Source organism: Scomber japonicus, chromosome 1 (genome assembly GCF_027409825.1).
Source record: "Scomber japonicus isolate fScoJap1 chromosome 1, fScoJap1.pri, whole genome shotgun sequence".
NCBI lineage: Eukaryota > Metazoa > Chordata > Actinopteri > Scombriformes > Scombridae > Scomber > Scomber japonicus.
The window spans coordinates 125,718-269,896 of NC_070578.1; the positions used below are offsets into that span (position 1 = coordinate 125,718).

Genomic DNA, 144,179 nt, shown 5'->3' on the forward strand with positions numbered 1-144,179 from the left:
ACGCTCCTGGACACCCCCCTCTCACACACACCCTTTCTTTCCCTGTGCCACATTGACACACACCCCTCCTCTCTCGTATACACCATAGAAAAGTATACATACAAACACACACACCTTCTCTCCTTGTGCCCACACACACATAGACCCACACCCCTCCTCTCTCCTACACACACACACACCTGTTTATTTGTACAGTTATACACATCTGTTGTTGTTTGTTTATTAGTTATAGTGGTAGTACAATTTATACATTTTCATTGATTAACTTGATTGAGTAATAATTTGTTAATAAATTGTTAAAGCTTTAAAGAGAAGCATTTTTGTGATCATTGTATATCATATGTTATTGTGATAAGTGGCTGGTCAAAATAGACAGTGCTCGGAGTTTCACACCTTCACCTTTTCTACTTTTATGACTGATTGAGGCTGGTTATTTCCGGTTTTCCCGGTGGTGCCCTGAGTTAATCATTAGAATTTATTATTCTTTAATTTCTTGTTAATAATTAATAATAATTCATAATTATGATATAATTATTAGTCATTAATAATAACCAAATGTATTCCTTTCCACTCTTACATGTATGGTTGCCTTGTAGGAAGGCTATCACCAACATTATAGTAGTCCCTCCTTAGTGGAGCTAGTTTTTACATTTTGGTGCTCAACAGCAGTGTTGGGCATGTTACTTTGAAAAAGTAATTAATTATAGTTACTCATTACTTCTGCCAAAAAGTAACTGAGTTACATCAATGTCAAAGCAATTTTACCAGGAAAAGTAACTATTACGATACTTTTTAAAAAATTGTTCAAATATGTCAAATTACTTGTCTGCCCCAATCCTCCACTGGCTTCCCATCCCTCACATCATCCAATATAAACTGCTTCTCCTCATCTTCAAATCCCTCCACAACCTTGCCCTCTCTTACCTCACTGACCTGCTCCACCTATACACTCCCTCCGTTCATCAGATGCCAACCTCCTCTCCACCCCTCATGACCAAGCACAGGACCTGAGGGGACAGAACCTCTCATTTGCTGCCCCCGTTCTCTACAACTAACTTCCCAAATCTCTCTGTGATTGTACTGACAAGTTGACAAAATGGGACAGTTTAGTTGTGCTACTACTGAAGTAATTACGGTAGCCTAAAGGCACTCTCGGATTTAATTGCTCTGCCGTAATTGCTGTATTAACAGTACAACTACATTTAAAAGGCGGATTGCCCAGTGCGGCCCGTTTAAGAAACGCTCCCGGGGGGGTAGTACACCGTGCACAGGACGGAGCAAAACAGTGGCGCAACGGATCAAGGATGCCATCTGTGCTCGGTGGGCTGCTGCAGACGACTACAAGCACACGGGGGAGCTCGAGACCAGAGAGTTGGCTGAGAGCTATGTTGCGTTTAGGAGATTCGACTTGATGCTCGCTTTGTCCCTTTCTTTTAAATAACTTTAAAACTCTCAGTAACTCTCAGTTTTGCCAGTGTAGCCCATATCTGTGTTTTTTCGGATGCTGCAGATATGTAGTTACAGTTGCTTAAGACCCAGTTCATTTGTATTATTTTACATAACAGCATGGATTTTTAAATAGTCTCTTGCTTCTGATGTTTTCTGTTGCATGGTTAAAATAAATACCTCAACAATTCCTTATATTCTTCGTATTTTGTATTATTATTATTTTTATTATGTGTTTGCATTTTATTTTATATCTACATGTTTACATTGCATTTGTCAGCTGCTTCATGTGAGTTGTTTCTAATGTTTTTTTGTTTTTTTTTTGCAGTTGTCCATAGGTGTGGCTTTTCTTAATTTCTGCTTTTTAGGTAAGGGATGCTACTTTGTAAAGCGGTGGGAAACCATAGTAACAACTACTATAATACTGATAATAAAGATTGGTGGAAATAATTGTGATATTTTATAAGTATTCTTGTTTTTGCTTTTATAAAACCCGCACAGTAATCTTCGAAAACTGGCTTCACGTTGCAAGGGGATTTTCCCATATAACTTGAACGCAGCATCGATAGGTCGAATGACTCAAAGGAATTCATCCAGTCAGAACACTTCTACGGAAAGTCCGTTGGGTCAAACCTTTCTTAAACCCTTCACAATCAGCGATCTGGACAGTCCGACATTTCTCTAATGATGAGATAATGGCAAGAATGGAGCCGGTATTCAAGTCAAAGAAAAAAGCTGCTGTATTTGTTGGTCGACACTAATGTTTGCCGATGCTAGATAGCGACGGACAAGTGGATGAACCGAGGCAGCAGCGGTAGAGACGGTTCAGGTGGCGGCTTCAAGGAGACTGCTGTGATGCTACGTAGGCAACTGGAAGAAAAGGGCTTTTCTACCATGAGAGAGTGTGTGTGAACCCGGTTGTCTGGAGATACAGGAGCTCTGCCTGTCCAATTTTTTGTTTATATTATATTTTTTTTCTCATTGTTTGATAGATCTGCCGTTTTGTGTTTGTTGGCTTCTCTCTCTTTTTTTTTTTTTTTTTTTTTAAAGAAACTGCTTATGATACAGTGAGGATACACAGCGGACTGGTGAAGTTTTGGGGAATGGCAGGTCGAAGCCGAAGAGCATGGTTTAGTGTTCTGCTGGGACTGGTGGTCGGGTTCACACTGGCTTCCAGGCTAATTTTACCCAAAGCGACCGAGTTGAAGAAAGCTGGTCAGAAACGAAAAGCAAGCCCTGCCGGTTGTGGGTTGAACGGGGTTCTCCGAAAGGAGTACGGCGGAGTATTATGGCCGCCGCAAAATAACGGTTTACCGGCGACCGAGAAACCTGGTTCCAGGTCCAATCATTTCCTGTTCGTTGGTGTCATGACTGCCCAGAAGTATCTGAACAGCCGAGCCGTGGCGGCGCACAGGTATGTGATGTGTCAGACAAGAATGCTGCCTTTTAAAGCACCTATTCAGCTTCTCTCTTATATGGACGATAGCGGCCCTTCAGTCTCAATTTAAAACTGTAACACTTCAATGTGGCCCTGTTCACAAGCTTGCCTGAAAGGACTTGGGCTGATAAAGTCGTTTATGTAGTATTATGTGTTTGGTAGCCAGCTAGCAGTAGTTATTCGTACCCATTTTATTCATTACCATTGGCTTATATTGACCGCCACCACATGTACCGAATTAGGTACAGCATGATATGGCATACTGTATGTGCTTATGTTCTGTGTAAAATGATGTAATCCAAAGAAACTGTTAGCTACCTACTATAAGTCTGACTTTATCCCATTTACCATCAAACACCTCTGCTATATTGGGGACAATGCTCTTCTCCCACTGTGTCTAACTGTATCAGAAATATTTGTACATCAGTTTTGCCTCTCCATTGAAGCGTGTGTTTTCACTGAGTGGAAATATCTGTCTGATTGGTTTTCCAGTTCATAGATTAAATATTTAGCTATGAAAGTGAATAATAATAATAATAATAATAATAATACAGACATACAGTTCTTCATCTTCCAATATCTTGTTTTGCCTGACTAAATAGTACATTCATTTTCTCTGGGATGAATTTATTAATTGACTTATTGCTTCAGTTCTGCTTTGGGGTCTCCACTGGCATTTAAAAATAATCCTCTCTGGATTTAAACAATGTTTGTTTGGCTGTACAGTATATGTAGGTACTGACTTGACCCACTGGCAGCGGAGTGGAGTTTAAGACTTCAGCAGGACAAAATTGATCAGATCTGTTTCAGGGAACATAAAGTGCTTTAGTGGGACTTCTAGCTCTACCAAGACAGAATGCTCAAGCTGAAGAAAGTTTAATAATGCTGGTGTAAAAATAAGACTCATTTTCAAATCAGAGGAATCCTTAAAAGCTCTACAGAATTAAATGTATGCCTAAGCCTTCCTCCAAGACTCTGATGCCAATAGTTCTATTGATATTGGTGCAGTAGATTGTGTCAATGTTCAATGTGAGTTTCAATGAGAATCAGGCTGGATTGTGTAATAGTCATTAATTCCACCAGATTCAAATGCCCAACATCTGTAATGAATGTGTATTTCAGGTAAAGTTATTATTATTAATTATCAATGACTGATAAAAAAAAAAAAAAGAAAAACAATCAAGGAGACCAAGAAGTTTTCATGAAAATTGACTAATAACGACTAAGTAAAGTGCAGCATTAGAGCAGAAAAATCTATCTATAAAGGAAGAATATCTGTATGTCTGTGTGTACTTATCATGTAGAATTTGGTACAATTTGGAAATGTGACACTAATAATTTTTTATAAACTTAAACTCTGAAGAAACAAGCGAACAGCTACTTTGCTCTGCAGCAGTGGGACAGCCCTGATCTGAGCTATACAACCCTGCCATAAGAGAGAGGAAGGGAGAACATCCTTCTTGGTTTGATAACATGAAAAGTAATGCTTTGTTGTGGGTTTCCCTAACTCATTTAAATAATATGAGAGAGAGAGAGAGCAAACTGAGCGCATGAGCGAGCAACAGAGAGACGTGATTGTTTCACGGTGGCTAGGTTATAAAGCACAAATAAACAACCATTACTCAACAGGTGATTTACTGTGGTTACAGAGGCTCTTTTGGTGCAATATAGGCATGCAACAAATTTAATATTTATAAGCTTTCAGGGCCTGAATTTCAGCGTGGGATTGCAGGTATTGCACACAATTTAATTAATTCCTGCAAATCCAACACTTATAATGCGGGAAATTCCCACACACATTTCCAGCGATGTATATTAATGTTCAACCAACGTCTGCAGCGGTGCTTTCTGCACGACGACTGGTTGGAACCGCTGTGTCCGACTGTCTGACTGCGACCCTGAACGCACCTGTAGCTCTCTGTACCTCCTGCTAGCATAACACAGAGAAGCTAACAGTGATATTAAGTTAAAGGAAACAAACACAGACCGCTGGTTAAACTACATCATCTGAGGCAGAACCTGATGTCACCATTAACAATGTTAATCCTCAGACAGGTAACTGTGACGTTACTATAGTAACAAGATTCAGGCTAACCGGCTCAGAGTAAATGAACGGCTCCAAATAAACGTGTAAAGTCACTCAGATGTTTCTCATTCAACAGACATGAAGAGAGAGAGTGAGACATTCAACAAAAACATGATGCTACTGAAGCTGAATATAACTACTTAACTGTATAATACTATATAACTTGTAATTACTATAAAATATAGTTCAGAGAATAAGTTCACTATATAAAATACATTCACTGGCTTCCAATCTAATTTAATCCAATACAGCAGCTCTGCTATAAATTCTACATTTATGAAGTTTAAATACATTTTTTGACATGAAGGTGAAAATTCTGCTTTATGTTCATTATTGAGTGATTGTGGTGTATTAGGGTGAATTATATTGAATGGTGTTCCTAATATTTTGTCCACTCCATTAACATACATGAGGAGGTACACCACCACCACTTAGTATAACCTCAGTAATAAACAAAGTAGAATTATCACTTTTTTGACAATGTCAACAAAAACTGAAAATGTATAAACTCTAAAAAAAGCTGAATTTATAGCAGAGCTGTTTATTGGATTGAATTATATTGCACATGTGTTCCTAATGAAGTTGCAGGTGACTGTAGTTCAGAGAATACTACTAAAGTATTTACTAAATAACTAATTACTATATAATATAGTTCCTTAAATTGAAGGAAAGTGCCAAAATACAATCTGCGTTAAGAATAGGACAAGGTGCGACCTATAATCTCCCCCAACAAAGTCAAATCCCCCCTATATGAAGCATTTAAGGGGGGAATTCCCCCCTATTTTAAAAAATGAATTTCAGGCCCTGGTTTTGAATAAACCAGTGAACATCAAGCTGCCAAGCTCTGTGTCTAAGTGCAGTGGGGGCTGTTTGATATAAAACCCACAATGTCACAACACGTGGGTCTTCTGAGCTCGAACTCAACAACACACCTGGCTGATGTAATGCTGAGGATTCAAGGAAGCGCAGTGTCGAGTCTAAAGTTATTTGGACATGTGAAACGTTTAATGAACTTAGAACGAACAAGCCACCATGGAGCTGCCCAGCTCTATGTCTGAATACAGCGGGGGCTGTTTGGTATAAACACCATAACATCACAGCGGGGCAGGGCCTCTGAGCTCTGACTTGCTGAGCAGGACAAAGGCACGCGTGCCACTCACTTAAATTGCCCTAGAGAGAAGAACAAGCACAGACAAGAGAAAAACACAAAGAGAGAGGCAGTAAAATTAGCCCACAGGAGCACAGACACATTTGATTAACAGCAGAATCAACCAGTGGTAGGCTGTAAACTGCTTCCACAGGTTAACCATAGTATAGTCTCACTGGTGAAGTCTGGATTAAAACCATTTCATTTATTAAATCCTTATTTTCATATGTTTTTTATATGCTTGTTATATATGGCTCTTGAGAAATAATAAGCCATTGGCCCGTTCCAACCATTCATGCTTTGAACAGAAAATGCACTTGTAAAAAGCGAGTAACGCACTTCCTGTCATTTTCACAAAATAAAACACCCGTTACCTTTTTATTATTAAGAAAACCATTATGATAGAATTGGTGCTTTTATTTTGAAAACAGGAAGCAAACATACCCTCACTGTAACTAACTTGAAACCACCGAGGTGGTGATCTGTGACGTTTGTATTTTGGGGTTTTTTCAGAAGTTGCGTTGCATCTTGGGTAATTTGAGTGTGAGTAGTCAGCTCTTGATGCATACTCTGCATTTCTGGTGAATCTAGTAAACCATCCAGGAACTTCTCACATACTCTAAATCACATACTACACAGTTAAACACACTACATACTTCAAATGACGTCAGAGTTAGTACGAGTAGTAGGACAGCATGCGGTTTCGAACAGACCCATGGTGTTCTTTTCTTTGTAGGCTTCATTTTTTCTTATGTAAATAGGGTTGGTGTGATTTACCAAAAAGCTATTATTGTACTATTTTGTTTCATCTGTCCACAGCACATTGTCCCATTCTCCCTGGCTTATCAACAGGCATTTTCGCAAAATCCAGTCTTACTTTTTTGTGTCTCCCTCTTAGAAGTGGGGTTTTCCTGAGTCTTCTACCATAGAGCCCATTTACATTCATACAGCGATGGATAGCGCTACTTGAAACGACTGTGCCTTGAACTGTACTGAAGTTTTCCTTGGTTCTTTCTCGACCATTCGAGTAATTGTTCTGTTCCGTCTTGGGCCAGTTTGGATTCAGTTCCATTAAACTTCTTAATAACATTGGCAACAGTGGTCCCGGGAACATCAAGCTTTTTGGAGATGGTCTTATAACCTTTACATCGACTGTGCTTGGCTATTACCTTTTTTACAATGTCTTCAGACCACTCTGTAGTTTGTCCTTCTGTTTTCTATGTTCAATGAGATGCACACAGTGGCACAAAACAGCAGGGTGGGTCATTTTCTCCTTTTAAACTTCTAAGAACACACCATTTGATACTAATTTGTGCACAATATACTGCTCCAAGTATCACCACAAATCGATAATTTCTTACAACTTCTAAAGGGTACTAATAATTTTATCCAGGCTATTATAGAATGTCATTTTCACATTTTTTTTGTTCCACTGCGAATCAAACAATCATGCATTGATCATAAAATGTCTTTTGATTTCAACACTGTTCAGGGCGACTGGTGCATTATTTTGATAAAATTGTACCAATAATTTTGGCCACATCTGTAAATTAATAAATACATAAATGCCAAAAATGCTAAATAAAAAAAAGGAAATAATAATGAAGTAAGACAAAAATTGTGATAACCATTAGTAAATCAATTACTCAGAGACAGTAGTAGATGATGAATCATATAAAGACACAAAGGCCCCACACTTAAATAATACAATTAATTTATTATCTTTTAACTGGTGATTTCAAACAAAACAATGTCATCCAGTATGAGTGAGCATCAACATCTCTCCATTTAAGCAGGTGAGAACTCACTAAGCCAGTAAACAGATATAGGCAAGCATAGCCTGTTGTGTTTTGGGGAGGAGCAGATCTTGTGGGAAAATGGCAAAAAATTGCTGTCGACTCAATGACACATTATAAAATTTCAGATGTTTGGAAGTCTGGGTTCCAAAATTCCTCATTTGAAGGGCTTTTCAGAATACATGAATTGGGCAGGTGCATATATGTCACAATTTGGTTCAAACTCAGGATGAATTCCTACTACTTTAGTTTTGGAAATTTGAATACCATGTACTACTTTGGAACAACAAGAGGGGGAATGTATTTTACTAAGCACTAAGTCCAAAATGTTATCTTGTATTTTTGGTTTGAATTGAATTAGTATGTAGACTAAACAGCGATGTTATGGACAAACTGCACTGTCTCTCTACGCCTCAGAGGACAGACATGTTTTTAGTAAGTCTGAATGCAGTGAAAGGCATTCTCTTGAATGTTCAATGACCAATGGTCATTCAGTTATAGTAATGAATATAAAGGAGTGCTAAAATACATTTAGGGTTTACTTTTCAAGGTGACCAATCTGAGTTTTCTCACATTAAACATTTATTTTGTTTTTGATGGTAGTTTAGTAGAAGAACCCTGAGAAATCAGTTTCATGTTTTATATTCAAGCACAACTTCACAATTTTTGAACCCAGTCTCTAAACTCTCATTTACAACCCTACTTAGAAAAGTCTGACTTGTTGTAATCAGTCAGAATCTTCCCACCCTAATGCAGCTTCTCATTGTGCTTTAACAGTCCAACTGGGAGTAACAATCATTTAGGATTTCAAAATATCATGATATCTGACAGTGTAGTCAGTGACTACACTGTCAAGAGCTGACATATGTCAGCTCTTGACATATGTGACTACTAGTCACATATGTCAGCTGTTGTTCTCCTTCTTTTTGTCAAATGTCAAATGACTTTATTATTCACAACTGTCTTATCCTGATGCAGATGTAGTGAAGAAAGTCAATGAAATGTGAAGAAAAGCATGCACCAGAGACTTCTTTTTATGCTAAAAATATGACATGTCTGACAAGGCTCAAAGATAGTTTAGCCCAATGAGTGAGACCCATAGGCCGTTAAACAAACCTGGATTTAAGTGGGAGAAGTTTTGTGTGACTTTTCCCTCCTATGGTGTATTAAGGGGTATGTATAGCAGTTCACACACATGAACTCTGGGTGATGTTTGATGAATCCGACCACATGAGTTAAAGTTACCCTTTCACTCATGTAGCACACAGCAGGTGAGTGTCTGTCTTTGAGGTGTTCACATCTACTGGAAATACTACATTTGGTTTAGGCGAGGCATTTAGGAGGCATTCAGTGATTTTTAAACTTTTTTTGTTTCATGAAATACCCTCCCTCCTAGCTTCACACTAGAGCATTCAGACCCAGTTAAAATTCATGCAATGCATCTTAGCTGGCCTGCTGCATTTAACTAGTGCCAATCACATGTAAAATAGCAGCTGTTGATGAGAGGGGAGTTGACTGCTGGAAGTCAAAGACGTGGTGTTTAAGATTATGTTCTGCTTTTTAACTCTTTTTTTTTGATAAATTGTTGTATTCACGCATGGGCTCACACTCTTAGCTTCTGCAAGGGGCCTTGTGTACCTCCAGACTGTACGAACTGACAAACACATACGGACACATTTGTGCATACAGGATCTGAATGTAGTTTAAACTGCCTTTTCTCCTGCCCTTTAATTAATACAGTGTAGTTATATGCTATTATATGCTTCAAGTCAGGCTGGGCAATATATCTAAAAGATTAAAAGAGAAAAGAGATTTTTATTTATTATTATTTATTCTCTTGTAAAGAGAGCTCAGCAGCTCCTTGCACTTCTTGCGCCAGATGAGGAGAGAACACCTCCCCCTCCCATCTGCACCACTTTCTACAGAGGCACTATAGAGAGCATACTGACCAGCTGCCTCTCTGTTTGGTCAGGAGCCTGCAGTCCCTCAGACTGGAAGTCCCTGCAGAGAGTGGTGAGGACAGCAGAGAAGATCATCGGGACTATAGATTAGGGCTGGGCCGATATGCTTTTGTGCTGTTTCGATTCTCTAGCGATTTTTGGGTCTCGATTCGATTTTAAATTGCTATTCTGATTAAACAAGTATTGCGATTTTATATTTCAATTATTGTGATTTTCTTTCCTTAAACAAGAACAGGTTGAACCAAACACTTTATAACACATCAGAAGTCATATTTACAAAAAACGATACACACATCACATCAGTTTGTGAGATTTATTGATGTGCAGTGCCATTTGACCTCCAAATATGGTGTGTATCATGGCATCCAAAGAGTTCAGTTCTGGTCTCATCTGACCAGACTATATTCTCCCAGTATTTCACAAGCTTGTCTAAATGTTGTGCAGCAAACTTTAAGCATGCTTTTTTTTAAACATGGTGGTTGAGTGCATTACTTATTGTTTTCTTTGAAACAATTGTACCTGCTAATTCCAGGTCTTTCAGGAGGTCTCCACAAATAGTCCTTGGCTCTTGGACAACTCTGCTGATAATTATTTTCACTCCTGTCAGAAATCTTGCGAGGAGCACCTGGTCGTGGATGGTTTAAGGTGAAATGATGTTCTTTCTACTCCCAGATTATGGCCCCAACAGTGGTCACTGGAACATTCAGAAGCTTAGAAATCCTTCTGGAGCCAATGCCATCAATATGTTTTGCAAAAATGTGGTTGTGAAGGTATTGAGAGTTTGTTTCTTGTGTGATACCTTAATGAGACACCTTTTTATAGGCTATCAGTTGGGACTGAACCAGTTGATATTAATTTGCAATATATGACAAGTGGCAGGATTACTGTCTAATTACTGATAGATTTTAGCTGGTGTTTTGGCTTTCCATGCCTTTTTGCATCTCCCTTTCTTCATGTGTTCTATTACTTTTTCCCTGTGTCATTTCACATTATTACACATAACTTAATTTATGGACATCTATGGTTTGATTTCTGTGCATGTGTGGATTGCATGGGTTGTTAACGACGTCTGGTGGAAATTTCATGTCAATAGCACCTTTTATTGAGAAAAATGGTGACGTGTTCAATACTTTTTACCCACTGCATATATATATATATATATATATATATATATATATATATATAGTGTTTGTTTTTTGTTGTTGTTGTTGTTTTTTTAATTTCCCCTGTTTTATTATTTTTGATTATCAGCACTTTTTAATGTTCTGTACTATTTTGAGCCATTGCTACAACATTTCGTTTGGATGTGCACTGTAAAGTGTATAATGAATGAAATTAATTTTAACCAACTTTAGCTTAAAGTCAATCTTCTGACTGCTATACATACCTACAGTAACTGTGTGTTTGGCTGTGAGTGTATCAGAGTCCACAGCAGCACAGTGACTGAATGTACCCAGTGTGACACAGATGGAGGAATGCAGCCACTGCTCACGTGCTGCTTTCTTTATGCATGTACACAAGGTCTCAATCATTGGCCTATGGACAGATGAAGGTTTAATGTGCACACCAGACACGGCGGATTTCAGTTTTGAATGGGCCAGACCAATTGTGGGTGGGCCTTAAATTACAAGCATTAGTAGATCACTGATTAACTTAATAATTGTTTGGATTTTAGTTGCTTGATGCTCCTTAAATATTTGATTGCATTTTATAATGTTTCAGACAGTGCATAGGATGGACCTACCCGCAATCGCTGTCCTTGGTTCTGACTAGGGGTGTAACGGTATGGCATTTTACAGTACGGTACGGTGACAGTGTTAGTACAGTATACCAGTATAATGGGGTATTTCACAGTGACGGTATTTTATTTTTTTAAAGAATTTTTTTGGTACTAGGGGAACAAAACCCTAACCCTAACCCTAGGGGCCATGAAATAACCAACAAAACAGACAAGTATCATTCTTAGAAGAAAAACATATTTTAACAACCAATATTACGGTCATGGATCATGTGGGTCTTGCGTGTGTTTACCAAAACTACCTTTTTTGATTGGACTGTCACTGAACCAAAGACGCTGACCATGCAGCCTGCCCTGAACTAAATGGAATAGATACGTTTGAGCAGCACACTGGTCCGATGGCCGATGTGGTGTCCATCCCCCCACCCCCCTACTCTGACTACACACTGTTCATTTAGGGCGCACTAGGCAATCGTACCGTGCCCAAGCACGTTTTCCCCCTAAAGTCCGGATTATTTGGCAACTGTGAGTGCAAGTGTACCCTGCTTGAGGGAAAAGAAGCCAATTTTCCCGGGAATCCCGGGAAATTGATGATTTTTAAAAGGCAACACTAGCTGAGCCCTGGTCATTTCAAGCAACACTAAATGCAACGTGGAGACATTATGCATATGGGTTCCCAATCCGATCATTTTTTGTGTATTATTGTGTCATTATTAAGGCAAAAGAACTCAATTTATGTCCATCCACATTATAATGAATAGGCTATAGGCTTAATATTAGTTTGCATCCAGCGTGCTGCGTGGACTTCATTACATCTGCTGCACCGCTGCTACCACAACTATGAAATGCTAAGTTTCTACAGTCTGTGACTGTGGCCCTCATAAAAGTAATATTTTATGAATCTGCATTATATAAACTAACGAAATTTGTTAAAGTAAGTCATTTGGCGACTTCTAAGTCATTAAACAAAGTCTTACTTTTACTGGAGTAATCTACCTCGTTCGCACCTGTCATTGTACGTCTTGAATTGGAAAACTTTGAATTAAAATTTACCTACTGAGTGAACTCTCGGACAACAACGTGTATAAAAATAATAAAGTACGTAACAACAATCTGACCATCTGGGGGTCTGGAGGCATGCTCTACCGGAAGAAAACTTTTGTACATTTTTAAGTCAAATGCATCGTTCTGGTGCACTCTGAGAGTACTTTCTACATTGTGTTTCTTCAAATTACTAAACTGTCTTTACTTATCAATAAAAATACTTCCAGATGACTTAGAAGTGGATCAGGATCATAGTTAATTTATTGTACAAATGCAAATAACGAAGATCTCTCATTAAGACTCACTTCCACTCTCTACCTCGCTCTACCGCACCCTCAGTCAATCCAGTGTTTCGGTTTAACTGGTGATCGTGTGGTGGTGACTTTTCACATTACAAGATACGTTACGAGAAGTGAATAAGTCTTCTGAACACAATTTAACTTTAACGTAACTTAGATGGTAAACACAGATGAGTATGTATTTAAAAAGGATTAAACTACTATAGGCTTTTAAGAGAACACCTACATGAAAGTCACCATTTAACACAGTCACCACTGAAACTGAAACACCGGCTCTGTGACTACCTCTGTAGCCTCTTATGGGCGGGACAACCCTGTCCCCCAGTTCAACAGTGAGGAGGTATAAATCAGTAACTGGAGAGCAGCAACGAGAAATGACAGCAAACTATAACAGAGGTTAACATTAGCCTCTCGTCCTCTGCTCTGTGTCAGCAGGAGCGGAGCTGAGCCCTCCGTATGCATCAGAGACAGAGACACAGGTGGATTATATATATTATATAATTAATGGGAAACACTGATCTTTATTTAGTTTTGGGGCCCTGTGTATATTATATTTTTTGGAAGAAAACTTAAGGGTGGGCCTGTAAGTAAAAAAAGTAACGCTGTGCCTGGTGCACACTGCATCTATTATTCTAGCTAGAAGTATTCTAACACTGTGCCTGGAAAGCACTGTGATCGCTTCTAAGTACTGCACACACAGGTGGAAAACAGGCTTTTTTTTTGCCATCCCTTTCAGGTTGAAATAATTGCTGGTAAGATAGTTTAGGGCAGGGATATTCAATAATAATTCACAGAGGCCCAACTAGTGAACATTTCCTCAAGTGAAGGTTCAGAGGATCATAATGTCTGTGTTATTTTTCAGTACCTTGAAGAAGAATTGTTGTTCCATCAGCATCTGTGTCTAGTGGCTAGATTGTCACATAAATACAGTACGATTCTAGAATATGGCAACAACATTCATTCGTATTTACACTCAACTTGTCAAATAAATAATCAAATAAATAAAATAAGAATAAAAAAGAATACGATAAATACATTTCCTTTTCTTATATCAAATAAAGATGGCATTTTAAAATAAAGTGCGTACAGAAAGCTTTTGGTTGTGCTTCTTAGTTTTAGAAAAATGAAAAGGAAACCATAAACTTCATTTCACATGTAATAAATTTACATCAAAACATCTCAACACATATTACCTCTTTTCTCTGTGTGTATCTCACTGACAGTCGAGAGTCGTGAGAAGATTGGCTATGCACAGCGGTCTGTGAGTTTCTGAGGGCCGCTCCACTTTTACCATAATAGCTGGAGAAGCTGCATCCCTTAAAATAAAAACATTTGGACAGAATTTAACAATCTTGAATATTTCATCAGCTACAGGTCTGGGTCCAGACTGTGGTGACCTCTGATATTCATCATTCAGCTGTTATGATAAACCTGATCAGTATTTCTCAGTAGCAGAAAATACCTGCCACACACAGACTGATGTTTTGTCTTTTCCCACACTCCACTAAATAACTGTATGCTGTTTGGAAATCATATATTGATCTTTAAAAATTGGGATTTGACCTTCAGTGTACATTATACCATACAACATACGTTCATGTACAGTAGATAAGTTGGGTGCCAATTTGTGCATTTGAGTCTGCATGTAAATTTCATAAGGCTTACAGTTGTTGTGTCCAGAATTAATGACTGATTGCACTTGTGTGAAACCAATGGAGTATAGTTTGTACAGAACCATGTGTGTTTCCGCTGTCTGTGTTTGCTATGGGGCTTTTACTATTTGTACATGTGTTTCTTGCTATCACATGCTATTACATGTTACAGATTATCCCATGTATTTGACTATGTGATTTTTTTAAATTTACCTGTGTGTGTGTGTGTGTGTGTGTGTGTGTGTGTGTGTGTGTGTGTGTGTGTCTAGGACATGGGCACAGACAATTCCAGGCCATGTTGAGTTCTTCTCGAGTGAAGGCTCTGACACCTCCATACCCATTCCCATAATGGCTCTGAGGAATGTGGACGACTCGTATCCACCACAGAAGAAGTCCTTCATGATGCTCAAATACATGCATGACCACTACCTGGACAAGTATGAGTGGTTCATGAGGGCGGATGATGACGTCTACATCAAGAGCGGGAAGCTTGAGAGTTTCCTGCGCAGCCTTAATAGCAGTGAGGCAATCTTCCTGGGTCAAACAGGCATGGGCGCCCGGGACGAACTGGGGAAACTGGCCTTAGAGCCTGGGGAGAACTTCTGCATGGGGGGGCCAGGTGTCATCATGAGCCGTGAGGTCCTCAAGAGAATGGTGCCTCACATCCGAGAGTGTCTACAGGAGATGTACACCACTCATGAGGATGTTGAGGTGGGCCGCTGTGTCAGAAGGTTTGCGGGAGTCCAGTGTGTCTGGTCGTATGAGGTAAGATGGTTTCAAATCCTTTCCAATTCTTATGCCATTTACTCCAAGAACCCAACCAAATTTAAGACTAATGGACCCCAATACAGATAGCGGGAAGCTTGAGAGTTTCCTGCGCAACTGTCCACACTATACAGGACTGCAAAGTACAGTGTGGTACACTGTACACAACCTACAGAGGGTTTCTTGTGCATTGTCAATGCCAGGGATGTCATAATTACCTTTTATTCATCCATTATTTCAAATGACCATGAGTTGGGTCTCATATGTTAATGGTGCAGATTTTCTAACATTAGTATAACTTTTCTTGATGATCATTGGTCCTGGGACAGTTGCCTGCTTGGAAATCTAGCCATGCAACTGAGACCAGGTGTTCTTCAGTAAAACAGCCAAGTTCATCATGATCCAAATCAGATCATGTCCCTCTGGCTACAGAGTGAAAAGAATCTGCTGCATCACTTTCACTACACAGGTAATTCTGTGTGGCATACAGTTTAGTGTAATTCAACAGTCCATACTAGAAAATGATGATAGGGTTGATGTATAGATTTTAATAAACTAGTAACTAGGGGTGTGCATCTCTACAATATAAGGTGATTCGATATGTGTCTAGATACATGGGGTGCAATACGATTCAGGGACAATACATTTTAAAATGGAACGATTTGGTTCTATGCGATTAGGTAGGATTCTATGTGATTCAGTACGATTCTGTACAATTCAATTTGGTAGGGTTTAGGGATGGGCATGATTAATTGATGATCGATAACTGATTGTTAAAAATGTTGTCGATCACATGAAATTTTTATTGATCAAACGCTGGTTTCAAATAGAAGTTGTGTTGCGTAGTGTGAGTCTTGAAGCAATGCAATGAATTTCACTATGTGGCAACAATGAGACATCTTACCAACGGGGGGCGATATTTGACAGAGAAAACGTCTCAGCTACCTACCAGCTGCCGTAGATATCAAACGCAAACATGAAGAGGTCAAGGCTAGTTTCACATTTTCACACTAAAAATGACGGAGTTTATTGTAAACCCTGCACCTTGGCCAGGCTACCCAGGATAGCACCACAATGCCTCTGCATCCCGGCTACTTCGGTCCAGTCAGAGCGTTTCAGCTGCTGGACTGACTGTCACCAGGCTGCGCTCACTGACCCCTGAGCATGCTAACATGCTAATCAACAAGAATCAGTAGGCTGGAGTTACTTTACTTAGTTAGCAGTGGACAGTCACCACTGTAGCCTTTAGGTGAGTCACTCTGGTTGTTTCATGAGGCTCTAGTCAAATAAGCAGAATTGTGAAGTAACACTATCTCTGTCTCTCTTTCTCTCTCGGCTCGGCTGGGTGCATTTTGGAGTCCTTCAATGTTATATTTTGAGTAGGGATGTCACGATTACAGATTTTCTTGGTACGATTATTGTCAGAGAAATAATCACGATATTACGATTATCACGATTATTTTTGCATTAATTAATTTCACACTACCATGAATAAGTACAATCACATAAAAACTCCTCATAGGTCTTGAATTTTAATTTATAGGGGGCTATAAAAGGGATTGTTTCCCCCGCCAGCGGGGTAGTAATCTTTTTTAAGAAAGTAAGTGTATTCTGAATACACCAATTTAAACTGTAACTATAACGGAATACAGTTACTCGTATTTTGTATTTTAAATACGTAACGCCGTTACATGTAATCCGTTACTCCCCAACCCTTCTTATACAGGCCATTGCACAGTGACACTGAAACTGTTTGACTTAAAAGGAATCGACCTCATGCTGTTTCAATCATGTTTGCATACAAACAGCGAAACTACTACTGCACTACTATGAGACGGGATCATCCCTATGTTCCCCGGGTCCTATGTTCCCCGCTTTGTATGTGACCGGGGAACATAGGGATGATCCCGTCTACAGTTAGCCAGTTAGCTGAGTTAGCCGCCGAGTTAGCCACTGAGTTAGCAGCCGAGTTAGCAGATGAGTTAGCCGCCGAGCTAGCCGCCGAGTTAGCCGCTGAGCCAGCAGCCGAGTTAGCCGCCGAGCTAACAGCGGAGTTAGCCGCGATCGGGGAACATAGGTACGCTATGTATGAGACGTTCAGCTTTACGTAACGTTACGTGAATGCAGCTTAACTTGTCCCGTTGCACTGTAGCCAAAAAAATCCCACACGGCTGGCTTCAAGCATTTATTCGGAGGGAATAGCTCTTCCTCTTCCATGCTTTACCTCTTGTGGGACTGGGACGCCTCCGTCTGCAACTGCACGGACCGAAAACAAAGCAACACGAGCGGTGACACGCGGTTGTTGTCTCACTTTGTTTTCGTTCCGGGCGAGTTGCGCTGATGTACCAATATAGTTCCAGCATAACATTTTCTGGAAATTGACGGTATTTAGGACACGTTACGATTAACTAATCGTAAAGTTTAATACCGCAATTAATTGTGAAAACGGGTAATTGTGACATCCCTAGTCCGGAGTAATATTCAGTTTTTTTATTAAGTTGTTATTAGATTTGATTGTTTTTTGTAAGAGTTTCTAAAAGAGGCTCAATTGTGTTTAAGAGTGCTCTATTGATTGATATGTTAATAGGTTTGGCTCGCAGCTTCGGGCTCAGCTGCTTTTATAAGCGTCTGGTATCATGGCATTTTTAAGATAAAAGATAATGATTAATCGATAATTGATCGTTAATTTTCCCGATGATCAATCAAGAAAAAGGAATTCAAATGCCCATCCCTAGTAGGGTTCAATGAAAGATGATGTGATCTGATACAGCTCCTTGTTTAAAGTAGACATTCATTTTACATTATAAATTGACATAACCTTACCTTCAAACATTTATACATAGTATAAACAACCAGGGAACAAGTATTTTTGTTACTTTTGACATGCATCAGTCCAAAACATTGAACTTTGAGAACTTTGAAAACAAACATATGCAATCTTCCCAATTATATAATATCCGGGCCATTGGCTGGTTCATGGTACAGGGGTCCATGTATCCATGCACTCTCATCTTTTAAATTAAAACGGATTTCCAATTAATATCATTTTTTTTTTTACATCCCTACTAGTAACGCTGTATAATGATAAGTGAATGATTAATGTTAGCATACTGTGGCAGGTAGACACTATCTATGTATATGTATTCACAGCAGGTATTCAGTTTGTTTAGTAAGAACAATAGCTGCAGTAGATGTTCTTGTGTCTGTAGTGTATGTTGGTTTACACGGTTGATTCTCCGCTGGACAGATGTGTGTCTTTTTGAGTGGAATTAGACATTGTAGGCCATTTGTTTGGTTTTATATTATTATTTTCATCTGGAAAATAATAAATAGTTTTTTACTATTGCAATTTGCTATTGTTACTATTCATCATCATGGTCATCTTGATCTCATATGTAATTCTCAATCAATATTATACTAGTGTGCAAACCTGCACTTCAGCTTATAATGTGCTGAAGTTGAAATGCCATCTCATTAATGTGAAGACTACAGCAACACAAGCAATCAGAAAATCCATTGACATGATTTTCAGTGATTAACTATTTTGTGTCCCAATTGAACGCTGAATTTACCACAAGTATCATGACACATTAAGCTGCTGTGAACCGTAAATTCACTACTTCTAAGGAAAAGGCAAAAAATGTTTTCTCAGAGCCTGACAAGCCTGGGCAAGGCCTTTCTTCCTTCAGGCAGCTCTCCTGCTCCTGCCTCTGTGTCTGACTCATCCTGGTCGGCAGCTGTCTCCTCAGCATTGTCACTGGATGTGCATTGTTATCTTCTTTTGTTAATGGTGGGTTGCAACCAGCGTTAAGGTGCATTACCACTGCCTACTATGTTGGAGTGTGAATCAGAGTTTTCCAACCCCCGAACAAACAACTTGCAACTTTCTCAGTTGGACTGTGGAGCATTCAGTCATTGTTGGTCATGAGAAAAAAATATTAAGACTTGAGAGACCATGTTAAGACAGAGTAATGAAAGAAATGCTGTAGCCTACAAGGAGAGGGTGGTTCTGTGCACTCTGGTGAAGTGTTAATGCCAACCAGCCTGTTTTCTGACATGTCTAGACATGGCTGATCTGTAGACCTGTTGCTCACATGACTGGTGTTCACAAGAATCAGAGCCACTTGAAATGGATGCAAATTACACAGTAATGTGGAGCTTTAATAAAGTGACTGTATGAGACAACAAGATCTGATCTGTCTTCATCATGTGCTCAGCTTGTGTCTGTTCTGTATCACTAAGACAAAGGAAGGAAATGGAGTAGTCATGCACTGTTCTACTTTAAAACTTTTTTGTGGCATCTAGTGGTAAGGTTGCAGATTGCAAATTGAATACCCCTCCCTTTTCCCTCCCCTTCCAGGCGCATAGGGAAACCTACACATGAAACTCGCAAAAAAGACAAAAGGCTCTTTTTAGAGCCAGTGTTTGGTTTGTCCGTTCTGGGCTACAGTAGAAACGTGACGATGCAACATGGTAGGCTCCATGAAAGAGGACCTGCTTCCCAAGGTAGGGTCCAAAAGTCTGAGATCACTTTCCCAAGAGGTCTCAAGACTATTAGACACCACTGTATCTCATTTTAAGGTAACAAAATACAATAATTATTATTTTCAGGTGATTATACACTAATAAATCATACTTACAAATATTATAATCAATTTCTGCTAAATTCTGTGCCACTGGATGCCACTAAATACTACACACTGAATCTTTATAGCAGACTTCAAGGTGATCTCTTGAATGGTGTGGTTAAATTATAATATAAACACTGCTAAAAAAAAATAAGGGAACACTTAAATAACACATCGGATCTTGATGAACAAATTATTCAAGTTGAAAATCTTTACTGATTTACATTGTATAATTTATTGAGAACAAAATGATGTAACAACAGTTTTGATTCAAAATCACAAATCAAAGTAAGAAATTGAAATCACAGACTGACAAACTTACGTTTTGCTTCTCGGATATGAGTGAATATCAGCACGGCAACTGATAATGTGACCTATCAGATGCACCGATACATACCATAGGTGCCCAGTTGGATTTAGGCCAGGGGAACATGAGGGCCAGTCAATGGCATCACTGCCTTCATCATCCAGGAACTGCCTACACACTTTGGCCGCATGGGGCCGGGCATTTTCTTGCACCAGGAGGAATCCAGGGCCCACTGCACCAGCGCAAGACAATCGCTGAGGATTTCATCCCGGTACCCTAACAGCAGTCAGTGGGACCCTCCAAGGAATGCCTCCCCAGACCATCACTGACCCACCACCAAACCAGTCATGCTAGATGATGTTACAGGCAGCATAATGAGAACAGGGTGCCAATAGCAGACCTGCCAACTCTGGTGTTCTCTCTGGTGAATGCCAATGGAGCTGCATGGCATTGGGCTGTGAGCACAGAAGACGTCGGTCCATCATGCCACCCTCATAGAGTCTGTTTCTGACAGTTTGGTTAGAATGTACTCCAGTAGCCTGCAGGAGGTTATTTTGTAGGGCTCTGGCAGCACTCCTCCTGTTCTTCCTTGCACAAAGGAGCAGATACTGGTCCTGCTGCTGGGTTGATACCCTTCTACAGCCCTGTCCAGCTCTCCTTGTGTAACAGTCAGTCTCCTATATCTCCTCCATGCTGTCTGAGTGCTGGGAGACAAATCAAACCCTCTGGCCACTGCACGTATGGATGTGCCATCCTGGACTACCTGTGCAACCTGATTGGGCTGCATGTACCACCTCATTCTACCAATAGTGACAGGGACACTAGAGAAGAATCAGCCAGGAAGGAGCAGGAGAGAGCAATTGTCTGTGGCCACCACATGCTAACCCATTCCCTTTTTCGGGGCTGTTGCTTTTGCCTCTCTATTGCACCTGTTGTCACTTTCATTTGCACCAAAGCAGCTGAAACTGATTTACAATCACCTGTGCTTCCTAAGTGGACAGATTGATATCCCTGAAGTTTAACTGACTTAATGTTATTCTGTGATAATTAAGTGTTCCCCTAATTTTTTTGAGCAGTGTACATACATACAAAGTAGGGCTGGAAGATATGACCAAAATCTCATATCCCGATATAGGTCATTTAATATCCTGATAATGATATCTATCCTGTCATAACACATTTTAATTGAATGAATAGTTGACCTCTATCCCCCCAACCCCCACCTGTTGTCTATCCATTTACTACACGAAGATCCCCCTTGCTTGCTTCGAGGGGAAATAAAATACAAACACCGTAGCTTTCTTTCCCTTGAGCCAACATGAAAACTATTTTGGTTCAGTAAATATTGGCTGTCAGTCAGCCTGGTCTTTACAAGATGACCGTTTGTCAGCTTGTCAGGAGCTGTAGCTAATAGACAGCTGTTTCTGTGGATTGAATAGACAGACCAACCAGCACCTCAGAAAGTACAGAGTTAATGAATTCATCAACAGAACTACAAAACTATGTCACATTCACACACATTCATACATTGATGACAGGAGCTATCACACAGGGTGCTAACCTAGAGGAAACTAACCATACACATTCATAGTAACAGGAGCAATTTGGGGTTAAGTGTTTTGAGGGGGGTGGGGGAGGGGGGCGGTGAGATTGGTCTAATAAGCAGCAACACAGAGCTATCAGGACGCTTTGCTCACACGCGCTGCATTGATAGTTACATTAACACGTGCGCAGTCACTCTCTATGGCGCACTCTCGCTCGCTCCAGATTCCGGGAGATTGTGTCTCATTTGCGTCCTACTCGGTCTTTGTTTATGCCCCTAAGTGCAGCCACTCTTTGGCAGGGAGACAGAGAAAGAGAGAAGCGCCTGTTCGGGTGAAAACCGCTTCAGTGAGGTCTGAAGAAGTGACGCACATGTTTTTGGCAGTAACCGTAACTGCGTTGTAACGGGGGAAACAGTAATTCATTTGATTACGCGTCACTGAAAAAAGTAAACTCAGGACACTGCATGTAGTGCAGGAGTGAAATCTGACTGTGAACTGATTATCTCATCTTTCCATACTGAATGGAGATGCAAAATCAACTATCCAGATCCATTAATAACAATTTTAACCAGCTAATAGTTCTGTACGATTGAATTAAATTAGATGTGGTTCAGGTAAATAGAAGACAAAAAACGCAGTTTTTAAAAATGATGTCTTTGTCTCTTTATTAACCATAGTTAACATTAGGGAGAAACACTTCAAGGCTCAGAGAGGATGGTTGACCTGCCACGGTGTGACTGTAAAGCCCTCATCTTCCCCAGCATGTGTTATATGAGTTTATTGCCATGGTAGTGCCATGTACCTTAATCTTTGTATTGATTGAGAGTATCAGAAGAAATAGTTACCTCTCGAACGTGGGAGCAGCAGCTTGACAAAAAAAGTTCTTCAGATAGAACTACAGAACAGTTCTTTTTTTTGGTCCAGGGTGCAGGGGGCAGGAGCCTATCCCAGCATGCACTCAACCAGAGGTAACCCTGGACTGGGTGCTGGTGTATTACAGGCTGAACACTCAGGCACAGACTCAGACACTAGAAAAGCACTATATAAGTACAGTCCATTCAGCATTTTACACATACAGTTTGAAAAAATCACAGTGTTTGAGAAGATGAGCAACAAATACTGAGCAGTATCTGACTGTCAGAACCGCAGCTGCTGAATCATCTTCTAAGTGTCATAGTCTGCCTGCTGGGGCTTTTTCCATATAAATGACTCCCTTGAAAATACCTAAAACAGATTCCTTCCAAGTGTGCTCACCATTCTTATTTGACTAATCAAGTGTGCATTTTCGTTTTTGACCATTTCAAATTTTTAAATGTATTGAAGGAGTGATGTTTAAAAGTCTGCTGACATTGAAGTGGTCTCTGACCTGTCTGGTAAGAACCTGTAACACTTTGAGGAAGGAATTGTTTTTTTACTTAATGAGTCAAACAATATATCAGTGTAAACTAAAAAAAACATTCACTCATATTATCAGGATAATATGCACTTTAGGCTTTGTAGATTTCACATATGTATATTTCAATTGGCCTTTGCTGCCTGTGATTCATGACAAAGCTTATGACTCCCCTAAGTTCAATTCAATTTGATTTATATAGGGCCAAATCACAACAAAAGTAATCTCAAGGTGCTTTTCACATAGAGCTCTGGCCTGTTTCAGGAAGCAGGTTTAACTAACTCTGAGTTAAAACCTTAACTCTAGGTTGACCAACTCTGAGCTGTCAAACTCAGAGTTTTGGGTTTCAGAACAAGTGTTAACAGTTAGTTCAATCAACTCTGAGTCAAAGTAACTCTGAGTGAAGCTTCTGCATGAGGAGATATCAAGCCCTCATCAATGGAGCACAGATAACATGATTCACCATGACAACAGGAGAAACAAAGGGCTCAGTCCTCCTACTTCTCCCCAAAGGAGTTAGAAATATTAATGAATACATGCAGACGATGAGTATTTTTAAGAAAAGACAGTCAACAGTGAATATTAATGGAAAAAAAAGAGAAACATTTTGTCTCGAGTGGTCGACTTAATCAACATTTATATTCTGTGTGTGTGTGTGTGTGTGTGGCACATTTAACATTCATGCAGACCCCAACAGGTACAAAACGTAGGCCTGCTTGGCAGCAACTGAATATGAAATATAAAAATATAGCTAAAACCAGTAAGGTATTGATTACAAGCAATTGTGGTGTTGTTTAGCCTGCCCTCATTAAACAACATTTAAATGCTACATTCAACATGTTATATATATTTCAGTAGTTGATGAAATCTTCTAAGCAAAGAAGAAAGTCAATTTTTCAGCCATCCCAACACTGCCAGTATTTAATATTTTAACACCTATGCCTTTATACATACAACACTACAAAAGTGTAAACGTTTAAGTGCAATAGTCAGATTTAGTTTTGTGTTTGGGCACTTTCACCTTAATTTAACAGTAGCTGGTATAGAGAGAGAGAGAGAGAGAAAGTTCCTCACTGGTATCGAACCAACGACACTGTCACTATGAAGCATGCGCAGTAATCACTTGGCTATCAATCACCTTCAAATACTGCATTTGTGACAGCCTGACAGACGGTTGCCTTGGAAACATGAACTTGAACAGAGAACTTATTCTGAACTGAGAGCATGTCCATGTGGTGTCGTACAGACGATACGAGGGCTGAGAATATTGTTCAGATAAATTATCGATTGTACAGAAAAATGGAAACACTCAAACAGAACATCAGAGAATGATGAAACATCCCAGCGGGGTTCAATCACCCTCTGACGGAGATTTGTGCTTCGTATTTGTGCTTCAATATTAACTGACTCTTTAAGAAACACACCATGTCTGACATCTCCTTCAGTCTGCAGGCTTCAACTAAAAAGGAGGAGAAACTCAGGGTTAGTTGAAGAAAACCTGCCAGCGAGCAGGTTAGGTTCACGTAGTATGTTGCCAGGGTAACTGACTCAGAGTTAAGCTGAACTGGCTTTGTGAAACCGAAAAACCAGAGTTTCCTTCATCTCAGGGTTAACTAACTCAGAGTTTTCACTAAACCTGCTTTCTGAAACAGGCCCCAGGTCTCTTTTTACATCTTTTGATGTCTAGGCAAAACAAAACAAAAAAAGTTCTTGGCACACAAAATAGTATAGTTTTCCTCTTGTTAACAACCTGCACAGAAAAAAATCACTGGACACAGTCTAGTTTTGCTGCAAGCCAAATTTCAGACAGAATATATAGAAATATATATTATAGATATTAAGGCTGTCAGCGTTAGCACGTTGATCGCAATGTGATTAAGGACCGAACATCATCACTCCTCACTGACTCGCTCACTATCACTAACTGACTCTGTGCACAGCATGTGTTTGTATGATAGGAGTCTTATTGCTGCTGTGATATTCCTGCACTGTCTGGACATTGTTTCTTTCCAGTCGTGGATTTTGATGAGTGGCACGGAGCCCACACACCAAAAGAAAAAAAGGTTGGTTTTCGATCACTCATTTGCACGTCATGTCTTCTTTTTATAAAGTCACTGAGGTTGAAACAAGTAACAAGCCTGTTTTGACAATGTAAGAACAACAGGAGTACAGATATTTGTGTTCAGGTGTAGGGCGTAAAAAGTAAAAAGTCGTCAGAAATATAAATACTCAAGTATTATAGTATTAAAGTAGCCTACAGATACCTGAAAATCTACGATAACAAAGTACAAATACTTTGTTACTTCCCACCTCTGGTGGTATGGTACCATAACAAAATCCCGACCATCTGTTATAAAACAAGATAGTATGATGATATGCCTACCCAGCCTTAATTAAGAAATGTTATGTTGACTCTGAGTGATCATTCATTCTCACACCTGTAGAATAGACTTTGTCTGTCTACCACCACAAATATCACAAACGTGTATCTGAAACCTGGTGGACAGAATTTCATCAAAATTGTAGTACATGCTCCATTAGCAATTATTAACCCCAGTAGACATGGCCTATCACATATTTGCTCATAACTCAAGATGCCTTTGAGAATTCCTCATTAAACTCACTGAAGACATCTAGTGCAACCTGAAGAGTTTGGTTTAGAACCTGCTCTATGTGTAAACTGCCTTGAGATGACTTTGTTGTGATTTGGCGCTATACAAATAAAGATTGATTGATTGATCGATTGATTGATGAATCCCCTGAACATACACATCAAGTTTTGTCCAAATCTGATGAACATGGGACTTTTAGTGTGTAGTTATTAAATGCTGAAGACTTTGTGCTGATGAAACAAATGTGTGATTGGTCTCATTCCGTAAACGGAATTAAACTAACTGAAGTGAATCTGCTAACCTTTGTGGAGCCTGAAACCCGCTAGTTTTTGCCTGTGGCTTTAATTTTGGACAATTGAGCTGCTTTCTGTTGAAAAGGTATGAACCCACAAATTTCTGCTTGTGGCTATATTTTGTTGTTTTTTCTCTTGTTTCAGTTATTCTGCTCTGAGGTCCTATATTTCTAGATCAGTCAGGCTTGCTCATGCTAGAGCAATACACAGGAAGTCAGCCGCCCACACTTCTCTGAGTGAGTTCATCTCTCTGACTGTTTCTCAACCAATTACCCTCCTCTGGCTCTGTTACACACACTCACTCCCTCTCTATCAGTGTGTGCTGATAAGTGGCTGATGTGTCTTATAAACAGTGGACTGAGTGAATAGAGTTCTGAAGTGTAAGAATGTTTTAACTGTAAATTCCCCATGCAATATTTATCTTTGAAATGTTCCCAAACCCAGTATCACAGGTAGGATTTACGTTAGCTGCTATATGTAGATCAATTGGCCGGCAGATTAAAATATCAACGACCAAAATGTCTGGCAGGAAAAACGTCAGATAAATAAATACATGTATAAACTCATTCATAACATATTAAATACTAATATTATCATATAATATTTTGTGATTTAACCTCTAATATATGTTGCCATGACAACAACAACGTTTCCTTACATTTTATTCAACTTCACTTTTGGGACAAACTGACATCAACTCATGATGGGTTTCTGTCTATGGTCATTTGTTCCAGGCACAGCACACAAGGTGCAGGCAGATACTATACAACAGCAGAATGACATTTTACCAGCTACCTTACCTTTTGTTATTTCCTGACAGAGCATGTTTTCCACTTCATTTGTCATTTTAGTGCATTTCCCACGTGTACATAGCTAGCAGAGCCAGTAGAAATCTGCCATGACACAGCGTCTGCAAACTAACATCATCATGATCAGAACGGCGTGGGCTCATCAGGAGGGGGGCCTTAAAGTGACAGGAGCTAAAACAGCCTGTTTCAGACAGAGGTTGAACTGAGAGGCTGCATAAAGGAGCTACTCAAGAGGAGTTGTAGAATAAAAAAAAAAAAAATAGAAAAAATATATGGGACGCCCAGTTGAAATTGATGCATCCAGCTGTTTAAAACATATTTTAATAAGTATGTTACTTTGTGTCATTGTTTCTCCCTGCTAAAAGTGTTTCCTACCACATCTAGAAACACCAACATTTGCAGGTGGGTTGCAAATTCCACCCACTACGCAGGGACATAAAATAACACTCAAGGTGACGCTGTAATAATCAAGTTTATGCTTTTACTTTTCATCATTATTTCAACGGCTCATGTGTGGTGAGCCTTGTGTATTTTCAGACATCCTATTGCCACTGATCTGTGCTACTCCTTTGTTTCTCACTCACTCACTCACTCACACACAGAGACATGCACGCTCACACACACACACACACACCTTTGTTGAACAGGAGTTCTCTCTGCATCAGCTGCTTGGCCAGCAACTGGTATTTGAGATACTGTGTAATGTAAATAACTTTGGTCTTGTGGATAGAACATCTGGCAGGGCATTGAATATACGGTATATACGGTTTGTTATCCAAAACATTACTGCTGCATCTCCTCCTTATTTCTAAACTACAGGCCAGGACAAGAGTCAAACACAACGTGCGCACGTTAATTGCTCGTTTAAAAAAATAACGCCATTAAAATGAATTATTAAAACTTCTTAAAATATTTCAGTGCTCCTTTTACTGTTGACCATGATATTTTACTAGAGAGGTTAGAAAAATGGATTGGCCTCTAAACAGGACAGGCAGTTCTTTGTGTCCATTAGAGACTTTGTCTTATCTGGCTTACGTAATCATGCCACTCAGCAACGCACAACAGTCAAAAATATTATAGCTCTGCTGCCATAAATCTGCCCTGTCACTCAAATCACGAGAAATGGAGGGACAGAAGAAGAGGAAACGTGGAGCAGACAGGGACAGAAAAAAGGAAAGGTGGAGCAGAGAGGGACAGAAGAAAAAGGAAAAGTGGAGCAGAGAGAGAGAGGGACAGAAGAAAAGGAAAAGTGGAGCAGAGAGGGAGAGGGACAGAAAAAAGAAAAGGTAGAGCAGAGAGGGAGAGGGACAGAAGAAAAGGAAAGGTGGAGCAGAGAGGGAGAGGGACAGAAGAAAAGGAAAGGTGGAGCAGAGAGGGACAGAAGAAAAGGAAAGGTGGAGCAGAGAGGGAGAGGGACAGAAGAAAAGGAAAGGTGGAGCAGAGAGGGAGAGGGACAGAAGAAAGGAAAGGTAGAGCAGAGAGGGACAGAAGAAAAGGAAAGGTAGAGCAGAGAGGGACAGAAGAAAAAGGAAAGGTGGAGCAGAGAGGGAGAGGGACAGAAGAAAGGAAAGGTAGAGCAGAGAGGGACAGAAGAAAAGGAAAGGTAGAGCAGAGAGGGACAGAAGAAAAGGAAAGGTGGAGCAGAGAGGGACAGAAGAAAAAGGAAAGGTGGAGCAGAGAGGGACAGAAGAAAAAGGAAAGGTGGAGCAGAGAGGGAGAGGGACAGAAGAAGAGGAAAAAGGGACAAAAAATTAGAAGAAAAAAAAAATTGAAGTCTGCATGAAAGGGCCTAGAATGGCATCAAATTCCTGACCTGAATGATTGTCCCAGTCTGCCCCTGATATCAGTCATATCACAAGATCATCCTTTTATCATCTTAGAAACAAGTAGACTAGACTACTATAATGGTCTATTCACCGGTCTCCCAAAATCACCTGTGTGGCAACTGAGCGTGTTCTCACCAGAACTAAAAAGCACATTACACCATTTCTGGAATCGGTGTGTGTGTGTGTGTGTTGAATAATTTGACTTTTGTGATTAATGTATGACTGCACTAAAACTTTATATTATGCTCTTGCATTTTAATGGTTGTGTTGTCATTGTATTGCCATTGTATGTGTTGTCCTGTGTTGACCTAACTAGTATATCTAGAGAGAAGATTAGGCTTTTTGAATGAGAGTCAGTTGGAGCATCTAGTGGCCATTGGTGGCACTTCATTTCAGCATTGGTTTCAACTTCAAGCCACTTGCATTTTATTTACATTTTATTTTATTTCAATTTGGTCTGACAATACATTGTAAGAAACACTTCTGATCAACATAAGGTTGACACAACAAGATTGGTACAATTACTGTTTTATTGTAACCAGAACAACTGGGAATGTCTGTTTTACAAAGCTATTACAAAGCAGAATGACTTCACTTATAAAATAAGGAGAAGTTTTTGCTGTATGATGTTTCTTCCATTCATCCGCTTGTCACATTGTTAACTGTAGTTGTTAGTGGATGACCCACTCTACCTCATGAGCCACAGCTGCCCCAATGATGATAATGTCCTTGAATACAGCAGTAGCTGGCTTTCCTCATCCACATCCTACATGCCAGTTCACAAACAAGCTCCAACACAGCTAATAAGAATCACAAGCCTGCATTGCTGAGAGCTATGAGTCTACCTCCTAATCCTAATTTCTCTTGAGTGGCCTGTGGGGCTACCAAACCTGCGTCAAACCCTCTCACTGTACACTGTTGCATGTGCTTTCACCCTGCCAACAACAGCACCATTGTGCTGTCTTCTTACTTACCCTCTATTCTAACTGCCTTCCTATTTCTTTCCTCCTGTCTTAATTCAATGTGTGCATTGTAATTGGCTTCTTATTCATAGCCAGATGCACTGGGCTTCATATCTAATCTGATAAATGTGGTAGTGCAGCAGCTTCCTCCTAGATTTTAGAGGGGATGTTAGGCAAAGTGTGGAGGAAGCAGAGACACAGGTGCATTCTTCAAACTTTGTTTGGCACTGCTGAACACTAATTTATTTTCATTTACTTGCTTGCATTAAGCTAATATCAGCCAATATATCATGTCCAGAATGAAATGAGCAGTGCCACCTCTTGTTCAGACTGACTGTCCAGACATGATGCTGAATCTGCAGCTGGAGTTGTAGCTTGCTGAAAAAGAAAGGTTACTTTAACTCTTTGGTTGTTGGCCGAAATGATTTCTATTTCCGGTACATGTTCTGGTGCCGCAGCAGGAGCTTGGATAAGAGGATCACAGCATGATGAAGCACACCATGTTAACAAGCTCTGTAGGTGGAATGCAGTACTCATAGCAAACTCAGGTCCAGTCCTTAGTTGATATGAAGGTCCACCAAGTGAATCACAAATCCCTCTCCAGGCCATCAGGCTGGCACTGGCGTGAAAGACATCATGCCAAGCATGTATATGATTTAGTATTAGTTTGCTGAAATATGGAGTCCTTATTGACTATTGATTAAAAAGCAGATTTTGACTCGTCAGCATTAACTGCTTATAAGTCAAACCCAGTAGTTTTGGGATTAATAAATGGTAAATGGACTGTACTTTGACTACTCAAAGCAGCTTTACACTACGAGTTGCATTTACTCATTCACATACTTATGGCATCCAAACGAACACTCAAGGGCAGCGTTTGCTAATTATTTCACCCTGGGACCAGGTTTCAGAAAGCTTCGTTTTCAGGCAATGCGTTTACAGTATTCGTTTGGATGATCGGCCAAAACGATGCAAAACATCTGCGTTTAAACCAAAAACCGTCTCCGTGTGGATGGCCCCTCAATCTAATTTTCAGAGTTATAATCACATTGCAGTAGGTATCTATTGTCCTTGTTTTTTCCACAACATATACTTAATGTGTCTATATAAAGCAAGGAATGTTTAGACTTGCTTGTTTATTTGTCCTTTGCGTATCTCATCCACTCATCTACTTAATACCTGACAAGTTGATTGGTGTGAAAGGAAGTGCAGTGTTGATTTATGAAGTTGTCTGGATGAGCGGTTTTCTAGAAAAACATAAAAAAAATACCTCATAAACAACGTTGATTTGCTTCTTCTGCCCATGGAGTCTACGAGCAGAAATACAGATAACACCACTCTGCCATTGTAACCTACACTGTGGTCAGAGGTGGGATTACATCTGTAGGAAAACTTTAAGAGACTTAAGCTCTACTATTAATCTGTGTGCTGTGAATGAAACTTGGCATGTTCATTCAAGACTTAGTGTTGTATGTCTCAGACATGTTTATTCAGTCACACTGTATTTATTTAAGTTTAGTTTATTTAAGTGAAGAATGTAAATGAGATGTGTTGTGAACAGCTGGAGTGCAGTAAATGGGAGTTGTTTGCATTGACTGTAACCTGACCTGGTTTAAAGCCTGGTATAATCAATCAATCAATCAATCAATCAATCTTTATTTGTGTAGCGCCAAATCACAACAGTTATCTTAAGGCACTTTTGTCAGATTGCTGTGGTGACGCTTTGACTGTGTCAGTGTACTTGTCTCTTGTGGTGAGTCTCAGGTTTACTAAGTGTATGCTTGTGGAAAAAGTATGTTTTGTAAAGATGCCTCCAGCCCAAAGCTGAGGCTGTGTTGCAGTTGCAGTTGCAGTATCAGTATTCGAAATTCAGTGGTGTGAATTTTCACTGTCTTCACAATTTGATTCGATTACGATTCAGTTGTATTCGATTCTAAGATGCATCTTGATGCATCCCGATGCATCTCAACGTATCACATCCTGATTTTTCTATATTACTGCATGGCTAATTGATACAAGAAGTCAGATAAATATGAATTCCCTTTTTTATTTAGAAAAGTACTTTAAAAATCTGGATGTCAACATTGGCTTATTTTTTAAGATGAACTACAGATGAACTCTCACGTGTACACACTGTAAGACTGTCCAGCTGCTGCGCTGCCCTCAGTTTGGTTCCCCCTTTGTCAACATCAAGTTATTAAGTAACGTTTAAATAATCGATTCTTAACTTTTGTTAATTTGTTGGATTAATCGATGCAGAATTGCATCGCGATGCATCATATAATTTCAACACCCCTACATTCCATTCTTCTATTCTTATTGTTATCATTAGTCATACTTCTATTACCAATTAGCAATGCCGTTGTTGTGCCTCTCTGTGTGTGTCTCCCTCCCTCACATTCACTCTTTCTCACCTCTCTCTCTTTCCCTCTTACTCACTCACTCTCTCTCATCCTCTTTCTCTCTCAACCCAACCGCACAAGGTAGATGGCCGCCCACCTAAAGCCCAGTTCTGCTTGAGGTGTCTTCCCGTTAAAGAGGAGTTGGGTCTCTGTAAATCAAATTAAAGAATACGGTCTAGACCTACTATATGTGAAAAGTACCTTGAGATATTTTTTTGTTGTGATTTAGTGCTATATAAATAATGATTGATTGATTGAAATAAATCCCATTATTCAAAGTGGCTGTATGACCGTGGCTCATTGCACTCTGCCACTGTCTACTTCTGTGTACATGTGAAAGAGGTCAGCATGGTAATATGTTTTGAAAGTATGATGTAGGGCTGCGTGATTTGATGATATCTCACAGCTCATCACACCCTTTATGGCATTATTTGAGAGGAGCAGCTTGTCTCTGCTGCCATTTGCCGTCATTTATGGTTGCGCTGCTCTCTTCTGTTCTCACGAGAGTCTGTTCAAGGGCAGGGACCAACTATTTATTTAATTAAGATGTGCTATATTGGCATATATATCATCATCATCGGGATATGAGATTTTGGTCATACTTCCCAGCCCTAGCATGAAGGCATTATCAGATATGTTTGAGTCTGGTTCTTCTTGAAAAACTTTGCTCCAGGCTAGCTCCCTAAATCCAGCCTGTGGTTAACCTGCTGGGCCAGTCAGTGAAGTCAGAGAGTGCACAGAGAGCCAGGCTCCTCCTCTGTGTGTCCACCCGCTACTGGCTCATGCTCCTACTTTCCTTTTTTACACCACCTCCTTTCTCTTCTCTCTAATTGTCACTTTACCAACTCTGCTAGGACTGCTGAAGCAGATGGCTGGCATTTATACTTTTCTCCTCTCCATTCACCAAGCCCGAATTTCCACTTTTTACAGAGCTTAGGTATATAAAACTTAGCAAAGTAGACTACAGTTCATGCTGTGGTGAACTGTTACCCCAATTCAATGTAATGATATTGTATGTGTGTGTTTGCTATAACAAATGGCTATCCACGATTGAAAAAGCCAAGTATAATCAACAAGGAGATAATAAAGAACCTCAGGAGGTGGTCTGAGACACATTCTAACCAGATTTTGGAGGACCTTTGTGGAAATAGTCACTTCCCTTGTCCTATAATAATAAACAACTCTAACATTATTCAACTATACACATACATTATCATTCCATTTATGACCTGGCAGCACAAAGAGTGTAGTCCATCTAATTCAGGTTATTCTTGTCATTATATTTAAATGGCTGTTGTCTGGTCAGTTGTTAGTGTTAGGTGGCTACTGCTTCTTCTTGCATGTTTTGGCAGGTTATTTCTTACCAGGCTTATGAGACACTGGCCATATGTGGCTAACTGTGTAAGAATTGGTATTAAATCATATCTGATATGATACACATGTAATGATAAATGTCAATGATGCCTGTCTATGTCTCCTTCTGTCTAGATGTTTGTCTTTTCATGATCGCAGACATACCCTCTATGAATTTTAGAGTTGAATTTAACCTTTTGCATTATTAAAACAACTCGTCCTCTTTTTTATCCCAGACCTCTGTTCTATTTGAGCTGTCTGCTTTCTCTTCCTCCTCCTTTGTCTTTCCCAACAGTCCTCTTCTCTTTCCTGTCTGGTTGGCCAAAGCTACTGGCATTTACTGGCACTAGAGCTCTCTGCAGCTCTGCCACTGTAGGCCTGCATCACGCTAATGGCCTTCCTCCTAACATATTTCTTTCTCTCTCTTTCAACTCTGACAAAGCCTTGACAATAATTCAACCATAAGATATTATTAGGAAATGTAAGAGAATTCTGGAGATGTAAAGACATAAAATCAATTAAATGTGTAGAAACTAAATGCTGTACAGAACAAATCATAGGTTCATTCTCAGATAATAGTGATGGTACAGACTTTTCAATCCCCACATCAGTCTGACCGATACAGTACACACACTTCAGGGACATGTAAGTCTGCTGTAGTGTGAGGTTAATTCATCAAGTGTCACACATTTTAATCTGCTGACTGACTGGGATCAATCTGTACTGGTTAAATGGGTTTTTTGAAACCTTGGCCAGCAGCCCAGTGGGAAAGCAAGTCTGCTGACTTCACTGGAGTCAGAATCTGTCCAGATCCAGGTTTAGTCTCAACCTTGAAGTTTGTCTGCTGTGTTCATAGGCAGGAATTCAGTTAATGTGAGGCAAATAAAACCTTTTTTTCCAAAATGAAGCTGTAATTCCACTGATAAAACATTTTAATGTCTTACGTCTTGTGATTTCCTGTTTAATTTCACTCTTATACTATTGGCTCTTCCAAACTGTGGCATGACCACAGTCTAGATTTAAGTTCATTGCTTTTGCTCACCTTCCATTAGTATTTATCCCTTTTCTTATCATCCATCAATTTCTGGTTAGATAACGAGCTACCTCTGTGAGCTGAGGAAAGAAGACGACTCGGGTGTTCTGAGTTATTAGAGGCATCGGAGAGAGTATTGTTTGTGGGCAGATCAGCTGTAGGTCTTTTTGGTTAAAGACTGTGTAAAGTGAATTTACATTTTCTTTTCTTTCTTTGACATTTTCTTCTAAACACATTAAATAGGTCATAAATGTATTTCTTTTTTTTAAAGTATATTTTTTGGGCTTTTTGCCTTTAATGGACAGGTTAGTAGAGATAGACAGGAAACAGGAGTCAGAGAGGGGGGCAATGACACGCAGGATAGGACCGCTCGGTGCGTGATTCGAACCGGGGTCACCTGCAGCGAGGACTACAGCCTCAACACTTGTGGCGGGTGCTCCTCCCACTGAGCTAAACTCCGCCTATAAATGTATTTCTAAAAAAGGTGTAAAAAGCATTTCAACCATTTAGATTTGAATTGTGGAGCTAGGCTTCACAAACTGTGTTTCAACATTTCTGTGTTCAGGATTTAGTGGGCGGGTCTGAATAAACCCGCCCCTGCTGCTGTAGAGGTATAAATACATTCAGCACACACTACTATTACTACAGCCTGCAGTTAGCCAGTTAGCTGAGTTAGCCACGGAGTTAGCAGCTGAGTTAGCAGCAGAAAGCTCTCAGAAGTAGCGTACATGTTTCTGGTAGAGGTGGTGACTTTGATTGACAGGTGACACTTGGTAGGGGGCGGCGTTTCAGTGAACTCGGCGGCCACGCCCACAGCGTTTGGTAGCAGAGAAAGAGGCTGATTTTTACACAACTTTGAAGCCTAATTTCATATATTTGGTGATTTTTTTAATCATTCAAATTTGGCAGGGTGGTTAACAACACACTTTTCTGTGGTATGTCAAACTCAGAACACATATTTATTCTTACTTTACACGGACTTTAAGGACCCTATTTTAACAATCTATAGCGCATGGCGTGAAGCGTGTGCCTTTGAGGCGTATCCAAATCCACTTTTGCTATTTTAACGGCAGAAAAATGGTCACTGCGCCAGGCGCATGGTCTAAAAGGGCTGGACTTAAGTCCCCTCATTAATCATAGGCATGCTTTGGGCGTAACATGCAGTAAACCAACCAGAGTGTCATCTCTCATTCCCTTTAATATCAAGGAGCGCTCTCACAATGGTGAATTGCTATTATAACGGCACATTTACCCAGCAATGCGTTTCAGTAATATAACATGAGTTACTTTTCCTGAAAGGAAAGTTGATGAGCTGCTAACCTCACATTTCATTCATATAAAGGAAGAATATGGAGATATGATGAGTGTAGAGGTGTGTGTAGTTATACTGCAGCAGTCTGGTGTCATCAGCTGATTTAATAAACAGTGATCAGCTGTGTGTAATAGCACTGTGCTCTGTGCAGCATCAGAGGCTACAGACTTTCATAGGTTGTTAGGACTGTCCACAGCGGCGCTCTCCATTTTTTACAATTAATTAATTCTGATAAATATTATGACTAACTAATATCACATGTATTTTTAATATGTTGATGTACATCATAATATGAATTCACATTGTGGTCCTTTTATTTGTAATGTTTTGCATGTTTGTGTGCTGCTGCGCGTCCGTGTGGTAACGAGCACAGTGTCTGCGCCTATATACCCCCCTATATACCCGCCTATATACCTCCCTATATACCCCCCTATATACCCGCCTATATACCCCCCTATATACCCGCTTATATACCTCCCTATATACCCCCCTATATACCCGCCTATATACCTCCCTATATACCCGCTTATATACCCGCCTATATACCCCCCTATATACCCCCCTATATACCCGCCTATATACCCCCCTATATACCCGCCTATATACCCCCCTATATACCCCCCTATATACCCCCCTATATACCCGCCTATATACCCCCCTATATACCCCTCTATATACCCCCCTATATACCCGCCTATATACCCGCTTATATACCCGCCTATATACCCCCCTATATACCCGCCTATATACCCGCCTATATACCCCCCTATATACCCCCCTATATACCCGCCTATATACCCCCCTATATACCCGCCTATATACCCCCCTATATACCCGCCTATATACCCCCCTATATACCCGCCTATATACCCCCCTATATACCCGCCTATAATCCAGATTGAATTAGTGTTCAATCTGGTATGTTTCTTACTTCTGATTTGACAAGTGACTATTCTCCTGTCATTTTTATACCAATCCATAATCTTCTTGTACCAATTCATGCAGACTGGCCAAGCAGGCAATCATCTCCCTGTATTTGGTGTTAAGGGGAGGAGTAGCTCATTCAGTTTAGTTAATTGATCTGAGCAGCTGACAGCTTGCTGCTGGTTCAGCCTGGCTGCCATAAATCCTCATTGTGTGTTTCTGTGCCTCTGCTCAGTCTTGTAATAATGTCTATGACCCTAAAACAACTCAAACAATATGTGCAGACCTGAATTTCTTCCCTCAGCTCATTGACTTTCACAATTGATAAATAATAGTAATATACTTTTATTCACAGAACACTTTTCAACAGACTCAAAAACACTTTGCATAATAACATAAAAAGATCCTAGATAACAAAGAACACAACACATAATTCATATATCTGTATTAGGCATTTCAGTAACATCACATATTACATCATTTAGGTTTTGGAACTCATAACCGTTATTTTTCTGTGACTTTTTGTGAGACCCCGTACATGCGATCTCCCGCAGAATATGATCATAGCTAAAGTACCTGATGATGTCCAGATCGCTACATAACAAACTGATGTTTAGAAGGGCATCCCTGCTGTATCAAACGTAACAAACAATAGCAAAACAAAAATCCACAGGAAGAGTAAAGCTACTGGGTCTATGCAAGCCATCATCGTGCCAACTTGGTAAACCAAGAAGGGGAAAAAAGTGATTGTTCACATATGAAAACCCAACTAACGCACGGACGAGGCCCCTGACATTTTGAGTTAAAAGTAGCCAACTATGATCAAAAATCTTCAAAATGTTTTGCTACAGTACAAGATTATGGGCCTCCAGAACGCCCTAGAGGAAAGAATAATAAGTCGGTGCAGTACAAGTTACTTGAAGGAGTCAGTGTTTACCAGGCTTCCTTGGCTAGCAGTGCTATGGAGAATAACGACATGCAAATGGTCCTTGATAGGGAACAGACAATGCAAACCTGGGCCTCATACTCAAACAATGTTGGGAGTTAAGGAAAGGCAACAGTCCACACCATGACATGGGGGCATATGGGATAAATTAAATTTTTTGGGTGCTAAATATACTAATAGCACTGAGGTTTTGCTTAGGAATAATTACCGAACTGCCAAGAGTTGTATGTTTAGGTTAATGTGACATGTATTTTAGGGCGTTTTTATGTAGAAATGCTACATATGGGAGACAGGGATGGTAATTCAGCTGAACACTTCTTTGTTCTTTTGTGTAGCACCAAAACCTCAAAGACAAGAGAGGGCAGTAACAATAGTTTGTTATTCTTCATTCAGTTATATTTAGTACTTGTATTTATGTTCATGACATTTAGGCCAAGTCCACACGTACCAAAACGATCTTTTCCCCCTCCGTTTTCCCTGGCATCGTTTCAAGAATATTTGCGTACAAACGGATCCATCTCAACACGACTCATCACGCTACTTCATATTCCAGGCCTATAGGCGGCGCTGTTTCAGTTTCAGAAATTCACCAAAAACGGTGAGGAAGAGGCGGAGCATGCGCATAAAGCTTGAGCGCTGTTTAGAAATCGGCTAATGCTAAGCTCGAGGGGTGTGGCAATGACATCATCGAAACGCAGGTATGCGTCTTCACCATCCAAATGAACACTCAAGGGCTGTGTTTGCGAATTTTTTCACCCTGGGACCAGGTTTCAGAAAGCTTTGTTTTCAGGCAATGCGTTTACAGTATTCGTTTGGACAATCGGCCAAAACGATGCAAAACATCTGCGTTTAAACCAAAAAGCGTCTCCGTGTGGATGACCCCTTAAAGCCTCACAGTTGGTCTAGGACAGTGTGTCATAATGTAAACATTGTTGATTTATATCCTGTGAAAACTGAAACGTTGTGCACATATGTCTGTATGTATCCATCTATTAAAACACATGAAATCATAGAAAACTCACAAGGACACTTAAACCCAGAAAAAGTATTTCCACTATGTATGTGGTTTCTAATGGGCTTCAGCCAAGTTTGGGCTTAGAAGAAAACAAAAATAAAAAAACTCTAAAGCACACGTCAGATTTTGTAAGCTGTACCAAACCCCAGTGAGATCATTAATCTAATACAGATAACCTCTGTGTGTTCCATGTAAAACATTGGTTGGGAGAGAAAGCAAGAAGGTTAATGTCCTTGATAGTTTCATCCAGAAAGTCGTCCTCCTGCTCAACAAATGTGTGTGTGTGTGTGTGTAAGAGAGAGAGAGAGAGAGAGAGAGAGAGAGAGACAGTGTGTGTGAGAGAGTATGACTGTACGTGTGAAAGGGTTTGTGAATGTAACTAGTTTCTAACTAATATCACCTGACAGAAGATTTTTGGACCATGCAGTATTTCATTGTTCTAGATTGTTTCAATAATAATAAACATACATTTGCATAAAGTAAGCATATGTATCCACTCCCATGTTAATAGGAGTATTAAAAAGTATTACAGCACTTAAAAAAGTGAGATTAATTTGTGATAAATAACGAGTTAACTCATGATCATCATGTTAATTGCGATTAAATTTGTCTTTTTTTTTTAAGATTTATTTTTGGGCTTTTTGCCTGTGACCACTAGGGGGCTCCAATTGCAATTAAAACAATGTAATTGATTGACAGCCCTAATATATGTGTGTGTGTGTATATATACATAACGAAAAGAATCAATAAAATCGATAAAAAAGTGGAACCTGTAACATGGCAGAGGAGAAAACAGTCCGACCGAAATCTTCTAAAGTGTGTGAGCAGTTCACACAACATAGATCTAGAACAAAAAAAATAATCGGTTTTCTATCACATTTACGCGTCATATTAATGATATAATGTCACTGTGTGGATCATTAACCTTGTTGCAGTGTGCTCCCTCATTCTAGTTAGTGAACTATCAGCTTCTACCTGCTCAGATCTCACAGTCAGCAGTAGAAGTGGAGGAGAGCAGCAGGGGAATCTAGCACACATAGTTTGTATGGAAGCCTAATGATGGAAAAATAAACCACATTTCATACTGTTTATATGTAGTTTCAGACACATTGTTGTATTTTTTCTGGATTGAGTATGAAATCATTAAGAATAATATAAAACCAGTCTGCACACCAAGATGAACTGGTTTAGACTTTATTCTTGGTTGACACTGCTGAAGGGTAATATTGATTTATAAGTGTGCTCTATTTGTGTGAAACAGTTTTTTTATTACCAATATGTTATAGTTTGCAATATATAATATAACTAAAATGTATATACTAGAACCATCACTGGATGTTGCAAAAAAGTCCTGTTAACAGTTAGTTAAGTTATACATTGCATTTTTCTTTATTTTTGATCATTTATTAATTGTTCTGACAGCTCAGGTCCCTTTGAACAACAGAGAATATCTTTTTGTATTTTGTATGTTTTTTTGTTAAAGCTATCAATGTTTAGTTGTTTTGTTTAAATGACAAACTGCAGGTTTTTTGCATTGTCAATTTGAAATAATGTTCTGTTTTTGAAGGAAGAGGTGGAAATTAAAATGATTTTTAAAAAGTCTGATTCATCGAAAAAAATAATCGACAGATTAATCAATTATCAAAATAATCGTTAGTTGCAGCTCTAATATATATATATATATATATATATATATATATATATATATATATATATATATATATATGTACACACACACACATATATATTATGGTGTCAATCGATTAAATACATATGGTGACTATAGTCATGACAGTATGTGTCATCAGAAGAAGCAGTGAGTTTGTGGGGAGGGGGGGGGGGGGGGTCCACTACCCCTCTGGCCTAGATCAAGTGAATCTATGGAGGAGGCCAGTGACAGATCTAGTAGATATCTGTCAGCAACAAGCATGCAAAGAAAAAAATCCACCCTTCTTCTCTCTCAGTGCTGTGTTTAGCCCTCAGGGTGTGTGTGTGTGTGTGTGTGTGTGTGTGTGTGTGTGTGTGCCTGTGTGTGTGCCTGTGTGTGTGCCTGTGTGTCAGCACTATTCAATAAGTGGCTAGGCAAGGAGTTCTGGGGAAGTAGCATATCTATGAGCCAATGTTCTTTGTTCTGCACTTTTTCTCCTGATTCATTCTTTTCTCTTCTCACAGTCTCTGTAGAAATGTGTTTCTTTTTTTGCAATCACAAAAACTGCATGCAGAGTCACACTTAAACACTTCTCTGCTGTTTTCATCTAAACATGGTCAAATTGGCAAAATAGTGATCGTTCACAACTGCCAGGACTTCCTGCCTAGCAAACTAGGAGATGGCTGGTTCCAGACATTTTGAGTTAAAAGTAACCTGCTATTATTCAGATCTTCAAAAACTTTTGCTACAATTAGATGCAAGTTAATGAAACTAACACAAGAATCAGGAAGAGTGAAGAAGAGGATTGATGCAGTTGAAAGCCATACAAGCTATGGAGGAAGCTGAGGAATCTTAGATTAATCTGGATGCTAAAATAACAGACTAAGAGGGCCACTTCAGACAATGTAAGAATCCATGGAGTTAAAGACATAGCCATGGAGAACTCCCTGTCAATAGTTTCTTATGTAGAGCGCCTGTTATGGGAAAAGCTCCTGGCCTCATTTGAACTACAGGTTAAAAGAGTACATTGCACGTATGCTGAAGCCAACTTCAGACATTTCACTGAGGTCCATTGTAGCTAAAGTTTTAAGTTATAGAATGAGAGAAGAAATATTGAGACTGACTTGGCAGAAGCGAGAATTTCAACAAGAATTGGATTTTGTTTGTTTGTTTTTTGTTGTTGTTTGTTTGTTTTGTTTTGTGTTTTGTTTTCATTTTGGTTTTTGGTTTTATGTTTCTGATGAAAAAGAAAAGAAAAAAAAGAATGGGATTTCAATATCTCTGATCAAGACTATGTGGCTGATGTTTTGATTGGCAGAGAGTAAGCTGAAGCAAAATTGGTGTTAACTTCAAACTATGTTCTCAGCTAGTCTCTGTTTAAAAAAATAAAAAGGGGCAAGCCAAAGACACAGTACTCAGTCATGGAATGACAGACTGTATATACTTATTATTATATTACAGCATATTAAAATAGCATCTTGTTGACTATCATAAAAATACACTTGTAATGGTTGGGGGTTGTTCCTTAGCTGCATACCTAAATGGCCATCAGACAAGGGCCTAAGAAGGTCCTCTCTAACCAGTTGGGCAGAAGTTGCCCCTCAAAGCCCCCCCTCCATCGGGACTTACTGTGGTCACAATGAACATCCCACAAATGGAAGTCAGTTCTTAATGTTCTTAATGTTCTTATTATGCTCCTGGACATCCATGGGCATTTTTGTGCTGCCTATTGATGCAGCCTCAGGTTATTGCTTTTGATATTTGCAGTTTGCATTTGATACTTGTGTTGATATTTTTATTGGACACCAAATGCAAGCAGTTAAAATTGTAACGTATGATGTGAATGGTTTACTCAACACAATCAAAAGGAAAGATATTATCCAAACTGAAAGAAATAAAGTTGTTTTTAAGTACTTTAAGTATCAGTTTTCATCTCTCTACAAGCAGTGGAACAAGCTAAAGAGCAAAGCAATATGTATTCAGTTGTTCTGGTGGTATAATATTAATAGACTCTACTCCGTTCTGTGTAGGGTTAGGGCAGAGCTTCAGGGAACTGCCGGCTGACTCCTGCATGTCAGGGATAGATGCGATGCATGGCACATGTTAGAGAGAACTGCTCTTAAGAGGGAAAAGTAGACCGCAAAAGCTTTTGGAGCGCTTGGGTAGTCGAGTGGTTAAAGCACATGCCACATAAAGGCAGAGTCGCTGTCCCCTATGCTGCAGGTCATTCCCCTCTATCCCGCCCTGTTTCCTGTTGGCCTCTCTGCTCGCTACTGTACTTACAAGTACTTTCTAGTTTTTGTGAAAGAAAGGAAAAAAAAAATCTGCGCTTTTAATCAAGAATGGACGCTCTGGCCCCATGTGTAGACACACTTAGTAGATCAGCAATGGTCCAGGTACTGAGCTGGGCAAAGGTCACCTGCCTTCTGGAAGCACTCAGAGCCCAATACACATTGACCTTAGGTAATTGCCACAACAAACAAAGCACAAGTCATGACAGCATATTTAGTGCAGCAGCAGCTAATGAACCATTGTGTCTTCATAAAATGTGTTCAGGTACATGGTTGAACATAAGTCACCGACATTTTGGAAGCATTTACAGCTTAATACACATTGACTGTAGTAAACCAGAGGAATTGCTTCCACAGGCAGTTCAAAATCAGTTTCTCTAATATGCCTTGAGACCGTTGCAATTATAGAGCGCCACTACAGAAAAAACTCAAGTCTACGTACCCACTCAAAGGAGGATGCATATTCTTTTATTTTTAAATGCAGCCATTATTTTACCTGAAATGAGAAAATAACTGTATTTACTATTCGAGTACATTACCTATTATTTATATCATCTATGTATAATAGAACATTAGTTTATTTCATTTTTTTAGTGCTCATTTACACCTCACCTCACATCAACTGTTAACTTTTCTATGCATTGAAGTAGCAGCCCAAGGCCAAGTAGGAGGCACATCTTGAATAGATACTTCAAGGCAAGGCAAGGCAGTTTTATTTATGCATTTCATACACAATGGCAACTCAATGTGCTTTACATAAAACAGAAAAACATGTACAGTAATTTGAGAAACATTAAAACATACAATTAACCCCCACCCCCCATAATAAAAACAAAGTACAGAAAAATAGAAAGACATAAATAAAATGATTGCAGCATAAAATAATAAATTAGCTTTAAAATCATTAAAAGGACAAAGAGTGCAAATGAAAAATTAAGTGCTTTAAAATCATTAAAAGGACATAGAGTGCAAATGAAAGATTAAATGTAAAGTGCTTTAAAAGAGCTCAATCATAAACTCAGGAGAAGACAGAAGTGGAACTTCACTAGTGTTACAAAATAGGCTGTGGAAGATATGAGGATTACTTTTGTTTTTTTTTATTATTAAGAATTAGATGCAAGTGTCAGGCAGCATTATACATCTGTTTAGTGTAAATGTGAGTAATGCTTTCCTAATATTTTAAGATACATCTATGTAAATTGGTAAAAATATGGAATTTTACCAACTGAACAGTCTCAACATCAACTGTATTTACAGTCTTATTTCTAGAAAAGTTTTTCGGAATTCATTATAGACCCATAAAATAAAGTTTTACCTTGGTATACAGTAGGTGTGTGACGAGATCTCGTGCCATGAGATATCGCGAGACTAAAGTGAATGTTAAAGTGAAAGCTATAATTAAGGTACCAAATTATAACACAATTTATATATTGTTCTACTTGTGTATTTATCTGATACAAGATTTGTGCAATATGTTTATTTCTGTGTTTTTTTATTAGCAATATAATATCATTTGTGATAATTGAATTTTTTATTTAATTTATATGTATTTATTAGAATTTTTCCTACTCTTTATAATTTACTTTTTAGTATTTGTGATAGTATCTAACTTTTGTATTTATGGGGAAACCTTTTACAGTGCTGCACACTGCATATGGTCATTTTAAATTTAGAAAGTAGAACTAAAGAGATTAATTATAAGATGATTAGTTTAAACTTTTCAAAATGTGTCTGCATTATTTCTTTTTTGTGAATTTCAAATAAAAGAACAGTCATGTATTTCCTCATTGAAGTTTTCTTAAAGATATAGTTAAAATCTTGTCTCATCTCGATCTCGTGAACCCAATATCGTGTCTCGTCTCGTGAGCTGAGTGTATCATCACACCCCTAGTATACAGTGCATTCAATTTGAGTGAATGCCAATACAGTACTTGAATTTTGCACGTGTAAGCATACATTTTGCCGATACCTTACTTCAATCAATCAATCAATCAATCAATCAATCATTATTTATATAGTGCCAAATCACAAAGTCATCTCAAGGCACTTTACACATAGAGCAGGTCTAAAGCATACTCTTTAAATTTAATTTAAAGAGACCCAACATTCCCACATGAGCAACAGTGGCAAGAAAAAACTCCCTTTTAACAGGAAGGAACCTCAGAACCAGACTCAGAGTGGGCGGCCATCTGCCTCGACCAGTTGGGATAGAGAGGAGAGAGAAGAAGGATAGGAGAGAGAAGCACAATGAAAATCAACACTGAGGCTAGTAGGCCTGTATACTAGGAGCGCAGTGTTGTGTTAGGTACATAAGGTACTATAAGCTCTTTAAGATATGATGGAGCCTGATCATTAAGAGCTTTGAAAGTGAGGAGAAGCAATGCAGTCAATGCAGTGAAGCCAAGATGGGAGTAATATGATCTCTCTAGTTTTTGTCAGAACGTGTGCAGCTACATTCTGGACCAGCTGGAGAGTCTTTAGAGACTTGTTAGGACAGCCTGATAATAATGAATTACAGTAGTCCAGCCTAGAAGTAACAAATGCATGGACTGGTGTTTCTGCATGATTTTGAGACAGGATGTGTCTGATTTTTGCAATATTACGCAGATGAAAGAAGTCAGTCCTTGAAATTTGTGGTCCAGTGGTGCTGGAGGTCAAAGTAATGTCATCCAGAGTAGTGTTTCTGAGGTGTTTGGGGCCAAGCACAATCACTTTAGTTTAGTTTAGTAGCAGGAAGTTGCAGGTCATCCAGGCCTTTATGTCCTTAAGGTATGTTTGTAGTTCGGTTAACTGGTTTCTTTCACCTGGCTTTATAAGAATGAACATTTTTTCGTTTAGCTAATGAAGCCAAACTTGAGTCAATCAATCAATCAATCAATCAATTATAGGATTAATCCATTGATGTAAACAGCAAAACTTAACAAAATTGGTTTGAGTACTTGTTGTTGTGAAGTGGACAGAAGCTCCTCCTCTTTCTTGCATTCAGAGCAGCTCTGTGCTCAGCCAAAGAACAGCTACTCGTCTGCCAGGCAAATAAAGCAGATTTAAGCTCTGCTGTTGACGTTGGCCTACATTGGGGGCGAGCACTAAGCCATAATCTTTATCCATCATGCCTGGACGTATTTGTATGTTTGCCTGCCTATTATCATCTAAACATTCAAGATTCAAGATTCAAGAACTTTATTTGCCCCTTTGTGCATACACATATAGGAACTCTTGTGCGGTCGTTCAAAGAGTCAAGTTAAAAAGACACAAGAAAGACACATAAATCTATAAAAACACATACTTCTATTAAAAAAGTGCATAAAACCCTATTTAAAAGGGGAGGAATGAAAAGAGTGTATATACATACATATACACAGACCCAGGAGACAATATAATATAATATAATACAATCACTCATTATTATGGTTATATATTTGAGCAGACAGAAAAACAAGAGTTTGTAGAATTCAGTCTGGATGTACAGGATGTCTTGGGTCACCACCACGTCACTCTTCATCCCTGACCTGATAACTCATGCCATAGGCTGCAGTCTCTCACTCATTTAATGATGATCTGTCAGAAGCAATTGCCAATTCGCTGTCCATTAATTGCCCTCGCCACACCATCAGTATAAACACTGCAAGAGAGGTAAAAGTTGAGAGGTCCTCCATTTCAAAAGTGTGTTTTGTCTCATTGTTGATACCATATCACACATCCGTGACATCACCCATTGGTTTGTGGACTGCTGCTCGGAAGCCAATAGTTTCGAATCTAGGCAGCGCCATCTTGAAAATTTCAGGTGCATGCTGGGAAAAATAAAAACACGGATTCTACTTATATTGGCATGAGGCGGAGTCATGGGCAGAGCGGGGAGGTTGCTATGGTTGCGAGGGCTGGATCTTGAGGACATAGGGCAAATAACCTGTCAATCACGATGTAGCCACACCCTAATGCATACCCTGCTTTATCGTCACATATAAAATCAGGGAGGCGAAAATTTCACAAATGAACACGAGACTGCATTGAAGAAGGCTTTAAACTAGCGATTGAGACCATAAACACATTTTGAAAACGTTTACTAAGTTTAGAAATCAAGTGAGAAGTTGGTGACTTGTATAGAGATGGAAGTCCTTTTGATCGCCCCCTGGTGGCCTTTTGCTAGAATGCAGTTCTAAGTTACTTCAGCGTTGGCCTCATTTCAGAGGACCGGAACTCCCCGCCTGGTTGATACATATTGAACTAAGATAATTTGGGTAAACTCTCAGCAACACTAATTTGTTATGTAGTATAAACTGGTGAAATGTTAATGACAAAAACATTAAGTGTTTTTGATGCAGTGGAGGCTCTGCACATGTTGATCCAATCCTCAGGAACAGCTTCATTGAGCCTCTCACAGCATGGCGGAGACAAGGCCCTGCCAGATGACTATTCTGACTTGAACCTAAATCTGTCTTGTCTGTAAATATGCAGGTGGCCTAAAGTGCCTGACTTAAACCAAATAACTATTTCTTATATCGCACTGACAATAATAGTTGATGAAAAATGTTAGACAGGTACTTTTAGTTTATTCCGTGACATTGTTGCATTGACTTTGTACAAACTTCAAAGGTCTTCACAGGTCCATATTGGACTGCAGATTGCCACTACTGACTGCTCTGTGTGTCAGTGTCCAAAACCCAGATGAATCTAAGTGAACCCACATGGTGCATTATCATTATCATCACAGGAGAATTTCTTTTTTGAAACAGAAGGAGAGTATTAACTGTGAAACTCAGGGAAAAGAATGTATTATTGCCCCACTGCTTCCTGTTCAGCGGTGGAACCTCATGCTGCTGCCAGTGTTGCTGTTGCTCTGTTCGGGTTCACTGCATTTTGAATCAGGACTAATTATCTTCAGGTCTATTTTGATCCCTGGGGTTCCTTTCAGATCAGAAATTTTTTTTTCAGCAAGCATTCTCCTTGGGCCTGTTTCAGATGAGGTTAAACATGTTTATGTTGTATTTGACTGCACTGCATTGTTCATTAGAATTGCTCAGGTGTAGCTGATTTCGCTGCTTTAGCATATTTTTTGATCAATAAATGAAACAATAATGAAAATAATGACTTGCTACACCCCCAGTGATCAGACATGGTTATGGTCAGTAGGCAAGCACCTGGAGCCTGGCGGAGCTGTAGCAGGAGCCCTGAGGCTGTTCCATTCACCATGCTCGATCTAACATGACACCCATCACAGTCAATCACAGCGGTGTTGTTAAACCTCCAGCATCCAATTAGAGGAGATTAGTTTCTAAGAGTCTTACAATGACCATACAGATCCTTGCCATGTGTTTCCTCTTCATAGATGGATCACAGAGAAGCTGGCACTGATACCACTTCATGTTCACATCAGCATGGCCTTTTACCTGTTTATTAGCAGATTTGCCTTATTTGTGTCTCATTATATCCATCGTACACACAGCACTGTCCAACTTCTATCTGTGGACATGTTATGCACAAAATACAGCAAAATAATATAATAATAATAATAACATTTTAAAAAGCACGTTGTGCTGTGGCGCTGTCGCAGGGCGCGCACACATAGACCTCTTCATACGCATGCTGTTATTGGATGTTGCATGAATTGGTGAAATAACATTTCCTGTGTTCACTATGCGGAGCTAGAAACAGCCACAAAGTAACACACACAGCCACAAATCATACGGGAATGCAGAGGAAAATCCCACCAGTCATGAATATGATGTGAAAGAGGTGTTTAGTTTGACACTGAGGAAGATGCAGGGTTTTTATGCATGGATTTAGCTGTTTCAAGGTGTGTTTTGAGATGTAAACCATGTTTCTAATTGCCCAAACGTTGTGGAAAAATTGTGGCAATTGGCCTTAGCGTAACTTGTAATAATGCCTGTTATGTTTAGGGTGTTGTTAATGTAAATGTGGAGGTGACAGACATAAATGTCCATGATTGAGAAAAAGTAAGGATGTAATTACATGTTATTAACATTTGTAGTGTGTAGATGATGATTGCATTAGTGTGGTGGCTTTGTAAGCTGTTAGTTGGAGTGTAGTCTAAAAACATAACAATAATAATAATAATAATAATACAGTCAATAAACATCACCAAGGTCTTATGTCTTGTGTCAATTTCAGGTGTACCTACTTAAGATTCTGGGAGTAATTAGTCAAAGAATGACGCATGTTACTACCTGTCACCATTAGGTGGCGCTATGACTGTCACTAAATATGACCCTGTACATGTTTTCAGACCGGGACTCTGAACAAGTATATGCAATTTGTAAAATATTAGAGCATGTGGAGTCAAGTTATAAGGCTTTGAAATTTCATGACGAGAAATCGAAATCCGCTGCGTTGTGACGGCACCTTTTGACACAGAGTCACCAACTTCAGAATATACAATCTCCAAGGTCTTGAGGTTTTTCTTTTTTGTTGGCATAGACACCTTTATTTAGCAATAGACCGACAGGAAACATGGGAGAGAGAGGGGGGTGTGACATGCAGCAAAGGACCACCGATTGGGATTCGAACCATGGTCGGCTGCTTTTATGGCATGCGCTCTAACTACTCGACCACCTGCGCCACCTCTTGAGGCTTTTCTGAGTACATTTTAGATGGATCTGATTAACCTGCTACCACAGGGTGTCAAAGTATAAAACATACAACTTCCTGTTGCCAGTAGGTGGCGCTATGACTCAGAGCCAGTATTGACACATGGATCTGTTCAGGGTGGGACTCTTATTAAGCACAAGAAGTTTGGGCTTCGTAGGATCATGTATGTTGGATTGAGCATTTCATGAGAAGGCCCAGTGCTTGGTTGTGAGAGGTGGAGAGGAGGTTGGCATCTGATGAATGGAGGTTACAGGAGGGAGTGTATGGGTGGAGCAGGTCAGTGAGGTGGGGGAGGGGCGAGGTTGTGGGGGGATTTGAAAGTGAGGGGAGGCAGTTTATATTGGATGATGTGAGGGATGGGGAGTAAGTGGAGGACGGGTTTGAGTGAGGAGTCAGGCAGCAGCACTTGGTGACAGTGGCAAGAAAAAACTCAGACAGAACCAGACTCAAAGTGGGCGGTCATCTGCCTCGACCAGTTGGGGTAAAGAGGAGAGAGAGAGAAAGGATAGGAGAGAGAAGCACAATGAAAATCAACATCACATAGAAGAGAGACATTTAAATGTATTTTAATTTAAATGTGTGTGTGAAAATGTCTATGCACCGTGAGTGGACATACTTCACAAACTGGTCGAAGTCTCTGTGTAGTCAGTAAAGTGTGTGCAGTGCATGGTCACATGATTTGCTGGTGTGCAGACAAAAGATCAGGTGCAAATGGATGTTAACGAGCAGGATGACACTGAACTGGTGGCCAAAAAAAATGATGAAAAAATGATCTTGACCTGAGGATCACACCGGGAAAAACATATCATTGGGCTTGAAAGGGGCTTGAAAGGGGCATTGGCTGCATGTGTGAGGAGTGTCAAGTTGTTATTACAACAGATAACTGCATTAACATTATAAAAGCTGTGAAGCTTAATCAAGTTTAACCTTGCTATTGATAAGTTAGATTCTCAAAATCACCAGTAATTATACACTTATGATACCATTTTGTTTATCATATCGCAATCGCAATATTTTCCACAATAATTGCAATATGACTTTTTCACCAAATCGTGCAGGCCTAACATGGTAGTGGTCCAAAGACTAGAAAAGCGCTCTCTATATTTCTCAGTACAGTCCATTTACCATTTGGTACATACTTGTGCCTAAGGCCTCTGAACCTTTGTATTGGAGATGTAAACACACCAGATGATGCTCTCAAGTGTGTGGAAAAAAACTGTCTTTAATTGAATGTTCCTAACTTTGCTAAAACTAAAGCAAAGATCATATTTTTGAGTGATGGAGCTGTTCATGTACAGCAGGGGCAGGTGTCTGTGTAGAGTCTGCAGTTACCACCCACTGTCTGTACACTGATATCTGAGTCATCACTGACTACCAAAGTGACACATACTCCACTTACAAAGGCTGTAATACAGAATGGGACTTGGAGGTAAAGATTCACATGGTTCCCAAACATGGAATAAGTAATATTGTTGGCTTCATCTGTCTGTTAAATGATGGCTCTTTGTAGTTCAAGCATAGGTGTCTGTTATGTTAATGTTAATGATAAGACATTTATGGTAAAGAGCCGTGCAAGTGGTGTGCAAGAAATATCAAGGAAGATGTTCTCTCACAGGCTGCATGATTGTTGTATTATAAAACTTATGCTGCTATTGGTACATCATCCTGTTTCCTCACAGTGCATCTACTAGATAAATTGTTGCATCATTGTTTATCATTATAATATGTTATACAGTATATGCATTGTTCCATGGTATTGCACTCAGTGACAGAACTCCTGGTAGCAATTATCTCCGCCAGGCGTAAACCTCAAGGGGATCATATGTTTGATCAATGGGTTTTTTACTCACACACTATGCGAACGATAATGCTCAATGTTATTGTGGAGTTGATTTGCGTCAATAACTAGTGCATCAAATTACAGATTCTCCCTTCTCCTCATTCTTCAAAGAACTTCACATGAAAAGGTCATTAGTGTAGTGTAGCTGCTTTAAAGACTGTGTAAAGTGAATTCAGACATTTTCTTCTAAACACATTAAATAGGTCATAAATGTATTTCTAAAAAAGGTGTAAAAAGCATTTTAACCATTTAGATTTGAATTGTGGAGCTAGGCTTCACAAACTGTGTTTCAACATTTCTGTGTTCAGGATTTAGTAGGCGGGTCTGAATAAACCCGCCCCTGCTGCTGTAGAGGTATAAATACATTCAGTACACACTACTACTACTACTTAATAAATGCTGCAGATTTTCAAGATCAGTAAAAGTCTTGTTTGCCTGCCCTCGCTCACTCCAAGTTAAAGAATTAAACAAAGTGCTTGAACTACCTACTTTCTCAACTCAGGCTCAAGCATACTGCAAACCCGAACAGGATAAAAAGGAATGCTTGCTTGCACTCTTATTGATCTCTCCTCTCAGTGAGTGTGGGCACAGATAGCATCAGCACCCCGTGACAGGGTAGTGCAGGGGTCTCCAAACTATTCCACAAAGGGCCATATGGCTGCAGGTTTTAGTTCCAACCGATCAAGAGCACACCATTTGACCAATCAGCTGTCTGAAGACTGAGATCAGCTGATTAAATGAACAAGTCTGGTGTGCTCCTGCGTGGTTGGAATGAAAACCTGCAGCCACATGGCCCTTTGTGGAATAGTTTGGAGACCCCTGGGGTAGTGTATCCCAAACCAGGTGGGAAACTCCCGGGAACATCAGCATATCTAGTATGCAAATAATTGATCACACGGTTAGATTTGGAAGTCGAAACAAGGATTTGCCAAGGTGTAACACAGCCTGCCATAGCAAAGGCACCGTATCCATGCATGCCAGCAGCAGAGTACTTATAGATTCTCCTGAATGATTTGTTTGAACAACATTAAATTCATTAACCCATGCTATCCTGTTGAAGATCAGGCATCCTTGCACTTAACATTACAGTCAAGTGGTGCCTATGGAGGTCACAATAAAAGAAACGTTGTCCTTGATGAATATTTTCAGTGTGTAGGTAGATAAAACGGTTTTAGCTATCACTGAAATGCTACTACCTGTAATATACAAATGTGTGGTTTGTGCGACTTCATGGTGAAAAAATGAAATGCTAACATTCTTTGAATTCCTGCAGCTTCCCAGGCAAACCATACTAATGCCATTTCAAGGTTGGGCTCGCCTACCCATAGAGAGAGCTTGTAGGCCGAGTCGAAACCAAGACCAAACCAATACAAGACCATTTTAGAGACAATTACTGTAATAATAATCATGTGGCTCAACATTTACATTATTCCTCTGCTAAAAAGAAAAGCTTTATGTAGGAATGTTAGTAATATTCAAATGGATGTACAGTACAGTATGGCTGTGTGATGTGATGATATACACTTCATTAGGTAGGCCTGTGAAATCTAATTCAATCTAATACAACAGCTCTGCTATAAAACGTTTACTGTTTCATATCTTGCTGTAGCCCATCGTTTATCATCAAATCACACTCCTTGAGTATTTTTCATCATTTGGAGTCTTTTTGGGTTAGGGTTAAAAAACAAAAACTCTCTCTCCGCTGCACACACGGAGGGTTCAGCTCCGCCCCATTGAGACAGAGAAGAGGAGCAGCTAACACTAGCCTCTGCTATGGTTTGCTGTCACTTCTCGTCGCGTTGCCCTCCTCTGCTCTCAGAGAGTCTCTTCAGTGCGGGAATACTACTACTTTATTCTGCCTTGATGATCTGTATAAAAGGTCTGGACACATAATGGGGGACAGAGTTGCTACGTCACTGAAAAATGTCAAAATCTATCTAGTTCCTCAGTAAATAACTAGTTGAACATGGATAATCACTCTTTGTTTCAGGGCTAAAATATGGACATTAGTTTTTTTGATGGTTTGTTTGGAACATTTATTAACTGGTAAAAATGTATTTCCTGTGCTTTGTGGCTGTGTCATCATCTATACAACCAGCATTACTAAAGCACAAAAAAAATCAAGATATAACCTCTTAATGTTGCTCTCATTTGACTTTAAAATGTACAAAATTTTCTTCCGGGAGAAAATTTACCCCCTTCAACTTGAGTGAAAAATGTTCGTAAATCCCAGGCCTTAATTAAGTCTGCTTCATAAAAGTACAGAGGAGAGAGGAAAGGAGGGACAGGAGGGAAATAACAAAAGTGAATAACAGGGCTGATTTCAGTCTAAATGCGGTCTAATGGGTTGGCCCTCAAGGGGCTGGAAAAAGTTAGATATAGGGATTGAGAGATTAGGTGTGTGTTATCATGCATTATCCTAAAGGAGAAAGAATTTCTTGCGTCTTGCGCAGAGGTAAATGTGTGTCTGTGGGATTAGAAAGCTGCCTTTGTCTGTGAGCTGCAGCAGGTTAGAGCTGGGAAGGCTCAGGTTGCTGCTGGAGGAATGACTGGAGGGGATAGGTGAGGATGCCACAGAGAGAGGAAGGGATCAGGGCTCATGTGTAGTATTTGCATCTATCAGTCAGTACCACATTCATCTTCACAGTTCACATGTCATACTGTATGTAATTACTTAAATGGGTCATCCTTGAGATAGTAGCTGGAATCTGAATTGTTCTACATTACAGAGATTTCTTTACAATTCAAAAATGGAATGTAATTATCTTCTTTTTTCTTCATAATTTAATCAGAATCTGTATGCAAAGAATGTGTCTTGCATTTGCTCCCACAAATGCAATACAGAAGAATAAAAAGATAACAAGAGTAAGGTAATAATAATAATAATAATAATTATGAAATAAAGTAGTATAAAAATACATTTAAAATGTATACAGAATTGAATAATAATAGGTCTGAAATGGGATATAAAAGGTAAAATATAGACTGTGCTACGGACCAAGAAATGGTGAAAATGCAAAATTACATGTGACGTGCAATAAATAAAATGTTACAGTGGAGGTTGAATGCAATGTACAGTGTTAAGTACAGTTTGATGAAATGTACTGTATGAAATTGACCAGTGCTGGCAATAAGAGATATGAGATGTATAATAGCACAGTACAGCTGTTTATTAGGTTACTGTGTGTGTTACTGTGTCTCTTGGTGGAGATTTTTATGGATCTCAGTCTTTTCCCTGAAGGTAGAAGTTCAAAGAGGGGGGTCAGAAACGATGTGGCTTTCCTGCCGCTTGGCCCTGGAGGAGTGGAGGAGCAGCAGTCTGTGCTGACTCGGATGCAGGCTGTACCCAGCTGTAGCAGGCAGAGAATACCATGCTGCTGCTTCTGGTATTCTACTGTGTGATGCTATGATTTGGCCATTTGCAGTCGATGAAATTCAAGAGCTTTTATTGTCACGTGGCAACACTGAAGACAGTGAAATTTGGCTGTTTGAAGCAAGCTCTGATCCCAAAATACAGTACAAATAGAGTGAAATATGATATTGCATATATAAGTGGTGAATTATAAAAATGGAAATATTATGTTGTACTCAGAAAGTCCCAGAGTGCAACAGCCTGGTGGCTTGTGGATAGAAGCAGTTTCTGAGTCTGCTGGATCTGGCTTTGATGCTTCCGTGCCACTGGCTGGATGGAAGCAGAGAAAATAGTTTGCATCTCGGCTGGATGGGGTCCTTGATGATTTTTCAAGCTTTCCACATGCTCCTCTGGATGTAAAGGTCATGCATAGATGGCATCTCAGACTTAGTGATACACTGAGCAGCTTTGCAGTTCTGCTTGGACCCTGGTCATTTCTCTGATAATGTTGATCTTTAACAGGCTTCCGCTGTATGTCCTTACAGTTTTTTGTGGTAGTTTGACATGAAGCTGCTCCTTCAATAGCTCTAGAGCACATTTACATCAAACATTTTCAATAATTAACACCTCCGTATCACTGCTGTTTAATAATGCAATTTAATCACAGACAGTAGTCTGGACAGCACTTAGCTCGTAGCTCTAACCACAAGGACTGCAGCTCCCTCGGGCGGACTGCCTTTATCTGCTCTACAGAGAGAGAATGGAAGGAAGGAAGGACCCTGGCTCAACATCTTGCCTGGAATAGAATACATTTATACTTCTACAGAGTACCTCAATACATCTATCATGACTTGTTTTCTGAATCCCCAAATTAACCCATTCACTCCTTCGTCAGCTCCCTCCTCTCTGTTCTCTGCAACCTGTGCAGACTGTGTAGAAGTGTGCTCATTTTTCCATCCTCACTCCTCTCTCCTAACTCTACTTTCCTCGGTGGAAATAGTTGTCTCCCCAAATCCTCAGGTGACGACAAGGCAAATCCTCAAACCCAACACAGAGCTTGTTTCAAAATCCAAGGCACCCCAGCTTTCCACTTCTTGCCTTTTGTCTTTGTGTTAGTACACCTATCTATACTGTCAAGACTTATTTGGATGGTTACACTGAGCAGTAACAATTGACACTAATCTACACTAATATACAGCCATATTATCACTAGTGAAGCAGAGACAATTAACACTTAATGTTGTATCTTTGGTAGCAGTAATAACAGTCCTAGCAGTTTCAGTGGAAGAAATAGAGTATTAAGTGTTAGTGGTCTGACACCTAACTTTGATTTTATTTAAAAATGAATTACCAGATGGTGGTTTATTATTGGAGAATTGCCTTGAAATGAGAACAGAAATAAACTATGGCATTCCATTATTATCACCACCACAGCCAATGAGAGAGGCTGTTCTTCATTCCAGATGAATTTGAATGATTTAAAAAATCAGCAAATATATGAAATTAGGCTTCAAAGTTGTGTAAAACTCAGTCTCTTTCTCTGCTACCAAACACTGTGAAAGTGTCACCAAGTGTCACCTGTCAATCAAAGTCACCACTTCTACCAGAAACATGGACGCTACTTCTGAGAGCTTTCTGCTGCTAACTCGGCTGCTAACTCGGTGGCTAACTCAGCTGCTAGCTCGGTGGCTAACTCAGCTAACTGGCTAACTGCAGGCTGTAGTAGTAGTAGTGTGTGCTGAATGTATTTATACCTCTACAGCAGCAGGGGCGGGTTTATTCAGACCCGACCACTAAATCCTGAACACAGAAGTGTTGAAACACAGTTTGTGAAGCCTAGCTCCACAATTCAAATCTAAATGGTTGAAATGCTTTTTACACCTTTTTTAGAAATACATTTATGACCTATTTAATGTGTTTAGAAGAAAATGTCTGATTCACTTTACACAGTCTTTAAGTTAAATAAAGTCAAGTTTGATGTCAAACAAGATAAATCCAAGTCAAGGCTCAAGTCAATCAGGATGAACCAAGTCTGATATTTGTAAAGCATGTCCCAAGTCTAAAGCCTTTTGCTAAACGGACAAGAATCATTGAATCTCCTTGTCCTTCTCTCTGTCTTGTGTGTGTGTGTCTGTGTGTGTATAGCAGAAGCTTGATGGAATGCACGCCAAATGTCAAATTATTTGTCTTTTGAGACTAATTGCTGTAATTCTTTGAACAAATTAACTATGCAAACACACACACATACACACAGCTGCTGATATCTAGCCTTACATGCCACACCTCCACTCATCTTGCGTGTCTCTTCCTGAGAGTCGTTTCATACTGATGCATTGCCACAGTTCATCATACTAGTTGCTAAAACTGAGCAGAAAGTCATGTGATGCAAGCACAGAGTTAGCACTGTTCTATAAACCCTAACAAACCAGTTGTGTGCAACATACCAAATATGGAAGGAAGATCATGAGAAAACACTTCCATCTAATAATTATGCTTGAGTTCTAACAGCAGACATCATTTATCCAGTTAAAGGATAATCACAGGGGTTACTTTAAAAGCATATTAAAGCTTAGATCCTAGTAAAAGTCACATTAATAACTCTTCCTTAACTCACATGTTTTCTAAAGAAATCAAATTAAATCAACCAGACAGAAATGTATACTGTCACACTTGACCACTTTGTCCCCACCAGTATACAGCAATCTGCAAACTCTTAAGGTAAATTTCCATAATGTACTTAACTTGATTATTTCTAAACGTATAGAATATTTTTGTTGTCTTTTTCTTGGTCTGTGCTTTGTATCTATATATTTTCCTGTATACACTGGTATCAGTGGGTACACTGTCACCAGTCTCTTGAGCTTGTTTTCTGCTCCTTTGTAGCTGAAGTAATATTGTTTGAGCTGTTTGTGTGCTTGGGAGTGGGCAACTTGTCATTGAAGGGTATTTTGTTATGAACTGTGTGTCGGTTGACCGAGGCAGTTAGCCATCTCATTAAATGACTAGTATCTGCTCGGATTGTACCATTTTTGTTTTGGTGGATGCTGGTTTGTTGACATTAGCCGAAGAGAGTGCTTAGGAAGAGGCACTTGGGAAAGCGCAAATATGTCACATCCTTTGGGTAGAAAAATTGGCGCAGGTCTTTTGCATAGAAATCAGTCCACAGGCTGGGCAACTGAGAAAGTTGGGTAAAGTCTCACTTTTTAAGTTACAATACAACCTGTTTACTCATCGGCTATAAAAAAAAAAAGATAAATACTTAAAAATTGATTCACAATTCTTACATATTGGACCTCTGAAGTTAGCTTTCTCCAGAAAGCCTTAACTGTAACTTGGATACTTAAGTGCTTGTAAACGCACTGAATAATAACAATGTTTTAGCATTGTTTAACTGATTCTTCTAAAACGAGAGAAAGGAGAAATAGAAAGTGTTCATGTGGGGGAATATGCATATGGACAGGCAGACTTCTATCACTTCTATCTGGTAATTATAGGATGTAATTTTGTGGTTTATTAGTGAAGTATGTACTCCACAGCAGACTGGAGTCTCTTCTAACAATGAGAAGCAGGGTGACTGTCTGTCTTAACCACCACCCGCTGTTCCGTCTACGGGACGGGACGGATGTTAGGAGGTAGCCACAAGTTCTTCTGGATGTTTTAAACACCAACCCTTAAACATATTCATGCCGTACATTGTTGGAAAGCTTAGATTGTCCTGATTCATTCAAGACCACTCACGACTTATATGGTTGCTCACAGCCGTAATAGTATTAGCGATTAGCTCGGCTAGCCACTCAGCTAAGTAAGAAAAGCTATAATGCCTACATACCTTCAAAGTCTTCCCTTTATCCACAACGATCATCTTATGACTCAGGACTTTCTGTACAGCTCGCCAAATATCCATTCTTGTGAAATATGAAATCCGTTTCCTTCTAACCGGAATACTTTCCTCAATATGTCAACATGTATTTAGTCCAACACGTAACGTAATAACACAAATAACAAACCATATACGGTCCCTTTTACGTCATTTCCTGACCTGCACGTCCATCTCAGAGTACACGTGACTAGATGTTTACGACCGTGAGCCTCTTCTGCTTCTGACGACACCACACACAAGCCAATCGGTGTTTAGGATTAGGCAGTACATGTCTCCAAAGCCAATGAGGACATGTGACCAACAACAATGACGACATGGCTTTGATTGACTGCTGTTCTAGCCTATGGAAATATTCGGTGAAATGAAGTTGATAACCTTTTAGCCAATAGTCTGAGGTTTCCAACGGTGTATGACACTAAGCTATCAAGTTTGTCTGTCCATAAACAAACTCCAAGCGTAACCGGCGTGCGCCCGGTGCGTAAAAGAGTTGAACCATATATCATTACGCACTCGGCATTTTGATACACGGTTGGTTCTTCTTCGACTTGACATATGACTTATACCAAAATAAACAGATAGATAGATAGATAGATATGGCCAAACAAAAAAATATGGTTATATGTAATAATAATAATAATAATAATAATAATAATAATATGGCGTCAGCTTTCATTAGAGACCAAGATTTTGATTGTAGGCAAAGGGGATGTAAAGTTATAGGTGTTTGATTGCAGTTATACAGCTTTGGTAACCAAGTGTCCATTTGGAGTCTCCAAAAAGGACCTAAGGAAAACGCATGGACATATCTGTTGAAAAATAATTCAGAAAAATTCATCTTTTGGTCTTTTGACTCCAAATTTGGACTGCATGGAACCAAGACCTGTGGCTGTGGCCTCATTGTGTCTATATCCTGCTGAGAGGTCCCTGAATGTCTGTACACATGTCATTGTAAAGGCAAACCTATGGGCGAGTAAACAACCCCATCATTGTAACCTCTGCCACTCTTTGTCAGTAAGTCACAGAATCACACAGACACTTTTACAAGAATCCTGAGAGTGTTTCCTTTCCAATGATACCAGACACATCTCTGAGTCTCAAACTATGTGGGATCTGTGCTGCTCACAACTTGGGCATGTCGTTTAGGCTAACAGCATAAAAAACAGGGGCGTGTGTTAAGTGGTTAAGAATGGGTCCGATGTACATTAAACAGATCTGCATCATAATGCATCTCTTGAGAAGTGATTCTCTCACATCATCACAAGACAGTATTTCCATTTGTTTACATATTAAGAGTATGTAAACACACTGCATGTCACACGACTGACTGGGATGTCAAAATAGCCAATAACACACAGCACAGCTAGGGACACATTAAGTCACTGCCAGTCATCCTCATAATGACTTTTTTAACATGTTTGAAGACTGATGACATCACTTGTGTTTCACCCAAGGGAGACATACTGGTAAATACACAAGGGGAAGTGGCTACATTTTCAGCACAGAACAAAAAATGAAAAAAATGTGTTAAAAAATGTAATCATGACTCAAGCTTTTATTGCACTTACAGTAACGTAGCAAGTGTAGTTCTTGTCAACTTCAGCTCTTCACCTGGTACACCATCTCTCCTCTGCTGCACTGTGTGTGCAGCATTCAGAGTTCACCCCTACCTGCGCTGAACCACAGAGAGCAGAGGAGAGTAACATGACTACAAATGACAGCAAAACGCATTAGAGAGTAGGGAAACATTTTGATTCTTGTAATCAAATTGAATCATGAGGACAGTGATGATTCACACCACTGCTAGAGACTATGTTTTACTATATTTACCTAATTTATGTGCACTCGCTTCATTTCAGCTTAGGTTCTACTGCATTTTGCTGTCCAGATGAAGTACTCAAGTTGACGACAACTACACTTGTTACGTTACTGTAAGTGCAATAAAAGATTTGTGAGTAAAAGCCAAGGAGAGTAATTAGTGTTATATGCACAAAACATTAACAGACTCCAAATGACAAAAATATTGCCTAAAGAGTGTGATTTGTGACAACAAAATAAAAGATTTTGTGAAAAGATTGCATTGCACATATTTGATTGGCATGACATGACATTGCATTGCAAGTGGATAATTCTGGTGCAAATAGTTTAGCTTTGTGTTTGACATAAAGATAGGACAGGACTTTGATAAAACAGTTTTATTCTGATCCATCATTCTTTTTTCAGTGTTGTAATTAACTGGAAAGTCATGATGCTCCTAAATGGGATGCTACTCATTTTTGTTCTCCATACAGATGATGTCAAGAGATAAGAATACAATATATTTAGTATATGAACTGAGCTCATCTGACTAGGTTGGTTTAGCTAACTTGCAACACATTACTGAGGCTTTCTGTGTGGAACTGTGGAACCTTTGACTTTATATCCAGTACCAAACATTGATTATAGTCTGTATCATTCTAATAAGTTTAACAAACAGACCACTCATTTGGACATACCAAACAAAATATCCTGCACCATTATACCTGCAGTGTGTGTGTGTGTGTGTGTGTGTGTGTATGTGTGTGTGTGTGTGTGTGTGTGTGTGTGTGTGTGTGTGTGTGTGTGTGTGTGTGAATGGAAATGGCTCTTTTCCTGGATGGCACTATCAAGATAGTACAAAGCTCCTTAAATCCAGTTAGTGGCACCACCATCCTCTCATAGCCATCCATCAGTGCTGCCCTTCAGCTAGGCTCTGATGTAACATAGCTATGTATCTTTCTGCAATGTCACTGTCAGAACTTTTGGAAGGAGAATTATTCACTCAGTACATTTCCAGTGATAGTCACCACAGGCCAGCTTCTTCCATAAGCAGTCACACTCATGTTCTGATTGTCGGTGTTTGGAATCGGGGGCGAGTTTGTGAAGCTTTAACATCAGGATTTATTACAGAGAGAGTTCACAGGCCAAGACTTTTCTGCAGGAACCAAAGTGGTTATACTGATATACTGTAAAATATATGACACTGTAGAAACACTTGGTTCTCCACAGGATTTTTGGGCATGATGGCAATGTAAGTGCACTGCCTCTCAATGTTGATGCAGCTGATCAATGTACAGTATAATATGATCAACTGATGGTGAAATGTAGTGAGAGTGTAGTGAAAAGGTGATGAAAACTAAAACTGTGTGTTTCAATAAGAAGACTATTGGTCTCCAAATTTAGAACAAAGGATGACTACAAGCTTTAAAATGCTTAAAGAAAAAACTCCTCCTCTAATTTGAGTCAAGATACTTGGACACAATATCTCAAAGTTCCAAAAAAGCAACAGCTCTTTCACCATACAGATTGTTTTAACTCTGTTTTAACCCTGATTACCTTGGTTTAGTTGACATGTAACAACTGCCAGGTGCTGTGAAGGAGGTGAATATTTCCCTCACTGACAGCAGGTGGTTGTCAGATGCCTGGACGAATATGAGGTGATCCCAGATAGTTTCCCAAGCCTGTTGCATGTGTCAGTGGTGACATCTGGACCATGAGCCATAACCACCAGTATACAGCTGTTGGCCCCTTTACCTGGGGGTCAGAGGGCCATGCTATCGGTGGGATCAAACACAGACAGTGTTGTAATTACTACCCCACTGCTGTCATCCCCTCCTGGGAAGGCCACAGGCTCCCCAGGAAGGAATGATCACTGAATGCATGTTTCGACTGAACAGCTGAATTCCCCAAATACTCCTATAACTCCCAAACCTGCTCCACCTGGCTCCTGTGTAGTTTCACCTTCATTACCCATCAGTGCCTCTGCTTTGTACACATCCACAGATTGGATTCAGGAGAAACATGGTGTTGTTTGAACCTTTTGGCGAAGAAACACATGTCACTCACCCTTAGCTTAACCTTGGTTGTGAGTGGATTACATGTGTAAGTAGCCACAGTGTGAATGGAACATCATGAGCAGTGAGATAAATCAAAATGTTACTGATTGGAATGCACATAATCTTCATTTACAGAAGGAAGTCTTGGTTAATAGTTGGTTTGACAAACAGATTTAATATTGAGGATTATTTGCTGTAATAATCTGTAATTAATTTGTTACCACCCTTGATACAGGGAACAGATTTTGAATTGTACAAAAACACCTTTTTCCTTTGACAGCACTGTCTAGCACAGTGGGAATGTGAAACTCACTGCTCACACTGTGTGATGGGGTTTAGGACATTTTCATCATTCTGATAGAGGTTGTTTTTTGTTTCATTAGTCAAGAGAAGTTTGTTGTCTGTGTTGTTGTCAACTGCAACCTGCCTACATCCTGGAGAGAATTCTTAATTTACTGTGGAGTTGTGAAGGACTTTTTGTTCACAATGCAAACAACTTTCTTTTCATCAACCAGCTCATTTGATATTTTCTAGTTTTCCTGTGTTCACCCTCTTTTGCAGAATGAATCCAACTGTTACCTTTGATATTTCTCTTATAGATTTCTTCTTTTTTACCCAGCCTCATTATCTTTTTCACTTGCATGGTCACCTCTTGACTCCTCCTCTCCACAGTATCATCTGTGCAGCAGGTTAATACCTGTCCTTCAAACCTATTATTTATAGATGCAGTTACCGTCAGTAAAATTATATTTGAATTTAGTAAATCACAATGTGTGTGCTAAATAACATATTTGCCTTTTCTCCTCCCTGTATTTTGCACACTGGGGTTAAAACGCCCCATATTACATATTCATTATGGCAAACGTACCAAATGGACAGCGCGTATTATCTTACACAGTTGAAAGATGCAAACCTCAGTGTGCTGCGTTAGTAGATCAGCTTGCATTTTTTTTGCGATCAATTTTTTTAATTCAAATTTTGAAAGACAATATACAATGATAACTAGTATATAACATAGCGGTAGACATAAAGATGAAAAATAAAAGTAGACACAATAGTAAAACCAATTAAAGCTGCCTCACACCATTGCGCACGCTGGGCCATGGCGAAGCGGAAAGGTTTCTGTTAGGGGCATTTAGATGCATTCTGACCCGGGCATTTATCAGACACTGCAATAAGTAGATATACATCACACACACACACACACAGTCAAATACACACACACATGCACACACACACATTCTCTCTCTCTCTCTCTCTCTCTCTCTCTCTCTCTCTCTCTCTCTCTCTCTCTCTAGACTGAGCAACTGAAATTAACTGCCAACACTTTGATGAGTCAAACAGGAACTTATTTCCAGTGAAACCTGTAGATATGTTTGTAGGTCACGCTCTTGTAATTCGTGTTTGATCTAGACTTTGACAGCAATGTCAGGGAAATAGCTGACAGTTGAGTACACAGATATCTAAAAACATAATAATAATCAATAAACTTAAACTAGAAACAGAAAACTGAGGCACCTTTTCCTTATCAGGTATCCTGAATCTATACAATTTTTCTCCACTAGATGGCACACTAAGACCACAAATTAATCTGGATGACTGCTTGACTTCATAATCTACTGCAATATTCTGAAGCTGTCTAAGAATAGAATTGATCTCTTTTTTTTAAAGTATATTTTGGAGCTTTTTGCCTTTAATGTACAGGTTTTAGTAGAGAGAGACAGGAAACTGGAGGCAGAGAGGGGGGAATGACAAGCACGATAGGACCGCCCGGTGCAAGATTCGAGCCGGGGTCACCTGCAGCGAGGACTGTAGCCTCAACACATGGGGCAGGTGCTCTACCCACTGAGCTAAACACTGCCACAGAATAGGTTTCTTTTTTAACTACTTTCAGCTTCCAATTGTTCAGTGTAATTAGACCACAGTGAAGCATTCAGGTTAGTATATTTCTAATTTTTCATGCTTGGAGAGGTGTGCTTTACATAGATTAGATGCAAATAGTGTGGTGTGGCTCCTGATGAAACCTTTAACCCGAGTCCCACAATATTCTGGGGTCTTCAACAGACTATTGTAAACCTACTCAAATTAAAGCTGAGACTTGTCACTTTAATGCAGTATCCATTATTTTAGTTCAAAATTAATACTAAAGCACAGATCCTGAAGAACATAACATACATCTGTCCCAATACTGGGGATAGGGGCTGTATGTTAAACTTTCAGCCTTCTTATGACATTTTGATTAAATTGATGCATTTTTGAAGGACATTGTTGTCTCACAGTACAACATGCAGGGATATGTAGGAGCTTTTCAAACTGAAGTGGTCTAGTTACCGAGACCAAACAAAATCTGGGCTTCCAACAGGTTGAATCTGTGGAAGTTGTGCCTTCCAGACAGAAGCCCTTGCTTATTTATTAAGTGCCATTTCATCCACTTCTTTGCCTCATTTACACAGGCTGATAAGCATACTAAACATGGCAGTAAGAACAGTAACAAATGGTACTTCAAAGGGACATTTACTTTTGGAATAGAGGGATTGTTTAGGGCAGGGACTGAGTTGCAGATTATAGGGTTGCATAAACATTCACTTTCAGTCCGATGTGTGTGTAGAAACACTTGTCTCCGAGCTTTCCTACACCCACATCCCAGTTCCTGTTCTTCCAGCTTCCTTGGGCGGCGCTCACTAAATGCTAGCTCCATGGACCACCAGGACTCCACAAATATGCTACTGCCCACCACACAGCTATAATTACCTCAACAATAAAGAAAAAGAAAATTTTGACCAATATTGGGTAGTTTTTCCCTTCATTTTTATGGAAAGTTCTAATTTAGGCTTTTGCCTTGATGTCAGAGAGCAATTCATGCCGTGGATCCACCCATGGGTTTCTCTGGAGGCAGACAGAAAGTAATGAAGCAGCCATCAGCTGTTGCCTTCTCCTTAAAATGTCAAGTGCTGCCTACACTGATGTCATATTAGATCAGTTGGGGATGCCTTCAGGTCTGACTGACATAACGTGGACCTGTTAGCCCCTTAACTACAGGAGCTTAATAATGCATAACCGAGGGCTTATCTTAATCTCAGCTTTTAACAAGCATATGAGACTTTGGTACTTTTGGTTCTTTCTTGTGTTTTTACCGTTTTTAAAAAGCGTCAGTGGCGGGGGATCATGTGTCATGTGCCATCCAGGATGGTAGCTTTTACAAGAAGTATTTCATTCCCTGGTTTGCCATCAAAATCAAAATTTACCACTAAGGGCCATATCTTGCACCTGGTGCACAGCGGATGGCTGGGGAGCTCGAAGAAATAACGTGGAGCTGCCGCCCTGTGGACCCACCACCTGCAGGGATGAAGTCTAGGGTCAGGTACAATGCCACTTGGGCATTGGGCAGAGGCGTGGGCCTAGGCGTGCGGATCCTCAGCATCGCAAGTTGACTCTGGGAACGTGGAACGTCACCTCGCTGGCAGGGAAGGAGCCGGAGCTAGTGTGGGAGGTGGAGCGGTACCGGCTAGACGTAGTTGGGCTGATCTCTACACACAGCACCAACTCTGGAACCAAAGTCCTGGAGAGGGGCTGGACTCTCTTCTTCTCTGGTACCGGGTGGATGTGGGGATACTCACGAGTCCTTTCTGTTGGAGTTCTCCCCGCAGAGTGAGATGGTCGCCTCCCTGTGACTTTGCATTGTTGGGGGGAAGGCTCTGACTGTTGTTTGTGCATATGCACCAATTCGTACATTGCAAAGCAATATAATTTTTGTATGTATTTATTGTGGAAATTCAGCAATATTTAGTATTTAGCATTAACAGTATCAGGAGCAGGAGTAACTGTTATGGTCTTGAATTTTCTGAGATGGAATGCAATGTGCAGACACACGTTATTGCTGGTAATGTTCAGTCAATTCTGGCTCCTCTCTAAGCTGACTGAACATATCTGTTATTATCCTTATCTATATGGAAGTGAAGTCTATAGTTCTGCTTTTGCCTTGTGTAAGGTCATTGTGGTTGTGTTGTCTCTGCTCTTTGTTTCCCTAAATGTAGGGTTGGGTATAACAGGGTAAATAGTTTTTATTAAACAACTTAACACATTCTGTTCAGTACATATGCACTTTCTGTAGAGCTGATAATATTTGCATCATGAATACACACTCACTTAGCACCAAAGAGATTCAAAGAGATAGTTCCAAAGATCAGTCAGATCTCATGGTGTTAACTGCTTCAGGCCCACTTTTATTTTGTTGTGTTTTGCTGTTTTAGTGTCATTGTTGTTCGTCTTCTGGTTTCCGCTCGTTGTATTGGAAAGTTTGCCGTGCAGTCTGGTGTTCATTCATTGGTTTTATCTTTGTTGTAGGCTGTTTTAGCTACAGGTCTGCGGATGCCTTGGCCATGACACATCCGGAAGTCACTTTGTGAGCTTTTGCCTATTTGAACCACTCCCATTGTGTTTGGATTTAATATCAGCCTCGGGCATCCTTTCACATCTGTCTGTCCAGTGACATGGTTGCAAAGGCTGCTATGTTAAAGACTGTTTGGCAGATAAAGGCTGAGACTGACATAGGCTGATGTGTTCTGAGTCCTCCAGGTGGGAGGATGTGTGGGATGTTAAACTGTGTCATGGTAATCAGATCAGAATGAGACATTAAAAGTTGTTACCTTACACCAGTTTTGTATGCCACAGCTGTTTCAACTTTGTGATTTGTACTGGTTAGCTCATAATACATTTAAAAAATAAATAAATACAAACTGAAACCCTGGCTGTCGACAGATGTTATTAGGAACTGTTTTTAACTAATACCACTTTTGATGCACATGCTTTCTATTTCTCTTGCTCTTGCTCTCTTTAAAAAAAAAAAAAGTAGTAGCCTCTGACTTAGCATACAGATAAACCCCCGCGGTGGGACCCCTTCACTGAGTTGGTCTAGTATGAAGGATTGTATGAAGGTTGCTGTGTCATTTTTTAGATGTTATTTTCTTAATCTGGTGAGCAGATTGATAACATTAATTTTCATTGTATTGGGGTTGGTGAAAGTCTCAAAGCAAAGCAAAGTAATACAAAATATGGTTTGGGAAAAAAATCTCATAACTGTGACTTCATCTCACATTTTTAATATTGTTTCAGACTTTATTCCCCAAGTTGAACCTTTTTTTTATAAGAACTGCAATACATCTAAGAAAACATTATTCTTAACGAGGCCTTAATTCCCTTCTGTAATTTAATCCATGTAACAGTGCAACAGTGAACCTTTAGAACAGTGCAGAGATATCTCCTATCTCTCCCTGGGAGCCTGAGTTAAAGAAGACATCTGGAGAGAGGGACTGGCTGGTGGGAACAAAGGGTCTTTTCTGCTCTCTGTCACTCGGTCCTGTCCAATCCTCAGTGGACACACAAACTAAAGGCCTATGTTTCCTATTATCAACAAATTGCATGCACAAATGTGTTGGTCCATTTCTGTGACTCTAAACCCAGAGTCCACTGTTTCCTACTGAAGATGTTAATCTTTAATAAGGAAATAGTACATTTGTTAGGCACTACTTCCATCAGTGCATAAATCTACATTAAACAGTGTGATTGAGTCGACAAAAAACTACAGTGTATGTATTCATGGTGAAGTAGGAACATGTCACCCAGTGCTCTATCATGTGTTTTTTTTAACAATTTTTAGACAACAACAAAGGAATAAGATACACTATATGGACAAAGGTATTGGGACATTAAAGCTTTTAACATTGCAAGCATGTCATATGCAAAGTGGTAGGTTAAGTCATTGACACTTTTTGGGGTCTCTGAACATCTGTTTTTTAAGTTCATGAAGGAACAGCAACATAAAGTGTAAAAGAGTCAGAATCACAATAAAGCATTACAATAATACGCTTCTTTGGGAATTCATATGGTTGTCTTGAGGTAGAGAGCGAGATGTGTGAGATAAGCCCTAGTATCCAGACGTCTCCCACGTAAATAGGCAAGCTAAAACTAGCCCAGTGGTCTGCAACCTTTACTATCAAAAGAGTCATTTTGTCTGGAGCCACAAAACATATTTGATCCCTAAAGTGAAGATAACACAGCCTATAAAGTTTTACTTAAGCTATATATTTAAAAAAAACTCATGTTGCATTAATGAATCTAAAGAACTAAAAACAAAGAAAACTGTTGATATTGTATTGCTATTTTTTTCCTGTTATAACAAATGAAAACACTCCCAGCTGCCCCTCCTCATAAGGAGGAGGGGCAGCTGGGAATCATAGCTGCAGCCTAATAGCTTAAAAGTAAAGATAAAAAATAAGCTAGTTTGTAATTATGACTATAGTCCATATTTGATAGCGGTGAATAGTTATAAACAACTTAGCTCAGTAATTTAACAATAATCCACACGAAAGGCAAACAGACTCTAAATGGATAAAAATTCTGCTGCTGCCATTTTTCTTGCGGCATGCCCATGTTATTTTTATTTTTTTCGAAGTTACAGCGAAAAATTGGAGTTTAGTTGCTGGGAGAGGGGGTAGTGCCACTCTGTAAGTTTCCTTGTCTAGATTTCTACAACTGGTATGTGGACTGGGTAGCTCTGCCAATATTTTGAATCATCAAGACTAGCAGTAACTGGAAACATGACTGGAGTAGAGGAAATCAATAGTACATTGAACTGCCAAATATTTTATATGCTGCCATCTACTGATCAATGATTAGTCGACATTCAATCAATGACAAAATTAGTCAGCGACTTATTTCATTGTCGATAATTGTCAGTTATGCCATCAGGCGTGTTTTTCGTGCTTTGCAGAGCAGTGAACTCCAGCAGTAACAAACAAGAGCAGCTGATTGGGATTAATTATCCTATTCAGTGGCAATATGGGCCACCAGCATCTTACCAGGAGCAGCACGGTGCACACACCAAAACCCCCCCCCAAAAATGATCCGTTTTCTATCGCTCATTTACATGTAACAATAATAATAATAATAATAATAATAATAATAATAATACATTTAATTTGTATTGCACTTTACATTTCAACAATCTCAAAGTGCTACAGAGCAGAAAATAAAAGAAAAAGAAAAAAGAAAAAGAAATGGTTAAAAGAGAACATATAAAAGACACTTAGCAAAATGCTTTAGTAAAAAGATAAGTTTTTAGGTCTCTTTTAAACACATCTGCAGTCTGTTGGGTCCTCAGGTGGTCAGGGAGGGTGTTCCACAGCCTCGTGGCTGCAGAGGAAAAGGCCTGATCACCCATGGTGAGGAGCTTGGCTCTGGGGGCTTGGAGGGTGTTTATGTTTTCAGAGCGAAGGGTGCGTGAGGAGGTCTGGGGGGTGCGGAGTTATTTAAGGTATAGGGGTGCATGTCTGTGAATGCACTGCTGTGAGGAGGAAGACCTTGTACTCAATTCTGAGTGGGACAGGGAGCCAGTGAAGGGATTTTAGGATGGGGGTGATATGGTCGTATTTGCGCACCCTCATCAGGATCCTGGCAGCACTGTTCTGGATGTACTGCAGTCTCTGGATGTTCTTGCCAGAGATCCCAATGAGGAGTGCATTACAGTAGTCCAGTCTGGAGGAGACACAGGCATGGATGAGCTTCTCTGCATCTGCCTGGGTGAGTCCATTTTAACACCCAGGTTGGTGACAGATAAGGTAAGGGGGATGTTTTGGCCAGAGAAGGTGATACTGGTGATGGTGGAAGAGCGGAGCTGATGTGGTGTGCCAACTAGGATGGCTTCCGTTTTGGAACTGTTTAACTGCAGAAAGTTGAGCTCCATCCACGTCTTGATCTCCTCCAGGCAGGTGGTGAGTGTGGATGTTGGCAGGGGAGCAGAAGAAGTGGGGGTTATTCATTCAGTGTCATCAGCATAACAATGGTAGGATATACCATGTCTGCTAATTACATTGCCATGGGGGAGCAGGTAGAGAGTGAAGAGGGTGGGGCCCAGCACTGAGCCCTGAGGGACGCCGCAGGTGTTGTTGTGGGTATGTGGTTTTGCTTTTCCCACCCAGGGGACGTGCTCGGTTCTGTCGGTCAGATATGAAGTGAACCAATTTTGTACATTTTCTGAGAGTCCAATGGTGTATTTCGGGCGGTGGAGGAGGATGTTGTGGTCAACTGTATCAAAGGCAGCTGTTAGGTCCAAGAGGATGAGTAGAGATGGGGAATCAGTATCTGCGGCCATCAGGAGGTCATTGGTGTTGAAGGTCCAGGGCCAGGGCATCTGCTTTGATGTTTTTCAGATTTCTGAAATGGATCTGTCGCTTAGGTTTGGTGTGGGGGGAAGGAAAGGGCAGCTCCATTGACACAACCTTGTGATCAGAAATACCAAGATCATAAACTTGAAGGTTGCTGATGAGGGCGGAGTTAGAGATGACCAGATCAAGTGTGTGTCCCCTGAAGTGTGTGGGGACATCAACATGTTGTTGTAGGTTGAGGGAGTCTAGTAGCTTGTCACGTCAATGTGTGGATCAGTTAATTTCTAGTTTATGAACTAGAAGTAATAAAATCAGTCACACCAAATAAACCACAGTTCATACTGTGAATATGTAGTTTCACATTGTTGTATTTTTTCTGGATTGTGAGTAAAATCATTAAGAATGAAGGTGGACTGGTTTAGTCTTGACTCTTGGATGGTGATATTGATTTATAAGTGTGTTGTTCTATTTGTGTGATGTAGGATTTGTGCAGTTTACTTTTATTTAATTAGCAATATGTTCTAATTAGTAATAATTCAAATAACTTAATTATATTTATATACAAGTATTGTTTGTACTTCATTTTTTGTATTCATAATTGTATATAATTTTGGTATTTATGGTCGTTATTTCTGTCTATTGATCTATCTATATTGATCACAGTGGCGCCTTACAAGCTCGAACCAGCATTGATCCCAATATTCTACACATCAAGTTGTAAATGAAAACATAAATTCTCACTTCAGTGGCCTCCATGTTTCTGTGTGTGTGACAGCATGATGTTGTTTTTGTTATTGTTTTTTTATGCTTGCTTATGCGGGTCAGTTTAGAACCGTGACCAGTCCACAGTGGAATCTGATATTGGCCAATTTTAAAAAATAATGTGCCAAATAAAAAAAAGAAGGAAAAATAAAACGATGTGAGCAATAAATCCGAAGTCAGTCAGTTTGCTGAGACCCAAATTATTTTCAACCATAATAAGAAAAAGCTGATTTCATTTTTAGTTTATTTAAATTTAAGGTATACATTCTGTTTTTTCTATTTTCTACCTGTTGGGAACTGTTCACAGATCAGAACATCTGTGCAGCTCTTCTGAATCTTTGAGCAACCTTCGTAAGTTAACATTGCCTGTATAAAGCTATGATAGTCAGTTTTGGGCCATTAACAACTCTGTGCCTCCATTTCACAAAGGAATCCCAATTAATTAATGGCTGCTATAACAAAGTAATTTCCTTTGAAGGATTTATAAAGTACTCATCATCATCATCATCATCATCATCATAAAAGTGAACAATTTTCAGCTTGCGTTCCGTTTCAACAATCAATTTGTAATATGTATGTGTAAACAAAAGTTAAGCAGTGCTCCCAAACCATAATATTAAATGATTACTCAGAATTGTTTCAGTCATTTTTCAGAAGATCTATCTTACTGGTCATCCACTTATAATTAATGCTTACCAAAGTTCCATTAGGTACCTGTAGGATTTTAGCCACAGATGGGGGGCAAGTGTAAATCAGATTACCTCTGATCTGATGGAATGTGCTCAGCTCAGTGTAGTTCTCTGCTTGAGCTTTCTGATCACTATTTTTTTCAACGAGTTGGAAAGCTAATAGTAATTAGATGGCTATCTGGTGTCATGATTGAGCTGATACTTACCTAATGTTATGACTGCCTCCCATCACACACATGAATACCTTTTAGGTGTCATAAGCTTACTTGATTGGTGAAATTAGTTTGGACAGACCACCCTTGTTTATAAAAGAGCCAATTACAGCAGCGTAATGCCACCTCCAATTAGATTTGCATGGCCTGCAAGCAGGCAGGCGTTGCCTATTGTCTTACAGATTAAACCCAGCCAGAGCTGCAGCCATGCTTGCCAGCCCTCACTGACAGAGCCACAGGCTTCCTCTGCTTCTGCTCACACACAAGCCTGTACACATGCAACATGCACACAGGCCCTACTTACACCTGGTATTCATTTGTGACCTTCATCTGGATACATTATGTGAATACAATGGGTCTTTGCATTTACACCTCAATCACTAATATTTTTGTGAGAGAAGATTGAGTTCCTTTTTGTATGACTGAATATGTACAGTACAGTATGTGTATGGTTGCGTGTGTAGTATGTATTGTAATTATCTCGCACTATTATTTTTTACTATTTATTACTTTCTTGATTGAGCTCCGTTCTCTGCCTTGGATTTTGAATTTCGTGGTGTTTTATACAATGACAATAAAGGAATCTAGTATCCAGTTAGAGATCTTGTAGTTTTTGTCAAGAGAGTGTTTTTGTGACTTTTCTGGACTGTTATTTGTTGTTATGAATGTGGCAAGCCTGACCAGATGTGGTCTAGTTGGTCGAGTTGCATTAACTTTTGCATTTACACCTGCATGGAGACAGACCACGTTTCATCTAGCTAGCGTGTGACCAGAGCATCATTTAACATTATACCTCTGCTTTGAAGAACACTCTCTTGACATTCAGATTTCTTTTTGCAGACATATTTGGAAACTACATAAATTAATTCAGGTTTTAAAATATAAACATTAAAGTTAATGTGCACTAAAACATTAAGCACGTTTGGGATGAATTCAGTGACTATGGCAACATGTTTTATTTCCAGGTTCAACAAGTGTTTACCATTCATGCTGTGACAGTTTTTTTCTCCAAGGCAACAGAGCCATTTCAAACTGATATATATTTATTTTATTTATTTATTTTTTAAATTAAAAAAAAAACATGATTCCTTAAAGGAAGATTAAATAATTAAACCCGATGATCAGAACATAAATGTATAAACAGTTTTGAAACCATTCCCTAAAAGCAAGTTCTCCAAAACCAGTCACTGATCATATTTCTTGTGTCTTAATAGGTCTTAAATGGTAAACTGAGTTAGTATCTGATTTTTCTTTGTAGTTGTATACAGTGGTTGTTTTATATGCTTTTATCAAGATGTTCTGAGTGAGTCTTGAGGGTTTCCAAGCATTAGATGGGTTCTCTGCACAGAATCCATTTCAGGACATGTGCAATCTGGGAAACTGTATATCTGTGCTTATTTAGGCTCTGTGTTTTGATTGGCAGGCTGTCTACTAGTGAAATCAGGACACAGTCTTTCTCATGCACTGAAGCTGTGTTCATAGCTTTGCTACTTCAGATAACTTTATCCTTTGTGATAGTCTTTGTTGTTGGTTTGATCATTTTGTTTCTCTTGCTTTACATGGTTGTGTTTGTATTGATACTGATTGGTTAATGGAGACATATGGCAGAAAACACTTACTGCAGTTTTATAGGTTGTCTGAGTGTGTAGTTGTATTTTTACATCTCTAAAAACTAGCTTCTACTTACCTCCACTTTCGCCTGTTTTATGACCACTGTTGAAGTTGTACAACAAACAGAGTTGTTTCCCTCCCTTCCCTTTAGTATGTGTCCTGCCTAGTCCAATTGTTAATGATGCTGGAGGAGAGCTCTGTGCCAGCTCAGCTGACTGTTCAGGATGTTTATGTCTCTCTCCTGTGGCTTCATCATCATTAGCACCCTTCCTAATTATATGACCTCCACTTTTGTGGGCACCATTGTAACTTATGACTCATTCGTGAAATTTCTTCACAGTCATTACCCATCCCTGCCTGCTAATCAACTGGAATGTCACATGTTATTACTGTGAACCAACATTAGTACTGTGAGTGTTATGGAGACAGCTTTGATGCACATGACAAAATGGATTCTATAAAATCTTAACTTTTTTAATTAAGTCAAAGATTTGCAGCTAAGCTACACCTGTGGGGACAGTCCTCACAGATGCAGCATTAATGACAAGGTTACAGTTTTGTTTGGCAGGCTCAACTCAGGTTAATTGGAAAAGAAAACAGTTAGTTCCTGCCATTGTATTCAGCTTCAGGTATCACTTTCTCAGGGCTGTCCTGTCTTATACCGCATATAGCTTTTCCTTGGGGAGCAGGCTTGTGGCAACATTCCAGAGCCGTTCTCTCAAATTAGACTTTCTTGGGGGTGTAACCATTCTGATGCTCCCTTCATTGGGAGGCAACAACACAAACCCTGCTCTCTTGACCACAGTTAAGTTACTGCCAGCAGCGTCTCCTGCTTTTTCAAAAAGGCAGCTATGCCAAGGTTTACACTTTTAGCCTCTTGCGATATGAGTAACAGTAAAGCTTCAGCGGTCTGCAGTAAACACTCTCTCACCTACTGGTTGTCAGCATTGGGTGCTGAACAGGACACATTGAAGCCCTTCATTTTGAGTTTACATCATCAAAATGTATCTCTGTTGTATTTTGCCATTTTTATATTTTTCTAATCCTTTATAGCCTTCTAATTCTTATATGTCATTGTTTATTTGCATTGACTCAAAGTGGTCATCAGATTGATGATGCAGGTGATGAAGGTCCGATAGACTGAAACATCACAACTTAATGGCAGTGAGCGAGACAGTGAATGATGCCACTGTGCAGAGTTTCCTTTCTTTACTTTTTTGGAGAAAATAAGCAGATTTTAAAATGTTGATATAATGACTAAAAAATAAATATTTTTAAATTAAAACTGTTTAGGTGAGCCGTCTAAATCCTGTACTACTTTATGGAAGACCAGCAGACTGATATTTAAAGCAAGGTGTTTGTTATATTTCATGATCTGGAGCAGCTGGAAACAAAAGTTGCTAGTCATCCTTCATCATCATGTGTTTAGCTTGGTATGAAGTCAATATTTTACATTGGAAGATATACATATGAAGTAAGAAACATCCAGTGTTCCAACTTAACATGTGTCTACTGTCTCCACAGATGCAGCAGCTTTTCTATGAGAACTATGAACCAAATAAGAAGGGCTACATACGAGATCTCCACAATAGCAAGATCCATCGAGCCATCACCCTCCACCCCAACAAGAACCCTCCCTACCAGTATCGCCTACACAGCTACATGCTCAGCCGCAAGATTGCAGACCTGCGCCACCGAACCATTCAGCTTCACCGGGAGATCGTCCAGATGGGGCGCTATGGAGCAGCTGAGCCTAGCAGAGAAGACCTCCAGCTTGGTATGCCACCCTCATTTATGCGCTTCCACCCGCGGCAGAGAGAGGAGGTCTTGGAGTGGGAGTTCCTTACAGGCAAATACTTGTTCTCATCGTCTGACGGGCAGCCACCCCGCCGTGGGATGGATTCCTCCCAGAGGCAAGCCCTGGATGACATCATCATGCAGGTGATGGAGATGATCAATGCCAATGCAAAGACACGGGGGCGGGTCATTGATTTCAAAGAAATCCAGTATGGCTACCGGAGGGTCAATCCTTTATATGGGGCGGAGTATGTGCTAGATCTGTTGTTACTATACAAGAAGCACAAAGGAAAGACAATGACAGTACCTGTGAGGAGGCATGCATACCTGCAGCAGACCTTCAGCCAGATCCAGTTCAGAGAGGAGGAAGAGATGGATGCCAGAGCCCTGGCCAGCCACATCAACAAAGAGTCGGACTCCCTTTCATTCTTGTCCAACTCCCTCAAGATGCTGGTGCCATTCAAACTTGCCACATCTGGCCAGGAACAGAGGGAACCAAAAGAGAAGAAAGTCAACATCTTGGTACCTCTGTCAGGACGATATGACATCTTTGTGCGCTTCATGGCCAACTTTGAAAGAGTTTGTCTGATGCCCAACCAGAATGTCAAATTGCTGATCCTGCTCTTCAGTACAGACAACAACACTGAGCGGGTTAAGCAGGTGGAGCTGATGAGGGAGTATCACATGAAATATCCCCGGGCTGAGATGGAGATAAAGCCCGTCGCTGGCTCCTTCTCCAGGGCTCTGGCTTTAGAAGTGGGGTCATCACATTTCAGTAATGATTCACTGCTCTTCTACTGTGATGTGGACCTGCTCTTCACCAGCGACTTCCTCAAGCGCTGCCGGGCCAATACCGCTCTTGGGGCACAGACCTATTTCCCCATCATCTTCAGCCAGTACGACCCAAAAGTGGTGTATGCAGGGAAGGTCCCCAGCAACAACCACTACGTCTTCACCTCCAAGACAGGCCTGTGGAGGAACTACGGCTTTGGGATCGTCTGTGTCTACAAAGGGGACTTGGTTAGCGCTGGAGGCTTTGACACCTCCATACAGGGGTGGGGATTGGAGGATGTGGACCTCTTTAATAAATTTGTCCAGTCAGGGGTTAAGTTGTTCAGAAGCACAGACACAGGGATAGTGCATGTCCACCACCCAGTCATATGTGATCCCAACCTGGAGGCAAAGCAATATAAGATGTGCCTGGGCTCCAAAGCCTCGTCGCACGGCTCCACCCAACAGCTGGCCGAGCTCTGGCTGGAGAAGAACGACCACGGCTTCGGGAGACTGGCCAGCAATAACGGCTCAGTTAGGACAGCGTGAGAAATGCCAGGCTGCAGACTGTCGTAACCTGGTCTGGTCCTCTCCTCCTCTTCTTAGTGGTGTTTTCACTACCTAATTTATTTTTTACTGAAATGAAAGACTTCACATGGATATATTTTGATTTTTTAAAGAGCATATACAGAAACCCCATGATGAATAATTTGTAGAGACATGTTTTGATTAATGATAGAGGGACTATTGAATATTCTTCAGTGAGCCTGATTAAGGGCCTTAGGCCCCTCTCGTCTGTTAGATATTATCTGTAAGGACAGTGGGAGGAGGGGAGGTAGGGGTAATTAACCCCTACCTCAGTGAAGTATACCATCATTCCATAATATTCCATTTGTCTTGTGTGCAGAAAACCAACTGGTGTCCATGTACTCTCTGACCAGCAGTTCTTGAAATAAACTCCCGATCGTGAATGTTTACAAAAGACTGATTCTAAACAACATTTCATCATTGAAAAGTCAAATCACAGCTATCTTAATGATTACTAAGGGCCATTTAATTTGAGTTCTTTGATTTACAATGTTTTTTCTTTTCTGTTTGTTGTTATGGTTTTGGTAATAAGACATAACACTGTCACTGTCTGTCTCTACAGGATTTTTTTTGTATTTTTCTATTAATTTCTGTGAACCCAACTGCTGGATTTGATATCTGCAAATCATCTTTTGCTGTCTAATTTATTACATTTGCAGACTCCATTTTCTACTCTCTGACTGTTGAAATATGTATATTGGAAAGCGTGTATAACCATGTCAGTTAAACCCACCCACAGTGGGGGTTTTTTTCTCTTAAATTCTTTCTCTTAAACTCATCACCAAAGAGTTTTGCACAGTCTGCTTTATCATGTTGCCTGTGTGTGTGTGAGTGTGTGTGTGTGTGTGTGTGTGTGTTTGGGGGGGGGGGGGCGGGGTTTGAAAGCACAAACATGAAACTGGCGGTTACAGTAAACACCAAAGCTCTACCTACAGTAAGCCTTTCTGATGGGAGAAGTGGCCACTGGCTTTCATTCCAGTGGGTTGAAATGGGAGCAGCGCTGTTTGGCCAGCTCAATTCACACATCACTTTCTTGTTTTATAATTACTTACTTATATTACTTTCTGTCATGCTGAAATGAAAAGTGTTGTGGCTGGTCCCAGTCTAAAGAGGCTTTAGTGCAGATTTTATTGAGCTGTGATGTGAAAACCCGTATTCTGATCTGGCCTGGTCATACGTTACAGGTTTTAGGGCAGAAGATTTCCTTGTGGTCGACCTGTATCACTCTGTCCTGCACCTACCTGTGTTGCCTATAGGCGGGTACTGTATGTTGTAGCACTCCATTATGTTAATGCTCCTTTTTCAGCATTACCGCATGGGCGGCTGATTTTTAAGACTAATGTAACATGAATTTTTTTTTTTCTTGGATTTTTGTAATTTTTGTTCTTTCAATTCTGTCCAACTGGGAAGGTTTTCTATTTAAAAATAAATAAAATGGGGGAAAGTATCAAAAACTGCTGCTTTTATGGTGTTTTTTCTCAGTCTCAGTTATAATGAAACAACAGCAAAAAAAAAGAGATGATTTGGCAATATGAAGACAAACAAACACTACTAACCCAGAGTGGAGGTTTCTTTTGTGGCTGCTGTGTTTTTTAATGATTCAGACTAAAAGAGATAACTGAATATGACTGCATACTAATAATTGTGATAACCACACAAAATCACACACGACTTTCAAGTATGTGGAGGAGCAGAAATATTAAAAACACCTGTCTGACAGTGTCAACAAAGAGTATTGTCATAACAAGGGTGGGAATCCAGAACCAGGCCAAAAGTTATAAAATATTTCTGTCAAAGTTCATTCTTAAACTTGTAAACAGTTTACAAATCATTCTCATCTCTTGGGATTTCACAACAAGTCGCCACTGGTGTCTGTAATAGATATGCAATCAGTTACAGTTAGCACTGAGTACACTGTGTGATTATCAATAACAATGTTCTCATTCTGTTGTCATTCTTCAGGGAGATGCTTTTCTGTCACCTGTCTGCCTCATGCACAGGCTGTTTTAACAACATACCTTGGTGTAGTTTTTAAAGACACACATAGTGGTGTAAAAACACATGTCACATTTCAACTCCTGGCATGCATATGCTGTGTATGCATGGCATACTTTCACTACTGCAGTAAACTGTAGTGCAGTAGTGTATCTCTGCTTCAGTAGTGTCTCTGTTTTCAGTGGTGTAAAAAATAGCTTCCTGTGAATGAGCATTAGCAGTAAAAGTGGAGAGGAAAATAGTTCAGTCATTAATGTTGATAGATGTGAAATTATCATTACTTTTTCTTCTGACAATAATTTAAACTCAAAGGTCTACTTGCTTTTTGGATATTTCTCATGGTCTTAATCAGCAAGTTAAGTTGCTGTTTCCATTGAAGACTGAAATTCTGGAATTTGTGAAAGTTGGTGCATTATTTTCACCAATATTATCATCCATACCATTCCCCAGAAACTGGAATTAAATGTTATGGTCAAAATTTCATGTCTTAATCTAATGTGATTTGGAGTGAACAAAGCTGACAGTAGGACAAAGTCTCATCCATTATCTTTTTGACAGACTATAAAATTAGATATATGTGATGTTTTTTAAAGCTATTTAGTTAGTTATTTCCTCAATGCTAATTTCTTTGACCCATTGATTAGCAGTGCAAATTGCAAATACCTAATACAAACTGAACATCCCCCCCAATGGTGTAACAAGCTAATGGTCCCTTGTTTAGTCCCCTATCATGACAGTTACACAGCATAGAGATCAAGTGTGGTAGTTTGACAGTTCCAGCAGATGTAGCAATTTTGGATGTTTTAAGAATACACTCTCGTTAATAAAGGCAGCACCACCTACCAGATAGATGGTAGGGGGAAAAAACGTAATTAATTGATTAATTAATTAATTCAGTTTAATAAATCAATACATTTTGATTAATCAATCAAATCTGTGAATTTGTGGCTTTAGGGTTCAATAGATCCCCTGTATCACTTCAAAGAATACACACACACAATTGAGTGAATGTTATGGATTTTATTAACTACACACTACTAATAAATGATGTATAAATAAAGGTAATGATGAACTTGCAATACAATATGAATTGGTTTTGAGGGGTGCAGCTGGTGTCAGCCAATCAGATTCATCACAGTTACTTGGAGGATCTAATTTCCAGCTTTCTGCCACAAAGCTTTTCATCATCATCATTCATTGATTATTTCATCCTAATTATAAAATACATATTATATTACAGCAACACAGAACACATGATGCATTATTCTGGCATTGATGTGATACAGCTGCCTTCATCCAGCTACCATTCATTAAAACCTGAAGAGGATTAATATGATCAAACATAACACATAGTTATTCTACTTATTCCATGATAGATAATTGATTATCACCAAAATGTAAGCATAACATCAATGTAACACTTTCTCACATTAAGTAAACATTTTCATACCAAAATTTGTGTTTATGAAAGGAGAAAGTATAATCACAGTTCTCCAAATACACATTTATCTATGATCGCTGTAATAAATACAATAATAGAAGTTTTCTTTAGGTAATTGATGTTGTTAAAACCATACAGTCAAGCAGCAGAGGCCTAAAGTAATACTAAAAGGAAATCAAAGAAAGTCTCTAAAAAGACTTGCCAATCGACTCCCAGCCTCTAAAAGACAACTCTTTCTGATATGTTCCTTTTCTTGAATTAATTCATAATCAGCAAAACACTTCACACCTGTCACAGGCTGCCTAAAGGACACTTCGGTTCATCTTTAGAAAAAAAAATTGAATTAAATTAAATAGAATTTAATACTACTAAATTAGTAGTAGTAGTGGAGCAATGGTCTAGGCTGTTCATATTCATTAGGTGTAATGTGGTCTTTCCCTGTGGACACACTGAGCTGAAACTATTTCAGGCTTCCTGTCAGGATCTGGGTGTGTTTGAGTCTATTGACAGTCTATTTATGCTCATTGTCCTTCATCTCAAGCCAACCTGATGATGTAGACCTGATCACCTACATTGCAAATTAATATTGCCCAATGCTGAATTCAGCTAGTGTGGCTAAGGCTAGACCCTACCACAAGTGAAATAGGGTCTGTCATTGAGCCGTTCATGTCCTTGTATTTGGGGAGGGATCAACGAATGTCGATCAAATGCTTCTGTACTACTGGACAAACATTGTGTATCAACGATACATGATGAATACATATTCAGAACCGCAAACAAATACTTTTTATGAAGGAAAAATCATGTAGCTTAAGTTTTTGTTCTATTTTCAAAGTGAGCTTTCCTTCCATTTTATTTAGCACACAATCTACTGCTGCTTGGAACGGTTGCTGCAGCTCTGTGGCGCCATGCTGGATGTAAACAAAGTCTCTCTACAGGCGTAATCACGCCTCCCCGTTCTGTGATTGGTTACCTATCTCAGGCGAAGATTTTGTCTTGGTGGCCATGCTAACTTTCTGAGCGAAGTAGAATCTCGCTGGGATGATAGCATGGGTTTACCCCATAGACTGTATGATTTACCCAGGCTAGAATTCAGCCCCATGGTGCCCTGTGCTGATTTCAGTCCCTGCTCACATGGGCATGGCATAAAGTAGTCAGAGGAACAGCCAGATCTCAGTCACATACAAGCAACAAGTGATTACTCAAGTATTGTGCTCAAGTACAATTTTGAGGTTCTATTTTCAAGTAAAGACTATTTTCACCCATTGCTACTTAATACATTTTATTGGGAAATTTTCAATTTTCATCTTCAATATTTTTTTTTCTTGGACTTGGAAAAAATATAATCAGAACCGACATACAAATTGATGGAATTCCCCATTAAGATAACATTTTAACAAGAAATTGATTTTCTTTACAAAGTTATGATAATTGTAAAGTAAAGCAGATGCTTGTCTCAACAAAGAAGCAAGAGGGCAGAACTGTAGCATGTGTTGAAATACGCAGATTAAACACTAATGGCCAAGCAATAACTACCATGACTTGAAACTGGAGCAACTGAAGCTGCGGAAGCAGCTACTTTAAAGTCTAATGCCACCATTGGTTGCTAGAGTCCAGCTCAAAAAAGTGGTTCCAAATGAGTTGGTGCTCAACTGTGATTGGTAGTTCGCTCATCTGCACCTCTCCCTGGCTCTGGGACTCACACTGAGTCAAACTATTGTTACAATATGTCCAAAAGATCAATGTTACTTGTTTACCATACCTGCCCTATTGGCACAGCTAAATAGCTCACGTTAACAGGTGTGTGTTTCCAGAGCAGGAAAGTGTCAGGTAGTGCCTGACAATCCTTATTTGAAGGTCTTGGTTCCATATGGAAAAGACAGAATAAACTGCAACGTCAGGCTTCAAACCAGCTCCAGTGCAAACAAACACCCGCTGTAATAGTTTCAATAATGGAAGTTTTCTTTAAGTAATTGATGTTGATATAAGTAATTTGTTATTGTTACAACCATATAGCCAAGCAGCAGAGACCTGAATTAATACGATGTCTTGTTAAAACCAAGACGCTATGTCTTTAACATGACATAGCGATTTGAACACATTGCTACATCTTTATACTGTCTACAATGATGATTATATAATCAATCATCATAATAATTCATTGCATTATAATAATGCATTATACATCTGCCTGGAGTTGTTAGGAGCAGATGATGCAAAGTAGTTCTAATTGAGTAGAAGTGGCTCAAATTACATGTTGTTTTCACACTAGGATACTGTTTAAGAAAACACACCTGTGTGAACCAATACTTCATTTTATCAAGTAAGTTTTGTTCATTTTTCATGTAATATCTGGCAGGTCGGTGGAAATGTTCCAGCTTGTTCCCAGAGGAAATGTCTTACAGAGTAAGGCACAAATAAAAAAAGAGTCAGGCACAAATAAAAAATAATAGAATTGAAGTTGATTTGTTTACTACACACACACACACACACACACACACACACACACACACACACACACACACACACACACACACACACACACACACACACACACACACACACACACACACACACACACACACACACACACACTGAGGTGTGGCAGTGATCAGTATGGCTTTTCTTCTGAGTGAGCCAAATCTCCTTGAGACATTGAACTAGAACAACAGAGTCATTGTCCTGCTTTAAGGGGGTGTTGTTTATTTCATAACACAACCCAGCCTCCTCCACTCTGTCCTACATCCTCCCCCTTCTGCCCCTTTGTATTCACACTGTAACCCCTAATTGTTGATATTGTTCACAGCAACATCCTGAACACAAATGTGAGTTAAAATCTTAATGCATTTATATGAACACTTATGGTATTTTTTGCATTAGCCTGTCACTATGATCTGTCCTAGTGGAAACTTCTATTGACTACTAATAGATCAAAAAGTAGTCTTTCCACTTCATAAGAATGAATGAAAAAAAACATATTTCAGTATGAAGTGTTCACAGATTACAATAATGAGAAACAATTCAGACTGACCAAAAGTTGTGTTAGCATAATTCAGAAAAGTCCCATATTTACTTCTGTGCTAAATATTTGAAACAGAAATTTCAGTTTACAGTTTTTTCCCATTGGTTTGGCTCATTTCTTGAAACAGAAATTACATTCTCAAAACACCATGGACAAACCTCCAAACTACTTGGCAATTGTTCACAACAGAATTGTATTTCTCATTGATTTCATCACTTTGCAAATGTCTTTGTACATCCTTGCAAATGATTAAGTACAGGTAGCCTACAGTTAGCACAGTGAGCCTACATTTAGCACAATTTCCAAGTGAATAGATCCTGTTGATCTAAACTGATTGATTGATTCTCAGTCTAATGGTTGTTCTCTCCAAAACATGTCAGCATCATTTCATTCTATAAGTCATCACATGCAAAATAGTCTGTTCAATTGTCAAAATAAGTCAAGAACCTAATACCATGAATATCATATATGAATCTCTTGGAACATTTGATAAATTGATTAATTGACAGTCAGGTGAAAATAGAACTTGACTAAGGAAGGAGAAGTTTCACACATCTCAGATGACCAATCAAAGAATATGTTTAGTTACCTGACAGGTGCTGTCCATGATAGTGAATGCTGCCAAACATGTATATATAGAGCTTGACCAGGACTAGTACAATTTGTGAACATGGAGGCACCTGTCCAAGTAAATGAACAAGGGCAACTGCCTGCTCAAGGAAGAGGAAGAAGAAGAGGAGGAGGAGTAAGGGTGCGTGGTGGTAGAATAGGGGGAAGAGGTCGAGGAGCAAGAAGACACCATGCTGTTCCAGATGAAATTCAGGCCACACTTATAGACCATGTTATCAACCAGCGGCTCTGATTTGATCCCTGAAAATGAGAGAGGTCTCGTAGGGCCTCACCTACCGAAGTATGTAATTGTATGGGACAATGTGAATTTCTACCGTGGCCCGCTCATCAGAGCCTGGTTCACTACTCATCCAAGGATGGTCATGGTGTTCCTACCACCTTACTCTCCTTTCCTCAATCCTATTGAGGAGTTTTTCTCCGCTTTGAGGTGGAGAGTGTATGAACATCAGACTCAAAATCAGAGGTCCTTGCTCCATGCAATGGACACTGCGTGTGATGACATTACAGGAGATCAGTGCAGGGGATGGTTGCGACATGCACGCCGTTTTTTCCTTCGTTGCATCGCAAGGGAGAATATACACTGTGATGTGGACAAGAATCTGTGGCCAGACAGACAGCAGCATGTGGATGGCCAGGAGGGTGAGGATGATGACCAGGAGAGGGAGGGTGAGGACAGCGACCAGTGAAGAAATGTTAGTTTTGAATCTCTGGCTTTATTTACAGCACTGTAGGCTACATATAATTTTCCTTGTTTTTTGTGTATATGTTTATATTACAGTATATTGTGCTGTATACATTTTCTTTTAGTAACTCTGATGTATGGAAGTTACTTTATGTGTATGAATAAAAATGGTTACAATTTCCTTGGCAGTATGAGTGCAATGTGTTTGGAGGGTACTCTTACCGTAAAGTCCTTTTTTTCTTTACTTTTTTCAGTTTTAAACACAATTGTATTCTGTTAGCTAGATAAAACAACTAGTACAGTAACCACTGTGAATGAAGGACTGTGCTAAGACTGAGAGGTGGACATAAGGGATATTTCAATGGTCCTCTGCCATAGTGACAAAACATCTAACCATTTTGACTTGCAGTGCTCACACAATGCCAAAGGGACAATGCATTTTGGGGGCACTGACTGTTTATATGAGAAAGAAATTTAGTTTTTACACATGAGTGAACTGTTTTGGGAGAGATATGAGCTTTTGGAGGTGAACCATGGTGTTGTGCTGAATCATCCAGGTTATTTTGGCACCAAGCACCAAGAGTGTTGAGAATGTCCAGTCTGTTTCGAGAAATGAGCCAAAGCAATTGAGAAGGATCTTTTGCCTTTTGGTGGCACTGACTATTTATATGGGAAAGGAATTTAGTAGATCCTTATCTTTAGTAAGATAAGGATCATTTCAAATTATTATTATTATGTTGAGTCAATACAGACAAGTGAAGGTGAGAGCTGTGTGTTGGTCTCTTCATCCTGCTCAGCAGCTATTTCATAGCAGACATCAGATTTGGTTCAGGACCTTTTTTTTTCAACACCTGCAGTTTGCGTCATCGACTTCCTTCACAGAGCTAGCACACACCTGGAGAGGCCATGAAGCACTGTGAGGATAATGTTCTTTGACTTCTCCAGTGATTTTGACACTGTCCAGCCAGTCCAGCCGGTTGAGAAGCTCTCAGTGATGCAGGTGGCATGGACAACTGATTACCTCACAGACAGGCAGCAGTATGTCAGACGTGGTTTTAAGCAACACTCTCAGATGACTCCTCCATTGTTGGAGGAGGAGGACTATAGAGGCCTAGTTGAGAACTTTGTAGGATGATGCGACAGGAAGCACCTACAGCTCAACATCTGGAAAACAAAGGAGCTGGTGGTGGACTTCCCTAACACCTGTTTTCATTAATGAGGAGGGGTCGAGATAGTGGACACCTACAAGTTCCTCAGAGTGAAACTAAACAACAAACTGGACTGGTCAAACACCACTGAGGCCTTCTACAGGAAAGGACAGAGCAGGCTGTTCTTTCTGAGGAGGCTCAGGTCCTTTAATGTGTGTACCAGGCTGCTATGCATGTTCTACCAGCTTGTGGTGGTTAGTGTCACCTTCTCTGCCGCAGTGTGCTGGGGAGGTGGCATCAAGAGCTGTGGTGTAATTAAACTGAATAAGCTGGCGAGGAAATCCAGCTCCATAGTGGGGATGAAAGTGGACGGTGTGGAGGCAGTGACAGAGAGGAGGATGACAGGAACACTAGAAGCTATCATAGACAATACCTCTCATTCCCTTTATGTCGAGCTGAGACAGCTCAGGAGCACTTTCTGCCAGACTCATCCAGCCACGTACTTCATAGCGCTTGGGGAGCTCTTTCATACCATCAGCCATCAGACTGTACCACCCCAACCCAGTCTCACAGCAAAACGTATCACAGCTACATTGGTCGACAGTGCAAAACGTAGCCATCTCACAATTTGGGCTCATACATAGTGAGATGGCTACGTTTTTTCTGCCCTATTCTTTTCTATAGGACTGCGTTCACGTTATGTGACATTCTAGTTTTTGTCTGTTAAAACAAATAAAATGACTGCCATTCATTTAATTCTCAGTGTTAAATGTAATATTTTAAGATAGTTTCTGTATTAAAATGTGTTTTGATAACATTTCTAGCGAGAAATATGCATTTTGTTTTCACAATCTCTGTTCAGTGAATGTATATAATGTGTCGTTTATATATTACCAGGGTTGGGGAGTAATGGATTACATGTAAGGGTTAGGGTTAGGGTTAGTGGCGAGCTCACGTGGAAGAATGTAAAGTGAGACAGATTTCTGATTTCTACAACTCCTGTGTCCCTTAACCGACCACAGGATGTGCTTTCCACACAACACTAAATGACAATGGCGGACATGAAGAGGAGGTGGCCAAAAATGCCTTTTTGGCATGGAAATACAGAGAAGATTTTACCTACACATCTGGTAATTAACCCGGCAACTATGAACTTCTTAAACCTGAGAGCCCCCGCCGGCGGGGGCAGCAGCACCCCCTATAACTTAAAAACTTCTCAGGGCAGTTAAACAAGCATGAATATAGTCATATGACACTGTGACTCGCAGAATAAACCAAGAATACCTTGCTGCATCCAAACAAACTTCCCATTGTAAATTTACAACTACAAATTATGTCTTACCTTCGCTGTTTTTATGGTTAAAAGTTGTGTCTGGTTGCATAATATTCCTTGTAGCAGCTACTCCAATGTCTTTGGATAATTTTGAGTCGATTCAAGCCAGTGTCCATTTATTTACATGGCATGGGAGATGAATTACAGATAGCCTGCCTCGTCGTCCTCAATGCGGTCTTTGTCTCCATCTAGTTTCTACTCTCACGGTCTTTGTCTCTTGAACTGTGCTATTGTGACAGATTTAGCCAACTGCATTACTTTCTAGAGGGTGTGAACTTTCATTAGAGGTATCAATCTTTCATATTGCCCTTTCTGCTGGAGCCCAATTTTTTCTTCATTCATCAATATTTAAGAATGCAACATTTAATTTGAATTTCCCTAATTTCTGAGCTGTGGAAATTAATAAAGGTAAAATAAATTGAAGAATGTTGACTCTTGGATGCCATTTTTCTTTAAATAGTAACAGTTGCAGGACAAAACGTACCACTTTTGTGTTTTGTGTATTTGTATAACTTTTTCTCTGAAGACAGGAATAAGAGCGTTCTCTAAAGCAAATGTTAACTAAAAGATAAGCACATTCAACTAGACGACTTTGAAGTAAGCTAAAAGTAATCCAAAACAGTTTGTTAGTTACAACCTTCCAACCATGTAATTATCCTTCCGCCGCATGAATTCATGCATTATGTTCCTCTGTCTCAGGGTTAAGATCCATTTTCACCTAACAAAAACTTTGGTTTATGAATGAGGGTCAGGGACTATGTTGTTACCACAAATAAACGCGCTGCGGACAAACACACACACACACACACATACACACACTCACACACACACATCAGGTGGTTGTATTTTTTTGGTAGTTGGATAATGTTGGAAGTACAATTATTGTTGATTATTGTTTTTACGAGAGGTTGCATTCATGTTGGTTACCTGCAAAGTAAATAATCACTATATCTATATCAACAATCAACACATTTCCTTTTCAACTGTCTATTAGGTTAGGGTGGGATGTGACCCTAACTCTAATCCTCTCAACTGAGGTTAAGGTGAAGTTAGGGTTTATAACAACTTCTTCAGCAGAGAGCCAGCAACACGGGTCTGAGTATTCATATTTCTCTCTATCATCACGATATAGAAATCGTTACTCAGATTTTTGTTTTTAACATATGACTGTTTTCATTAACAACCATACTTCACAATGTGATTATGCATGTAAAGCCTAACCTTTCCATGCACTGGGTCCACTATATTACAATTTGGTCTGTGTGACATCAATCAGAAATCCCATTATCAATTTATATTGACTTTGTTAACCAAGACAGTTTGTTTAAATGCATTATCATTTAAACAAACTGTCTTCACTTTTCAGCAGTGTGCTGTGAGGACAATTGCCACAGAATGAGACAGCAGAGGTGATTGGAGACGCCTGAGGCTACAGGTACTCATACTGATTAACTTCTGATGAACCCTTTCATGCCTATAATGCATATGTTTCAATTAATGTACAAATAAACAAACATATTGCTGCTTCACTTTCTTACCTACCTGCTAGCATTACCATACTAATAAAATACCTACCTATCTAACTAATTCATCCCACAGCAACAACATTAACAATTATCATTTACATACACAATCTCATTGACACTTGGCCTAACATGTCCTTGGTTACAGTATGTGGATCTAATTTCAAACAACTATCTCACTCAAATTACACTCATAGATTATAAATGCATAAAAAACGCACTAATATTTACTTTTCAGCTGAGTGACCTGTGAATGATCGCCAGTGAAAGAGACAAAAGAAGTCATTGGAGATACCTCCAACTACAGGTACTCAGACTTTCCAATTAATCCTTTCAGACATTTGCCCGTAACCAACATGTGGCCCCTGGTTATGTAAAACTAATTTCAGACAACATTCTGACTTTTAAGGTCAACAATGAATGGCAGCTCAGCAGTGGAAAACAACAGACAAAACCAGAAAGAGGTATCAACACTTCAGAGGAGCTCCACACCAAGTCACACAGGCAGTTCCATTTGATACACCTCACATGCTATGCTTCAACCCTGTTACTCTATGCTTCAACCCTGTTACTCTATGCTTTAACCCTGTTACTCTATGCTTCAACCCTGTTACTCTATGCTTCAACCCTGTTACTCTATGCTTCAACCCTGTTACTCTATGCTTTAACCCTGTTACTCTATGCTTCAACCCTGTTACTCTATGCTTCAACCCTGTTACTCTATGCTTCAACCCTGTTACTCTATGCTTCAACCCTGTTACTCTATGCTTTAACCCTGTTACTCTATGCTTCAACCCTGTTACTCTATGCTTCAACCCTGTTACTCTATGCTTCAACCCTGTTACTCTATGCTTCAACCCTGTTACTCTATGCTTCAACCCTGTTACTCTATGCTTTAACCCTGTTACTCTATGCTTCAACCCTGTTACTCTATGCTTTAACCCTGTTACTCTATGCTTCAACCCTGTTACTCTATGCTTTAACCCTGTTACTCTATGCTTCAACCCTGTTACTCTATGCTTTAACCCTGTTACTCTATGCTTTAACCCTGTTACTCTATGCTTCAACCCTGTTACTCTATGCTTTAACCCTGTTACTCTATGCTTTAACCCTGTTACTCTATGTTTCAACCCGGTTACTCTATGCTTTAACCCTGTTACTCTATGCTTCAACCCTGTTACTCTATGCTTCAACCCTGTTACTCTATGCTTTAACCCTGTTACTCTATGCTTCAACCCTGTTACTCTATGCTTTAACCCTGTTACTCTATGCTTCAACCCTGTTACTCTATGCTTTAACCCTGTTACTCTATGCTTCAACCCTGTTACTCTATGCTTTAACCGTGTTACTCTATGTTTCAACCCAGTTACTCTATGCTTCAACCCTGTTACTCTATGCTTCAACCCTGTTACTCTATGCTTCAACCCTGTTACTCTATGCTTTAACCCTGTTACTCTATGCTTCAACCCTGTTACTCTATGCTTCAACCCTGTTACTCTATGCTTCAACCCTGTTACTCTATGCTTTAACCCTGTTACTCTATGCTTCAACCCTGTTACTCTATGCTTCAACCCTGTTACTCTATGCTTCAACCCTGTTATTCTATGCTTTAACCCTGTTACTCTATGTTTCAACCCTGTTATTCTATGCTTTAACCCTGTTACTTTATGTTTCAACCCAGTTACTCTATGCTTCAACCCTGTTACTCTATGCTTTAACCCTGTTACTCTATGCTTCAACCCTGTTATTCTATGCTTTAACCCTGTTACTCTATGTTTCAACCCTGTTATTCTATGCTTTAACCCTGTTACTTTATGTTTCAACCCAGTTACTCTATGCTTCAACCCTGTTACTCTATGCTTTAACCCTGTTACTCTATGCTTCAACCCTGTTACTCTATGCTTTAACCCTGTTACTCTATGCTTCAACCCTGTTACTCTATGCTTCAACCCTGTTACTCTATGCTTTAACCCTGTTACTCTATGTTTCAACCCTGTTACTCTATGCTTCAACCCTGTTACTCTATGCTTTAACCCTGTTACTCTATGTTTCAACCCTGTTACTCTATGCTTTAACCCTGTTACTCTATGCTTTAACCCTGTTACTCTATGTTTCAACCCTGTTACTCTATGCTTCAACCTTGTTACTCTATGCTTTAACCCTGTTACTCTATGCTTTAACCCTGTTACTCTATGCTTCAACCCTGTTACTCTATGCTTCAACCCTGTTACTCTATGCTTTAACCCTGTTACTCTATGCTTCAACCCTGTTACTCTATGCTTCAACCCTGTTACTCTATGCTTTAACCCTGTTACTCTATGTTTCAACCCTGTTACTCTATGCTTCAACCCTGTTACTCTATGCTTTAACCCTGTTACTCTATGTTTCAACCCTGTTACTCTATGCTTTAACCCTGTTACTCTATGCTTTAACCCTGTTACTCTATGCTTCAACCCTGTTACTCTATGCTTTAACCCTGTTACTCTATGCTTTAACCCTGTTACTCTATGCTTCAACCCTGTTACTCTATGCTTCAACCCTGTTACTCTATGCTTTAACCCTGTTACTCTATGCTTTAACCCTGTTACTCTATGCTTCAACCCTGTTACTCTATGCTTCAACCCTGTTACTCTATGCTTCAACCCTGTTACCGTGTAGGCATAATTGTCATCAAAATCATCTTAAATTATTTTCTCAGCGCACAATGGTTTAATCTATTGTCCTTTTAATAGTTTTAATAGTTATATGAATTATGTATTTGAGCAAACACATAAAAATAAATAATGTAATTAAAATAAAAACTTGACAACTGAAAAATTGGGCAAGATAGATTTCAAAAGTTCCTTAAATTAACATAAGTCAAGTCTTACCTGAAATTAAATGAGTATTCAATCTGAATGTAACTTTCTTTATGTAATGGAAAGTATGTATTAAACAATATTTTAAAATATATGTTTTTCAGGTATCTGAGTAATAGGGTTGCGCCAAACACAGCACACAACAAATAAAACATCTAATAAAAAGTGCACCTTTGATGTCTGAGCTGGGCGAATCATATTATTTGATGGTTTACTACCTGTTTTTCATGAAGACATAACAGAAAATGGTCAATTTTTCACTAATATTGATGCCTAAATTGTCCTTCAATTCTGGAATGACCCATGAGACACACACTCCACAGTGTGTCCACATGTGTGTGCATTAAATCTCTATATCTTTGCACTGGTCACTTTCATATATTTAACATACATACATACAAAAAATATCCAGGGTTGTGTAAATAGTTGATGTATAACTGAGAATGGGTCTAACCCTAACCCTAAATCAAGCACTCCAGGCCTTCTTTATAGCATGTAGTGCTGCGCTAGATTGTCATCAGTATTGTAATCTCATTTTGGTCCCTAGTTCCACTAAAAAATAAAAAACAAACAAACAAATAAACAAAAAGCTTCATTTTATCAACTGGTCCTTCAAAGTGCTTTTGGAAACAAAGCCTGGGATGGTTTAGGTTCATGAAATGTGAAAATCAAAACTTTGTCATAGAGCTAAACCAAACACATTACAGGTCTCAGCTTGGAGAGTAACATCTGTCAGTATGAAGACTCTATATGGCTCCTGCTTTAAAATAATAACCTTTAAACCTTAAACTTGGTGCTTATAGAAAGCTTAAAGTAGGATTGTAAATTAAGGTTTTAAAACAATATTTCTACTGAATATATAAAATATCTGGTACAGCCAAACTACTGTAGTAATTACACTGTATCTAGATGATCTAAAAGAAAAAAACATAGAAGTTGCTTTATTTCTGCTATTTTCACTAATATCCTAGAAATGGCAAGTAGGGTTGTAAAATAGGGTTATGAAATGATATTTCTACTGAATATATCAATTATATGGTACAGTCGAACTAGTAATCACTATTGATGTTGATGATATTATGATATGGACAGTAATTCAAGGGATGGTTCACTAAGTTTATACTTCATTCGCCCCTGGGCGTCGGTCAGGACACAATGATGAGAGTTTATTGCAGTTAGGGAAACTTTACTGATGGTGCAGGACATTCACAGTACAGGGTAGGTATATTGCTATAGTAGTTTGTTTGTATGTGTGGTTTCTGCAATTATACAAACAGACAACAACATTGGTGTTAATATTACACTGCACTATTACTAGTATAATAAATACATTATACAAACATTCCCACCAGTATATTAACTTTCCTCTACACATTCCTACAATATGCAGTTTTCCTCTAAACTGCACCATATATCTATAATACCCCAAATAATAACCTATGAAGTCATATACAACGCTCAACAAGCTTAATTAAACATCAAAGGCAGACCGCATTGGCTACAGAGCCGCAAAATATAGCTGCATCCACGATCACTACACGACTAAACTGACCACAAATCTCCCGTTATTGACTAATATTGTTAATAGAAATAATAACCTGAACATTATCTATCGGAATAACACATATATACCATAGGCACGTTATGAATGATATTGATATTACAAAGTTGAACAACTTCTAGTGCAATTAGTGGCAGTAAACCAAATTAACAGCTAGGCTAACAATAGCAGCCGTCATATCAACAACATTGCAAATGAATAAACAGCCTAAATAATACACTCACCCTTGTCATAGACGCACACGAACAAACAACACTGCATCATAAATAATCACAACTTCTCCAACAACGTGAGCAATGTCCACTTTTCATAATAACATGAAGAAGAATGATGCGTCAGAGTATATTCGTTCCAAAGAAAGGTGACAAAGTCTTTGATGCACTACTGTGGGGTGGCGGTGCCAGTGGTGTCGACCTCCTCACCGGTCGGGACAGCTGGCAGGATGACCAGCCTAGCTACTGGTCTGGTGTAATCTCGATCTCTAATCCTCACATCTGCTGATCTGACATGGCCATCAACACTGAGGTGAACCTTCTTGACATGTCCAATGGGCCACAGAGCTCGTGGAAGTTGAGGATCCACCAACATCACAACAGAGCCCTCTACCAGATTGGCTGGTGTAGAGTGCCACTTATGACGGGTCTGCAGGCTGGGAAGATAGTTCCGCAGGAAGCTGGACCAAAAGTGATCTGCCAGGACTTGTGAATGCTTCCAGCGCCGACGGCTCAGTAGTTCAGTCTCCGGATAGACAATCTGGGGTAAGGATCCATCTGGCTGCCCCATCAACAAAACATTGGGTGTCACCGGATCGAGGTCGGTGAGGCTGTATGAGACGTAGCCCAATGGCTTGGAATTCAGTATCTCTTCCACTTGACGACTGACTTGAGGCAAGTACTGTAGTTCTTCCTCCCAGTCATTCCAGGCTTCTAAGAAATCTTGGGGGAGGAGAGGATCGTCCCAGTCTCTTTGTTTCTCCCAGAGGCGTCTGACCAGCATCTTGGCACAGGTGGTGTAGGGTAGGATAAACCCTAAGGGATCGTACTGACTGGCTAAGACCCTGTATAGTTGGAGCACTGTACACTATGGGTCGATGTTTGTAGCCTATAGTGTCGGTTTGCCAGTGCCAGCTGAGTCCCAGGGTGGATTCTGGGGAGTCTGCTCTGTCTTGTGTGAGCCAGAGTTCAAGGCTGTCGGACCGAGCCTCCTTTGGAAGGTGTTCGACAACGCTCGGCATTACTGGCCCACTGACGTAGGTCAAAACCTCCAGATGCAAGGAGCTCGCGAAGCACGTCTACTCTCTCTCTGGCGATCTCAGGAGTAGGCAGGCTGCAAAGCGTTAGGAGGTTATCTACATAAAAGCACTTCTCGATAGATAACCTCAGGTAATCTCCTGGCTGGCTATGGTCGGCGACATGACGCTGCATGGCAAATGTGGCGCAGCACGGGCTGCAGGTAGTGCCAAATGGCAGAACCTGCCACTCAAACACTGCTAGAGGTTCATCTCTGGTCAAGTCACGCCACACGAAGCGTAGGAGGGAGCGATCTTCAGGGAGGAGGCGAACTTGATGAAACATGGCCTTTATGTCGGCACTTACAGCAACGGTATTCTCCCTGAATCGCAGCAGCACACCTAGCAGTGATGCTCCAAGGGTGGGTCCAGGTAACAGTGACTCATTCAGGTTCTGGCCTCTGTACTGATGGGAGCAATTGAAAACAATTCGGTTTTTGTTGTTATGCCTCACCATATGGTGAGGCAAGGCAAGGCAAGGCAGTTTTATTTATATAGCGCATTTCATACACAATGGCAACTCAATGTGCTTTATATAAAACAGAAAAACATGTAATTTGAGAAACATTAAAATATACAATTAACCCCCCCACTCCATAATAAAAACAAAGTACAGAAAAATAGAAAGACATAAATAAAATGCTAGAATAGAGCATTAAATATAAGATTGCAGTATAAAATAATAATTAGCTTTAAAATCATTAAAAGGACATAGAGTGCAAATGAAAGATTAAGTGCTTTAAAAGAGCTCAATCATAAGCACAGGAGAAGAGAAATGTTTTTAACCTGGATTTAAAAGTGTTTACTGTTGGGGCTGATTTCAGTTCTGCTGGTAGTTTGTTCCAGTTGTGTGCAGCATAACAGCTAAAAGCTGCTTCACCATGTTTAGTTTGAACTCTGGGCTCAACTATCTGACCTGAGTCAGTAGATCTCAGAGCTCTACTGGGTTTATATTCTACTAACATGTCATTCATGTATTCTGGACCTAAACCATTCAGTGATTTGTAGACCAGTAGCAGAACTTTAAAATCTATTCTATAGCTGACTGGGAGCCAGTGTAAAGACTTGAGAACTGGAGTAATGTGCTCTGATCTCTTTGTTCTGGTCAAAACTCGAGCTGCAGCGTTCTGAATGAGCTGCAGCTGTTTAATGCTTTTTTGTGGGAGTCCAGTCAGAAGACCGTTACAGTAGTCGAGTCTACTTGAGATGAAAGCATGAATCAACTTCTCCTGGTCTGTTTGAGACATAAAACCCTTCAATCTGGATATGTTCTTAAGCTGATAGAAGGCTGTTTTGGTGATTGATTTGATGTGACTGCTGAAAGTCAGATCTTAGTCTATCAGCACGCCAAGGTTTCGGACTTGGTCCCCAGTTTTTAGAGAGAGTGACTCGAGATGTTTACTGACAGCAATCCTCTTCTCTTTATTGCCAAAAACAATGACCTCAGTTTTGTCCTGATTTAATTGAAGGAAATTTTGGTTCATCCAATTAGTGACTTGCTCTAAACAGTGACACAATGACTGTATTGGACTGTAGTCATCTGGGGACAGTGCTAGGTATATATGTGTGTCATCTGCATAACTGTGATAGTCTACATTAGAGTTCTGCAGAATTTGACCCAAGGGCAGCATATATAGACTGAACAGAAGGCGTCCAAGAACTGACCCCTGAGGAACTCCACATGTCATAGCCACTCGATCAGATTCATAACTTCCAATGGTCACAAAATAACTCCACTATTCTAAGTAGGACCTGAACCAGTCTAGGACTGTTCCGCTGACTCCTGCCCAAGTGAGGTATATAACACACCTCTCCTTCCTGGTTAACCTCCTCAGGGCTCAGTTTTGTGACAGAACCTGCATCCACCAACTTCTGTATCTCTGTGCTGTATGCTTTGGCACGCTCTGGATCTTTAGCCAGTCGCCGTTCTGTGCTCCACAGATTCGGCATGACAGCTTCTTTGGGGGCCCGTAGGAGAGGCATATCTGTTTTGCGAAGAAGGGGTGTGGCATAGCGCAGAACTCCAGCCACCTCCACTCGTGTGGTCTTCTCTTCTAGCAGGGCTATGGCTACCTGATCTTGCCTCGACCTGGTTACCTGGTTACTACCTTCTCACACCTAAATGGGAGAGTGTCTATTTGCCAGAGCCTTTCAACATGCTGACAGAGTTCTGCAGCTTGAGGGGTGACCGATGTCAACACTGCTGTGGTTGTAGAGGCTGCTGGATGAACCTCGCCGGGCCCTGCAGGGTCCAGCCCAGTCTGGTCCGTACAGCAGCGGGCCCGCCTGGAGTGCCTAGTCGGACTGGCTCGATGGAAGTGATTACGTGTGGGTGGTCGGAGCTGATGAGTATCAGGGGTTTGGCGTTTTCAAAGGGATTGATCGGCAGGCCTACTAGGTGGGTGTACTTCTTCTGGAGGCAGCTCATCAGGTAAGAGTATGCTGCTAGCCCAAGGCAAGCAGAGGTGAAGGCCCTTGAGACTAGGAAGCTGGTCTTTGGTTCATCCACAGGGGAGATGTGGAAGGAGACAGAAGAGCCTCAGATGGTCTGGACTTCCTGTTTGATCGTTCTCAGGGGCAGGTCTTCACGCTTGCCTTGGAGGCCAGGTCATCGAGGATGGTGTAGGTGTTTAGGATGCGACCACCATGATGGAGCAGCACTCTGACGACCTTCAGGAGGACGCGGTTGTCTTCTGGTGGTCGATCAACATAAAGAACCTCAGTGGTGGAGTTTACCAAGCAGCTCTCCTCTTTGACCGATACTAGTTTTGGTGGTCTGTCGTTGACTTCATGTAGAACTTGTAGATGTTTCCCTTGGCACAGGCCACAGGGCTTCTTTAAGGTACATTAGGCTGCCTGATGAGGCCTCGCAGAGCGCCAGCACCTCTTATTGGTCTGTATCCACTCTGTTAATTGTTCTTTGGATAGCTTTGTAACTGCTGAACACTGGCTGAGAAAGTGTTCCTCATTCTCGCAGAAAGGGCAGTAGGGCTTGGCTCTCCCCTTCTGTCCTTTGGAGCCTCCCAATTGTGCAATACTCCCTTTAATGTCCTTAGATCCATGAAGGACATTAACAGACCGTCTTCCCTGACGACCCTCTGGCCTGTATACATTCTTCTCTGTATCCCCCTTTGATAATGACTGCCCGTCAAAATCCATACACCAGAATTCGTACTGTACTGGGCGAGATCGAGCAGGGTGGGGACAGTTCCTGACTCCTTGAAGATAGATCGACGGAAGTCTGCCCGTTGCTGTGGGGGTAGCTTATGTAGCAGTCTCACTACATGCGACCCACAGCGAAGTTCTACATCACCTTCAGTACCCAAGATCCTCAGTAGGCCAACCAGTGACTGTACATGGAGGGCAAACCGTTCGAAGGATGCTGTGTCACCACGGCGAACATCAGGTGATTCCAGGACACTAGCTATTTAATTGAGGGCTATCTGATGTGGCTGGCCGTATTTCTCGTTGAGGGCTGACATAGTGTCCGTATAGGCGTGGGGGAATTGAGGAAGGAATCTGCTACCAATTTTGCCTCTTCGAACTTCAGGTGGTCTACTAGAACCTGGTACTTGAATAATTCAGTCACTCCTAGAGGTAAGAGATTCTCCAGAGCTATTTTCAAGCGTGCAAACTCACATAGGTCATGGTGGCTGAGGTTGGGGATAGTAGGTTGTGGCCCCCTGTAGAGCTGTTCGGTCATAGGTACTGGTGGCTGCGCAGGCTGATAGAGGCTCGGATGTGGCTGAGGTGTATAGACTGCTGCATAGGATGGGGCCCTAAGGGGTAGAGGCTGTGAGTACGTAGACTGGTGGGGTTCCATAAGCAGCTGAGGTGCGTAGGTCGCTGCGTAGGGCGTAGCCTTAGGGGGTGAAGGCTGCACGGCAGGCTTGTACTGGCTTCGAGGCTGCTGAGTCGTGTAGGCGGCTGCATAGGACGTAGGCCTGAGGGGTGGAGGCTGTAATGCAGGCTGGTACTGTTTCAGAGGCTGCTGAGGCGTGTAGCCTGCCGTATCAGTCGAAGCCCTCGGCGGTGGAGGGTACTGAGGGGGATGGCTGTCCACCCGGACTGGGGACTGTTTACGGTGGCCAGCTGTCGTAGCCTGGTTCTTAATCAGCTGCAACTCTGCCATCAGCTGATCTAAACGCTCAATCTTGTTGGTTGATCTGATGGCTCTTCTTGGCATTCTGTATCTGGCCATGGCAGGGAGTCAGGCCAGTCTTCTTGTTCTTCTGTGCCATTGTGGACAGACTGGGAGTTGCAGTGGTTGACTGGAGGGGATGTAGCTTGTTGGAGGCTAACTACCATGTTGGTTAGCTTTCTCATTTCATTGATCCTTTTCTTACAAACACAAGAGATGCCATCAAAACTAGACAGCCAGAAGGAGCTCAACCTTGAGCACGACCAAAACATCTGGCTGAGGGTGGCTTCGGTCTGGTGACATCTTTCACATCTTGGATCTATATTTGGATATAGTTTAGCTAGTCTGCTCCGGGAGAGGTGAAGTCTGTGAAGTATTTTGAACTGAATCAGACCATGTCTGATACAAATGGAGGATGCGTTCACTCTGCTCATTGCCAATTGCCAGGTCACATCTGGTATCTGCAGGTTAAGATCTTCCTCCCATTTGGTCTTTACATGGTGAAGAGAAGGAGCAGCTACATTTTAGATTGTGTCATGTACAAATGAAACAAAGCCTTTTGTTTGTGGAATCTTGTTAACACAATCATGAATCCAATCTTCCTCTATGGCTACTAAGGAAGGTGAAAAGCATGTCAATGTAATTTCAAATCTGCAGATATCTGAAGAAATTAGTGTTGGAGTGTCGAAATGCACCTTTAGATAGTCAAATGAAATAAGAAGGCCATCTTTAAAGAAATCCCTTACACATATGAGACCTCTACTTTTCCACAGCTTAAACGCTGGATCTATGAGAGGTTTGGTAACGCTAAACCTTCATTTTCCCTCGACCGCTCCAGAAAAGCCTGCCTAATTCGTGGCACAGTTCTGTTCCATATAAAGGTGGATATGTATTTAGTCATTTCAGTAAAGAATGCTTTAGGAATGAATGTGGGGGAAAAGAAATTAGAATGATGGCACTATAGCCATTTTAATGGAGTTAAAAAGTGTGGGAAAAGGAGCCTCCTATGGACCAATCTTTTGTCCGGAACAAGGTCAAATAATAATAATAAACACAACTGATGGACATGACATGCAGGTAACCTCCCAGGATTGAACCAGGTACACTGACACAACTTGGCTCATGTCTTTGAGACCCAATAGATTTGATACAACAGAACAACACTTTGATCTGATCTTTGTAAGGCATTGAAGTACACACAACAGCAGGAAAGATTGAATATTTATGGCAACAAAAAGGAAGAGTTAGTTAATGGAAACAATAGGAGAAGTTGATGAATCAATAGATCACATTGGTTTATAGTAAAACATATCCATACTAACATCTGTAAAAGAAGGGTTGTTAAAGTTGTGTGACTCCCTTGACCTGAGCCACAGTTTTTGTTCACATGAAGTCAGACACTTAATCATCACAAAAAAACTTTTAGTCAGGAATGCACACTCTCGAGTCTGACTGATGTAAATGCTTTAGGACATGAAAGCAGTTTGGTGATCAAGTTAAGAAATAACAGCATCACTCTCTACACTGCTTGTGAAACCTGTACCTTGGAGGAAGAGGAAGCAACATCTCTACTATATCATCTTTTCACTTCCTGTTATTTGGTGTGGTGAATGTTTTTCTGTCAAATACAACTGTGAGAAAGCTGACTTCCTGTTCAGATATTTTGCCTGGTTATGGTGTGTATGTCAAAGAGGAGCATCACTCCTCTCTGACATACAGCTCAGTGTATTTGATCAGTAATCTGGTCTATAAGAGTTACTTTCCAGACATTTCAGATATCAGATTTTAGAGATGTACATTTCAATGTTACACTCTTTTTAATGCCTAAGTCCCTCTTTTTGTTACTATACTTCCACCACAGCTCAACAGGGAAACACAAAGCATTTGATGCTAAAAAGACTGTAAATGTGGCAGATTTCCACTTGATATGACTAAATTTAAAGAAAATAGACAGCTATGGACCAACTGAAGTGAAAAAATAACACCATTTGACTAAACTACATTAGCATGACTCTATTATCATACAAACTACAAACTACTATAATATTCTATTCTATTCTACTATAATGAAAAACAGAAAAAAACATGAATATGTCTTAACATGGACCTATAATAGCATACAGCTGAAGAATAAAAAGAATAAAACAGAAGCAACATACCAAGGCAAAAAGCAAGCCTTCTCTTTACTGCCCTCTTCTGTCTGATGGTCTGAGTAAAAACCACTGGTACAACTATTAATCATGTGACATGCTTAAAATTGGGGTTGCTCAGTAACAAAGCAAATAGATGTGTAAATCATGTCTGTGTTAATTGTTCTGGTTCAGTGTGAGGTGTGTAGCCTCAACAGACTGCTGTTGGTATTCTGGCATGAGCAGAGGTTACATGAGAACACCTGAAGAATGAGCATGATTTATTCAAATCAGTCTCACAGAAGGCTAAATGACAGAAGCATCATTCATGCTATTTGCCGCGCCACCATGTTGGCTGCTGTGTAAACTCCTTGCACTGATTCTGTCATCTTGTTTACAAGGGGCCTGCAGTATACTTCAAAAAAAAACAAAAAAAACGATGTAGCTTCTTGTTTTTTTAGGATACTGGATCATTTAGGGTGAGTTACAACTCAGATACCTATTTTCCTAACAATAAAATGAGCTCAGAATGTTTTGGGTTTCATATACACACAAGAAACCAGATTATCCAGATCTGCAATATCCTGATGTGAGTTTAGAGGCTTTTTTTTAACAAGATCTACATTATAAGCTGGACATGCAGAGATTTGGGAGTCAACTAGACATGAGACTGTTTTCAGCAGAAAAATGACAGCTAAAACAATGCTGATAGATACCTCTGGAATCACAGCGCCCCCCTGGTTCAACTCTGGTAACGGACCGCTTTGCTGCATGTCATTCCCCGTTCTCTGTGTTTCCTGTTGGCCTCTATGCCATGACACTTTAATGCCCAAAAATAAATCTTTAAAAAAAAGAAATATGAATTGTTGTAGTCGTAAAGAAGGTTACATTTTGCCTGTGTTAAATATTATTAAGATATATTTTAGTATTCAAACTTGATATGAATATGTTTCTTATAACTTACTATTACTAAATTGCATTTGTTCCTTGTATTCCTTATATTCATGGACCACCCTACCTTTTGCTATTTGGGGCACAAGTAATGTGAGTTTTCAGTAAAATGTCAGGAAGCCATAGTTGAGATAGTCTTTCAACCACTATTCACGCCACATATAACAAATCATGGGTTAATAATATTAACATAAATGTATTATTTCCTGTGTTTTAAAGTCCCTCAACACAAAGTATTTAATACTAAATCATTGGATTACCACATACCTAATGGTATGCCATTAACACATTACTATATACACAGGCTTTGTAACCTGTAAATGTGCAGTCAGGAACAGGCTGAACAAGGGATTTTTCCACCCATACAGATTAGCCAAATAAATATGCAGGAAACCGCCTCCTGTGTTTTTCACACCAAGCAAAAGCCTTGCCATCTGTGTCTTCCTCCCATGTATCACCATCATTCCATCATTCTCCATAAGACTACAATTTTCTGAAATGAAACAGACCTTTAAAATATCATAAGAACTTTATTCATATACGTTATACAGTGATTGTGTACATAACTCCTATTTACACATGCAATACACATTCATTAATACATTCTGATAAACAACGTCTGCCTCACTACAAAGCTGTTATCAACAATATATACAGCTCTTTACTGACCAATTTAAAGTGAGCAAAACAATTTGGCTTAAAAGATAAAATGACAAATATTAAAAAGTGTTTGGCTAGTGGTGATCTCCTACTGTGTCAGCCTTAACACTGGCTGTTCAGATTGTAACCACACCATAAAACAAATGTTTCATTCAAAGCCCTGTTCACAGTGACGTTTCTAATCCTGCCGTATCTGTAACCTATTGGACCTGTAATAGTTCACCAAACAGATACTATTAAATGATCATATGTTAATAGTATCTATGCATTTAGTCTCCTTTACTTGCCTTTTCCTTTTGTATTGCTTTCTTTTTCTGCAAATGGATGCTGCAGTGGAAATTAATGATACGATTTCAATATGAAAACAATCTTCTATTATGCTATGTTGTGCTTAAGTCATCCTGGTGTTTTGGTGACAGCACTAAGGGTATGAATGAGTAAGGAATTTGACTCGTTGGGCTTTATAGCTAGCCAAACCCCTTTTTCTAGCCTCTGTTCCATTAACATCTGTGGGACAGTGGGTTTTTCTGTCTACTGTATCTACTCTGTGTATATACTGTATGGTAAGAGACAGTACATTGACTTGTGTATCAACCACTGGCAGCTACACTGTAGAACAAGTGCTTTATCTGTTTGTGCTTTCAAACAAACTGGACTCAGAGGATTAATCATCCTCCTCATGTTGTTTTAATGAAGATGACTAACGAAGACTCACATAATACTCAACTGATATCTTCTACATTATGTAAAATGTTGTCTACATCACATCCAGGGCATACTGGATAATTTCCTGTGAACCCCTTTTGCATATGTATGTAATTTGAATAAGATTGTGGTCAACTACCACTCAATAAAGAGGTTATTGTAGAAAGCAAATACCTTTAAAAACAGCAATTGCATAGATAAAATGAAAATGGGTTTTGATCTGAGAATCTTAAGGATTATGACTTTAAATTGCAGAGGTGTACAATGAACAGATGATAGTGGAACAGCATATAGTAGCTAGGAATACGCTGGTGTGAAGTGTCCTTTTTATCTGAAAGAACTAATAAAAGTATTAGGTTTTGATGATTTTTGCATAATGTATGTTTGCTGCATACAGGTCACTCTGGTAACAATAGGAGGTGTGGCTGACATGCGGATTCATATGGTACAGAGAGAAACACTGTGTTCTGAGGGTGTGAGTAGGTTAGTGTCACAGCCATCCACCCATCTGCAACTTGCTGTTTGTTTATATGGAACACAGCTGCTTCCCACCAGCAGAAGCAGCAGCTTAACTCCAATACCAATTAATGTATAAACAGTCAACACCTGTGCCTTAAAGATATTCCCTTCTAGTATAAGCTCCAGAGGGCATAAAGAGAGAGATTGGAAGACTTAAATGAAGGGTGAGTGACGTTGACAGACATACAATAAACAATGGATTGCAGCAGCTGGAGTCAAACAACTGAAACATTATATAGACTCAAACAGTCCTAAGCCTAACCCTAACCCATTCATGCCAAACTGGCTGACAGACTGTTGTAAGTAGCCAAAAATGGTGTACAGTACTGATAAATAAGGTCCCGAAATATGTGTGTACATAATCACCATGCACAGCTTGAGGCTCAGACCATACAACCCCCTCCTGCATTGCCCTGCTGTCAGCATTCAGCAACCCCCTGCACTGAACATAGGCAGTTTGGGGGTATTTATTCCCTTTGGCTCAATCCTCTATACAGAGCTGTGATTCTGCACATTGCCTACATTGCACAACAGCTACCTTCTTTTCCTCATGCTGGTCTCCATGTGGCCCAGCTCTTCGTAGGACTGGTAGAAGATTTCTAGCTCGTGGCAGCCCCAGCCCCTCCAGACACACAGGCACCACTCCATGTTTTTCTTATGAAAGCCACATACAACTGTGTCCTTTGCCACTAAAACAGCTTCTTCCAGGATCCTGAGAGAAATAGACAGAAGAGGGAAGAGTGAGGAGGTGATCGATCCATGGGAGAGATCGATTTGTGGAGGAAAAAGAGGGATACAGTGCACAGAAGGAGCTATAGTTGGAGGCACATCACTGTTCACAAAAATGAGCTCAGCGTAGAAGCTAGTAGGCAGTTCTAGGAACTGATCCCCTGGAAAGTCAGAGAATACTGAATGTACTGTAGGCACAAAACTTTCTATTTGTACAAGTGCTGGTAAAAAACTATATTCCAGCACTCTTCTGCCAGCAGTCCAAATCCCTCACCTAGACAGAAAAAATGTAAAATTCATCAAAGAACCATCTTAAAAGCAATCAACTTTTAAAGTCTAATTTACTAATTTATGAAGGCTGTGACACAAAGCATTTTTGGAAGAAGGAGGGCTTCTGGTGACCCCGTATCCTGAGCTCAACCAACCAGTTATCATTCAGAACAACCCTGAATTATCTTCTTCCATTGTTGTTTCATCGTCCTCAGGTGTATCATTATCCTGTCCTGATGATAGTTTGTGTTCTGTGATATACGATCTCATGATTACAAGAACAGAAGCTTTGCTCTGTGAAGTCACAAACAGTCAAGCCCATATGTGAGCTAACAGTCACATGAAATAATCACATTAAAAGTCTAAAGATGAAATTTGTAACAAACTGAAACTGTTGGATCAGTGCAGTTGAAGAACAACACAGCAGCAGCTATGCCATATAATTAAAGTCCTACAGGCCTGATGACCCCTCCCTGGACATGAACCATGACCTCCAAAACGTTACCTATGTTACAGGTGCACTATGTAATAACTGCTTATTAAAGAGCCTGCTCTGGGTGGCCCTTTTATTGCATTTGTGTAAGTTTACAGAGGAGTCCTTTCTGCAGGACGTTGGGTCCTTTACAAAATAATTACAGGCTAAATGAATCTGGCTAAACTTAATTGAAGCTGTAATTAATATGTTGCTCTTTGGCTTTTCCTCCTTAAGTGCTGAATGCTTTCAAGCATGACTGAGAATTAACTCTATCCAGGTGGAAGAAAACCCAGTTTAGAATGGAATGTGAAGAGGCATGACACTATGGACATCCATCGAAAATCAGAAAATAAGCTCACCCCAAAGAGGAACATCCAGGTGGGCTGAGGACAGCGATGACACGTCCCCTCAGCTTATCAGCGTGCAGTTGCATTTCAATGATCATCACATCTCCTCCACGTCTGCCAACCAACAACACACACAGATATACACAATGCCTGTGAATTCATCTAATATTTGAGAAACAGTGTACTAACATGCTTGAAAAGGTGGCACCAGCTCATTGGGAATTCAAAATTTGCCTGGTTAAAATATGTGTCACTAAATAACACATTAGCGGTGCGCAGGTGGTCGAGTGGTTGGGGCACATATACGCAGCCGACCCCAGTTCGAATTCCGGTCAGAGGTCCTTTGCTGCATGTCACACCCCCCTCTCTCTCCCATGTTTCCTGTCGGTCTACTGATAAATAAAGGCTTCTATGCTAACAAAATCTTTTAATGTGTAAAAATTACACATTAGCACAAACTAGTTTATACATAGAGAATAGTTACTAAATATTTACAGTGACCTGCTACTAACTGAAATTGTTGTGTAGCTGATTCAACCAAAGATCAAGACTAGCCAATATACTGCAAGTCCCATTTAGAGTGAACATAGTATAACATATAAGGTAATATGGAATATGGTCAACATTTCTGACACTTGATGAAAATTTTGTGAATTCATGTTGTAATGAGTTATATTGCAGGCTTCTCTTTCAGTACTATTAAAAAAGATTTCACAAAATAACATAATTATATAAATCAATTAATTTTAAGTAAATACCATTATACCAATAAGGTTTCTACATTGCATAATTAAATATGTACCTGTCACTCTGAACTACATGATTACAACTAACACTGAAAAACACAGATATCTCAGTGTGTGCATATATATCTAAAGGACTGTCAGCTTGGACCCCTTTTGATTGACGGTGCTACAGATATTTCCTAGCACTGATATAAGGTTTTAATGCTGCAACCTGATTTAGTAAAAGTTTCACAGCACATATAATGCAGTGTTGTATCGTCAGCCTCATAGCATAATTGCCTAAGTCATTTTTTGGCCAAATTGTGATATCTGCCTAACTTTACTCTCCTACCACTGCTGCATCATCCCGTATGTCTGCCTATGTCCTTGGCCAATCACAACACTTATTATAAGCCAAAAACACTAAGTCATCTCTTTGACTTAGGCAGTTATGATACAATGCAAAATGGCAGAAAGAATGAGCTGTTCCTGTTTAATGGTGAAACATCAAAATTCCTCACATCACCATGAAGCAACCGGATCCCTTACTTACCACAATTCTCTCTCTCTCTCTCTCTCTCTCTCTCTCTCTCTCTCTCTCTCTCTCTCTCTCTCTCTCTCTCTCTCTCTCTCTCTCTCTCTCTCTCTCTCTCTCTCTCTCTCTCTCTCTCTCTCTCTCTCTCTCTCTCTCTCTCTCTCTCTCTCTCTCTCTCTCTCCTCTCTCTCTCTCTCTCTCTCTCTCTCTCTCTCTGTCTCTCTCTCTCTCTCTCTCACATTCATGTACAATTAACGCTTGCTCATGTGGAATATTGGATTTAAAAATGTAATTAAAACTATTTTGGAACACTTGAATTTGACAAAATGTATAAAGTAAATTTTGTCCCTTTACTATAGCACATTAGGATGGATTTAGAGAGATGGAATGCAGTTCCTATTTCTAAAAAATTTCTAAATTTTTTCCTAAAATTAATATTTTCCAATCCAGATGATCCAGATTGTTTTCCCACTTAAAACTATAAAAACCTAAATAGCTGGTTCAGCTCCTTCGTGTGGGCTAAAAGAAAACCCAGAATCAAGCTAACAACACTATGTCTCCATCATCAGAGGGGGGACTTGACCTTCCTGACATACAGAAATACTGTAGGATAACTACTGGATTACTTAACTTCAGTAATCTTTAAAAGTAAGAGACTAAGAACAGAAGTCGTCGAACAGCCAACTGGGATCACAGCAAAACACTGCAGACACCAATGAAACGATGACAACGAAACAGCAAAACAGCCCCGACCCACGCCCCTTCAGACTTTTTATACTACTGTCAACTAAGCACACACCTCCATTTCATTATTGACTGGTGGGATAGAGAGCCTGCCTCATTATGGCTAGACATAGAAAGCTCAATGTCCAAACTACACCTTGCTAAATTGTTATTTATCAGAAAGCCAAAATCTTTAATAAGGATATGTCAGAATCCTATTACAGTTTGAAGTGTCAGGGCTTTGCATATGGTTAGAAGATTAGAGGGTAGAAGTCAGTTCACTTCCATGTTTACACCTATATGTGACTCTGATTTTGTGCCAGGAACAATAGATCGAGGTTTTAAGGCCTGGGCTGGTAATGGGCTCTCCAGGTTATGTGACCTGATGGATGATGGGTCAGGAAATTAATAGGATTCTATCTCATGTCAAATGGCCTCATTACTAACAAATATGAAGGGAAAATGTACAAAATGTTAACAATTTGGCCCACTCAATGGCATAATGTTGTAATTCAATATGTATCTCTTGACTATATGACATGTATGTTACATGATAAGGATGACTTCTTTCATAGTATATGGGAGCCCTTTATGACATACACTGGACTGAATAGAGACATTTTTATACATAATAATGGTGGAGTTGATACACCACAAAGAAAAGCCACTTTCCCTGGCACAGTGTAGCTAGCATAGACCTATATGAGGGAGTTCAGGTACATGGGCTTTTTTAGATGCTGTTTATAAGCGAATGTCAGGATTTTGAATTTGATGCGTGCAGCAACTGAGAGTCAGTGGTGGGATATGAACAGTGGGGGGGGCATAAACTGTTTTGGGTTGGATGAAGACCAGTTATGCCACCACATTCAGGATCATAGCATAGGTTTAAAATGTATATACAGGGAGGCATGCCAGTAAGGAGTTCCAGTCAATGGGCCAGATGCAAGAACCACTCATACGCACAGATTCATTCTTAAACCATGCATACGATTGATTTACGAGGATTTGCCGCATTCACCAATTTTCTCGTATTTTGGATTTTGTCTTAGGTACAAACAAAATTTAGGAGTGGTGCAGACCTGTCGTACCTGTCATGCACAACCAACATGCACTCCTCCAAAGCAATAAATAAAACATGACTGTTATATACTGTCTAGTGGCAGTGTGCCAACAATATCATGCCTTTTGGGGGAACTTAAATCTTTCCGGGGCGGTGGGGGGGGGCAAGATATGATAATCACTCAATGAACACATAACACCTCCACACGGGTATCAAGACCAAACAACACTGTATGATACAATACAGCCAAGCACGATACGGTAGCTATACTGTGATGTAACCTACTGTACTTTATCAGCACAAACACACAGAGAGGTCGAGCTGTTGAACTATTACCCTCATCTCCAACTTCTTCTGCTGGCTTGACAGCTGACAGTTGTCCAGCAGCAGGTGGAACATCAGTAGTTGAGCTTCAGAATCAACTGTCTTGGATTTTCTTTTTAACATCACTGTATGCTGACTGCCACTTAACAGAGAAATGAATAATGTCGATCTGCAGGCTGAGCGTATATTATATTGTCAGTATTTTAGAGACCCTGAGTAATGGGTGTGAACTGCAGGGGGTGTAGGCAATGAGCAAGTGTATACTTTGTCCCGTTCATTAAATTGCACTTCTGAGTCCACAATCATGATGACATTACTCTGTTTGTAAAATTATTAGGTTATTTAGTATAAAGAAGTAGGCTATTTAACAATTTAGGTAGATATATCAGTCATTTAAATTGACAATTGAAACTATGATATAATGCAAGCTTACAATATAAATATTAGCCGCCGAAACTACAAAGCGACTGGTCCACAGATACTTTTCCACAGTTACAGTTACAATATAAACTGACTATTTATTAATAACTTGTAGTCATTTAATTGAAACATTGCTTATGGAAGTAATAGTTTAACTCCCTGACTGATGACATCACCTAATAATTCATGTTCATTTTTGTTTTTATTTCTGTGACTGTGTGCACATCAGCTGAGACAGCGTTCGCAGCACGGTTCATTTTTCCTCATTCTTTGGACCTCTAATTCCACCACTTACACACTAAATAATAATATGTGTTTCTGTTGATCTATTTCTGAGAGCGGGACCTCAGTCTGAAGTTTGATTTTCATGAATGGAGCTTCTCCACAACCTACCGGTCGTCTGACCTTATATGATATTTCGGGGGTGTCATTCATGTTAATTTACTATTCTTGGGAAAGTGCGTTCATTTAGAACAGGTGGGATTCATCATGTTTACAAAGGTTATTTACGACTGTTTCCTGGTGATATGAGTGTTTGGTGAATCTGCGTGGCACATTCGCGAAAAAAAATTTCCACCTCACGAAAAAAGTACGACAGATTTAAGAAGAAAAATACGAACACATTCTTGCATCTGGCCCAATGTGAGATACTACTAGAGCCTGTACCAGGAGTTGTTCTGCATGCAAAGACTAGTAGTGTCTGATCTTTCTGACGCTCTAAAGGGGAAATCAAGTAAAGTCAAGTGACTAAAAGCAGACTTTTTCACCAGGAGTTGGGTTGATTTGGGCTGGATATTTATTTGTTGTTATAGAGGGTCTGGCCGGGATGACAAGGACCTCAGTCAAGGTATGACAAGATCCGAGCAGAGATTGTGTAGTCTTCCTGTGGGAATGATATAAATGGTTTGAGAAACTGACCCTGTAGATAAGCTGTGCAGTTTGGACATTTTTGCCCCTCCAAGATAGTCCAAAAAGATCTCCCTTAGAGGTAGGACATGACCCAGAGGATTGCAGTTCCTGAGATACCAAACACAGTAAGTGCGGAGAGTGTAGAGATTTGGTGGTTAACTGTGTCAAAGGCAGCTGACAGCTAAAACAGCAATAGAGCTGAGGACTGATCAGCAGCTCTAGATGAATGCAGTGATTCCATAACTGACAGGAGTGCAGTCTTTTTAGAGTGACCCTGCTTAAGACCAGACTCATTCATATTGTACAGGTTATTCTAAAATAGAAATCCAGAGACTTGGTTAAATACTGTGCATCTTTTTGATACGAAGGTCTGGAATGGAACAAACCTGTAGTTTCAACTGGGCTGGGTTGAGTGTAAGGATGCAACTTATACTGTCATCGACCAATGACAGTATAAGTTACAGACAAATATAATTGTTAATTCAGTGGTTATGTCATTGTGCATGTTTTTAGTGGAGCTGAAGTAACATTGTTTTTCCTAAACTGAGTAGGTAAGCAGATTTTGATTTAATGACTAAATAATTATCTTTGCAAGACAAACCTGTATTGTGAACTTCCCACGCTCAGAGACAAATGTTTGTGAAGCGTTGAACTCTAGCAGTAACAAACCGGCCTGGCTGACCAACACACACTGCGGCATTAAGCAATTTAAACCAACTCTGAGGTGAAGAAAATAACTTGGTGTTCAGTCTGTCTAACCTCAACAACCCTGCACCCGCTCAGCATGTTTGACAGTGATGTCTTTCCTGGTGCTAATGTTGCAGCAAAGAGGCTACTCTCCACTGCTGGAGACAAGTCTGTGGACACAAACTGTATGCTGCACACTACACGTTCTCCAGCCTATTGAAGTATATCTTGAAAAATTCCAGGAAAAACCTTCATGTAACACTGTGGTGTTGTAGTAATTCATCATCCGATTAGTCTATTCATTGTTTCCATAATTAATGACTATTAGTTGTAGTCCTAATTGAGTGCAGTAGGGAACACACCTGTTATAAGTGTGACATTTTTCACAAGTCATTTTTGGGTTCTAACCTCCTGCGCAATGTTCAAACTTTAAAATAAATTCTGACGACTTTTTTTTATATATGTGCAAATGAACTAAACTATTTACTTCCAGTATAATTTTCCCAGCATGCATGTTTTTAAAATTCTGATGAAATTAACCATTCAGTGCAATTTTAATGGTGATACTTTTAATGATTCATTGAATGTGTATTGTTGTTTTGTTGTACTGTTGTATGTAACAATTACAGACAAAATGAATCGAGTAGTTAAAGTGCACTGCCATGTACGCAGTTGACCCCCGCTTCGGTCCTTTGCTGCATGTCACCCCCCCCCTCTCTCTCTCCCATGTTTGTGGGAGTGTCTACTGCTAAATAAAGATGTCTATGCAAAAAAACTCTAAAAAAAGAGTAGGCCTCAAACTTTCTGGCCCAATCTTATAGTTAGGGCCGGCAAGACTTGTCTTGGATCAGTCCCTAGTTTATGCTGCTATAGGATTAGACTGCCAGGAGACTTCCCATGATGCACTAGCTCTTTTCTCCTCCTCCATCTCTATCCATTTACATTCATGTGCTATTAATGCATTCACTAACTTCTTCCCCGGAGTTCTCTGTGATTTCTCGTCTTGCAGATGCCTCATTTGTCACTGTGCCTCACTTTCTCCTCTTAACTTATCCTTTCTCCCTCTTCTCCGTCAACCCTCTTCCCTTTCTCTCTCTGCCCTTCTAAACCCTAACCTGTTGAGGCAGATGGCCGCCCACTTAGAGTCCTGTTCTGCCTGACATTTCTTCCTGTCCCGCTGTCACCAAGTGCTGCTCATGTGGGAATGTTGGGTCTCTTTAACTAGACTTGCTCTATGTGTAGTGTAGTGCCTTGAGATGACTTTTGATGTGATTTGGCGCTATGTAAATAAAGACTGATTGACTGATTGAATGATTGACTACTTTTTAGCCGGTGTTCTTGTGTTGTGTTTAGTTGATGTGCTGTGTTTTGTACCTGGGGATCCACAGAGTTCCATTGACTGGCAGCACAGTAAAAGCTTGCAGATGAGGTGGTGTGGGATTCATAGTCTCTCCAGTTTCCAGGTCAGACTCAGGGTTGGTGGATGACTGCTGGTTCTGGTCGCTGCCTGTCTCCTCCTGGTCTGCAGGCAGCAGCACACTGCTGCTGTTGGCCAATAAGCTGAGACCTGTGGTGCTGGAACAGTCTGACTCCAGTGGCTCCAGGGAGCAGTTGGATGATATGGAGCAGTAGTCTGTCAGTGAATTCTGGTGTTGGAAGATTTGAGTGCCTGCCTCTTCACTGTAGATCAATGTCACTTCTCCATTAGTCCATTCCAGCTTCTCTTTCTGGTCCGAGGTATTGAGGCCAGTTGTTGTCATTGTGGTAACCCTTACAGGACGTTGAACATTGAAGATGTCCCGTAGAGGATTGCTGTCTCCACAACTGAAACCATGACATGATCTCAAAAGCCACTCAAATCAAAACCCAATTACATTTTAACTGAGGAAGCACAGCTATGAGTGTCTAACAGATACAGACTGCATAATAATGAAAGCTCATCATTTTTGTTACTGTGCATCTTTAGCTACCCAATCTGATTTAATGGATAATATTCCTTCAAATATTCATAGATGAGGAAGGTCAGAGACTGTTTTGCTTCACTCACTGTCAATTTTAAACTGTAAACCACCCAGAGTTTTTCTCTACACTTTTCTTTCACTTCTTCTTCTGACACAGTTAACTGGAAAATGTTAAAATGGGGCAGTGATAGTGCTGGCTTCAGTCTATGGTTTACAGAATTCATCCAGGTGCATGCTGCTTTTTTTGTCAAGAAAAGTTGACATTTTGGGATATACACTTTAGATTTAGTTACGTGACAATACTGGAAACAGGGGGGCAGCTAGCCTGATGCAGTCTTAAGGTAAAAAATCGCATTTCTGCCTGGCAACCTTACAGTGATGCTTGGATTCTAGGAGGTTACTTCTCTAACCTAGAAATAGTCTGGCACATGACTACCCGTAAAACCACAACATGCTATTTCATTGCATCTTTAAAAGGACTTTCTCGACCTCCATATCTTTCTGTGCCTATCATATACTGATGTGTTTACAGTCACAAACTATTCTTTGAAATGTTCCCAGTCCTACAGCTGATGACAACACTTCCCTGTAGCAGTCGAGTACATTAAGGCTTCACTCACCAGTACTTTGCACAGAGTTGGAAGGAAGCGGCATGGTAGAGCAGCAGGGTGTTGCTATGGTTGTCCAGGGTCCAGACTGCCTCCTCTCCCCACAGACAGAAGCTGGTAGTCATGGATACAATCGAGGATGGTGGGCTGTAGGGTTCCAGCCTTTGAACTGCCTGAAGACTCAGACAGTCGATCACCAGCACACCCGGACCATTGGAGAACCATAACTGAGACAACACATGATGATGGAGTGTCAACTCAATGTCCATAATTTGAAGACTTTTGGCTAATGAACTGATGCTGTTTTATTTGGCAATCTTCTAAGTGACTGTTCCATACATTTCTGATCCATTATCTGCTCACCTGGGAGCCACTGCTGACCAGAGCCATGCTCAAGACTGCGTAGGGTCTCTGCCTGGGATCAGAGTCCTTCAGACCAAACACAGTCTTGTTGATGGTGTGGGAACACAGGTAGGTTTCCCCATCCAGAGGAAGGTCGTCCATCAGGCTATAGACTGCCACCAAGCCATCAGACATTCCAGCAAACACTCTGGCCAGGCTCTTAATAGGTAAAGAAGAGAATGTTTTTATATTTGGTTTTGTATAATCAAATGATTAAAATAATTACATATTGTTTCAGAGGCCAGAATCTGACATTGTAGTGCTACACAGTGAAGACTGGAACCTGTATTCACAAGACATCCTCAGCCAAAAAGCAGCTCCTGAAAATCCAGAAAATTATTTACACAAAATTCACAGTTCTCATTTTGTACAAAAAGAGGCTTCAGCTGTTTGGAATTTTTAAATTCCCTCTTTTTTCATACCTAAACAGTATAAAGCAACTTAAATCCACCAGTTACTTTGGTGATTTTATCAATAAGAGTAACTTGAATAGTTGCAGCAAACATTCTGCAATAACAATTATGCTTACATTATATCACACCTGGATTTAACCAGCTACACTTCAAACAGAACCCAGAGTGCACACCAGGTATGTGTACATAGGTAACAGAACAGGAGGTCAGAGGTTAAAGAGGGAGCAGCAGTTCAACTTTTCCCACAAATTGTTTGGTGACTGACTCTTACATGTTTTAGGGCCATTATGAGAGGCAAGTAAGCTATTAACACACTGTTATTACTGGCTGTACTAAAACTGCAGACATCTTACCCGTCAGCGTCTCCATGCCTTCACTTTTATGAAGACTAATACCATGCCAAAGAAGAAAAAGAGATTGGAGACAATGCACTGACATATGATATGTTTTGGGACAATAAGTGACTTCTGTTGTTAAAGTTTGTATACACAAGTTATCAATTTAAGGAAATTAATTTCTAATTTTGGATACATATTACTAAATGATATGCAAAATTATAGAAAATGTATTCCAAAAGCTGCAAGGCTTGTAGAATATTGAGTTCAGTCAGTCAACTCATAGGGGGGTTATGGTTGCAAAAAGGGATTACAAAGGGAGGATAGAGGCCCATTTCTCAGACGGCAACCCACGACAGGTGTGGCAGGGCTTTCAGCACCTCACGAACTTCAGAGGCAGCAGCAACAACTCTTCAAACAACGCTGCCTGGTTGACAGAGGAGCTGAACTGCTATTTTGCTCACAGTCTCACCACCACAGTCCCCATCAGCCCCTAACCCCTCCACTCACTGTTCAGGAGCATGGAGTGAGGCGGGTGCTCAGAGCAGTCAACACGAGGAAAGCTGCTGGCTCAGATGGAGTACCTGAGAAGGTGCTCAAAGCATGTGCTGATCAGCTCTCAGGAATCCTCACCATCATCTTCAACCTCTCCCAGTCCCATCCTGCATGAAATCAGCCACTATCATCCCTGTACCCAAGAACTCAGCCACAAAGTGCCTTAATGATTATCGCCCGGTCGCACTTACGCCCATCATCACAAAGTGCTTCGAGAGGCTGATTTTACACCACATCAAACCCTGTCTCCCTTCCACCTTTGACACTAGGGGTGTAACGATACACTCAGCTCACGAGATCGAGACGAGATTTTAACTATATTTTTAAGAAAACTTCAATGAGGAAATACATGATTGTTCTTTTATTTGATCATTATCACAAAATTGAAATTGAATTGAAATGTTTTAACTAATCATCTTGTAATGAATCACTTCAGTTCTACTTTCTAAATATATAATTATCATATGCAGCATGCAGCACTGTAAAAGGTTTATAGATATTTTATAGATGGATCATTTTGGTATTTATGGAAATAACAACCATAAATACAAAAGTTAGATACAATCACAAATACTAAAAAGTAAATCTAAAATATAAATATAAATTAAATAAAGTTTCCAATTATCAAAAATTATAATAGTATAAATAGTAAATTGCACAAATTCTGTATTTATTTAGTTTTATAAAATTTAATGTTAGTAATAGTAGTAATAGTAATAGTTTATTTTTGGATAGGGACAGTGCATATTAATGAACATAAATGTTAGACATCTTTGTAAATATGCCGGATTATAGCAAGTTGCTAATTTGCATCCGTATTCCCTAATGAGAGAAATAAATATAAAAAAGAATACAAATGTTGTGTATATATATGTCATAATTGCACTTTAAGATCCTTTTTATTTAGTTTATCGTTTTTATTGTTGTATGTATGTGTATGTGTGTATGTATATATTCGTATATATGTGCATGTATGTATGTGTATGTATATATGTTTATATATATATGTGTGTATATGTGTATGTGCATATATATATATATATATATATATATATATATATATATATATATATATATATATATATATATATATATATATACACACGTGTTATAATTGCGGCCTGGGGGTGGGGCTCAGAGGCGAGCGCCTGGTGGCCGGGCCTTCAACCATGGGGCCCGGCCGGGCACAGCCCGAATAAGGGACTTGGGACCCCGCTCCCACAGACCCACCACCAGTGAGAGGGGCCAAAGGGCTCGGGTGCAGTGTGAGCTGGGCGGCAGCCGAAGGCGGGGACCTTGGCGGTCCGATCCTCGGCTGCAGAAGCTAGCTCTAGCTCTAGCTCTGGTGGGGAAGGAGCCTGAGCTGGTGCGTGAGGTTGAGAAGTTCTGGCTAGATATAGTCGGCCTCACCTCGACGCACAGCAAGGGCTCTGGAACCAGTCTCCTTGAGAGGGGTTGGACTCTCGTCCACTCTGGATTTGCCACTGGTGAGAGGCGCCGGGCAGGGGTGGCAATACTTATTGCCCCCCGGCTTGGTGCCTGTATGTTGGAGTTTACCCCGGTAGACGAGAGGGTAGCCTCCCTCCGCCTTCGGGTGGGGGGACGGATCCTGACTGTTGTTTGTGCCTATGGTCCAAACAGCAGCTCAGAGTATCCACCCTTTTTGGACTCCTTGGAGGGGGTGCTGGAAAACACTCCCTCTGGGGATTCCCTCGTTCTGCTGGGGGAATTCAACGCCCATGTTGGTAGCGACAGTGAGACCTGGAGGGGTGTGATTGGGAGGAACGGCCCCCCCGATCTGAACCCGAGCGGTGTTCTGTTATTGGACTTCTGTGCTCGTTACAGATTGTCCATAACGAACACAGTATTCAAGCATAAGGGGGTCCATATATGCACTAGGCACCAGGACACCCTAGGCCGCAGTTCGATGATTGGCTTTGTAGTTGTGTCGTCAGACTTGCGGCCGCATGTCTTGGACACTCGGGTGAAGAGAGGGGCGGAGCTGTCAACTGATCACCACCTGGTGGTGAGTTGGCTCCGATGGTGGGGGAGGATGCCGGTCAGACCTGGCAGGCCCAAACGCATTGTGAGGGTCTGCTGGGAACATCTGGCAGAGTCTCCTGTCAGAGAGAGTTTGGACCACGTACCGGGGGAGGCGGGGGACATTGAGTCCGAGTGGGCCATGTTCCGTGCCTCCATTGTTAAGGCGGCTGACCGGAGCTGTGGCCGCAAGGTGGTCGGTGCGTGTCGGGGCGGCAATCCCCGAACCCGCTGGTGGACACCGGCGGTGAGGGATGCCGTCAAGCTGAAGAAGGAGTCCTATAGGGTCTTTTTGGCCTGTAGGACTCCGGAGGCAGCAGACAGGTACCGGCAGACCAAGCGGAACGCAGCTAGGGCGGTCATTGAGGCAAAAACCCGGACATGGGAGGAGTTCGGTGAGGCCATGGAAAAAGACTTCCGGATGGCTTCGAAGAGATTCTGGACTACCATCCGGCGTCTCAGGAGGGGGAAGCAGTGCGCCGTAAACACTGTGTACGGTGGGGACGGTGCACTGCTGACCTCGACTCGGGACGTTGTGGATCGGTGGAAAGAATACTTTGAAGACCTCCTCAATCCCACCGATTGGGTAGTGACCGAAAGAACAAGATCGCGGGTACAAGCGGCCGAAATGAGCTTCCTCCGTAGGCTGGCTGGGCTCTCCCTTAGAGATAGGGTGAGAAGCTCAGTTATCCGGAGGGAGCTCGGAGTAGACCCGCTGCTCCTCCGCGTCGAGAGGAGCCAGATGAGGTGGCTCGGGCATCTAATCAGGATGCCTCCCGGGCGCCTCCCTGGTGAGGTGTTCAGGGCACGTCCCACCGGTAGGAGACCCCGAGGAAGACCCAGGACACGCTAGAGAGACTATGTCTCTCGGCTGGCCTGGGAACGCCTCGGGATCCCCCGGGAAGAGCTGGACGAAGTGGCTGGGGAGAGGGAAGTCTGGGCTTCCCTGCTTAGGCTGCTGCCCCTGCGACCCGACCCCGGATAAGCGGAAGAGGATGGATGGATGGATGTTATAATTGCAGTTATAATTGCATTTTAGCGTCATTTTATTTAGTTTTTAACTTTATTGTTGGAAACATTTGTTTTTTGTTTTTTTCTATATCACTATTTTTTGAGCTTCTGTAGCAATGAATTTTCCCCACTGTAGGATCTATAAATGTATCCTTATCCTTATAAAAACATAAGTAGAACAATATATAAATTGTGTTATAATTTGTTAGTGTGACTCATTTTACTTTTGGCATCATTAGGCTTCCATAGCTGCGCTAGATTCCTTGCTCCTCCTACCTCAGGCTCAGTGTAGAGACCTGAGGTCAACTTACTGCTGCTCCTCTCCTCATCTCATACTTCTGACTGAGATCAACTGAGGATGCCATAGCTCTCCACACCACGCTGAACCATCTGGAACAACGGGGGAGCTATGTAAGGATGCTTTTCATTGATTATAGCTCAGCTTTTAAAACCATCATATTGTACCTGCTGATCAGGAAACTGACTGATCTGGGCTTTCCCTCACCCACTTGCTCCTGGATAAAAGATTTCCTGACCAACCGTCCCCAGTCTGTTAAACTTGGCTCCTACGTCTCCTCCAGCTTCACACTCAGCACTGGCTCTCCACAAGGGTGTGTGGCTGAGTCCACTTCTGTACTCTCTCTACACATATGACTGCAGTTCAGCCCACCACCAGAACATCACTGTCAAATTTGACGACACAACAGTGGTGGGTCTCATCTCAGTGGGAGACACCACAGTGACCATGAAGAGCAGCAGCGCCCTTAACTTTCTAAGGGTGTTGAAGAGGAACAGCCTAGGGGAGAGACTGCTGGTGATCTTCTACTGCATCACAGTCTGGTATGCAAGATGTACCAGCGACAGGAAGTGACTCCAGAGGATAATTAACACCACAAAGATGATCATCGGCTGTCTTCTCCCCTCTCTGATCGACTTCTACAGCTCTTGCTTACCACACTAAACTCACACATTGACTACCTACCCCCCCCCCCACCACCACCACATACACACTTCACCACCACTTCGTACACACACTCCACCTCACCACATACTGTACATATTCTATTTATATACTTATTTATTTTTGATCTGTACAATATACAGCACATAGACAGAGTGCAGAGTAGACTTTTATTTACTGTATGGATGTGTACACAAGTGTATGCGTGTTTATGTGAATGTTTCACCTTCAGTGGAAAGCTATTAAAATTTCGTTGTATTTTGTGTGCAATGACAATAAAGCTAAAGCTATGCTAAGCTATTCTGTGTATATTGAGACATGGACTGACCTCTGCTCTTGCTGGAACAGGGAACAGGCAGGTGATGATGGCTGGACAGGAGAACTGCTTCTGGGGTTGACTGAGTGGACACATGTCTTTCAGACTGTAAATGAACACCTCCTGTTCCTATCACACAAACACAAGTATGTTTCATCCATAAACATAACGATTATCATGGTTTACACTGTGTGCAAAACAAATAAGCAGGTGCATTATTTTTGTCAGATTTGTACAATCAAGTGCATACTCATGGTTGTGTCTTATAAATCTCAGTCACTGTGGAACTAGGCACATGTGCACTAGCCTCATTCCCAGTAAAAAGTTAGCCATATATAGATTTAGACACCTAATGTAATCATTTGATTGCCTTCTGCTCCACCTGTTCCAACTGTCATGGAAACAAAGGGAAATAAGAAGTGTACTTTTCATCCAAAATGTTGGAAGGAACAGGGTGATTTGCCCCTATATCATCATAACCAGACAACTTATCCACACTTCTTGTTCTTTTCAGATATTAATGGGACTTTTCTGAAGATCATTTTCTGGGAAGCTCAGGTATTCCAGGTTTTCCAGGAGATGCATTAAACAGTCCCGTTGGGATGTCCAAGATGTGAGTTTTTTTGGGATTGTTGCGATAAAAAATATTTGATTTTGCAGCAAGTTTTCTCATGAATTGTAATTTGCAAAGTTTTATATGATTTTTGGCAGTTAAATTGGCAAAAATTGCAGGTCTTCAGCAAATCAGGATTCACCCATAAGAACTTCTTTATTTTGAACAATACGTCCATGTATAAACCTGAATCTCTGTAACAGCCGACCTGTGTAGATGTACAGCAGAGCACAGAACATTAATCACTGTCTGATTCTGACTGATCCGGTGTGAACAAAGTTATCGCTGCTGTACTGCGTGCATACATGCACACAGCCTCTTTCTCTATATAGCGCAAATCACAACAAAAGCTATCTGAAGGCACTTTAAACGTAGAGCAAGTCTAAACCATTCTCTTTCATTTAAATGGTACTCTAATATAAAGACGTGCTATGTGAGGCACTTTTTATTATGAACCAATCTGTGTGCTGAAATGTGAGGAAAAGCCTGAAACCGCTCCACAAGCCAGACCCAAATCCAAGCCAGGCAAATCTAAGTCTGAAGTCTGAGTTTTCTCTGACTCAGCCAGTGTTGAAAGTGTTGGGAGACCAGCGGCACACAGTCAGCTCGCAGACTTTGCTTGAGTTTGGTGGCTATTCTCATACTAACTTTGTGGAAGAAATGCCGGACAATAGTTATACAGCCAAGTCATCAAAGATGAACAATAAGCTTAACCATTACTGAGTTATATAAATAGATAATTCAAAAAAACAATTATTCATGAAATGTGATTTTGGTAGAGTGTACCTCAGTGGCCATCCACAGGGTGTTACCTATCTTCATCTGACAGCTGATCATGCTGCCTGGACAGGACATCCTCTTCACCTCCACCTGGCCCTTCTCCACATTTATCACACTGTAGTTCCTATAGAACACACATGACAGTACAAAGATATCACCACACACACACCCTGAATGCAGCTGCTTTATATAAAACCCCAAAGGGCTGTACGGTCAAATCTGTTTTTTTGTTACAGCTTGGGACTTTTGTAATTTTGCCTTTGAGAGAATATGGTGATGAGGTCTCAGTTCCATCATATGGGGGAGTCCGGGGGGGTGCTACCCCAGAAGAACACTTTGAAAATGTTTAAGTCAAATGCATCATTATGGTGCACTCTGAGAGTGATATAAAGAGGTTACATCTAGAAATGTTTTGTGTGCTTTAGTAATTTAACTACCGATTAAACTCCTGGTATGAATGGTGATGACACACCCACAAACGAGTGAAAGAAATTTCACCAATGTTGTTATGTCCGAATCAAACAATCAAAAAAGACCAATGCCCATATTTCCGCTGTGAAACAAAGAAAGCAGAAATGATTATCTAAGTTCAACTAGTTAACCACTTAACATACGCCCCTGTTTTTTATGTTTTTAGCCTAAATGACATGCCCAAGTTGTGAGCAGCACAGATCCCACATAGTTTGAGACTCAGAGATGTGTCTGGTATCATTGGAAAGGAAACACTCTCAGGATTCTTGTAAAAGTGTCTGTGTGATTCTGTGACTTACTGACAAAGAGTGGCAGAGGTTACAATGATGGGGTTGTTTACTCGCCCATAGGTTTGCCTTTACAATGACATGTGTACAGACATTCAGGGACCTCTCAGCAGGATATAGACACAATGAGGCCACAGCCACAGGTCTTGGTTCCATGCAGTCCAAATTTGGAGTCAAAAGACCAAAAGATGAATTTTTCTGAATTATTTTTCAACAGGTATGTCCATGCGTTTTCCTTAGGTCCTTTTTGGAGACTCCAAATGGACACTTGGTTACCAAAGCTGTATAACTGCAATCAAACACCTATAACTTCACATCCCCTTTGCCTACAATCAAAATCTTGGTGTCTAATGAAAGCTGACACCATATTATTATTATTATTATTATTATTACATATAACCATATTTTTTTGTTTGGCCATATCTATCTATCTATCTATCTATCTGTCTATCTATCTATCTATCTGTTTATTTTGGTATAAGTCATATGTCAAGTCGAAGAAGAACCAACCGTGTATCAAAATGCCGAGTGCGTAATGATATATGGTTCAACTCTTTTACGCACCGGGCGCACGCCGGTTACGCTTGGAGTTTGTTTATGGACAGACAAACTTGATAGCTTAGTGTCATACACCGTTGGAAACCTCAGACTATTGGCTAAAAAGTTATCAACTTCATTTCACCGAATATTTCCATAGGCTAGAACAGCAGTCAATCAAAGCCATGTCGTCATTGTTGTTGGTCACATGTCCTCATTGGCTTTGGAGACATGTACTGCCTAATCCTAAACACCGATTGGCTTGTGTGTGGTGTCGTCAGAAGCAGAAGAGGCTCACGGTCGTAAACATCTAGTCACGTGTACTCTGAGATGGACGTGCAGGTCAGGAAATGATGTAAACGGACCGTATATGGTTTGTTATTTGTGTTATTACGTTACGTGTTGGACTAAATACATGTTGACATATTGAGGAAAGTATTCCGGTTAGAAGGAAACGGATTTCATATTTCAGCAGAATGGATATTTGGCGAGCTGTACAGAAAGTCCTGAGTCATAAGATGGTCGTTGTGGATAAAGGGAAGACTTTGAAGGTATGTAGCATTATAGCTTTTCTTACTTAGCTGAGTGGCTAGCCGAGCTAATCGCTAATACTATTACGGCTGTGAGCAACCATATAAGTCGTGAGTGGTCTTGAATGAATCAGGAGAATCTAAGCTTTCCAACAATGTATGGCATGAATATATATGTTTAAGGGTTGGTGTTTAAAACATTCAGAATAACGTGTCGCTACCTCTTAACATCTGTCCCGTCCCGTAGGCGGAACAGCGTATGTTAAGAGGTTAAGTAGATAGACAGAAAATCAGAAAATAACGTTTTTATCGATCTGATTCACCAGCTGTCAGTGCTCCCTCACTTCATTCACTCTCTACCTCGCTCGACCACATCTAACAAAACAGCATCCTGTAGCCGCCAACTCTGTCCACTCATTCAGTATACAGCCGAAATGATGATACAGAACAGTGAGGAGGAAGAAAGTAGTAGTGACAGCAGCGGAGAGCAACGCGACACTATAGCAGAGGCTAACGTTAGCTGCTCCTCTCCTCTGTCTCTGCAGGGCGGAGCTGAACCCTCTGTGCATCAGAGACAGAGACAGTAGAAAGTTGTCACAACTTCACTCAGTAATTCAACAATCCACAGAAAAGAAGATAAAGTCTCGTCCTACTGTATATCTTGTTTGCAAATACGTTGATATGTCTTAAAAACTCAATTTAACGGTCAGCCCTAAAACAACATAACGTTTTTCAGAGTGCACTGTGAGACTGTGGAGGCACAAATTAGACTATGGTGGGCTGCCACAGTCTATATAATTAATGGGAAACACTGCAGTCGCATTGCTAAGATGTGGTGATGCAGCAACTATGCTAACAGCTTCACATGAGAGTGCATTGGAGTGACACAGCAACACATTTAACGATTTTATCTGAGTTAGAAAGGGGAAATAAAGGTGAATGCTACATATATTACATACACTGAACACTGCAAACATCCAGTCAATCTTGCAGAGCTATTTCTGAGGTGTTCTTACCACACTTTAACAATGCAAAGGACAATTATAGAACCTATTTTGGGTGTGTTTGCTGTGGTTTCACTTCTATAGGGGGGATAACTTATTTCATTTGGTGATTTGTTTAAAACATGTCTAATTATTTGACCCTTTGTGTCATATCTTTCCTATTGGACATCAATCAAACTTATAGTGACAGTGCAACCTGTGCAGACTTAAGAGTTGAAACCAACCTGTCATCCTTGCCTCCGTCCCAGAAGACAGCGCTGTATCCTTGCAGTTGGGACAGGAACAGCTGCGAGTGGCTTTCACAGGGCAACACATACCTGAGGCAGGGGAAGCTGGGCTCCTGCATCTGCCTCACACACTGCATGGCCACAGGCCTCTGCGGGCATACACACAATGTCATTGATATGTTGTTTTTCTCAAGGCCAGGGCTAATATCACTGGACTTCAAACATGACCTGTTTTCATTTTTCATTGGAACACAACACCAAAGTGCAAGTAATGACTTTGGGTCTTAGTGGTGTTGGATAAAGTGTTTCTGTCTTTCCATGTGTCTCCAGCTGAAGCACTACCTTTGTTATACTGCGGACAGTTAAAGGAGAAATATACAACACTGACAATAAGCGTTTCTAATGGGTGCTGAAAAGGCCCATTGTATACACAGTAATCAGGCATACACTGATTTTAACTGCCCACCTTCCCCATTGTTTAAAAAAAAAAAAAAAAATACAACCCATTCAGTTCATTCTTGCGTATCAACCCCCATGTTCATCCAATGAACTCAAAAACTGTTACAAATATGGTGCTGCCCATTACAGTAATTTTGATAAAATTATTTTGAAAAATAATGCAAATTTCTTAGTTGAACTTTGTAAGTGGATGCAAATAGAACAGAGGCCATACATCAGTGTAAACAAGCAGGGAGGCTAACCTTCTCGGGCTTAGTGTCCCAGCATTCAGTCAGCAGGTTGTGGAGGAAGTGGAACTGAACCTCCTCAGGACTGCCCAGTGCAGGCCGAACGCCTCTGGAGAGCTTCTTGGCTATCTGAAGCTGGTGGTGTCCCAATGCTGGCCTCCGCCCAGACAGCAGCTCATACAGAACCATACCATAGGAAAACATGTCCACCTTTACACAGTGATGATGGGAGAAAACACAACAGGTCAGGTTTCAGAGTTACTTTATTAGGGCCAGAGCACTGACTGGCGTGAAGTTGGCAACACTGTTCAGGGCACTATTCAAGCTATTCAAGCCAGTTGTGCCCCCCCCCCCACCTCTTCCGTCCCTGCTCCACAGTGTTGTGAAAGATTCATTGCCAGTTATCGCAATGCTTGATTGATTTTGAATAATTCTTTACGTTCAATAAATGGAATTATCATTTAAAAGCTGCATTTTATGTTCACACAGCATATGATAGTCATTTAAACACATGGGAACACTGGTACCCAAGTGTGGAACAACATATATCGAAGAAAGCTGCCTTGAAAGTTGACTTTAATCCCACACTTGTCAGAAAAGGGAGGGAGGACGTGAGTGACAGTGATTGCTTGACTTTCACTGATAATAACAATGGAACCAATGATTGACACATACTCAACAGAAACACAACCCTGGCTTATCCTGGCCTGCTCTTATCTTCTGCTTATTCATCTCATCCTTGAAACTGATATCTGAGGACCAAAATACCTGAGTGGATTCCTGTCTCTGAATGTTAACAGATAGTGACTCCGCCTTTGTGAGAATTCCCAGAATAATCATAGAGGCGCAATGCCAAAAGAACTCAACTGGTTCTGTGGTGACATCACATAGAAGTGACTCCAGATATGTTTGATATATATACACATATATACATATATATATATATATATATATATATATATATATATATATATATATATATATATATATATATACATACATACATACATACATACCTACAGTGGTGGGTAAATTGCCGCTGCTCCACTGTAGAGAGCCAACAAGTCAATATTCTTAATGTTTCGAAATGTGATAGAACAAAGCATATTAGTCTTGGATAATATTAGATTGACATTGAAGGATATTAACTTGCGGTCTGAGATAGGCAGATCAGAGCCACAACAGTTATGAGGGGTTACACCAGAGCAGCAGATTAGGTCAAGAATGTGTCCTTTGGAGTGTGTCGGAAAGTCAATATATTGTTTTAGTCCAAAGCTGTCCAGGCATGAAGTGAAGTCCCTTGTAAAAACATTGTTGATGCTATCAAAGAGGGTATCAAAATCACCCAGCAATAGTACATTTGGGGACACAGAACATAAGGTTGTTAAGAAGGCAGAGAATTCCTGAAGGAGTGCAATGGACTCAAATGAAGGGTACACAGGCACCATAATGGCACCACTTTCCAGTTTTGCAGACTCGGGGTGAGTACCGCCACCAGTTGATGCTGTTGCGGCAACAAGAGACAATTTGCAGAACGCAGTTCAGAGTTGTTGTTGTTCTAATCAGCATGAGAGCTTACATGCTAGTTGCTTTAGCAGCTAAGGACTGTAAAGTTATTGTTCCCTACTTTATATTGTGGAAAATAAATAAAAGACACTGTGAGAGACAGTGAACTCATCCTGAGCTGCAACTTGTGCAAAAATCCTGCTTTAATGTATAAAAAGTTAATGCTCTTTCGCTTTTCTTTTATAGGATGTGAAAAAACTGTGGTAGACGCACACATCCGCAGCTCCCAATGCAGGTGGTTCCCAGTCTACCTGCATTGAGAGCTGCAGCGTGCTTTTACAGATTTTGGTCCAGCTCCTGATTTCTAACTCTGGATGTGTGTATCTACCACTCAATTTTTTCTTTTATTTTAAAGCTGTTTATCAAAATGTGGCACTTTATAGTGAACAGGAGGTCTATTGTTTATTAAAAAAGAATAGATTGTTTTCTATTTAAATGTCTGGTTGAGCTCAGAAATAAAAATTATATTTTAGAAAGCGTTTTGTGATTTGATATGAAGGGGAGTGATTGTGTTAAATCAGCTGTGATATCGTCTCATATCGATCACTACCTCCTGAATCGAATCGTATCTAAATCGTATCGTGACAGACTTTGTGATATCAGCAAACATCACATTGTTGTTCATTGAACCGATACATCGTATCGTGAAGAAACTTGTGATTTACACCCCTACCAAGGAGTAGTCAATGCAGTGCACCAAACAGTGTATGTGACTCTTTGACCAGTCCAAAACAAAAAGTCTGTCAGTTATGCTGAACGGTGGATCAGTTAACAAGACTTGGACGATGTTGAAGTCAGCTTTTGTCACAGTGCATTACAGCGGTGTACGACTGTCGTTCTATGTTTAGGCAGATCTTGACAACAGATCTGCATCCAATTCAAGGAAATCCTTATCCAAAGGAAATATGGTTTTAAAACACCAACGTTGAAAAGATATGAAGCCTTTAACTGAAAAAAACAAAGTAGAAAGTTGGTTTTCAGGCAGAGTTTCTGGCAGGTTTTAGAAATTCAAGCAGTTCAATGAATAGCCTGAAATGGTACAAAGGTAAGTGGTAAATTTGGCTTCTTCAAACTACCTACTGTTAATGGGGTAAGAGTGCAACATAATCAGGCAAACAAAGTATAATATAATAATATAAACATCTTACATACAGCACTCCATACAGGTTAAAAACAGGTAAACAGTACCTTCTCATCATATACGATGCCTGGCCGGATCTCAGGAGCCTGATAACCTGGTGTGCCCTCAACCCCCAATGCCCCTTCATGGAAGGATTGTCGTGAAATGCCATAATCAGACAGTTTAATATTGATTGGATCCTTCGCCTGCAATGAGACAAGCTCAGTTACTAGAAATGATGAAAACAGCAAGCCTGCCTGGTTCATGGCTTTATGGAAATTCACATACAGACCTCCAGAGACCACACCAAGATGTTGTCAGATTTGAGGTCACAGAAGATGATGCTCTTTCTGTGAAGGTATGCCAGCCCTGCTGCTATTTGATAGGCTACTTTAAATGTTAACATGTGACCAAGCGGCATGTACCTGGAGCCTGCAAAGACAAAGCATAGCTTCATGTTCCATGAACACACAAATAAAACAGGGTTTCATCCAACCTCAAGTGGGATATCACATGAAGAAGAATATCCCAATACGTGCCTTTATTTTTATGTTTCTCCTCCAGCACAGTGTTGAGGCTGCCCAGGGGGGCTAATTGCAGGGCGAAGCAGAGTGGATGGATGCTGATACCCACCAGGGAGACGATGCAGGGATGCTGAAGAGAGTGCAACATACTGGCCTCCTGGCGAAATTCAGAGAAGCTTCGACAGGCATCAGCTGACTGCAGGTGTTTTACCATGGTGTCTGAGGCAAAGAAGAGAGGAGCGAGTGCACCACAGTTAAAACTTACTGTCAAAAAACAGACTAGGTCTGTGCCCAGGAGGGATGCTCCAAGAGCACATATTGAGATTCTTAAGTCTACATTCTCTACTCAATCTGTGTCCTCCTTTTGCTGTCTATATGGCTATGTTCACACTGCAGTTAAAAGTGACCTGAATCCGATTTTTTCGCTCCCATATCTGTGACCCATATCTGATTTGTTTCTAACAATGTAAACAGCACAAGTCGTATAGTGTTAAGGTGCCTAAACATTTTATGGATTCTAGACAGGAAACTGAAATTGACGCCTGGCACTGCCCCTCTTTGTCTCTACTCAGCCTCGTTGTGAATTAGACGTCTTTGCTTCCAATTGAGGTCAAGAACAGTCCAATTATGATGCACACAATCAGAACATTAGAGAAAATTATGAAGTCCACTCAAAGTAAGGGTCCCACACCAGCGCTTTACCCCATTATACAGAACAAGGCCTTTCCCTCAGCTCTTGGTACAAATATATTTCAGTGCAGGTTGGTGATCTGTTTAAGGATGATAAATTGTTATCTTTTGAACAAATAAGAGCCAAATATGGTGTACCGTCTCAACATTTGTATGGCTACCTCCAGGTAAGACATTTTATTAATAGCCTAGATCTCTCTAAAGGCCAGCCAATAGCGTCAGTTATAGACTCATTCTTGTTACAATGTCACCATAATAGAAAAAGTATCTCCTACTTCTATAGAAAACTACAGTCCCTCAATTCATGTAACATTGACAAAATTATTTGGAGAGGAAGCATGGTCCAATACAGTGGTACCCTCTGTGTTAAATGCAAGCAGGAGGTTTGGTCTTACATAAATTGCATCTGGCGCTGCCCTGTGATATTTAAATTCTGGGGAAAAGTCTCACAGGAAATGAACTTAGTTCTTGGTAAGAACATACAAATACACCCTGGTTTGTTTCTACAGTATCTTTCAGGAGAGGGACTTTCTTCATCAAGTCTCCAGCAAAAACTCCTATGCAAGCTCCTTTTGTTAGCTAGGAAATGCATACTGTTTAAGTCCTGACTTCCAACTGTTAACCAGTGGTATGGAGAAATATGTTAAGTTCAACAGATGGAGCGCTTGATCTCAGTTTTAAAGGGGAATGAGAGGTATTTTACAGCAGACTTAGTATGCAAAGGTTGCTGCATTGTTGATTGGTGCCCCTCTTGCACCTCTGTATCTCCCTAATTTCCCAGATATTGTTTTTGTTTTATTGACTAAACTGCATATTCCCTGATTCATGTGTAATTTCTAAACTGTGAACTTTCTAAAAACTATCCATGGAAAGTTCAATATAGTGTTTTTTATTTTTTCTTTCTTTTTATTTTTTTTATGTCATTCTGCATGGTATATGTGATTTGCTTGTACAGTACCTACCATTTCTGTCATGTATGTTCCTTTTTCACTTAAAAAGAAGAAGAAAGTGCTTGTGTACCTGTATCATGGCTGATGGTCTGTTGTTGAAACCTTTTGAAGTGGAAGCGTTTAACGGCCACTGGCTGGCCACGGTATCGAGCTCGGTAGATGATGGTCCCACTGCCACCCTGGCCAAGGATGTTATTCTCTTCATCAGAGTACTCCAGATGGGTCTTCTCCAAAAAGAGCCTAACATGCACACACAGGTTTGTATAGAAATTTTAGTGAGGACATTCATTGACACAATGCATTCCCTAGCTCCTAAACCCAAACTCACAACTAAATCCATAACTCTAACCTTTACTTTAAATTGAACAAAAACACACAACCTTCACCTCAAAACCAAGTCTGAAACCTTAAACAGCCTGCTGAAGGTGTCTCAGAGAGGGAGGACCAGCCAAAACGCTCCCATTTAAAAAAGTGCACACACACACACACACACACACACACACACACAGACACACACACACACACACACACACACACACACACACACACACACACACACACACACACACACACACACACACACACAGACACAGACACACACACAGACACACACACACACAGACACACACACACACAGACACACACACACACACAGACACACACACACACACACAGAACTTTTGTTTATCATTAAGTCCCAAACCTTGAATAGACATTTTGGGATAACCCAGAGTCAGATGAGGAGACTCGTTCAATTTCAGTGGCTCCAGCTTAGCATAAGAGTGAATGCAGGGGGAAAATACTAGCCTAGCTCCCTAAAGAGACTATGCCATCCCAAAACTCCAAAGTTGTTTCATTTACACATTGTATCTTGTGTATTTTCACTTTTAGACAAAGAAAACAAGAACAATTGTGGTTTTACGAGCATTGGTATTTCTGCTGGGTGCAAGAATAGCACTCTTGATCTCAACAGTCCTGTTCAAAGGCTTAACATAACCTAGGCCTATATCTATATCTGAGATAAAACCCCAAAATGTCAGTTCCTTGGACCTTATTCTAACACCCACAGACTGACAGGTCAAGAAATAAACCTCCAGGTTAGGCAAACTTATTTATAAGAGATTAATGGTAATATTATTTCCCAAACTGTCTGTAAACATCTGTCAGTTTATAGACCGACTTCCTGCTTCAACCTTGACCTGCCTTAACCTTGACTTTTTCTTATGTTACAGAATAGTATTTTAAGTATCTCTCTGGCTTTGGACATCAGTCAATATCCTCAAAGTTAACACCAAACACTGACTTCCTGAAATGCATTGGCAAATGGTTATACTGAAAGACATTAATAATTGACACAAAATTTTAACTATACTTCAAAACCAGTATTGGTTTAAAACCAATCTGGACACACCTTCACAATGACGTTCTATTAAATATATGTATCAAAATATTCACATCTGTCGACACATGCACTGCAAAAACTCAGATTACCCTGAATCCTAACCTCAACATTAACCATGTTGTTTATTGGTCACATCTGGTAAATCTTGGGGAATTAAGCCTCTCTTCCATCTTCAGCTCTACTACTGTACTGTACTGTACTGTACTGTACTGTACTACACTGTTGGAGGTGAGAAGTCCAGACCAGGGCCAGATGATTTGTCTGGATTCTTCACCAACACTTAACTAAAACTCAACTTAAATAATTAATAGAAGTCTCAAAGTTTCTCAATAGTAATCACTGGAAAGAGTCAGTTGAATGCAAATAAAGCTTTCACTCTCTTTTGCAGGAACACTCTGATCACATTCACACCTGGAAGCTGCCCAGTACAACCACAGTCTGATCTGTTGGTCACTGAGCAGCTCCACTGGAGCATGTGGGGTAAAGGGCCTTGTTCAACGGCACCTAAATGGTGGTACATAGGGAGGGGCAAGTGCTGCTTCTTCACTTTCTCACCCAGATTCATCCTGCCAGTCCAGGGAATATAATACATAAGCTCACTTCTCTAACCTTTAGGCCACCACTGCCCATAAACACTGCTCGTAACATGAACAAAAGCCTGTGGCACACCGTGGGATCAGACTGAAGAAACTTCCCTTTCTTCCCCAAACGATGATAGTATCCCTTCATATCCCATCACAGTGTGATACATCTTCCATAAGCAATAACGCTGCAACCTCCCCCTTCTTATGCACAGTGTCCCTTTATTACTTCATAATTACTATTGATATGCAGTGGTAGTAAATCATACATGTGTGCCCCGTTTCCAGTTTTTTTTCTGATATCAGCTATTAGCCAAAGCCGTGTGGCAGACTCAGCTGCTTATCTCACAGTTACATCTGCAAGAGGCCTGTGAGTGAGTCCTTATTCTGACATCCAATTTGTGAGATCTTACAAAAGTGGGGGGCTCCCTCATGCAGCATAGCTCTTCCATGGAACTATGCAGGCTCCTCACTAATTAGCATAACCCTACTAGAAAATGGGGGGAGAAGAAAAGAGCCAGAACTGCTGATACCATCAAACGCAGGGGAACAGTAGGGACATTTTTTAGAACACACTTCAGCCTCAGGCTGCTTTTGCACAAATGACTAACATAGTTTTTTTATATCTTAAGTTGTCATTGATTCAGTTGTCATCTCCATAACAACTCCATAACAAAGCTTACAATTGGACCTTGAATAATCAAACCTTCATTAAAGTCAACACTTTGAACACTTTTAAATCAACTGCATGCTGCATACTGACGTTTACATGGTTAACTAATCTACTGACACCTTGCATTAAATTGACCAAAATACGCTATAAAAATAAAACATAATCCACACATCCCTCCTTCCTTCAATATCATATCTTAGTGTCACACATTCACCTCCAATTTTAAGTTTCAAATTGGAGGCAGATGACAAAGACTGTCTGTCCCACTTTGTAGTAAAAGACTACTGGCCTTGTGTGTGAACACTCACACGCAGCTGTAAAAGCAGATGACGTTAGCTGGTGGCACTGGTGGCATTTATTGCAACATCTTACATCTTTGAAGAATACAATACATTTGTGCAACTGCCCAAACATGTGGAGAGGCTGTTTAACTCTAGCAGCAAACATTTCCACGATTCTCTGCTATTTTACAGACACAGGGATTGTTGCGCAACTGATGCCAACATCTTTCCATGCACAGTGTTTCTGTTTCTGCAGCATACTTCATGGACTGTGTATACATGCATGTTTGAGACACAGACCAAATGCTTATTGTAATAGTTGAAAGAGTGGCCGATTCACTTGAGCCATGACAATACTGAAACTCTTTATACAGCCAAAGCCCAGGAGAATGGCATAGAGTCACCATGTGTGTGTTTGTGTTTGAGTGGCAGTTACATAATAACTTTTTTATTTAAATTTAAATGTATTCCAATCATAGACACGTGTGGCATTGCGTGGTAGGAGAAAAGCTGAAGCTTGCAGTGTTGAGAATTAAATTTATGATTTCACAGTTAACAGCACAATAAAACAGTTCACTTGTCATTTCTGAGTTGCTTTTGAGTGAATACAGCAACTATGTGCGTTTTATTTATAACTGCAATGAAAAAATGTATGAATTCATTACTGCTGTAATTTGTGCCTCTAACCTGCTTCTTCTCCATACCAGTGGCAGCTGAAGCTCATGGGTGTTTTAGTATTTTTAGCCAACTGTCAAAATGACAGGCAAAACAACAAACCAATGAAATCACTGGTAGTGGTGGTCATAACATAAACCTTTATGATGGGTATGTCACCCTGCAGAAGCCCATGTTTCTATGCTCAGTAACATTGAAAATATCGGTAAAAGAAACAAAAATATGAAATTGGAGTACAGAACCTACTGGGAACTTCCAGAACCCATTTTGCAACTCTATTAAACATAATAAAGTTTCCAGAGAAGAGCTTTTCACCCATTGACAATTCCACCTGTTTCTGATCCTGCCTTTCATCTCTCCAACTTTGTCTGAGTCTGATATTAAGCCAAGAAACACTTGCCAGTCAGGCCCACATGTAATCAACAGAGAACGCTTCCACCAGCTGTAGTATATAAAATGAAATTATCCATTGAAAAGGGTGAGAGGTTACCGTGCAGGAAAGTCAGTCATGAAGAGTTCTGGGACCAGCTCCTGGAGGGGGACTGGCTGGCCCGGGTGCTGAGGACAGATGATATGCTCCTTCCCCGCTGCAGCCAGCACACAGTCTTCCATGTTAAAGTAATGAACTCCTGGTGCTCCTCCTCCTTCATCTGCTCCATGTCCTGCTTTACCTCTGCCCTGTCCAGGCCAGGTGGCTGAGTGCTCGGTCTGGCTCTGCTGCCACAGTGGGGCACAAAGGGGACAGGGAGCATACTGCTCTATGAGGAGACTCCCATCACTCTCACTGGCTGTCAAAGCTACAAAATACACAAAGAAAGCAGAGTGATCCTGTTCATGTTGTTTACTGAACAGCTGATGCAAAAACAAATGTCAGACTCATGGTAGCTTTGCTCTCACTTCTCTAAAGTAGGTTAGACAGTAATAATACAATAAAGATGTTTAGATCAATTTAAACAAGTTATCTTTTCTCCCATCAAATGTTACTATGGGTGAGCTTCACTTAGATAGCTAGTTCCTAAAAAGGGAAGCACAGCTCAGTGTACTATTGATACTATATTCATACTACACTGCATAAAAGTCTGTAAAAGGACTGCCAAGTAAATGAAAAACAGACAATGAACCAAGCAACACAGGAACAACAACTAGGACAAGAAAATATGATTAGGCTCCATCAGAACTATTGGCTAAAATGTCTGTATAAAAACAGAAAACTTTTTTCCCCATCATACTTATGTGACTAATCAATCAATCAATCAGTCAATCATCATATCCCATTGAGCAGAGTCTGATGTGTCTCATTTTGTGATTGATTTATTATGATCATATATAATGTGTTATAAAGCGGCACTGCAGCAACTTAGTACTGTACATCTCTAGAGTTGGACAGATTAAAATAAAACTCTGCAGAAATATTGTGACTTCTAGTTCCTCAAGCACCAACAAGCAGTGATGTTGCTCATTGCAACAAACCCTCCCCTTACACCTATGTTGGCCACACAATCTAAGGGCCAAGTGTTTGGTTTGACCGTTCATGTTTGTCCATGGAAGAGGACCTGCTCCCTATGATTCAAGATTCAAGATGCTTTATTTGTCAGTCATCATGTTAGACATGTGAGCGAGATATAGTACTCAGGTCTCAGATACTAAAATAAATTAAATCTAATTAAAAACAAGCTAAAACAGGCTAAAACATCATATACAAATAAAACATAGTTAAAGTGACTGGTAGTTAAAAGTGCATCACAGACGGGTGGTTTAAAGTGCATTTATCGAGGCAGAGTCCGAACAGTTTAAAAGTCTCACAGCATCTGGGACAAAGCTGTTTCTCAGCCTGGAGGTTTTCGCTCGGATGCTGCGTAGCCTCCTGCCCGAGGGGAGAGGGACAAACAGTTCATGTGGGGTGGGTGGGGTCTTTCATGATGCGGGCAGCTCTGTCCCTGCATCTGCTGGTGTAGATATCTGCCAGGGATGGTAGACTGCAGCCGATTATCCTCTGAGCAGAGTTGACTACCCGCTACAGCGCTTGCTTTTCTGCCACCGTGCAGCTGCTATACCACACAGTGGTGCATGATGTTAGCACGCTCTCTACTACACACCTGTAGAAAGAGCTGAGGATGTTGGCATTCAGTCCCGCCCTCTTCAGCTTCCTTAAGAAGTACAGCTGCTGGTGGGCCTTTTTAATGACGTTTGTGGTGTTATCCTGCCAAGAGTTAGAGAGGTGCACCCCGAGGTATTTGTATGTGTGTGTCATCTCCACAGCTGTGTCATCGATGTAGAGAGGGAGGGGTGTGTTTCCCTTCCTTCTGAAGTCCACGATCATCTCCCTGGTCTTATTGATGTTGAGGATGAGATTGTTCTCCTTGCACCACTGCCTCAGCTCGTCCACCTCCTGTCTGTATGCTGACTCATCTCTGTTGGAGATGAGTCCCACCACTGCTGTGTCGTCCACAAACTTAACTATGAGGTTGCTGTCATAGTGAGCCCTGCAGTCATGGGTGAGCAGCGGGAAGAGTAGTGTGCTGAGAACACAACCGTGGGGAGAGCCGGTGTTCAGAGTAATGGGTGAGGAGAAAATGTCATTTATCCTAACAGGCTGGGGTCTGTTGGTCAGAAAGTCCAGTATCCAGTTACAGAGTGATGGGGCTAGATGGCATCAGCTGGGCAGCGGTTCTGCCTGTAAGCATACTGTTGAGAGTCAGATGTTATGTCAATGGACTCCTTAATGCGTGTTGCTACCAGCTTTTCAAAAGAATTCATTATTATTGGGGTAGGTGCGATTGGACTGTAGTCGTTCAGGCAGGACACTGTCCGGGCCTTTGGCACTGGGACAATGGTGGATGTCTGAAGACATGGTGGTACTATGGCCTGGGACAGCGAGATGTTGAATATGTCGCACATCACCTCTGAGAGTTGACTCGCACAGTCCTTAAGTACCCGACCAGGAACACCGTCCAGGCCTGCTGCTTTGCGTGGGTTTATCTTCTGCAGTGTGAGCCTCACCTCCGTTGCTGTTACACAGAGAGGCAGGTCGTCTGGCACGGGGGTGAGCCTGCTAGCTGTGGTGTTGTTGGAGGCCTCGAAGCGGGCCTAAAAGGAGTTGAGGGCCTCAGGCGGAGAAGCATCAGAGGGGCATTGTGTGTTTTTCTTGTTGTAATCAGTCACACATTTGATGCCCCTCCACATGCTCCGAGGGTCGTTTGATTGGAAATGTCCCTATATCTTCTTAGCATACTCTGCCCTTGCCCTCTTAATGCCTCCTGTCAGGCCTCATCGTGCTGCCTTGAGCGCTTCAGCATCCCCTGACTGAAACGCTGCGTCCCTCACCTTCAGGAGAGAGCGAACGTCAGCATTCAGCCAGGGTTTCTGGTTTGCAGGGATGGTGATGGTTTTGCTGATAGTGACGTCCTCTACACACTTTTTGATGTAACCCAGTACTGAAGATGTATATTCCTCTAGGTTCACATCGCCACTCTCTGCTGCGGCCTCTCTAAACATTTGCCAGTTTGTGGTTTGAAGCAGTCTTGGAGCATAGGAACAGCTTCATCTGGCCACACTGTGATGGTTCTCTGTGCAGCCTTCCTGTTCTTTAACACAGGGCAATATGTGGGGACCAGTTTGATGGAGATGTGGTCCGAAGAGCCCAGATGAGGACGGGGGATAGCTCTGTATGTCTCTCTCCTGTTCGTATACACTTTGTCAAGTGTATTGTCACCACGGGTAGCAATGGTCACATGCTGGTAACCATCGCTACCCGTGGTGACAATACACTTGACAAACTACTATGTAGTTCATCATTTAGGGATTGATGTGATTTGCTGAGTAATGCATTGTGTTCTATGTCACTGTATTACAGTATGTGTTTTAGAATCATGATCAAATGACCTGAATGAAGATAATGATGAATACATTTTGCAGTCAGTCATTTTGACCCCTGCCAGTGTGAACAAAATAAGCAAGAAAAAAGAGTAAATCCTATTGGCTGATACACAGAGCCTACAGGTCCCTCCCCAGGAAAGAAAACCCAGAGACACCACTTGGCTCATGCTTCTCTCTTTATGCTACTCTTCTCTTAACTTTTTGCTGAACTATTTATCCTTTGTTTTATTTTACACGCCAACCTTGATACTTACTTAGTTTTGTAATCCTTATTTCTTGTTGGCCAAGCGTGCACTGCAAAGCTATGAATGTACAGAAGTCTGCCAGAACTGTTTTTGATGTTTTTTGAAGTTTTTAACAAGTGGCCAGGCAGCATAGAAGCCAACTTGAATGATTTTCGTACTGCACTTCTTTCAGGTTTCTGGCTGCTCTCAATATCTTCTCCTGGTCTTGATAGTTAGGAAGCTTCATGACAGATGTTCTGGTGCTCCTTTAGCACAAGTGGTCATCATGCTTATTTCCACCATGGATTTTTTAGTTGGCATTAACTCCCCACAGAACCTCTTCAAGTATATCTATACCTTCAATATATTCAAGCTGTCTGCCTCTGAACCACATGGACTTCATCAGATTCATCATGTAGACAGAAATATTCCAAATGAATGCAAATGTTACTCTGTTTGTGTTGGATGTGTAAATAGGCAACTGTTTGCTAGAACAAGTGGGTATGTAAAAATGTATACAAAACAACACAAAATGATGCATCTGCATTGAGCATAAACATATTTAACAGTGAACGACTATTTGAGGGTCAGCTTTTTCTTCAAGCTGCCTAGTCAAAAGTAATAAGGCTTTTGGTTGGCTCATGTGAACATTATATTTATCCAAAACAATGCAAACATATAAAAAGGTCTGGCTGTTCCTTTATTACACAAGTTATTCTGGCGTGGAAACATTTTGAATGTAAAACATTTTGAATGTAAAACAAATGTAAAACAAAGTCAAACAGCAGGGTTAATCCAAACAGCAAACAAACAGAAAGCGGTGCACTGACCAGGAAACCACTGTTCGATCAAAGAGTTGACGTGGTCTGTGATGAAGGCCATGGCAGAGAAATCTCTCATATCTGATTGGCAGATGATCTTTATGCCTCCACTCTTCTTTCTCTTCCAGTTGATGTCTGATGACTCCACACTGCAGAGAGACACAGACATGTTACCACTTCAGTCCACAGGAAGCCATTCACCCTGCACACAGCAGCTGATGTGGAGCAGCAGGAGCCAACTAGTACTTCGGCTGAGACAGTTTCATTGAGTGGCTGGTAAATTCTAAAATCTACCAGCCACTCATTATTTTTACCAGCCACTTTTATATTTAAGCGTTGATGTGTATAGTACAATGCCTAGAAACACATTTTTATTGTACAAGACATGCACATAGTATTTCACAATCAGTACTTGTAGTAGTAGTTGAATAATTGATTATTCAGTAATTATTACCAATGAATGATTAAACTATCCAAGTGTCATCTACTAGGTCGTGAAATAACAGGAAATGAAGTCTGAATAGACTAAGTGGTTCAAAATAAAGGTTAGATAGTTAGAAATCTATATCAATATCTCCCTGCAACTACAGGAATTTACAACTCATTTCATATGTTCAACTGCATTGGACCCACACAAAGGAAGTGGAAATTGCATCATTAGGTGATTAGAAGGTTAGTAATATATAGCAACAGACATCCCAACCTGCAAAAACACTGGATGTCGGTCCGGGGGGGGCTGATTATTCTATATGCAGCAACACAGAGCTATAAGGGCACTGTGTTGTCACACTCGCTGCATTTATAGTCACACAAACACACACACGTGTGCACTCTTGCTCGCTCCAGATTCCGGGAGATTGTATACTTACCTTTTCAGAAACATGGCTACGTAGCAAAATTAGTGATGATGAGATCAAACTGGGTAATTACATGCTATATAGAGCGGACAGGGGCACTAGAGGTGGACGTGTGGCTATTTATGTTTCCTTGCACTTTATTTCTGAAATTGCCACCCCTAAAGTACTCCCATCTTTCTTTGAATGTCTTTTTGTTGAGTTAAAACTTCATGAAAATAAACATCTTATCATAGGTAGTATTTATAGACCCCCACCTGTCCATCCTGACTCAACCAAATGTATTTTATCCACTCTCACCTCATTTGATCACCCGCATGAAATGATTATCCTAGGCGACTTCAACTGTAACTGGCTTGATCGCTCCTCACCTAATGACAAAAACCTACTCAAAAGTATACATTTAACTCAGTTGATCAGTGAGCCCACCAGAGTTGACGCCAGATCTAAATCATTACTAGACTGGATCCTCGTAACCCACCCTCATAGAATTATTAGATCTGGCGTTCTCTCTGACTGCTTCAGTGATCACTCTACCATCTACTGTGTATGGGAAATTAAATCTCCTCGCCTTCCTCCAAAATGCATTAAAGTAAGACAAAGTAAGAATCAATTTTGACAACTTTTTACATGATTTGATTACAATACACTGGAACAGATTTCAACTTATACCATATATTGAAGACGCCTGGAATTATTTTTATTCTGAACTCACACATGTTATTAACCTCTTAAGCTCTAGGCTCTTTTTTAGGTTCCTGCTCGAAAATGACATACCCAAAATGAATAGAGTATATCTCTGCATCTACAAGGTCTATTCGAATAGTTTTGGTGTCATAATAAAGAGAACACTTGACTTACTAAAACCAGCGTTTTTTGCTCTCAAGTACAACTTTTCATCACAAAACTTCGAAGGTAAGACAGAATATCTGTTAGTCGCTGTAAATAAGTGGTTGTTTACCTTTGTATTCTTTGGCTGCTGGTTCACTGAGTTTTTAATAATGGTACTGTTGAACTCGCCAGGGTCTTAGCTTTCATATGAGATGCTATTTGTTTGTGTACCATGAAGTATCAAAACGGTAGCAATGGAAATGTGGAGAGTAGGTTGACTTTCTGACGCTATTCGGATTTTGATATTTGATCATTAATATGCTTGGTGTTTGAGTTGTGTTTGGTGTGTGTAAAAATGACTTATATGTGCTTGTAGCGGAGTTTCTCTTATTTAATTTGATGTGCAGTATGACTGTATTGCTACATAATTAGGGCAGCGTTTTATGCCTTTTGCTGCGGAGAGTTTTCACGGTCCCCCTATTGGGGGTTAATAAACACGCCCCATGGAAAGAAATTAAGGTCAAAGGTCAACATTTACCCTGGATCAGTTCTGATCTGATTAAAGTAGCTGTATGTAACAAATATATTCAAAGTAATCATAAAATAGCCCTAAAATGTCACAAGACATTAAGGAATCATGTTAATTTCAAACACTGATATCACTGACAGTAGTAATCCAGCCAGAATATTCACATATGGAAAGCTAAGTGGCAGCCCACAAGTAATGTTGTCAAGTCAGTAGCGTTTCAGCAGCCAGGTTGCCAGTTGCCACTGAGCTGCAGCTACGAACACTGCAGATAATGTCTGATGTTACAAAACCAAAAAAGCCTCATTATGACTCTCAAATATGTTGTGACAATTTGAGAGAAAAAAACAAGGGTTTGCATAGGAGATGCCTTTGAAACATGGAGACAGCTGGAGACGGTTACAGCGTCATACAGCACTCAGCTGCACCTGCTGATACGGAGGAGAGGAGGAGCTAACTCACTGTATGTGTGTGTGACGGTGACGCTCTCCTTTGCTCTCAGACAGTCTGTTCAATGCGGGGATATTAAACTTTATTCCGCCACCCTGTTATTTATAAAAGTTCAAACCCTGAATGGAGGACAGAGTTGCTCCGTCAGAGAGCGGCTACAAGACGATGTTGTAGCTGTGGTGGAGTGAGGTAGAGAGGATGAAGAGGGAGGTAGAGAGGATGAAGAGGGAGGTAGAGAGATACAAATCCATTTGTCACAGCTCTGATTAATTTAATAATTAGACTAACATAGAGGTGAGATAGTCTTCATCTTTTTGTGAGTGGTCTATACCTTTAGAAATAAATGTCAATGAATTTAAGGGTCCATTGTTGATTTATAGTCTGAGAATGAGCAAGATGGTTCACCTGGGAACGGTATGATGATCAAATCTTCATAAGTGATGCTCTCCTGACTTTATTGGTCATCACGGTACCTTGACTGAAATGTTTCCCATTGACAAGCTCCCATAGCCAGACTCAACTGTCAGAAAAGGGTTCAGATGTGTTAAGATGTTTTGTTATAAACTTCTTAGATGTGAAATTAAGTTTATGGTTTCAGTTTAAAGTCTGTGTAAAGTAAGAATAAATATGTGTTCTGAGTTTGACATACTACAGAAAAGTGTGTTGTTAACCACCCTGCCAAATTTGAATGAAAAATTGCCAAGAGAGCTTTCTGCTGCTAACTCAGCGGCTAACTCAGCTAACTGCAGGCTGTAGTAGTAGTAGTGTGTGCTGAATGTATTTATACCTCTACAGCAGCAGGGGTGGGTTTATTCAGACCCGACCACTAAATCCTGAACACAGAAATCTTGAAACACAGTTTGTGAAGCCTAGCTCCACAATTCAAATCTAAATGGTTGAAATGCTTTTTACACCTTTTTTAGAAATACATTTATGACCTATTTAATGTGTTTAGAAGAAAATGTCTGATTCACAGTTTTAAGAGTAGAAAATGATAAATAAAAAGATTTTCTAAAACTAAGCACTGTAAGAAGTGCAATCAAAAGTTTTCTGTAATGCACTTTATTTTAAAATGCCATCTTTATTTAACATAAAATGTTTTTATCTTGTACTTTTTTAATACTTATTTTATTATTTATTTGAATCCCACAAGATGACTTTAAATACAAATAAATGAATTCTACTGTATTTATGTGACAATCTAGCCACTAAACACAGATGCTGATGGAACAACAATTCTACTTCAAGGTACTGAAAAATAACATGTTCTGGACCTTCACTTTAGGAAATTTTCACAAATTGAACCTCAGTGAATTTTCATTGAATACTCCTGTTCTAAACTGTCAAATCCCTTTCATCACTCACGCCAGCAAAGGTGATCTCTGCTCTGTCCCTGCATCCTGCTCCTGTCTCTGACTCACTCTCATGCACCTAGATGTCAGGAGAGGTGGTGGAGTGATCATTATTTAGTGAGCAGTATCTATTATTTTACCTTTATAATCAGAACAAGTTATACTGAATGTAAATACAACTGTCAACAGTCTGTGAAGATGCAAATTTACCCAAAGTCCCCAGCAGCAGGTCAAAGATTGCTCCTCAAAAAGTAGAATAATTGTCAGTTTTATGAGTCAGTTTATAAATGAGTCAGCCAGACTTGTTTCAGTCAGCTCCTGTCCATAAGAGACTCAGGTATAGTTAGCTGAAGTTAACTGATTATTACCAGTGATGAATTACTCTCCTCTTCTCTATGTCCATGTTGCCTGGGGGAACAAACATCAAACCCAGAGCCTGTCCGCCAAAAACAGGCTAACCAAATGAAAACTAACTGCCCTACGCGCTTCTTGTGCCTACACGTATGTGTGTATCAGTAGTAATGAAAACGTAATAAAGTACTGATTTTTGACATGGTAAAAATGGGGGGATCCAAACTAATAGTTTTTAAAAGATAGTTCAGTATTATGTTTGACAGCATGAGGTGTAATGGCAGTGGCATGAGTGTGAGTGAAAGTCATTTGTGTGAATCTCACTCTGATTGTGTGAGAGTCGACAGCTCTGTGTGTACCTTAGGAACAGAACCTCTGTGACTTCAATGCTATGGCTATGATCATAATGCTGCTCCTGGATCAAAACAACCAATCAGAGCCAAGAGGAGTGTCTGAGAAATGTCAATGATGCTGGTGCACACGCTGCTGACAGCCCCCTCCCCCACACAGGGTGGGGGAGGGGGCTCTCCCATGACACGCCTGCTGTGCTCTCACTAAGTCAGAAAGGCTTCCTCTCTCACTGTGGTTACAAGCCTGCTTGTGCACAGCAGGTTCCTATTTGGGGGAGGGGCTTTGAAGGCAGGGCTGCAGCACAGCATAGAGGAAGAAGGAAGGACCTGAAAGTTGTACTTGTTCAAATTTTCTGGCTAAGTCCACTTTTTTGTCAAAACTACATACTGTAGCTCTAAAGATTTCTCTCATTTAATTACTAGACTCATCCTTATAGCCCCAGCTCTGACCTGAGGTAACCTCCATCAAACGTGACAAGCAATCCCTCCTTCCAGTAGACAGTTTGGCTACGTCGGACTCTAAATGTGCTGCAGCGGTTCCTCTGTTGGGTTCCAGCAAAACTGTAGATCACAGAGTTCCTGCTGCACTGGCCTCTGGTGTGTCTTTTGGGCTCAAATGACTGTAATAACAAGACAAGACAATTCAGGCAATTAATTTAAAATGTTTACACAAGTGTTGTGACTGATGAGTGTGATGACTGATGAGAATCTGCTGTCTCAGTACCTGCAGGTCCATCTCCGTGAGGCTGATGAGCATCCTGGCAATGAAGCGCTCCCAAAACCCAGCAGGAACAAAGCTCATTTTAAAAAGGCGCTGCAGGGTGTTGTTGGTCTGTTGGCGGAAGCAGTGAATGTCCATGGCAGGCTTGGGGGGAAGGAGGTGGGGCAGAAGATAGCTATAGCAAAAAGAAAGAAAACATTGGGAAAACATTTAAAACTTGAAAAAGTTTGAAGAAATGCTAGGAATGCTGCCTGCTTGCACCAGGTTAGTATTGTTACTAACTGCTTGCTGTCAGATTAGCTACTACTTTACATTTTTAAATGCACATTATGTAATTTCTGCCGTTAGGGTTTGCTCAATCAAAAATAATAACAAAGGTAGGATTGGATCATGGGAGTTGTTTTATTAATTGTTAAACAGTCACTTTCTCCCAGTAACAAATCCCTCAGAGGTTTTTATTGGGAGTGGAATTATCCAAAGAGTTCTCCTCCTCTCCAAAAACAAATGTACACAAGGATTAAAACCAGTGAAAATCCTGAATAAAGCAGTTTCATGTAAAAAAAAGAAAAAAAAAGAAAAAGAAAAAGTCTTCTTCTTAAATGCTGTTTGACAGTACTGTTAGTGCTGTTTATCTTGTGTGTATGAGTTGGTGCTGTGATGAGTTGTTGATGTGATGGTTGTCATCTTGTGCATGTTTACTCTTTGGTAGATGTGGCACGATGTCATTGACAAAATGTTACACGATTCAAATTACGATTTTTCTGGGTTTGAAAATAGTTGGAAACATTTGGTATAATGTAGTACACAATTGATTGTACTGTACTGTATTGCAACAGTAACTACATTTCTTGATGTCCACATGAATATTTTACAGTACTTCATTAACAAAAACTACATATCACAAGTGTTTGTTAGATGATTACTATAGGTTCAAAGGATTTGTCAGGGTGTTGTACTATGGCCTTCCAGAAACACCAGAAACCATTGCAGCTGGAACTCTGTGTGTAATAGTTGCTGCTGGGGTGTTTGGGATGGTTGCCATC

The 144,179-nt window shown here is 40.4% G+C and overlaps 2 protein-coding genes across 2 annotated transcripts in view; one reads left to right on the top strand and one right to left on the bottom strand.

Annotated features, from left to right (window-relative positions):
- Window positions 1-2,141: 2,141 nt before the first annotated feature.
- On the top strand, window positions 2,142-77,450 carry chsy1 (chondroitin sulfate synthase 1). Its single transcript, XM_053322674.1, has 3 exons — window positions 2,142-2,860; window positions 14,877-15,372; window positions 75,160-77,450. Exons 1-3 carry the CDS (start codon window positions 2,550-2,552, stop codon window positions 76,750-76,752), a joined length of 2,400 nt encoding a protein of 799 aa, XP_053178649.1. The 5' UTR covers window positions 2,142-2,549; the 3' UTR covers window positions 76,753-77,450.
- Window positions 77,451-103,122: 25,672 nt separating this feature from the next.
- The window catches only part of lrrk1 (leucine-rich repeat kinase 1), a 101,066-nt gene continuing 60,009 nt past the window's right edge, over window positions 103,123-144,179 (bottom strand). Inside the window, exons 22-38 of the mRNA XM_053319227.1 lie at window positions 143,140-143,311; window positions 142,866-143,035; window positions 137,711-137,850; window positions 133,271-133,577; window positions 129,239-129,408; window positions 127,544-127,747; window positions 127,297-127,436; window positions 127,073-127,210; window positions 124,334-124,528; window positions 123,630-123,781; window positions 120,583-120,700; window positions 119,196-119,312; window positions 113,514-113,711; window positions 113,163-113,377; window positions 111,956-112,405; window positions 105,211-105,312; window positions 103,123-104,089 (exon numbers count right to left, since the gene is read on the bottom strand). Coding sequence (XP_053175202.1) covers window positions 103,912-104,089; window positions 105,211-105,312; window positions 111,956-112,405; window positions 113,163-113,377; window positions 113,514-113,711; window positions 119,196-119,312; window positions 120,583-120,700; window positions 123,630-123,781; window positions 124,334-124,528; window positions 127,073-127,210; window positions 127,297-127,436; window positions 127,544-127,747; window positions 129,239-129,408; window positions 133,271-133,577; window positions 137,711-137,850; window positions 142,866-143,035; window positions 143,140-143,311 — 3,166 coding nt within the window. The 3' untranslated portion in view covers window positions 103,123-103,911. The remainder of the gene's footprint in view (window positions 104,090-105,210; window positions 105,313-111,955; window positions 112,406-113,162; window positions 113,378-113,513; window positions 113,712-119,195; window positions 119,313-120,582; window positions 120,701-123,629; window positions 123,782-124,333; window positions 124,529-127,072; window positions 127,211-127,296; window positions 127,437-127,543; window positions 127,748-129,238; window positions 129,409-133,270; window positions 133,578-137,710; window positions 137,851-142,865; window positions 143,036-143,139; window positions 143,312-144,179) is intronic.

What these genes read in the sequence shown, in the direction of transcription:
- chsy1 (XM_053322674.1), top strand. Translation starts at nt 2,550, where the DNA reads ATGGCAGGTCGAAGCCGAAGAGCATGGTTTAGTGTTCTGCTGGGACTG. An exon ending in CGAGCCGTGGCGGCGCACAG is followed by an intron (nt 2,861 to 14,876) that starts GTATGTGATGTG and finishes GTGTGTGTCTAG; the next exon opens with GACATGGGCACAGACAATTC. An exon ending in AGTGTGTCTGGTCGTATGAG is followed by an intron (nt 15,373 to 75,159) that starts GTAAGATGGTTT and finishes CTGTCTCCACAG; the next exon opens with ATGCAGCAGCTTTTCTATGA.